At 43.7% G+C, this 144,179-nt stretch overlaps 1 protein-coding gene and 1 long non-coding RNA gene across 3 annotated transcripts; one reads left to right on the plus strand and one right to left on the minus strand.

The window, feature by feature from the left end:
• Window positions 1-26,283: 26,283 nt before the first annotated feature.
• On the minus strand, window positions 26,284-90,387 carry Tmem260 (transmembrane protein 260). The gene is made up of 16 exons (XM_048429979.3): window positions 90,202-90,387; window positions 85,767-85,798; window positions 84,905-85,056; window positions 65,597-65,774; window positions 64,062-64,175; window positions 60,869-61,048; window positions 58,225-58,265; window positions 54,596-54,679; window positions 52,889-53,003; window positions 50,956-51,125; window positions 40,927-41,098; window positions 38,359-38,507; window positions 33,989-34,165; window positions 32,236-32,289; window positions 29,973-30,063; window positions 26,284-27,220 (listed from the first exon to the last, which is right to left on the minus strand). Exons 1-16 carry the CDS (start codon window positions 90,347-90,349, stop codon window positions 26,966-26,968), a joined length of 2,112 nt encoding a protein of 703 aa, XP_048285936.3. The 5' UTR covers window positions 90,350-90,387; the 3' UTR covers window positions 26,284-26,965.
• Window positions 90,388-105,844: 15,457 nt separating this feature from the next.
• On the plus strand, window positions 105,845-111,906 carry LOC146892227 (uncharacterized). Of its 2 annotated transcripts, XR_015739372.1 has the most exons (4): window positions 105,845-105,933; window positions 106,360-106,478; window positions 106,853-106,904; window positions 109,147-111,906. It is a non-coding gene; the product is annotated as an uncharacterized LOC146892227 (long non-coding RNA). The 2 variants fall into 2 exon arrangements; XR_015739371.1 differs by having other exon boundaries at window positions 106,853-111,906.
• Window positions 111,907-144,179: the final 32,273 nt, after the last annotated feature.

The raw sequence follows: 144,179 nt of genomic DNA on the forward strand, positions 1-144,179 counted from the left end.
CCACCAGGTTGCTTCAGTGGCACTGCCCGCGACACACCAATATTATGCAGTGACTTCTTCAGAGATTCTCAGGTGCAAGGGTTCAGATGAGAAAACACAGCCACCCACGGACAAGCCAGGCAGACAGGTGACCCTAAATACAGGCATGACCTGCCAGTGCCCCACGCACAGGTGCAGGATTAGGGCTGGGACAAGAACGCCTGGCCCAGTGTGTTTTGACAATACTCTGCTTCCTCACCCCATCCACAGAGCATGTTCCTCCTCGGTCCTCCCCACTCTGGGAGGACACCTCGTGGCAAATTAACATGCAATTACAACAAACCTCAGAAACAAACAAACAAACAAACAAAAAATGTCTGGGCATGAAGTGTTTTTGGTTTGCAGAGAATTCAGTCCAATTTGCCATCAGTACCGAGGTTGGCTTTTGATGATGTTGATGGGAAAGGCCGTGAACAAAACAGCCTTTCTCTGCTAATTAATTCCCTTCGAAGAACTCTAAAGATCTTTAATTACACAGTTTGAAAAGCAGCAGTCACCCGATCGGGGCGATCACCCGTGTGCGTTCCTCGCTCTGCCCACCTGAATGGAATATTTTCTTGTTTTCCCGGCTTCGAACACCTAGGATGGGCTTGCAGTAAATCCTGTCAGCTCGATGCCTTACAAAAGTGCTCTGATGTCAGGTATAAAGAATGCCACCTACAGCTTAATGTCTGAAAAAAAACTCCAAGGGCTGCAAACAAGGAAGGGTTTTGTCTCCTTAATGCCCAGTGTGCGATCCAGTGGAGATAGTGCCTCCATCCATAATCTATGAGTGAAATTAAAGTTGTTGAAAGACATGGGGTAAACCAGAAGCCTTTGTTTCTTTACCAAACAGGGGGAAAAAAATTAAACCACTAAATGTTTTAGCAGATTTACTCAATTTCCAATTAAACCACAGATCTATTATTGTAGAGCTCCAAGAAAGCAGTATCTCCTCTCTCTCTCTCTTTCTCTCTCTCTTCCCATCTGTAAAAGCACACACATGAGCAATATGACATAGTGAACCAAATCATTATTCATACATACATATACATACATACTTATATACATGCATACATATACACATACACACATACATACATATACACATACATGCATAAATACACACACACACAGTGATTGACCTGCAGGGAGGTGGGAGTGTAGAGAGGTTATACAAGCTTGAAGGTGAATGAGGCCAGCTCAGTGGTGGTTTTGGGGAGGGCCTAGATCAGCCTTTGGGAAAACTCTAGTAGCTTGCCTCCTCCCACCTCCCAAGCCTGGAAGGTTCTATGGCCCCCAGCAGGTCCAGACTGCAGACTGGAAGGCGGGGAGGGCATAGATCCGCTGTACAAGAGCACCCTCTGCCAGCTGGCACAGAGGACGGGCTGGGAGACCTGTGGGCCAGAGGCAGGGGAAAGGGTAGAACTGTACAAAGTCTGGGGCTGGAGGCCAGGCAGGAGATTCTGTCTTCAAACCTAGACAGCACACTCACTTCTGAACAATAGCCACACAGGCAGGGGCAATGTTGGTTTCTAAGGGCTCTTCACATTAATCCTCACCCAGATCCAGTCCCCAGGAACCTGAGTGGTCCTCCAGACACCCATTCAGTAGAAAATGGCGGGTGATTTTTGCCCACGTCTCCCGAGATCTCTGGTGAGCAACACTGTTTTGGTTGATATGTGTTTGTAAAGATAAAGTACAGGATAACCTTGGGGCCTCCCAGGCTGTTGCGAAAAGCCAATGGTGCCAGCCTAGGCAGTGTGTGACTTTTCAGAATTAAGCTGTTACCTTTGTTTGTTTGCTTGCTTGCTTGTTTTTCCAAACAGGGTTTCTCTGTGTAGCCCTGGTTGTCCTGGAATTCACTCTGTAGACCAGGCTGACCTCAAACCTCAAACTCAGAAATCTGCCTGCCTCTGTCTCTTGAGTGCTGTGATCAAAGGTGTGCGGCACCACTGGCAGATGTTTCTTCTTCTTCTTCTTCTTCTTCTTCTTCTTCTTCTTCTTCTTCTTCTTCTTCTTCTTCTTCTTCTTCTTCTTCTTCTTCTTCTTCTTCTTCTCCTCCTTCTCCTCCTCCTCCTCCTCCTCCTCCTCCTCCTCCTCCTCCTCCTCCTCCTCCTTCTTCTTCTTCTTCTTCTTCTTCTTCTTGTTCCTCTTCCTCCTCCTCCTCTTTCTCCTTCTCCTTCTTCTTTATATGCAACTTTTTCTGAAAAGGATTTAAAACAGCTTAGAATAAAGACAATCACAATAAGGCCATTCAACTAAAATTTAAAAAGCAAAGCCATGGAAAAGAGAAAGGAGAAAGGAGCAGCTATTGATTATAAAATTCCTGAGTTAGCATCGATCACACCCTGAGCTTCCTGTCAATCAATGCAAACAAAGGTGCCCATTTGGGTGGCTTATCCCGTCTGCTAGAAGGGAGCAAGATAGCTCCCAAAAGAAGGGGAGTCCTCCCTTTCTGCTTTGTTTTAGGACAATTCGTATAGGGGACTCGGAAAACATCATACATAATTATGTCCTGATCGAATCACAAAAGTGTTCTTGTCGAGCTCTGTTCTTATATGGCAAATGCAGGACCTTTTCTAGTGTACCTGTTCCTTTTGGGGTTTGGTTTTGAGACAGGTCTTGCTCTGGTCTCATGTAGACCAGGGTGGCTTTGAACTCACCATGAAGCCTATGGTCTTTGACTCCTGAGCATTCTGCCTCATCCTCCCCCCTCCCAACTACTGGGGTTACAGATGTTTGCCATAATGCCTGGCCTTGAGGTACCCATTTCTTGCTCTAATCTTTGGCACTGGTCAAGAGCATATATCTATCGGTCACAGCTCAATAGCGGTAACTCTTTTCAAGACATGGTTTCTCTGCAGCTTTGGAGGCTGTTCTGGAAACTAGCTCTTATAGATGAGGCTGGTCTTGAACTCACAGAGATCCACCTGCCTCTGCCTCCTGAGTGCTAGGATTAAAGGTGTGCACCACCACCGCCCAGCAATAATGGTAACTCTTAATAGAAGCACAGAGAAAGGTGGAGAACAGTTTGACCAAGGTGATGCAGGCTCCTGGTGTTTTATTAGCTGTTTGTGAGAGGTTCTAGATGATGTACAGATCAACAAAGAAGTGGGCAAAACTCTCCTGGAGGAAGGGTGTGATCCAGCCAAGTGCTTAGAAGCCAACAGTGTCTCTCAGGTGCATGAGCAGGTGTAACAGATAGGGGACTTTCAGGTTTAATTCTTAGAAATACCCCGCAGACCTCAATAAACACTAACAAAATGTGGGGCTATGGTTGAGCGGCTTCACAGTGCCTACTCTGTTCTTTACCAACCTCACTGTTGGCTTCAGTCTGCAATGGAGAAATGGCCACAGTAGGTCTGGGATACAAAGACACAGGGCAAGATCCAGAGCAAGGTGGGAGGTGGTTTCTCCTTGCCTGTTCTCTTGGATTAGGGGAAGTTTGGTCTTTACTCCCAACAGCAGACTTCTTTTCTGCCTTATTGTCCAGAATTGTCCATCTCTGGTCTAAATAGATCCACCTTTAGACCAATTAGTTCACCTCTGACGCTAGTTTCCTGCGGTGGTTGGCTAGCAGGAAAGGTCGCTTACTCTGAACCATTAACTGTGGAGTCTTTCCATGCAGATTCCCTGGATGACGTGAAGATTTGAGTAGATCTGTCTGCTTGGCTATGATGAAAATAATATCCAAATTATTTGCCTTATTTCTAGAGTTGGATTTAATTATGTTCTTTTTTGATGCAGGCTGACCTTGACCTCAACAGCAATCATCCTGCCTTAGCTTACCATCCAGGGATCACAGATGTGCACCGCCAGTGTTTTCCTGTGTGGCTGCATCAGTCAGGGCTCTTTAGCACAGCAGAACACACTGAGTGTGTATATACTTCACGAAAAAGGACTTAGAACCAACAGGAGGCGAACCATCTGCACACTGGTATCCTCTCAGGCTGTGAAGCCAGATACCTTTAGTACCAAAGTAATGCAGAAGACCTAGAAGATTCTTGGAGATTTGTGGGGTCCCTCTGTAGACCCCACCGAAGAATTGAGCCTTCTGCCCACGACTGGCCCTGGCAGAGGAGAGGAAGAGCAATCGCCACCCAGCCCCCAGGTCCTGGAGACAATCAGAGGCAGCGGGGAGTCGAGTCAAGCAAGAAAGTTTATTTCCTTACAGCATGTAACTTATAAAGCCAAAACCCACGAACCCCAGAAGCAGAAGGGGAATAACCAATCATGTCTGCATGAGCTGTGGCTCCTATAGTCCCGAATGGGGATCACAGAGGACATCAAACACTTTGTGTCATCTTACCCCATCTTTAACTCCAATCATCCTCTTTGTAAATAAGTCAGGTCTCCTCCCCACTTGCTCCCCTTCAGCGCCATCTTGGCTGGGAATATTTTTCATGGACTCTGTGACATCACTGTTTTTGAATTTTGTGCCTTATTTCTAACTGTTATGCTATTGGCGCCAACTTTGGCCACTCCAGCCTCCTATATGCTCGATTTGGCACACAGAGAGTGACTGGTTGAAAGTTCCTCTTGAGAGGCAGAAGAAGCTGGATCCTGACATCAGTGGAGGATAACATCATCGTCACCATTGTTCTCATCATCACCACCACCATTAGCATCATCAGCATCATCACCATCAGCATCATTACCATCAGCATCACCATCATCACCATCAGCATCACCATCAGCAGCATCATCATCATCACCACCACCATCAGCATCATCACCTTCTGCATCAGTATCATCATCAGCATCATCACCATCAGCATCACCACCATCAGCAGCAGCAGCAGCAGTAGCAGCAGCAGCAGTGGGATAGACTCATATACCAACAAAAAGTGAAGGCCTGCAGGCAAGCAGTGTTGCTTTTCCTTGAAATACTTCATATCTGGCCCACCCCTCCAAAGGTTCTTTCCACTCTGGGGAAGAGGGTCTTCTCTTCTCAAGTATTCTTTTCCAGAAATGCCTTTAGAGACCCAGCGCCTCCCGACCCAGAGGCATGTGTATTGGTTTATGTCATATCACCTGTCGTGATGACAATCAAGGGTGATCACACAGTGCCTTTCTTAGTTTTCTCTCTTTATTTTTTAAAACAAAACTATGTCAATAAGTCTTCCTAATTCTTACTGTATTCACATTTAGTTCATCTTCCATACCATTAGTAGACTAATGTTCTACTAATAGAATGTTCTGCTAGTAGAATAGATATATTGTGCTGGGGGAGGGGGAATCCTCAGTGGTTTCAGCAGTAATGAACCTTGCTCACGTAAATGATCTATCACTCATGCATGCAATCCTAATTAAATGCAGTGGGACACTCACATAAGAGAGAGAGAGAGAGAGAGAGAGAGAGAGAGAGAGAGAGAGAGAGAGAGAACATGAAAGGGGTGGCTGGAGAGATGGATCAGTGGTTAAGAATGTGTATTGCTCTTGATGCCAACTAAAGTTCAGTTCCTAACACCAACACGGGGCAGCTCACAGTCAACTTATTCTGGCCTAGAACATGTGCATGGACACACTCATACACATAATTAAAGATAAAAATATTATCTTTTTTTAAAAAAAGACATAAAAAGAGGAAGACTTTTGAGGAAGGAGTTTGGTGGTTGGGGGAAGATCAAAGTTTTATATATAATATATAAAATGTATGTGTGACCTGAAGCTGAGGCTTGGAGGCATATGCTTGGAGAAATGATGTGGGAGGTGATGTATGCTGTGAATATGTTTTATTGCCATTGGTTAATAAAGAAGCTGCTTTCAGCCAATGGTGTACCAGTAAAGCCAGACTGAACGAGATATATAGAGAGAGTAGGCAGAGTCAGGAAGAAGCCATGTAGCCACTCACAGGAGACAGATGCACTGGAACCTTGCTGGTAAACCACAGCCATGTGGCCATACACAGAATAATGGAGATAGGCTAGTTTAGGATAAAAGAGCTAGCTAAAAATATACTTAAGCTATTGGTCAAACAGTATTGCAAATAATATAGTTTCTGTGTGATTATTTCGGGTCAGAGTGCTGGGAAATGAATGAGCAGCCTCCATCAACAGAGAAACTAAAGTGTAACTGATGACTCTGAGACATTGCCTCCTAGCAGGGTACCAGGGAGATGAAAAAAAACAAACCCCAAGACCAGGCAAGAGATTACATTAGTGGTGGAGACATGCTTGGAGCAGATGCAAAACCAATTTCAGACCATGTACAGAAAGATCATTGGAAGAACTGACCACATGAATAGTCACACTGACATCAGAGAAAATATCATCCACCTCATGACCCAGGCCAGAGTGGAAGAGCCAGGACATGGAAACAAGATATCCACACACAGAACATGGAAACAAGATATCCACACACAGAACATGGAAACAAGATATCCACACACAGAGGAGCTGAAGGCTGCTATCACATGTACTGAACTCTAGAACGCCATTTCCCCAAGTCAAGAGAACACCAAGTGATTTCTGAAACTATTGTATGTCAACAGGTTGTACAAGTGTGCATTCATACAATGTATATGTGTCTGTATATGAAATAAACATCATATTATTTTCTTACTTAGCAAATTATTTGCCATGCTATCACTTACCAAGTAAACATCTTTGCATTCACATAAAAATAAAATATTTAGGGCCTAGAGAGGTTGTTCTGCATTTAAGAGCACTTGCTGTTCTTCCAGAGGACCCAGGTTCAATTCCTGCTCTCATATGGAGGCTCACAACAATCAGAGAATCTGGTGCCTCTTCTGTCCTCCACATGTGCCAGGCAAACACTCGGTACACATACACGCACTCAGGCAAAGATGGGCACACTATACATGTATGTATGTATGTATGTATGTATGTATGTATGTATTATGTCTATCATCTATCTATATATCTATTTATCTATTTTTCTATCTATCTGTCTATCTATCTATCTGTCTGTCTATCTATCTATCTATCTATCTATCTATCTATCTGTCTGTCTGTCTATCTATCCATCTATGGTTTTTTTGAGACAGAGTTTATCTGTGCAACCCCTGGGCTGTCCTGAAATTCTCATTGTAGACCAGGCTGGCCTTGAACTCACAGAGCTCTTCCTGCCTCTACCTTCCAAGTGCTGGGATTAAAGGCATGTGATATTTTTAAAATAAAATACTTATTTATATCTAACAAAGTATATAAAATTTACATAAGAAAACTCAAAACAGTCTGATGGAAGAAACGAGAAAATAACTAAGTAAGAGAAGCAATATTTCATACACATGGATAGGCAGCATCCCATGCTCACAGATAGAAAGCATCCCATGTTCATGGACAGAAAGAATCCCATGTTCATGAGCAGGAAGCATCTCATGTTCATGGATAGAAAGCATCCCATGTTCATGGATAGGAAGCATCCCAAGCTCATGGACAGAAAGCATCCCATGTTCATAGATAGGAAGCATCCCATGCTCATGGGCAGGAGGCATCCCATGTTCATAGATAAGAAGCATCCCATGCTCATGGATAGGAAGCATCCAATGTTTATGGATAGAAAGCATCCCATGCTCATGGAGAGGAAGCATCCCATGTTCATGGAGAGGAAGCATCCCATATTCATGGACAGGAAACATCTCATGTTCATGGACAGGAAGCATCCCATGCTCATGGATAGGAAGCCTCAATACTAAGATGTTAGTTCTTTCTAGATTAAAAATAATCCAACCTCAATTAAAATCACAGTAAATTATTTTGTGAATAAATAAATTAGAAGTTTTATATAGGGGAACCGGTAAAGGCATTTGCCACCAAGATTAGCAAGCTGAGTTCAATCTTTGGGATTCACATAGTGAAAGGAAAGAACAGATTTTCACAAACTGTCCTCTGATTTCCCCATATGCTCTGTGGCACATGAGCACTGCCCCATGTACACACACACAAACATACAGTATTTAAAGAAGTGCAAAGCTCTTTAAGGAAAAAAGAAGCTGGGCGGTGGTGGCACACGCCTTGAATCCCAGCACTCGGGTCTCTATGAGTTCAAAGCCAGCCTGGTCTACAAAGCAAGTTTCAGGTCAGGACAGCCAGAACTGTTACACAGAGAAACCCTGCCTCAGAAAACAAACAAACAAGCAAAAGAAAAAGAAAAGAAATAAAGTTTATATGGAAAGGCAGAACACACTAGGGCAGTCAACACCACTGAAGGAGAACAGAAAGCTGATGTTGCTGAACTTCAAGACTCACATAAAACTCTGTAATATTCAAGCAGCACGGTACCACATAGACAGCTGCCAACAGAACAGAATCCAGCCGCAGAAACAGACTAATGAATACAGTCAGCTAAGTGTGTGTGCATGCCAGTGTGTGTGTGTTTGTGAGTGTGTATGTGTGTGCGCGCGCGTGTATGTTTGGAGACAGGGTTTCTCTGTGTACACCTGGATGTCTTGGAACTCACTTTGTAGACCAGGTTGGCCTCAGACTCACTGAGATTCATCTGCCTCTGCCTCCTGAATGCTGGGATTAAAGGTGTGCACCACCACCACTCACTGTCCATGATGTTTTCAATGTGTTACTAAAATTTATCATTGCTTAAATTAAAAATGTCTATTTATGAATAAAATAAAAACTTTTGTCCTGCAATCACACTATTAAAGAACGAAAAGAAAAACTGGGAACAGCGATGTGTAACTCTAAACTCAGCAAATTGGAGGATGAGGCAGGAGGATTGTGAGTTTAAGACTTGTCTGGACTGTATAGCGAGACTGCCTAAAGATTTGAGGGAAAAACAGAATGAAAAGAAAAAGTTTACTTTTTGAGATTTTATTTACATTTCTTTTATTATGTGGCTGTTTTGCTGGCATATGTGTTGGTGAACCACATGTGTGCAGTGACTGCAGAAGGCAGAAGAGGATATCAAATTCTCTGGAACCAGAGTTACAGATGGTTGCGAGCAGCCATGAGGGTGCTGAGAACTGAACTCCGGTCCTCTGATCCATCTCTCCAGCCACAAACTACATATTTGAAGAAAATATTTATAAACCACTTCATCTTCAAGAATTTGTATGGAAAACACACAAAGAACTCAACCCTGAAAAATAAGACAGCCAACAATTCAGCTCAAAAGGAGAGGAAATGTCTGAATAAACCTCTCACCAAAAGACAGTATAGTGATGGCAGATAAACACAGAGACGATGGTCCGCTATGTCCTAGTCCTCCAGGAACTATGTAGTTAAAGAACAAGAAGCTGGTACTATATAACTGAATAGCTGAAACTCAAAACACTGACATGTCAGATGCCAGTCAGGATGATTACTGACAGGAACGCTGGGTGACTTCATCCAGACAACTCAGGAAGTTACTATGGCCAGGAACTCATTCCAGACTAGACTCTAGTCTGCCTGAAAATCCAAACTGACTCCCAGCACAGCTGCTTCTGTCCCAGCTCAAGCACACTTGTGACACTGGCCCTTCCTCAAAGTCCCTTCGAGAGAAGCATTGATCCTCAGAAAGTGGCAGTCGTGAGGATCTTGAGACTAGAAACCAGGACTCTTTAATGAGGATCATCTGTGTCCCGCTTTAGACGACTATTTGGGGCAAAACCTGCAAAGTCCTTTTTGTGTCCGTGTCATGTGTTCCCGGAAGCAGAACTGTGACCAAAACAAAGATTCTCACGGAGAAAAGAGTTGGGGCCCAGTCTGTGAACCCCAAAGGAAAGGCTGGCAGAACAGGGTGACGGCCCTAAGTTCAATTTGTCATTGTCCTCGAGTGTCTTTGTGGTAGACTCTTAACGACTACCATGAACACGGGAAAAACACATCTGCATATCTCGACTTAAGTTTTCTTTTAAAAAATAATTACTTTATTTTAAAACTTATCACATGTTTTAATTTTACTTTATGTGAGTGTTTTGCCTACATGTATGTATGTGTGCCACATGTGTGCATGGTACCTGCAGAGGTCAGAAGTCACCACAGATGTCCCAGAACTGGAGTTAGGGATGGCTACAAGCTACCATGTGGGTGCTGGGAGCCATACCCAGGTCTTCTGCGAGAGCAGCAAAGTGATTTTAACAGCTGAGCAGCCTCTTTAGCCCCAACCCAAGTTTTCCTAAAGAAATGCCAACTGCTTTTCTATCAATCGATTCTCCTTTGGGTGGAAGGTGTTTTCCCCCAGAAGTGGAAGTGAGGAGCGTGTGGAGCAAGGCTGAGAGGCAGGGCCAGCAGATGGACTGTTTGGAAGTTCTGTCAAGAAAGGTCTTCGTCTTCAATGTGGAGATCCCTGAAGCTGACCAGACTCACTAGGCCTCACCCTCCCAGAGTAAGCAAAGCCTGCTGAGAGTCACTTTCAGAAGAGCTGAGCTTCCCTGAAGACTCAGACAGACCAGCTGCCTGGAAGAGGGTTAGATCAGAGTCGCGCAGAAAGGACACCCTCACCTGGAGAACTGCCTTCCTGCTGTGTGGTGTGTTCCAAGTTTCCCGGCTTTTGTGAGCCATCACCCATGCAGGGATGGACCTTGATAATGCAACTGATTTTGAGTTGTTTCTGTAAGTAACCCCTCACCCATGCTTCTGTAAGTAATCCCAATAAAACTCATCGGTTCACCAAGTTAACTTTGGTGGTATCTGTGCTTTGGTCTATTGTGGGATTTCTGTCTGTGTTTTGTCTCCCCAGAAGTTTCATCACACAACACCTATGCTGATCAGTCACTGCCTGTGTGGTGAAGGGTGAGGCAGGTCCCTGGCTTTGCGGTGTGGATCTGCCTGCTACTGAGCTGATTCTCCATGGAGTAGTTTGCAGCGACTCCCTGACTGTGGCGGCCTCCTGGGAGTGGCAGTGGTGTCAGGCTCCGGAGCAGAGCATAGCTCCCATTGTGTCATGGAACTTCCTGGCTGTAGGAAACTGTAATTCCCGATAGTCTGGTCCTGTAGAGCTGAGTCAGCCTTCTTGGTAATTCCAACAGTCAACTATACTGCTTTAATTACTACAACTTCCTTACTAACTCAGTTGGGGTCAGGTCAGTGCTTTACGAGGAAGCCCTTCCTACATGCCAGGGAGGGGTCCTCTGCAGTCTCAAATACAGCCCTGACAGAAATGAGAAGAAAAGCAGCCACCTATGAGGAGACACACCATTCAGACTTCTTCTTGGCAAGTGAGGCTTTTGAGAGACAAGATGCGGCTGTTGACAATTTTGGGGGCCACACACAACTTTATGTGACAGCAGCAATGGTAAGATTCTGAGGTAAATGGACATTGGAGCTCTGGGGACTCTCATTTCACAAGGCCCAGAGCCCAGAGCTGAGAATGCTGTGGGCTGTGTTTTCCTAGCCACCGTCCTGATGACCAGCCGCCTCTCTCCTCTCTGTTCTTCCTTGTTCAAGTCCACTGCCCACCCACCAACCCAGCACACACTGGAGTAGACAGTGGAAGGAGTCTACAGCAGCAAAGTCAGCAGGCAAAGGGGCAAGGCTAAAAGATGTGCAGTAGTGGACATCCCTAGAAGGGAGAATCACTCGGTTAGCATGAGGAAAAGGAAACCCTAACAGCCAGGAGGGGGCTGACAGCAGAATTGCGGCCAGAAGCAGACTTTCCATTCCGCTGCTGGCCCATATTGTAGTTCTCTGTAATGTCTGTCTGCCTGCCCACCCTCGCCCGTGTGTGTGTGTGTGTGTGTGTGTGTGTGTGTGTGTGTGTGTGTGTGTACGCACATGTGCGTGGCAGAAGAGAGCTGAAAAGACTAGTGAGGTGCTTGAGTCTGCGCATATAGAGCAGTGATTCTCAGCCTTCCTAATGTTGCAACCCTTTAACCCAGTTCCTCAAGTCGTGATGACCCCCCAACCATAAAAATTATTTTGCTGCTACTTCGTAACTGTAATTTCGCTACTGTTAAGAATCATCATATAAATATCTACTATGTGGCTCCAAAGGGGTCGCGACCGTTAAGAACCGCTGGGAATAGAGGGGCAAGTGGGACCCTGGCTCCCCACACAGGTGCTTCTCCCTTGCTGGAAGCCTGCTCCGCGGCAGCTCCCACCCCTGCTTCTCTGATCCTATATCCTGAGGTGGCATCTAAAGGTGCATAGCCGAGCTCTGAGTGGAAAGTTGCTCGTGGGATTGCGGGTGTTGACCACCAGGATTCCAGCCCTCCCCTGGTTGATACCTCAGACAGTGTGAATAGGATAGCCTGTGGCTGCCCATTCTTCCCTGCCACCAGATACACAGAGAATACGCAGTTCCTGGCAGGAGGGGGCCTGAACTTTGGTCTTGGGTTTCGCCTGTTAGGTTTTATTTTGCTCTGTTTTTCTTCAGCTTTCCCTCGCAGTCAATTAGAGCATTCACTGGTGACTGTTTGTTTATATATGTCATGTAGCTGTCCCTTCAGGGGTGGCTCTCTGCGTCTGAGGCAGGAGACTATGTTTGTATTTCAAACTAAGTGGAACTGCCAAAAACCCCTCCCAGGTTGTGGGAAGTTACGCGCTAGGAGTGCACAGAGGAAGCTCAGCCAGTGAAGGCGTTTGCTGCCTGCAAGCCTGGCAACCCGAACTGGATCCCTGAAACCCATACAAAGGTGGAAGGAAAGAACTGATTTCACCAAGTTGCCCTTTGACCTCTACATTCATGCTCTGGACCCATACCCCCCCCCACACACACAATACAATAATAAATAAATAATTTAAAAGCCAAAATAAGTCTTAACAAAGAGAAAAATTGGTGCCCGTTGTAAGAAGGAGCGGGTCAGCCCTGGCTAACCCATGTGTTGGCAGTTTCCTTGTTCTCTGAGATTCACGCGCTTCTTAGCGACTCCTTGCCTGTCTGTGATTGTTTTCAGGTCTGCTATGTCTTCTCCTATAGGAATTAGTATCAGCGACCTTCAGAATGACCTGCCAGCTAGCCCCTTCAGAAATCTGAAGACATAATTCTTTTATTCTCCAAATTTCCCATCTCTAAGCCTTCTAATTCTCCTTCAAATTTTCATCTGTAAAGTTAATGCAATCCAATAAGAAAATAATGTGCTCTTGAGACGTTGACACGCACAGAGCCATTTTATCCTGCCCTAAAGCCTGGAAAGTTTGAATTTTCCTCCAGATAAAAAATAGTAAGAAATAATAGAATAATTCACTGTACTGTAACAATTAAATCCAGCCATTGAACAGCACGCATTGGTAAATACAATGCTCATGACAGATGAAAGTCTCCCGTGTACTTAGAGACAGAAACAAAGTTCTAAATCGAAAGCATCTATTCCCAACCACATCCCCAAATGTAAATAAGCATCCAAGCATGCGGCTACATATCTTTACAGAAGCAATTACAAACAAGCCTTATTATCAATCAGTCTAGGGAAGTCCCCAGCACACACAGTCTTATCTGCTCTGCCCCCTACTGGAGAGAAGATGCAAGGCCAGCTGCATTATTTCTGATTAATTTTTGGCATCATTTCTCCATGCCTGCTTTAGGAATGCAAGGCGTGAAATTTATAGTAGCAGGTTTGATATTCCATCTAGCCAAAATGATTCTACTACAAAGACTTTACCTTTGGTGGGATATTTTGGGTGGGCTCCCCCACCCCCTCAGGAATACAGAAGCAATCTCCTTCCTTTGGTGGCAACCCCCATCCAAATTCTTTCTAAGCTGTCCCCAACTCAGTACGTGGCAGGAATAATTTCATGCTGAGGAAAATGTATTTAATTCCACATCTTGTAAGAATAATTACTTAGCATAATGCCACTTAAAATGTATTTTTATCTGCAAATGCTAATGAAGCTACAAAAGTCTGAATCATCTTTTTAAAGAATTAGGATATTAAGGGTGCTTTGCCTCCAACTCCCTTTCCTCCCTGAAGAAGAATCCAGAACCCAGGGACTAATCTGTGAGTGGATCCTGTCGGCTTCCAGCTGGGTATGAGCCTGCTGCCTTTGAGGGAAATTTAAGCACAGAGGCTTCTTCTGGGCCTCCTCCAGCTCAGGACACAGAGCTTCAGGCTTCCTCAAAATGCTCCCTCCCCACCCAGGTCACCTGGAGGGCCACTGGGAGGGAGTTTGGCCCAGGCCAATGCAGGCCACCTACCCGAATAGCCTAGCTGGTAGCAGGCTATGGCTTTTGTCCTTAAGAATCTTATCTCTTTGATCATTGGTGCGCCCAAGTAGTAAAGACCACTGTCTTCTCTATTGTTCTGCCCAAGGCCCCAAAGCAGTCGACAAAGAGTGACAAGAGTCAGTGGGAAAGGACTGCTTTGTTTGGCAGCGTCTTTGAACTCCTTTCCATTTGGAAAGGTGGTAGAGTTACAGCAAATGGCACAATTATCCAGGAGGCGCCATTACCCAACTTCACGCCATGGAATGCCCCACACACTACCCAGAATACACAGCGGCACAAGGCTGTTGTCCACACCGAAGGCTCTAATCCCACCGGAGTCCATTCTGCTCCGTGTCTCTCCTGTCTTCTGAGCTCTGTGGTGGTGTCGTTCTCTGTCTCTTCTCATCTTTCGTGACATCGGAGCATCTGGACAGGCGCCTGTCAAGTATTTTGTTGACTGTCTCTCGTTTGTGAGATGTTTTCTCACAGGCAATGAGTAGATACTTGGGGCACAAATACTACAGAAGCGAGAGTTCTTTGTTGGTGTTCTGTGGGATCAGGGCCTGCTTTACAGCAGAGTTGAACAGGGACATGTGCCAAGGCCACCTGAGACCAGGGGCCCTTGAGGAACCCAAGGAATGGTTGTAAGGAGAGCTAGGTGTGAACCTGGGCCAGTGACACACTTGGTGTCCCTCTTTATCTCCTTTCTCTGTTACCGTCGCGGCAAGTGGAGAAGTGGGAATATTTCTTTGCTGTGGGGAGACAGCGCTGATTTTGTAAAGATCTGATGCCATTAAGACCATTAGAAAACCAAGAAGCAGCGAAGGAAGGCAGGGTACCGAGGATGTGGGCCTAAGCAGCAATGCACCCAAAGGAACTTGCTGATGACTGACCCTTTGTGAGTCTAGCCTAGCCCTTTGTGGATTCACCAGGGCTCTAGTTAGCCTGAGACTGAGATGCAGACATCTCAGTGGGTGGAAGCTAGTGAATGTGTGTTGAGGGCAATTATTTAAGCAGTGTTTCCAGCAATTAGAAAGTTTGCTGGATTTCTTTGTTTGGGTAAGATTTGGTAGCGGTGATGGGGGTCCTTTCCTAAGTACCTTTTAGACTTGCCTTTTCTTTCTTTCTTTCTTTCTTTCTTTCTTTCTTTCTTTCTTTCTTTCTTTCTTTCTTTCTTTCGTTCGTTCGTTCTTCCTTCTTTCCTTCCTTCCTACCTTCCTTCTTTTCTTTTCTTTCTTTCTTTCTTTCTTTCTTTCTTTCTTTCTTTCTTTCTTTCTTTCTTTCTTTCTTTCTTTTTGACAGGGCTTCTCTGTATAGTAGTCCTGGCTGTCCTGGAACTTGCTTTGTAGACCAGGCTGGCTTAGAACTCACTCAGATCCGCCTGCCTCTGCCTTCCAAGTGCTGGAATTAAAGGCATTTGTCACTACCACCCGGCTAGACTTGCATTTTGTCTCTTTTTTTCCCTCCACCTCCTTGAAAGGTAACTTTATAGAGGCTAGAGTCTTTATCTGTTTGGTGCCTCTGGTAGCTGCTGCTCAGGCCTGGCTCATTGTAGGAGCTCAGAAAATACTTATTAAGGAAATACATTACACAATGAGTGGATGAACAGAGTGTTGACTTTCAAAGTTCATGGGCCAGCCACTCTTCGCTATTCAGAAATCTATGGCACTCACCTCAGACTGGTTATGGGAACCAGCAAGGGTCATGTATACTGGACTTTGAGCTTCCTGCCCTGGGTGAACCCTGCACATATGTGAGGTGTTGGGACAGAAGAGACTGTCCTTTGGGAAGTTCCTTAGCCCCGCAGAACCTATGTCGTTTGTAGGGAGCTGAATAGTGCCAGATGTATAGACGGCAAATTCTGGGACAGGGAAGAGGAACAGAGGACGGTCACGTGAGGTTTCCTTCTGGCAGCCCACAGTTTCAGAAAACAAATGTGGGGTAGGGTGGTCATGGGAATGGGATCATGTGCAATAAATCATAAACATGTGGTTTTCACACACATATGCATCCCCCCGTGTGTGTATGCGTGTGTTTATCCTTACACACACGCAAGTCTTTTGAGACTGTTTTCATTTCCTATTTTCTCAGTGGTTTTGGTTACTCTTTCATGATTGCCGGTTATCTATATAATTTCAACAACATTATTTATAGTTCTTATTCCAATTTAAGTTGAATCATTAACAGTTTCCACAGGAAGCTGGAGAGATGGCACAGCTGGTAAAGCACTTCACACACACACACACACACACACACACACACACACACACTGACCTGATCTGATCCCCAGCATTCACCTAAAACCCTGGGTACACTACACATGTGTAATCCTCAGTGCTGGAGAGACAGAGAGGCAGATCCCTGGGGGGCAGGCCAGCCAGCCTAGATTAAGGGACAGACCCAGGTCCCAGGGACTTTTTGTTTCAAAGAGCCAAGGTGGACAGCTCCTGAGCATCAACACTTGAGGCTGACCTCTAGTTTCCACACACACATACATGTGTGTGTATATACTTGCACATGCACAAGCAGGCAGCCAGTCGCCCCATGTACAAATTTCCAGGTGTGTATTTAGTGGGTACATTTTTAAGCATATGAGAAGTAAAGTACTAGAAGGCCTTTTCCTTTCTTTTTTTCCTTTTTTTTTTTTTTTAAAGATGGGGTTTTGCTCTGTAAGCCCAGGTTGGCCTCCAACTCACCATGTTACCAGGGACATAAAGCAAATAACCATTTTCGCTAATAGCCAACAAAGCAGCCAACACTCTGAGCAGCTGTGTGCACAGAACTGATCCTTGCAGTCCCACCACTGAGTCTCCTCAAGCTGCGCTCCACAGAGAAGGGAATTAAAGCACGCAGAGCTAGAATAACCTGCTGTCACGGGGGCAACCGGGAGTCTGGCTCCAACTGTTGCTAGATACATTGTTTCCAGAGCATTCTTTCCAGAAAAGCTATGCTTTCTGAAACAGCTCACCCCCAGAGATTGTGAACAGGGGATCTCCGAAGGATTAGATTTCCGTCCTGACTCCAATGGAGGCACCAAGAACACATCAGGTACGCACCGTTCCAGAAGCTTCCTCAGGCAGTAGTCAGAATGAGCTACAAACCTCCCCTTGCCTAAGACATCACAGTGATTGTCTACAGGAAGTAACAACTGGCTGTGGAAGCTTTAAGGGTGAGGCAAAGGCTAAAGGTGTTTTCTCAAACCAAGTGCACTATTAAAAAGAATACTGTCTCCACCGAGATCACAGACCAGTCTTGGGGTTCATGTAATTACACCAACGCTACTGTTGTGGGCTCTAAGGAGACAGCTATGAAATAAAACTCCAGCTTGTATTCATTTCTATAGAAGCCCATACCCTTCCTGGTACAGATTAGATCACACCTATAAAGCAAGCGCTGTCTTGTTTTTCCCATGAGAGAACGGTGAGAGGAGAAACTGCATTACTAGAGGTTAGCCCTATGAAATAAGCTAGCTTCGTGTCTTTATCAAATATGCAGGAGCACACAGTACAGTTCGCATGGTTAAGAGGCGAGATCTTCATTTCACGGGAGGCAACAAATTTATTTTCCTCCCAAAGATGAAAGGCCAAATTACTTCCAATTCTGAGCCAATAAAACACCAAAGTGGCCACTGAGGTAGTTCAACAGATGCCCCCAATCGTCTTTACTGTTATGATTTTTAACAAATTGTATGTAAAACTCACCCACATTTGGAAATAACATTCCCACCAACATGAAACTGGCTTGTAATTAGGAAGCTAGACATGTGGAGCTGGAGAGATGGCTCAGCGGTTAGTAGCACTTGGTGCTTTTGCAGAGGACCTGGGGTTTGGTTCCCAGCACCCACACGGTGGCTCACAACCATCCGTAAGTCCAGTTCCAGGGAATCTGATGCTCTCTTCTGACTTCCTTGGGTACCAGACACATGCGCAGTACACATACACACATGCAGGAAACACTTATACAATAAAATGTTAAAGTCTAAAAAGATTTTAAAAAGCTAGACATGTATTTTTTTAAATATTTTATTATTATGTATGGTATGAGTGTGTAAGAGAGAAAGAGAGAGGTCAAAGAACAACTTGGTAGAGTCGGCTCTCTCTTTCTACCTTAACCTAAGTTCTAAGAATCAGACCCTGGTTAGGTTTGTGTGGCAAGTGTTTCATCCACTGAGCAATCCCTGGCATTTTAAATAAAGTGGCTGAACCAGTCAGAACAGCCATATATGCCAGCTTAGGTGCTCCCGCTCCCTACTACTGCAGGCAAAGTCAAACTCCCAACTACATGAACATTCTATAGAGTCGGGGCATGGTCTGCAAAACACAAGGATGGCTGTGTTTTGGAGCTGGCTTAGGCAAGGAGAAGAAATCTAAAAGGACCAACAGTTTTCAAACGGCACACCCAGCTGCTGAATCAGCAGGAACGTAATTTATGCTAGCAAATCCTTGGGTTTCAAAGTGACTCCTACCATACAGAACCCTTGTCCTTTTCTTTCTTTTCTTTTCTTTTCTCTTCTCTTCTTTTCCTTTTTCCTTTCCTTTCCTTTCTTCCCTTCCTCACTCCCTCCCTCCTCCCCTCTCTTTCCTTTCTTTCTATTTTCTGGTTTTTCAAGACAGAGTTTCTCTGTGTAGTCCTGGCTGCCCTGGAACTCACTCTGTAGACCAGGCTGGTCTTGAACTCATAGAGGTCTACCTGTTTCTGCCACCTGAGTGCTGGGACTAAAGGCATGCACCACCATTGCCTGGCCAGAACCCTTTTAATTTGGTATAGATTCCTGAATCCAGGACAGGTAGGGAAATTTCCAGTGGAGAGCCAGAGATGCATCCAGTTCTGCTAAAAGAAATTATACACTGGAAGGTTGGGACAGAGAAGGAAGAAATTATACACTGGAAGGTTGGGACAGAGAAGGAAGAAATTATACACTGGAAGGTTGGGCCAGGGAAGGAAGTCCACATATAGGTCCTAATTTCCTGTGACAGGTGATTCTGATGTCACACACCATCTGTGGGAAAGTTGACCATAATAGAGATATAGTTGCATATTTGATGACCTCCGTGTAGCACAGAGTTGGTGGCGGGATGCAGCTGGCTTCATTTAACTGTAGGGAAAGGTATCCCAGACTGTCAGCCCGTATTCTACTTCCAACGTAATGGCTACTTAGGCATGTGACATTACCAAGCCGTCTGTTTACTAGAGGCCTTGGTTTGTGCATGTGTGTGTGTCTGCATGTGTGTTATTTATGAGTATGTGGAGGCCAGAAGTTGACACATGTGTCTTTCTCGATTGCTTTTTACCATATTTTTTTTTAGACAGGATCACTCACAGAACCTGGAGCTCACCAATCCTGGCTCTGTTTATTCAGTGCTGACATCATACACACTGACTCCTTGTTCTGTTTTCTTGAGACAGGGTCTCACTCTAGTGTAGGCTGGCCTGGAACTACATACCCTGGTGTATATTCCAACTTTTGGTGATCCTCCTGCCTCCTCCCTAGTGCTGGGATTACAGTTGAGAAGTACCACTCCTGGCTTAGGTGGATAAATAAGCTGCGGTGGTCTGTACTTACTGATCCCTTCAAGTCATTCTGGCATTAAGTTTCCCAAAGTCAGTATCTTTAAAACAGGTTTATTTTACCATGATCCTTAATAAGAAACAGACTCTATTCTTACTTTGAAGTCAGTGCCCTTGCTATGTAGCCCAGGCTAGCTTCAAACTCACGATTCTTCTACTTCTGGTCTCCTGAGTGCTGGGATCACAGATATGTACCATCATTCTCTGAGAGAGGTAAATTCTATATTTCAATGCAATGTACCCATTTAGATGTAACTATTATGCCCACATTTACTATGATGTCATACATACCATTTGCATAGGCACAGAGTGAACCAGTTTTATGAAATACCCGCTCCGTGTTAGCTCAGACACTTTCTCGGGTGTGCACTCTATTCATTAGGAAGACTAATGATTAGACTTCATTAGTCAGCCCTGACTGTAGCTAACTTTATGATTGACAGCAGCTCCAGCTAGACACAGACCTGTACACCGAGAGACTGTGCCCGTCCCGGCCACTAAGTGCCCAGTTTAGTGTTTCATGTTCTGATTGCTCACAGGTAAACGGTGCTGTCAAAACCAGTCCTAGGAAATGAAGGTGCTGACTTACAACACAGCCAGCTGAGTAAGAACCACCACCAAGCACAACCCTCTCCCTACGGAGTCACAGTGTTTCATACTGAGCTTTGGTTTTCTGTTCTTCCATACACAATTATTTTTCAAAGATTTATTTCTATGTGCATGACTGTTTTGTCTGCATGTATGCAAGTGCGCCTTGTGCATGCCTGGTGTGGGTGTTAGAAGAAGGCATCAGATCTCAGGAACTGGAATTATGGATTGCTGCAACTTGCCAAGTGGGTGCTGGGAACCAAACCCAGGTCCTTTGCAACAGCAAATGCTTTTAGTTTTAGTTTTGGAGATATCTCTTTGGAACGCTATCTATCTCTCTATCTATCTATCTATCTATCTATCTATCTATCTATCTATCTATCTACCTACCTACCTACCTACCTACCTATCTATCATCTATCTATCTATCTATCTATCTATCTATCTATCTATCTATCTACCTATTTATCTATCATCTATCTATCTATCTATCTATCTATCATCTATCTATCTATCTATCTATCTATCATCTATCTATCTATCTACTATCTATCTATCTATCTATCTATCTATCTACCTATCTACCTATCTATCATCTATCTAGCTATTTATCTATCATCTATCTTTTATCTATCTATCTATCTATCTATCTAATCTATCTACCTATCTACCATCTATCTATCATCTATCTATCTATCTATCTATCATCTATCTATCTATCTATCATCTGCCCACCCATTTATCTTTCTTTCTTTTTAAAAAAATTTCCTTCTACCTGCGTATTTAAGTCTTCAACCAAAAGAATCCGAATTTTTTGATGAGGGAACCACCTGCCACTTGATGAGAAATTCCTTAAACGGCACTTTAGTGCCTGTTGCTAGAGCAACTATGGAAGATGCTTGGTCCTGTGTACTTGTGGGCTGATGGACAAAAGGGTGTATTGAACGACACACCATAGCTCTAAATGACACTAACACAAATGAAGGGGGGCTGGAGAGGCAGCAAAGATGAAGGAACTCGGTGGTTGTTTTGTTCTTATTTTTTTTAGGGGAGATGCTGCAGGGTGAGGGACAGATATAAAAGGACTGGGAGGTGAGTGGGATTGGGGTGCATGATGTGAAATTCCCAAAAGATCAATAGAGAATTATGTTAAAAATGCAATTAATACAACTATCTCACAATATTTCCTTTCTACTTTCAAAGCTGATCTGGGGGGAGGACACGGTAAGATGATTTGGGTCCTCAAAATCTTCAGTGTTTCCACTCTTGCAGATTTGAGGTTCAAGACTTGGTACACAAGCATCTTGTCTTCCATGATATTTCCTGGTGCCATGATATAAGTTCCAGGGAGTGGGCAACTCATCAGGGTCCCCAGACAGTGCTCTCTTTAGGCCTTAGCACAGACTCACAAAGGAGCAACAACTACAGGCATTGAGAAGACTTCCAGCGGTTCAGCTATGGAAGTGAATGAATATTTCATTTAGTCGAAGGAAATCAAAAATTTCCACTTTAACAGATTTCCTTACAAAATAATTCCTTTAAGGCATGTTGCCTTAGGTTTCTGTCCTGCCCAGTCCTGCAGCCGTTCAGTCCCAAAGAAACATACAGAAGTCTACATTAATTATAAACTGGTTGGCCTATTAGCTCAGACTTCTTATTAACTCGTATCTTACATCTTAACCCATAATTTTTGTCCTTGTTAGCCACATGGTGTGGTACCTTTTATCAGCAAGGCATTCTCATCTTGCTTCTTCTGTGTCTGGGTAACAAATGCAGACTGAGTCTTTCTTCTTCCCAGAATTCTTCTGTTCTTGTCGCCCCACCTATATTTCCTGCCTCGCTACTGGCCAATCAGCATTTTCTTAAAGAAATACAACTGACAAATCTTTACAGGGTACAAGATCATTGTCCCACAGCAAAGGCAATACTTCCAAATAGAATGCTGACTTTGATTAAAAAGGACAAAATTCATAATGTATATTATTAGTTTATAATATGTAACATGTACTGACATAAAGATTTGATTCCAGGGCTGGGGCTGTGGGGAGCCAGTGGAACTGTATTACGTTTTGACCTACTGTATGTCTCTTCTCTAAAAAGACCTACAGCAGACAGCAATTCTAAATGACTGTTTCGAGAGGATGGGCTCTTGGCTTTTTAATAATATTTTTATTACACCTGAATTTAAGGTCCACCATATCCTCATGTCACGGCACACGGACAGAAGGTCAGGTATGTCAGATGCTGTAAACTGAGCACGGGGGAGGAATGCAGGCCCGATAGACACCTTGGTCTGTTGACCATTATCTCGAAATGAGGCAATCTCAGTAACTCACAATTTTAAACAGCTTCAAAACATCGTCATGACTGAAAATTAGTCTGTACCCATAACACATTCTGTCAAAGAGAAATTCAGTGAATTGCTTGTTGGCTTCACTGTCTTGGTTTGAGGCCCTCTATCTGTCCTTCCCACCAACCAGCATTTATTTTTTAACAGCATGAGCTAATCCTTCTAACACATATTGTGTTGGTAAAGTTATTTTTCTGCTGAAACAAAACAGCCCTTTCAAGATATACCCAGGTCAGCATGCTTTCCTATACCCAGGTGAGCAGACTGTATGCATGCTTTCCTATACCCAGGTGAGCTCACTGCACTACTCCCTGGCCTTTGAGAGATATCATCCACGCTGATCCAAATCAAACAGGCCTTCAGAGTCCTGACAATGACGTCTTCATTGAGCATGAGCACGGCTAAGCCGCCACCCCTTGTTTGCTCTGCAGTGCTGTGCCAAGATCTTGGCTTTTAATGTTCCCAGCATCCTTGGAAACATCACTTGTTTGGCATATAAGCTTAAGAATGGTTTTGTGTCTACAATAAAGCTTGGGGATAACTGAAAATAGTGTGACTCTCTTAGGGGTCTGTCTGTCTGCAATCTCTTAGGGTCTGTCTGTCTGTCTGCAATCTCTTAGGGTCTGTTGCAATCTCTTAGGTGTCTGTCTGCAATCTTCTCTTAGGTGTCTGTCTGTCTGCAATCATCTCTTAGGGGTCTGTCTGTGCAATCTCTTAGGGGTCTGTCTGTGTAATCTCTTAGGGGTCTGTCTATTTGCAGTCTCTTTGGGGTCTGTCTGTCTGCAATCATCTCTTAGGGGTCTGTCTATGCAATCTCTTAGGGGTCTGTCTGTCTGCAATCATCTCTTAGGGGTCTGTCTGTGCAATCTCTTAGGGGTCTGTCTGTGTAATCTCTTAGGGGTCTGTCTATTTGCAGTCTCTTTGGGGTCTGTCTGTCGCAATCTCTTAGGGGTCTGGCTGCAATGATTTTCTTCACCTAGCCATAGCATCTGAGTAGCTCAGAATCTTATCACCTATGATAGTGCATTTGTGAAATTTTTATCAGAAATAAAACAAAAGGGTTCTCTGTAATAGGATTCATTTTTTAACCTTCGAAATTGATATTTTTTCCTGAATATTAAAAAGCACTTGTTTTAACTGGTGATGGTCATTAATGGGAAGTATGATTAAGGAGTCACAATGTTTAACTTTTAATATGTAAATTAAAAAAATCTACTCTTCATATCCTAATCTGATGACATCGAGTTATCAACCAAGCATAATAACCTGACCTCCCCAAACTGGCTTTAACTAAATCTCTTAGTGGCTAAATACATGCCTTCATCATTAAAAAAACTCTGAGAATACAAACAAAGTTACATTTACAAATTCTATTGTAAGCTTTCAAAATAATACATTAGTAATAAATTTTACTGTGGCTATATTTTGAGTAACAGAATACACACACACACACACACACACACACACACACACACACACACTCTTTTAAAGGTCCTTTTAAGAAATAAGAGGAAGTAAAACACCAGGAACTGTGCATGCTTTCACCAGAAGCAAGTGGGACACGCTTGGTGCTTTGCTAGCGAACATGGAAGCCACAGTGCCCTGGTCCTGGACCCTCTGGTGTGGGCTGACCTCAGGGCTCAGGCAGCAGGGTACCGCAGTGTGTGGAAAGACAGACAGTTCTGTTGGTTCTCACTTGCTCCTCGGGCTAAACTCCAGGCAGAAGTTGGCTTTGTGGGGTTCCTGTCGATCTGCCAACCTACGGCACTCCAGGGACACTGTGAGGGGGACGCTGGCCAAATCCTGCATGAGAAGTCACCGCCTTCACACCCTCCTCTGTCAGGGTTGGCCCAAAGGAGCCCTGTATCTAATTTTACAGCGCTAGGCTCTAGCCAAGGAAAGGAAAAGCAGCAAGGACAGCAGCGTCGGCTTCCCACAGGAGAGAGCTCTGGGAAGCAGCTGACCTGGGAACGCAGGCCAGCCAAGTTAACCAACCTTAAATCTTAGCTCCACTTGCTATTTTTTCATTTCCCGATGGTTTGAAGAAATGTAAAGGGTTGTGACTTTATGTGTCACAGGCTACGTATTATTGCTTTGTCTAAAGTCTCTGTGCACAGACACCAAATGACCCACGGGCCACCTGCGAAGTGCACTCAGAAGCAGACATGCCTACACGCTGCCTCACGTTTAAAAGGCAGGCGCTCTACAGAGGCCTTCATTGCCATTTGTAAGGCCGCTGGTAGAAACTGTTCCTCTTAGTGAGGTTCTGAAAACACTACACACACATGTGGACTCAGGACAGTCACACCTGCGGCTGGATGCTCAGAAACAAACTCTGTCACACACATGCTCAAGCAATCTTTTCTGAACCAATAAAGACTTTCTTAAGAAATGTTTGACTTTTATTGTTGTCTTTTCCCTGAAAAGTGAAACTCAAAATCTTGCACAATTTCTTTCGAATGGCCAGACTTAGACAATTTATTGACACTTCCTTCAACTTCCACACCACACTGAGCTCCAGCAGGTTTTTGTTTTAAGGTGAACCAGGTTTCTGGCTCTTCCCTGTGGAGAAGTTACTTTCAAGTCAGTGAAAGTTCTTGGCCCATGATTAAAAGTCTTTGCCAATTAGTACTCAACAACTTCAATTCGGTTTCTTCTGGTTCAAGATGAGCAGGAGCCTAATAAGGCTGTGATAAAAGGGCAAAAGGCACTGAGAGCCAAAAGCGGATTAATGAGCTCCTCCATGTATTTGTCTTCCTAACAGCTGAACTGTTACAACTATTGACACTCTTCAAAAGGTTCCGCTCTGAACCCTGTCCAGGCACTGCAGGCTCCAATGGACATCTTCAAATCCAGAGAATGGAGGAGCAAGAGCTTCCCCTGTGTGATGCCAAAACCAACAAAGGCCCATGGATCAGGTAATGAAACTTCAGCTTTTCCCCCTTTGAGATTTATTTACTGGCAGCTGACAAGGGGCAAATTCAGCTCGAATTGTGCAGTCAAGGCCCTGTCAAGCTTTTAGAGGCACCCTTGTCTTGAAGCACCTTCAGGACTGGCATTTCACTCAAAAGCCCTCGGCACTGGTCCTTAACAGCTTATGACATCACAAAGGACACTCCAGACAGATGCCTACATGGCATCCTGCAGCATTTTAAAAGAGAATTAGTGGTTTTAATTATGGTCGTAGTATGAAAGAGAACCATGCAAGCTCCACAGGAGACCTTTGATCAGCCCCTTTTGCTAGTACAATGCCACGGAACTGTGACTATTCCTGGTAAGGGGCCTTTTCTTGCTGAATGACTCACCAGTGATCTTTGAATGCAGACAAGCTTCTAGCCCTCCCTCTTCATTAGTGAGCATTTCTATACAGGGCCTATATAGTGCCTGGAGTCTAGGAGCGCACAATCGGGGAAGAATCCCTACGGATGCTGGCCTCCTCTTAGGAAGTGCTGAAGGACTCTGAGTGACTTTATTCATTAAAACAGGTTGCTATTAATTAACTGTCATAATAAAATAAAGAACTATTATTATTTGCATTTCTTACTAGGTTCCCTTTAGCAAGATATATAAAAGATGCCTGTAACAGAAATGAATTTACTGAGCGACTTCCCCACCCCCACTCTTGCCCACACCCTTTGTGCATCTGGGCAGCTAGCTACCTCCTAATTATTGGGTCTAGATCTGGGAATCCAAATAGAAGGAAAACATAAATATGAAATTAATTAAGGGCATGTTAAGTGCCTTTTAATTTGCCTGTTTCTACAGTCGACAGAAGCAAACATGAAATCTTCTTTCCTTTTCAGTGAGGGCAGAATGAAGAAGACAAAATTCAAAGTTTAAAAAAATCACATACTTGGTTTAAAGTACAAAGTTTCAGACTAACAGTCACAGTTAACTGAAGAAAAAGGAATTGCAACGAGGTGTAACCAGAATTGGTCTCAGAGACCATCTCACTTTCAGCAACCAGAAAATGCCTGTGGTCTGGAATGCGTATTTTAAGACTATCTTTTTGAATGAATCCCAATAATCACGGAACTCAAAAGAGTCAGGGTCAAATGTCTTAGGTCTGTGGAGACAGTTCCTTCTTGTCTAGAACCTACTACAGTCCTTAGATGTTCTATTCATTAGTGCTGATGTTTCTGAACGCTTCTCAAGGAAATGCTAATTTGGCAACATGAGATAAACACACTTTTGCATAGGGCATACATTGTAGCCATGAACATATTTCTGCTGTTCCAGAAGATAACTGAGATTTCTACTCTTCTGATACACTTTCTTTACTGGAAAGAAAAGCGTTTGGTCTTTGGCACCTCTGGAAGCAGAGCATGAGCAGGGCAGCCACCACTGCCGGCTCTGACCATCTTTCTAGGGAGCAGGGCAGCCACCGTCGCTGGCTCAGACCGTCTTTTTATTTCTTAGATTTCGCAGTTCTTGTCTTAGGTGCTTGAGAGCAGCGATGATGTCTGCTCGCTGGGGGTCAGTCTCTGCTTTCTGAGCGTAGAGACGGAAATGTCTGATGGTTTCAGACAGCAGGACTTCAGGGTCTGTGGCTGTCCCTGGAAGGCGCAGCATCCGCTCACAGGCGATGGCATAGTTCTTGTGCCAATTCACCGGGTGCTCCTCTTGCGAGTACACGATCTCCTTATACAGCTGGAAGACAGCAAGGGTTGGGTTTCCATTGTTATCCTGACAGATTTTCTTGTTTCAAAACCAGAAAACAGAGAGGAATTAATAACACAAGGAAAAAAAATCCAAGCAATCTACAGTAGAAATCTAATCATTGCTAGGCCATGCAGAAAATACAGGATGCTCCGTAATTACGACAGTAGCAGGAGGCAAATGTGCTTCAGCTAAAACTGCTTTGGGGCTTTGGATGCTACAGGACCCCAAGACACACCATGTCAGGACAAAGCGCTCTTCCTCCAGAAAGATGTTCTGGGAAAGGATTTACTTCTAACAGGAGGAAAGCTATTTACTCAACAGGTCGAGCGGCTAAACCTCTAAATTTAGCTGCTGGAAAAAAATCTGTCTTTAATAGACAGTGTAGAAAAAGAACTTGGCAGAATTAAACTTCTGTTTCACATTATTAATGTGGATTTTTCTCTACACGGAACAACAGCAGTCTTAGCAACAATCCAGCGCAAACAATTCTACTGTTATCAAGTGTACAGAATCAAGAGATCCCCCACAAGGGCAACGCTGACAATCTCCACACTACCTTACAACTTCCATCTTCATAGTCAAAACCCTGTCCACACAAACTCAGAATTTTGATTTCCCAACTGCAGAGATAGTATTAACTGGATGCAAGTGGAATCAAAACATTTTTATCTATCTATCTATCTATCTATCTATCTATCTATCTATCTATCTATCTATCTATCTATCGTGTGTGTGTGTGTGTGTGTGTGTGTGTGTGTGTGTGTGTGCCATAGTGCACATGTGGAGTTCAGAGGACAACTGGGAGCTGCTTCTCTCCTTCCACTATGTAGGTTCTGGGGATCAAACTCAGGTCCCCAGGTTTGTTAGCCTTTACCTGCTGAGCCATCTTCTCAGCAGCGCAGAATCTTGATAATGAATTTCCCAGAGGGAATGCATGAACACCTAATGAGTAAACAGGCGTGGAGACTAGTTTGCACAGCGGAACATTTCACCTTTACAGTAGCACTGGGTGACTTAGGAGTACCCCAGTAGGAGTACTTACAGACCAGACAGTGCTTTTGAATCGGGCTGTGTTCACAGTATCTTGTAGTTGACATGGACCAATTACACCATCTTTTCCCGTCTCCTCCAAAGTAGCTGAGTGAATGCCCACTGTAAGACAGCATCCTTGTCAAGAACCTCACAGCCTGTGGCTGTCCCTTGGAGACTCGAAAACCCCATCTGTGCTCCAGCTCCTCTTAGCACTGCTTCGCTTTCACACGGGTGACTCACAGCTGACATTTATATTGAAGTGAGTTTAAACCCTGACCCTCTTAGCTGCCAGACAGAACTCTACACGCTGCCTTCCAAAATCAACTCCCTCGCTGTCCTTGAGTGGGGTGCCCTGGAGGACTCCGCCTTTGTCCCGGGGCTACCTCCTTAAGGACCAGCCTTCCTCCCACGGCAACCTTTCTAGTGCAACCATCTATTTGGCTAGCTCATCTTGATATTCCAGCATGGCACCTCCTGACATCTCTTCCCAGCGCTCGGGCTCAGCTCCCTGGGTCTCATAGCACGTCTGTCAGCACACATGAGACTGATCCGTGACTGTGGAGTGGACCATGCTCAACATCCTTTCTGTAGCCTGTGACCTTTGTGATAGCAGATAGACTGTATTTAACACAATATACGATATCGAGCAGGTGTTCAATAAATGCTGGGAGTGGAGAATGAATAAAAGTGAGTTAATATTCAAAACTTAGGAGCAAAATAAGTCATGCCAATTGGATGACATGATGCTTTAACTCAGCAGCAAGCAAAGGTGCTGGCTGAATAGAACCATAGCAGTCCAGACAGATGGACTTGGCTGCTCAGGTATGCAGAGTCTGATATGTTTCTCCATGGCAAACTGGCTATGTCTGTCGTGTTAGAAGAAACCAGTGCTAAGTCATAGGAAACCAGAGTCTCGTCACCCCAGTGCACACAAGCCTCTCCCCTACGCCTCTCCTGTGGAGAGTGGAGCTGTGTCTTGGGAAGGGGTTGAGCTTCCCAAGGCCAGACAGAAGACAGACTCTCTGTGTGGCTTTTCTCTGTCCTCTGCTGGCCATGGCCTGTCGTTTCCGGAGCAGAGAGGGTGACAGGGCAGAACTTGTCTTAGTAAAGTCATTATGTTAGTGTCCTCCAGCTCCAACGCAGAGCCACAGACCCTGACTGGAAACAACACAGGTTCACTCACTGTCCTGCACCGAGGGAAGAAGCTGAGGCATTGGCAGGGCTGCACTCCTGCATTCTGCAGAATTTGCTCCTTCCCTTTCCAGTTTCCAGAACCTTGTGCACCTACAGAGTTCACAGCCCTTTTTTCCATCTCCATGGCCAGTGGACACCATCCCTGAATCTCCCTCTCTCTGGCCTGCCCTATATAAAGTCCCCATGATCATACTGGGCCCAACTGGCTAACCCAGGATAAACTCAATCTCAAGTTCTTTAACTCAGCCATGGCTACAGACTGCCTTCTGCCACAGAAGGCAGTGGAAAGGCAGTGTGGGGGGGGGTGGGACCGTTATTCTGATTACCATGGCCCTTTACCTTAAACATTGCTTATGACACAATTGAATATTGAATATTTCCCCGAGATGTGCTACTTTATAATGCTCAAGATAAGATGGACACCAGAGAATCAAACTTCTGCTACACACCCTATCTCCACTCTGGTCACTTCCGCCCGCCCCCGCAGATGCCCTTCAACAAGACTGCAACATACTTTATATGCATGAGTGTAGAGTTGCGCTTTCACGTCTGGAGGCACCGTGGCGGTCTCTGCCAGGTTAAAGATGAAGAACGGTGTCTTCATCCTAGGGCATGGGAGGAAGAATGCTCGTTAGAATAATACCACAGTACGAAATCCTTTTTGTGTATTCTTCATTCTCTTGTGTGCATGAAAATTAACCATGAACCAACAGCAATCCAAGGCTCAGCGCTCACTCTCAACACTGAAGATGTTGGGAAATGTTCCCCACAGATGTGTATCACTGTTATGGAGGAGGAGCCAGGGATGGGGAATGGCTGGGCTTGTCAGTGCGTCCCTAGAGGTGCCATCACAATAGCTTGCGCCATGTGCAACCACTTCTTCCAAAGTGGCTGGATTCTCCGAGCACACAAACATCCCAATTGTGTTTAGCATACCAATTAAACCAATACCTGCTTGAATAATGACCTGCTTTCTTCTTCTACGTGACTGTCTCCCAGCTTCCCCACATTCAGTCACAAGGAACAACTGTGCAGTGTGTCTTTATCAGGTTTCCAATGCGAGTATTGACCCTGGAGCTAGACTGAAAACCTTAGGCTATTTTCTAACTTTTTCAAAAACATGCTGGCACAAATTATAGTCCAGCTATTTTGTAAGGATTAAATTGGAGTTGTATTTCTTTATTTTAAAAACATTTTTATTAGATTTGCTTTAAACTTACTTTATGTGTATGTGGACACAGGGCTACACGTGCTACAGTATAAATATAGAGGTCAAAGGGCAGCTTGTGGGAGTCAGTTTTCTCTTTCTACCACACAGGTGGCGAGGATCAAACTCACGTTGCTTTACCTGCTGAGGAGTCCTGCTGGCCCAAGGAGCTATATTTTTTATAATTCTTTTTTAAAATTAATTTATTTTTTAAATTTTATGTGTATTGGTGTTTTGCCTGCATGTATGTCTGGGTGAAGGTGTCAGGGCCCTTAAAACTGGAGTTACGAACAGAGATGAGTTGCCATGTGGGTGCTGGAAATTGACCTCAGGGTCCACTGGAAGAGCAGTCAGTGCTCTAAACCTCTGAGTAATCTCTCCAGCCCCATCTAATACTTATTAAATCTTTAAACACAAATGATTCATATCATAACTCAATTCTCAGAACATAATCTCTGGATTATAGACTGGGCATCAAGATATTTTTGCAGAAGGGTGAACTCCATATGCACGAGGGACACCTCTCTGTATTGCTTAGGACTTTTGTACTAATGTTTTGGACAAAGTCTACTAGTGTTATTTTACTTTAAGTTTTACATGTATGTGTTCTGTGTCTGTGCAAGCCTGCATGCCGTATGTCCAATGTGGCGATCGGAGGACAATTACAGATGTCGGTTCTCTTTCCAACCCGCAGTCACTGGGCTTGGCAACAAGCGCCTTTACCTGTGAGTCATCCTACAGGCCCTTGTTGGTTATTAAAAAATGCCAGGGACAAAAGGAAGCAGCAGCACTAGGAAGTGATCCGTGTGAATCAGTGCGGCCCTCTCTCTGAACAACAGGAAGGACAGCAGCTGTCACAGTAAGGCTGATACCTTTTCACGAAGTCTCCCCGACGGGCTGCACTCCCTGAGAGCAGGAACTGTGTCGTACGCATGTGTAGCTCTGGCCAAGCACAGGGCCTGGCCTCTGCTAAGTGTTAACTGATGCTTTCATCAACTGGCATGGCACAAACAGAGACATGGCTTGACCACTCAGACCCACCCAGTCTCTCCCCCTTCCACTGGCTTAGCTGGAGCACAAGTATTGGAGAGAGGGGTGCCGAAGGCTATACTGAGCTTTGGATCCCATCACTGTCATTCAGTGCCCCAGGGAAATCCATCTACCTCATTCTTTTAAAAACTGGAGGTTACAGAGCTTCATGGGTTATGAGATGAGATTATATACAATATATAACAATACAATGCCTTGAACAAAACAGTTGCCCATAAGTTATTTTTATTTCCACTTGTCTATGCTCCCAGAATGAAAAGTGCCATGGGCTATTTCTTTGCTATATTAAAAACATCTGACAGGGGCTGGAGAGATGGCTCAGAGGTTAAGAACATTGACTGCTCTTCCAGAGGTCCTGAGTTCAGTTCCCAGCAACCACATGGTAGTTCACAACCATCTGTAATGAGATACAGTGCCCTCTTCTGGTATGTAGGCACACATGCAGGCTGTATACATAATAAATAAATCTTTAAAAAAAAAACCCAAACAGCCAACAACTACTAAAATGTAGATCAGTCACCTTGCTTGCCACATCTCCTCATTGGCCACGGATTCCCATGAAGATGGATCAAATCTGTAGTTATAAGAAAGACAGCATCCTTCCATTAGTTACATTACAAACACATAATGTCTGCTTTATAATCTTATAAGGCCACTGAAACAGGCTGGTTTCTGATGTATTGATAGTGATCACACCAAAAGGTACTGCATTTTAGTAGGTGTGCCTACTAATTCTTAATCGTGCCTCAGGGGAGCAGAGGAAGGGGGAAGAGGCTGTGGGCATTGGGCAGCTGTTCCTGAGATACGGGGTGACAAAGTGAGGACCCAGCCAAGAGCAAGTGTGAAGAGAAGCTTCACTAAACCCTGCTGGGCTGCTTGAAGAATTCTGACCACACAACAGTTAGCCAGAATTTTATATTTAAAAATTATAATAAAAATTAAGATAAGAAATTTATAATTAAGAATTTTTATTATGTACCCGTTTAAATATAATGGAGCTAAAGAACGATATGTATTCTTCATCAGCTATCTGAAGAAAGTATAATTTTCACCATGCACATCAGGATGGTCTTGAACTCACAACCCTTCTGACTCAGTCTCCTGAGTACAGGATCTGAGGCAAGCACCACCATATCCAGCAAACTGCTATTTGCCAACATTTCTTATGAACAACAACGTGCTGTTGGCTCATTGTGTCTCAAAAAATTTTCATAGCACTTGCTAATATGATCTTTTCTTTTGTGCTTGAATTAAACAATAGGCTATCTGATGTTAAATAATCTATTAATCTAAAGATATTTTTATTTAACTGCATGTGTGTGGGTGGTGGTATGCACATGCGCGCAGGTGGCTGTGGGGGTCAGAAGCGGGCGTTGAACCCTGGAGCTAGAGTCACAGGTTATGGAGCCACCATATGTGGGTGCCGGGAACTAAAACTGAGTCTTCTGCAAGAGCGGGATACACTGTTAACCAATAACCCATTTCTCTAGCTCAATAACGCAAGATTTAAAAAAGAAAAAGCAGATAATGGGGCAATTTGTCTTGAAGGACTTATTTCCCATAGGTGGGGGTAAACTTCTTGTAGAGATGCTCAGGAAGAGATGAACAATGCCCTGAGCAGTACAACAAGCTCAGTATAACAAATTCAGTCTTCCTTACAAAAGTGACTGCTTGTCTTCTTACTTTTGTGATGGGGACTGAGCACTCCACTCTAACCACAGGCTCGGAAAGTGCTGTGTCCCCGAGGGCTAGACCGTGTCTGCACTCCTGCAGAAGGAGTACTGCAACTCCACATATGCGGAAATCGTCCAGCAACAGGGTGCCTCCTCCGCCTTACTGCAGCTCCCAGCATAATAAAACATAGGATACTGGACCATGCAGTGTAATGGCCTAAAAGCAGAAGGTGCCCTGCACCAAACTCTTAGGGACCCCACTCACCCACAGCCTTCCTTCCCTCTGATTCCCTAGGCAGGAGAAGAAAGAAACCATCTCTTTCTGTTGATTGTTTATGATCTTTTGTGGGTGGAAAATGATATTAATAAAAAACTAAACAAAAAATTAAAAGGCATCTCAAGAGCCAAGTATGGTAGGACAGGCCTGTGACCCCAGCACTGGGGGGCTGAGGCAGGAGGACCCTGAATTTGAGGCCAGCCTCCAGAGTAAGAACTTGTCTCAAAAACCCAAAAACAAAAAGATACCTTCAAATGTAGCCTTTTTTTGTTTTCAGACATACAAAACTGCTATATGTCAAAAACCACACCTGCTGCTCATACCTTCCATATTCCTCTGTCCAGTTATAGATACTTCTTGTGCGTTTAATCCACTCCTCTGGGTTGAACGCAATCCTTGAAGGAACTAACTTGTCACAAGAACCCCAAGGCCAGAGTGAATAAGCCCTTTTCCAGGTTGGGTCACCTTCATGAATTCCTATGCAAACAAATGTTTCTTTTCTATTCAAAAGAGAAAAGCAAAGAATTCTAAATGTTCCATTTCTTTAGTCCACAGAAGGTCATTTTGGATTCCATAAGTCTTAGTTATTTATATGCCATTTGTGAACATGTATAGTGCATGAAATTTATTTACTGTGAAATAAAACAAAACAGAAAACTGTAGAAAGGAACAAACAGAAACAGATAAAAAATCTTCCTGCCTCTGATTCTACAACAGGGACCTTATCACCAGGAACACTGGTACGGCATCCTGTCATGTGCAATGCTTTCGTTGATATCCCTTCTCATTTTACAGGGAGAACTAAGTCTCCTGGTTCCCTGTGCATCCACGGTCCTTTATTATCTCCTTTGCCATCTCTATGCTGACTGTTCACACTTGCATGTCTCCCTGAGAAGCATCCTGAGGACAGGCACTCTGTCCCTGCATTAACTTTGAATGCTACACAGCATGAGGTTAACACATAATAAATACTGGCTGGAATTAAATTAGTCAGATTTGGTAACTGTTAGGAACCTTAGTGCCTACAAAAGTTAGAAACGGAAGTGACTTAAACAGCAGTTTTCTTTCTACTGTGGTTGATAGAAAGAAAAGGGAGCAGAGTGTGAGGAGTTATTTGAAAAAAGTGACAATGACAACTTCGAAAGAAGACAATTTGCCAGCCTGGATTTCATATTTTCCCCTTCACATTTATTGCCTCCATGATTTGGGAAGTTATTTAACTCCCAGTATCTTTTCTTCTGCCTGGTCCTAGGGCTGGTGAAAGCTACCTGAAACTCAGCCTCCAGCCAAAGCCATCACTCTAGGGAAGATGTGTTCGAGCTGTATTCAGCCAGGCTCTGAGAGGAACCCAGCAGCAGCCATCTGAGGCCTTAATGAGGAAATGTCCAGAAGGTCCTGGAAAGAACCCAGAATCAAGGACCCACCAAACCAGCGGGCGTCTATCCTCACTCTCCTCCCAGCACTGAAACCAGAGGGACAGACAAAGAGAGATCCCAGTCTCCCTGAGGTTGGAAGACGGGTGTGTGGTACAGGAGAATTGTCTGTATTCTGTCAATCATGTTTTAAATAAATGCTGATTGGCCAGGCAGGAAGTATAGGTGGGTCAACCAGACAGGAAGTAGAGGCGGGGCAATGAGAACAGGAGTATTCTGGGAAGCAGGAAGCTCCATCTGTGGTCCATTCCTGCCCAGACCACCAAAAAGCAAGATGTAACCTGCCCAGCTGTGAAAGGTACCGAGCTGTGTGGCTAGCATAGATAAGAACAATGTGTTAATATAAGCTACAAGAGCTAATAAGAAGACTGAGCTAATGGGCCAATCAATTTATAACCTAATGTAGACTCTGTGTGGTTTTCTTTGGGACTTGCTGGTTGTGGGGTACTGGGCGGGACAGAAACCCCAACAAGCCGGCCCTCATGTTACAGGTGTTTGTGTGTGTGTGTGTGTGTGTGTGTGTGTGTGTTGGGATGTCCCTGTCCTGAGGCATGGCGACAATACTAAGGCAGTTGTGGAGTTAGCAGCAGAATGGTGATATAGGAATGGCTGGTCAAAACCCCAAACTCTGAATTCCAGGAGCAGTTCTGGGTTCTGCCCGATGCCTGATATAGACAGAGTCACGGGAAGGAAGACACAGCAGAAGATAAAAGCTTTCTGGCCAAAGTGTGAAGAAAGTAGGCCTCAGGGAACTGGAGAATACTGGGGTAACTCCTAAAAGGCTGTGTATGAACCCCGAGTTCTCTGTGCTGTGCACAGTTCTGACTCTAAGTGGGGTTCACACATTGGGAGTATGGCCAGTTGTGTAAACCTTCCACCTGGTCTTGGACCAGACTCTAGAGATGTGAAAGGTAAAAGGTGAAAGGTGAGGGCTGGAAAACGAGAAGCCAGAAATGCCCTTGGTTTCCCTGGCAGTTCTATCCTGGTCAGAGAACAAGAATGCCCAAAAGGTAGTTTAAGGGCACTGGTGTGTGCACAGTTGCCTGGATGCTTTGAGGAATCAGCTCCCTTACGTGTGCCCAAGCTCCAGTTCAGACACAAGGATGGGGAAGTGCACACATACCCGTGAGTGAGTGGGACAACAGAACTGGGAGCTCTCTCCACCCAATGCCTCAATCTAACAAAACTTCATTAGCCCTTAGGGCTAGACACTCAGTGACAGCCCTTGCTTGAGACTGTTCGTGCTGCACAGGACCTCTGCTTGCTTTCTCTCCCTAAGCCCTTACCTATAACAAAACTCTGTTTCCAAACAGAATCCCTCCATTATCTGTGAAATTCATCCTGTGAGCTTATGAGACTGATTACACAGAAAATATTTATGATATGTGAGGTAAAAGAAGCTGGATTATCCTAGCCACAAAACATACCATATGTGTGGTTACATGTACATGTGTATGTAAGTAAGTAGCTTATGCTAAAAACAACTAGATTTTAAAGCCAGCAGATCAAAACAGCAACAGCGATACACCCTTGACAGTTTTCCGCAGTGTCTTACTTTCCAGGGAGCTATGATGTTTCTACAGTGCTGTTCCTGGGTCATGTTAGACTCTTACTTCTTTTCTATGTGTATATTGTGTGTGTGTGTGAGCACGTGCGCGTGCACTCCAGTGTGTAAGGTGCCTGTGAGCCAGAAGAGGGCTTTGGATTCCTTGAACCCAGAGTTGTAAGTCATTATAAACTGAGAATGGGGGAATGAACTAGGTCTCCTGGGTCCTCTAGAAGAACAGCGAGTCCTCTGAAATGCTGAGCCAGCTTTCTAATCCCAACTCTCCTTTCTTTCTTTCTTTCTTTCTTTCTTTCTTTCTTTCTTTCTTTCTTTCTTTCTTTCCTTCCTTCCTTCCTTCCTTCCTTCCTTCCTTCCTTCCTTCTTTCTTTCTTTCTTTCTTTCTTTCTTTCTTTTTTTTATTTCTCGAGACAAGGTTTCTCCATGTTAATCCTAGCTGTCTTGGAACTCACTCTGTAGGCCAGACTGGCCTCAAACTCACAGACACCTACCTGTTTATGCCTCCCAAGTGCTGGATTAAAGGCCTGCGTCACCACCACCCAGTTCTCATTTCTTAATGAATGCTGAATGAATACCCACAGACAAACTTAATGACTTCTTGTCTATGTTCCCAGAGTGCTAAGCTTCCATAGTCAAATAACCTATTTAGTGGGCACTTGTCTCATTGGCCTGCTTCACACTTCCTCGGAAGAACTTCTCACACTACTGCACACAGCCAACCAGACCACGGTCCACTGCGATCTGGACCTGAGCCCCCACGTACCTGTGTATTGCCAGGGCCCAATACAAGCTGTACCAGAGAAAATATTTGAAAAATTTTGAAGCAGAATGAAACAAAACTAACAAAAATGCCCATTTGGGAATGCTGCTGGCTTGTTGGTCTTACTTCTGAATATGCTAATTTAGTGTTGTTCTCACAGCAGCTGGTGCCCATTCCTTCCTATCGCTCCAGCAGCCCTGGAAAACAGGCTCAGCAGCACACTGGGAAGCTACATTTTGTGTCCCTACCAAAGGATAATTTGACATTGGAATTCATTAAAAAAATTTTTTAAAGTTCTCTTCACAAGAAAAAAAAACAAAACCCGAAACAAATGTTCTTTTTCAAGCTCATGAAACCCCAAGCATCGCAGACAGAAGCCGTGTGGCGCTCACCTAAGGACACACTCATTCTTGACCTCAACTACAAACCATCTTATGCTTTCAAGTACGGAATTCACAATTCTCTTATTTTAGCCTCAGTCAGCATAAACTGTAGGTCTTTCTCTTATTTATAAAAATGTTTTGTCCTTTATAAAAATGCTTAACCTATTTTTATACAGTGATTATTCCTGAAAAAAAAAATGCTTTCTACTTAAAAGGGGGCCACAGTGCTGATCAGGAGGGAACCGTAATTGCTTGCGATCCACCTGCAATGATTTCAAGTAGGCAGGCACATCTCCAATTTCTCAGAATTGTGCAAAGATCTTATTTGTTGTTCTTGCTAATCTGTCTTTATTTTTCTTTTACCCAGAACAATAACATTTATTTCTGCCTGGCCTCATCTATGCACAGATATTCAATTTAATTACAAAGATAATCTCACTGCTGACAGGGAAATAGGTAGAAATTGGTCCTTTGGATGAGGCACAGCTGCTGCAGAAACAGTTGCAGAGACGCTTACGGTTTAGAAAAGCTATTATATGAAGAGAATGCTTACTGTTTATTCATCTCAAGAAAGTGATAAAGACTGAACGTGACCACTCCACTGGGTAATACTCCTCCCACGGGGCTCCACCGGTCCCCAGGAAAGCGCACACCTGGGAGATGCCTTGCCATCTTGGGTAAATACCAGTCATAAGTCATCATCTGTCAGAAAGACCACAGGGAGCCACACCTCAGTACATGTTGCAAAGTATCAGCTTCACCAACAGCCATGGAAAGCTTCTAAAATGTAGTTATATACTTGATTATATACTTACATGATTGGAAAAAAAATACATTCAAGAAAACCAAGGATGTACTGCTATGCCTTTAAGAAGGACAATTCTTAGGTTTCATGTCGTAAGAGGTGACCACTACCCTGATGCTACCTCACCTCCATGAGTCTGTCAATTCCCAGATGATGGTCCCCATCTTAGACTTAGAGAACCAGCAAAGATCTAGTCCTCGGAAGTTCTCCCACCTCCCCACCATCTGTACCTACCTCTGGTCTAGCTCTATGCCTATGCCTCACTAGCCTGAGCTCCCAGAGGGAAGGGACTGTCTTTTCATCTCTGTGCACCTAGCACACAACAGTGCTCCAATTATTTGAGCTGTAGTTGAAATGACTTTGATGGATAGACCAAATAGTCTAGCAAATACACAAATATACCATTACTACACTCTTCTCTTCTTAGTGTTGCTCACTCAGAATAGATAAGATATAATCTCTGCCCTTGAGAAGCTCAATTATATAATTATCTAGGCCTCAAAGCTGATAACCTTTTTGGATAAATTATCTGAATTTACTAGTAGTCCCCAACTAATTACATATCCTTAAACATTTTCAATTTTGTTTTAATTTTGAAGCAGGGTCTTTAATTACAAAGACAATCTCACTGGTGACATAGGCTAGATTCAGACTTTTTCTGTTTTGTTGGGACAGGGTCACTCTGGCTGGTCTAGAATTCACTTTGTAGATCAAGTTGGCCTTGAACTCACAGAGATCTGCCCACCTCTCTCTGCCTCCCGAATTCTGGAATTAAGGGTGTGCGCCATCATGCCCAGATGGCCTCAGACCCTGATCCTCCTGCTGTGGCTCCTGAGAACTGACTGAGCTAACAGGTATGTAATCTCAACTAATGTAACCACAACTAGACTCACATGTCTTTTCATTAAAACAAATTATAAGAAAAAAAAATCACTTTTAATTGTATACTTAATTCTGCATTTTCATAGAAAAGACTCCAATTTACATTTTGAATATGATCATCTAACCAATTGTGCTCATATTTTACTTACCTTGTATAAATCATTCAAGTAACAAATGACAAATTAATTTTAAATGTATATATTATACAACTCAAAGATTTTGTTACCCAACAGTCTCAGTACTTGGGATTATTCACATCAATTGAGCAATATGTTATAAACTTAATATTCCTCAGTTAATTCTCATAATAACCTTACTATAATTCTATCAGATGCCATTGTTGATCCATGAATAGCTTCTTTCCTTCTTCCTTCCTTCCTTCCTTCCTTCCTTCCTTCTTTCTTTCTTTCTTTCTTTCTTTTACAAATACACTCCCGATTACAACGACCTTTCTCTGTGTAAGCTAGGCAAGTCCTCCCAACACAGCTACACTCCCAGTCCAGGAAAACTGTTTTACTAGTACAGTTTTTAAAAAAGTAATCACTTTCTTCTTTTTTAAAAAAAAACTTAATTTTATGTGCATGCGTATTTTGCCTGCATATATGTCTGTACCACATATATGCCTGGTGCCCAAAGAAGCCAAAAGCAGATACTGGATTCTATGGACCTGGAGTTACAGATGCTGTGAGTTGTACAGATGGGCACTGGGAATCCAGTCTGGACCCTTTGGAAGAGCAGTTGGTAGAGGTCTTAAAAGGTGAAGCATCAACTACTCTGGTCAGACATCACAGTTCTTACAAGCTCCTCCTAACACGTTTCTGTCATAGGATCAATAATGTACATAAAAATTCTATAGCCATGTTGTAATCAATAATTTACAATTTAAATAAAATGTTTACTTGCCCACATTTTTAATATCAATTAATTTAATTTTCATAGGCTGGCCAATGTACAATGTTATTTGTTGGTGAACTGGCTAAACATAAAAACCTAGGCTGTCATTTCACTGTGAGGTGAAGCATATTGATAAACAGCTTAAATGAGGAAAAAACAAGCTACAAATGAGCCCCAAATACACAGGACTATGATATCCCTGTTCTAAGGATGATTACAGACGGCAGTGTACACTGGTAATCCCAGAACTTGTGAGGCCAAGGCAGGAGGACAGGGAATTCCAGGCCACCTTGGTCTACACTGTGAGACCCTGTCAAAAGCAAAAAACTATTTCTTCTTCCCATAGAAAACCCACCAAAAATGATTACAAAAAGTTTACCCAACCAAAAATTTAAAAATGTTTATGTGTCTGTTTATTGGATGAATCATACCATTTGCCCAGGCTGGTTTCAAAGTCTTGGGCTCAAGCCACAGGCGCACGCACCATGAGTGATATGTTTAAAGGTTGCTGTATGCTGAGGATGTTTTTCTTATACTTACTTCTTGATCCACTAGGGAAACATCCGGCCTCAACCCCTCACAGTAATGCAAGTAACGGAGAGAATTCCCTGGCAAGTCTCCCCTGAGTAAGACGATTGCATCACGCGGCATGGAGTCCAGGAGATTTCGTGCAAACTGATCGATCACATTATTGGTTCTTTGGTCACAAATGCTAAATAAAAAGATTTTTCAGCAAATTAAAACAGTAGCACATTTCCCCAACTGTAACAGGAGGGTTCCTGCACCACGCTTTCCTCCCCTCCTAACCTCAGCATCCACACCGAGTGCTCCAGGGTACCCCACACTGCTCTCTGGGAAGGCACACCCCTGGGAGAACAGCTCACCAGCTTGTTTATTTTATTTGAGGCAGGGGTTCTCTGGGTAGCCCTGGCTATTCTGTAATTAGATTTGTAGACCAGGCTAGCCTCAAACTCGGAGATCTGCCTGCCTCTGCTTTCTGAGTAAAGACATGAGCAACCATGCCTGGCATCATCTCGGCTTGTTTAGAGAGCTAAGTGAAACTAGAGGAGAAAGAAAAGCCTGCTGCATTACTTCTACCAACTGATAATCATGTCCATATACAGCAAACAGTCTGTCTCAGTGTAATTCCCCACCCCAAGTAACCCAATTTCAGTTATCAAAGCAGTTTTTGACTACATAGAATTAAGGCAATTTCATCTTAATTCCATTTCCTCCAAAAGAATAGTCAGGGGCTGGAGAGATGGCTCAGAGGTTAAGAGCACTGACTGCTCTTCCAGAGGTCCTGAGTTCAATTCCCAGCAACCACATGGTGGCTCAGAACCATCTATAATGAGATCTGGTGCCCTCTTCTGGCCTGCAGGCATACATGGAAGGAATGTTGTATACATAATAAATAAATAAATCTTAAAAAAAAAGAATAGTCAGAAAAGCAAGCAGAAGTCTGCTATTTCTGACAAGAGCTGATGTGACCCCTTGTGACTTGTGTCTTGCTGAGGCTTCTCACCACCTTCCCCCCTTTAAGGCTTCCTGAGGTGGCCTTTCCCTGGTGGTCAGGTCACTGAGGATGAAAACACGGAGAAGGAAGTGATTGCACCTGCTGAGCTGCCGTAGCTCCAGCTTTATCTACCCAAGCTAGGAGCACAGCTCCTTCTCAAGAATGGAGAGGGCTTTCTAACATCAAAGAAAAGGCGAATGAGTTCAGAGAACAATGCACAAAAGGAAAAAAGGCTGTGAAAGGAAAAAGCACCAAAACACAACAAAACAAACAGCAAGCCGTGTCATTCTCTGTCCATCTGCGTTCTGGGCCGAGGAGGTGCTAAGTGGAATCACTGGTTTGTACCACAAGGCAAAGGCACTGCCCTGTCCTCACAACCCACATAGCAACGGATGACTGCTTCCTGAGAGGAAGAGCCTCTGCTTTGCTAGTGACAGCTCACATTTGTTACCAGGAAAGTTACTATTTATTCCATTCTCTGGGGGCAAATAGAAGAAAAAAGAGAGAAACTGCCCAGTCTGTGCACATTACTGGTGTTGAGGCTGGACATCCCTCAAAGACCTGAGCCAGGAGAAGATGGACAGAAAAGACTGAGATTGGGCTGGCTAAAGCTTAGATACTTCTTGGAACCACGGATGGGATGTATAGCCCATCTCACAAGGTGATGGGGATGAAGGCTTCCTTATGCAGCCTCCAGTCTGGGATTATATATTATATATTATTTAAAGACTTAGTCTTTAAAGTGAGGTTGTAAGGTTCTGCATAAGATGGCACTCTGGAGGCTGCCTCTATGAAGGGCAGTGAAGGGGAGATTCAGAATAAAACAAAAACAAAAACAAAACCCAGTCTTTAACCCAAAGACAGAAACAGAGGAAGAGCTCTGGAAGTCTTCAGAGAAAGTAGCAAAGCACTAGGAAAGGGCCGAAGCAAAGATGCACAGCACACAAGAGATGCACAGCACACAATGATGCACAGCACACAAGGCACAACACACAAGGCACAGCACACAAGGGATGCACTGCATACAAGGGATGCACAGCACACAAGAGATGCACAGCACAAAGTGCACAGCACACAAGGCACAGCACACAATGATGCACAGCACACAAGGATGCACAGCACACAAGGATGCACAGCACACAATGATGCACAGCACACAATACACAGCACACAATGCACAGCACGCAGAAGCTAGCGGGACATTTCTGGTCACTCTGCATCCTGATGTGGGATGGGATCTGGGGAAGCCTGCCTCTCAGGAGCCTCAAATCCAGGTGTGGGGTTTGGTAAGACAGTAATTCCCCCAGTGAACTGGCCAGCTGAAAAGAAAACCCCATTTTGTCATATTGTATGACTCAGAGGGCACTGGCTGGGCACGGCCACAAAGAATCCATTCTTAAAAATCTGAGCTACCCTGAAACATTCACAGGTCAGGAGGGTTAACGTGGCCTGCCACAGCCTCTGCATTGGAGAAGCGAGAGAGGCAGCTGTGGAGAAGAGGAGGGATGGACAGCCACTGGCAAAGGAAGGGGAAGTGACAGGAAGCTGAGTTTCAGTCTGGGAAATGGTGAGGAGGGTGGAGGGGGAGAGGGAGTGAGGTAGTGTGTCAGGGAGTAGAGCCCATCAACAGAATTACCCTGGGGTTTGACAGTCCCAAGCCTGAGGTGTCAGGGAGGTCAAGATCTGGAGTTACCTATCTTTGTTCATTGTGGAGCCTGAGGACTCTGGGGTTCCAGGGGTGTCCACTGCTGCACCCCTCCAGCAGGGGACTCAAATACAGAAGGCTGTGAAAGGAGCAAGGCTGTGCTGTGCTCATGTCAGTGCTATTTCTGCGTCCCACACTGCCAAGACACTGGGAGCACCATCTCAGTCTCAGGGTGAGGGAATCTTCCCAGCATACAGACTGCAAAGCCAAGTGTGGCCAGCAGAGGGCCCTAATACACAAAGAAGGCAAATGGCTGCTGTGAGGACTGCTCTGGAGGACACTGGACACTTGTTCAATATTGACTCCTCCACAGCATAAAGAAACACAGGAGCCAAAAAGTTTAAATGGTCCTGTCCCATGTATGAGTGGAAGTCTCCAATTCTCAGAGACCCCAAAAGAAGCTGTTGTAACACACTTTATTCCCCCACCCACAAGGTTCTTTTCTTTTTTTCTTACATTTAGCAGGCTTTTTTTTTTCTGTATTTTAAGAATTTTCAAATATTTTTAGTGGGCTGGCAAGATGGCTCAGAGGGTAAAGGATTTGCTACCAAACCTGATGACCTGAGTCTGACCCCAAGTGCCCTAAGATCTGATGGAGCGAGAGAACTACGCCCTTCAAGGTGTCCTCTAACCCCCACACTTAGGCTGTGGCATGTACATATCTCCTCACAGTTTGAAATAAATAAAATACAATTAAATCTTTTTAAAGAAATGATTTAAAGATAAATGGTTTTATTTGCTTTAAACATCCACATAATTTTGTTTACATATATTTTCCACTGGAGGCAATACATTTTCTCTTCCTTTGTTTTTTATCTCCTCTATTTCTCCCTCTCTTTGTTTACACTATTAGCCTTTAAAATATTCTCAGCTGGCAGTGGTTGTGCACACCTCTAATCCCAGCACTCGGGAGGCAGAGGCAGGTGGATCTCTGTGAGTTTGAGGCCAGTCTGGTCTACAAGAGCTAGTTCCACAACAGCCAGAGCTACGCAAAGAAATCATGTCTCAAAAAACAAGACAAAGCAAAATAAAAACAATCTCTTATGTTTTTATTTTCATCCTTTCTCACATTTGTCTGATTTCAGTCCGAGTCTCTTCAGTAGATTCTTCAGTACTGAGGAATCTCTGCCGTTGTTTCTTCCTTCCCGTCTCCCCCACAGCCTCTTCTCCACTCCCCTTCTTTCTCCTTTCTTTTATTTAATCTTTTCTCTCTTCTTGATTTCCTTCCTTTACTATGTCCACACTTATTCTAAATAGTTTTTTATTTTGCTGTCCATTTTTCACAGTGTGGTCATTTTCAGGTCTGGGGTCACTGGCAAGGCCGTAGTGGACTTAGTGGTTTTACATGTAATTATATATTCTGTATGGTTTGCTGCTGCTGCTATAGCAGTGTGCTCCCTCCTCACTAAATGGCACTGAGGACTGAGTCTTTCAGAGTAGGCTTCTCTATAAGACAGATGCCTGTCAAAATCCAGAAGAGATAGCCAAACCAATAGCTATAAAAATTCACTGCAGAGATGCAAGGAACATGAACAGCCAAACAATACGACCTCACAAAAATCACAGTTCCTCCACCAGTGAGCTCACAGTGAGATAGGTGAAGTGCCAGGTAGATTTCCAAAGTTTTCTGGTAACAATGATGATCTAAAAGAAGAAACCAGCAAACAGAAGACTTTAACCCAAACCTAGAGAGGAAAGTTAGCAACCCACAAAAACAAAGTACATAAAAAGGAAAAGAAAATGAGCAACATGGAAGAAAAATTCAGCAAGAAAACGGATTTGTTTGTTAGACAGGGAAAGAAAACAAGTAGAAAAGTTGGAAGAGAAAAACTCAATGGACCAGGTAAAATGCAGGGTGGAAAACATCACCAGCAGATTTGCCTAGGCCACAGAAGTAGTATTGGAGACAGAAGTGAAGGCTGATAAAACATGGCACTCAAATATCAATACGGGAAAATATAAACAAACAACATGACCATAATATCCATAAATTCTGGGATACAAACAAGAGGCCAAATCTAAGAACCCACAGGCTAGAAGAAGGAGATTAAAAAAAAAATAAGCACTGAAGACACAGAAAACCTATTTGATGAAATTATAGCAGAACACTCCTAAACCCAGAGAAAGAAATGGGCATCCACACACAAGGACCATCAAGAACCCAAAGAAGACCAAAGACGAACCCTCCAAAAACATATTAAAGTCAAGATGTCAAAACTTGAAGCAAAAAACAGTTAAAAAATAAAAAAAAGCTGTTAAGGGAACATGTCAACTCACACATGACGGCAGGACCATCAGAATAACATCAACAACCCTCAAAGCCAGGAGCACACAGATGACAGCTTTCAAGTTCCTAAAGTAAAGAACTAACCGCCAAGCAAAACTGTGATATACAGCAAGGGTGTCTTAAAATTGATGGCAGCACACACCTTTAATCCTAACACTGGGGAGGCAGAGGCAAGTGGATCTCAAGTTCAGGGCCAGCCTGGTCTTGTGACGTGAGTTCCAGGACAGTCAGAGATATACAGAGAAAACCTGCATCAATAACAAGCAAATACATAAAATTGGTGAAGAAATAAATAAATTTCAAGGCAAGCACAAACTAGTGTAGTTCATGACTGCCAAACACGTGCAGAAGAAGATACTTAAAAATACAACACACAGAGATAGAAGAAAGACACACCGGTAAAGACCAGCAACAGGGCCAATGGATGAAAGCAGAAAAAGAAAACGGAAAAAGCTAGCATAGCTTTCCAGATCTTCAGTGAAGTGGACTTCAAACCCGAATCACTTGGAAGAGGTGAGGAAGGCTGCTGATGGTTAATAGAGCGTGATCCATCAAGAAAACGAAACAACTGTAAACACACAGGCATCAAATGTTGGTGAGTCACAAGTTCAAAAACAAGCATTAATGGAAATAAAAGTCTGGAGACAATGACAGCAGAAGATTTCAATATCCCTCTGCCACCGCTAGATAAGTCATCCAAAGTAAAACCCAACAAGAAATGCCACAGCTAGACTATATCACAGAGCAAATGGACTTAACAGATACATGGCATAAAACATAAAACAGAATACATGTTCATCTTAGCAACTGATGGAACCTTCTCACAATCTAGACCATAAATCAAGACTTACCAAGTACAAAATAACAAAAACCCTCTTATATCTACCAGATCACAGTATAATAAAACTAGAAATCAATACAAGAAAAATTAAAGAAGCCACAAATACAGGGAAACTGAACATTGTTCTCTTTAATGAACACGGGTCATTTAAGAAATCAGGGTGGAAATGAAGGAGTTCCTAAAATCAAATAAAAACGAAAGCACGAATACCAGGACCTTTATAAAACAACTGACTAAGCCCTCGCCAAACCTACGTGGGGGACTGGCTCGCTGAAATTAATGTAATCAGAAGTGAAAAGAGATTACCACAAATTCCAATTAAACCCAGAGAACCATCATGGAAAACTTTGAAAACTTATTTAAAAAAATTAGAAAATCTAGTGACATAGATAAAATTCTTAGGCCCATATGGCCTATCCACATAAACTGAAATAGATCCATAAAAATTGCTGAGATTGAAACAGTAATAAAAATCCCACTATCAAGAAAAGTTCTGTCGCTGTGCACGCCTTTAATCCCAGCACTTGGGAGACAGAGGCAGACAGATCTCTGGGAGTTTGAGGTCAGCCTGGTCTACAGAGTGAATTCCAGGACAGGCTCCAAAGCTACAGAGAGAAACCCTGTTTCCAAAAAAAAAAAAAAAAGCCTAAACAGCAACAACAACAAAAATCCCTCTCCATATGAATTCATTGGGGAATTCTACCAAACCTTTAACACCCAATGTTCATTAAACTGTTTTGTAAGACAGAAAAGGAGTGAGTGTTAAAAACTAAAACCAGGTAAGGACAGCAAAAGAAGCTATAAAGCGATTTCCCTGGTGATCAAGGATGCGAAAATTCCCAATAAGTTTTTGGAAACTGGCTTAGTAAAGAGCACATCCTGCTCTCGCAAAGGACCAGATCTGGTAGCTAGCACCCACAGTGGTGGCTCACAAAGCCCTCCAGCTCTAGCTCCAGGGTGATCCAATGTCTCTGGTATCTGTGGGTACTTACACTCACATGCATATATCCCCCCACATACACAAAATTTAAAGTAAAATTATAAATCTTTTAAATTCTTACAAATTGAATTCAAGAACACATTAAGAAAATCATGTTACCATGGCTGAATTGTTTGAACCCTAGAGATGTAAGACTGTTTCAATATATGCAAATCAGTGAGTATAATTTAGTACATAGACAGGGACAGAAAATGTATGATCATCTTAATAATAATCTTAAGATGTATTGTGCATATTAATTGATATACAAAAAGTCTTCATCAATGTTCAACATTCTTCCATAATAAAGTGGAAAGTCATTAAGAATTGAAGGAATGTACCTCAACATGAGGGCTATATATGACAAGCCCATAGACAACGCTATACCAAGTGGGGCAAGATTGAAAGAATTTCCTCTAACGTCTACAAAACAAGGGCTCTCACTCACTCCTCGCCAGTCTTATTCAATACAATTCTTGAAGTCTTAGCTAGAGCAATAAAATAGCAGTAACATATAAAAGGCACACAAATAGGAAGAAGTCAATTTATCCCTATTTGCAGACAACATGATTATTTATTTAAAAGAAAACGTAGACCTGATAAACACTTTCAGCAAAGTCTCAGGATACAAAATCAGAATATAAACACTACCAGTTCTAAATGCCAATAATGAACTTGCTGAGAAAGAAATCAGCGAAAAAGAAAAAATCCCATTCACAATCATTTAAAAAATATCCAGGAATAAACCTAATTAACAAAAAAGAGACCACCATAGTAAAAACTTAAAGATACGGATAAGCTTCAAGGAGATACTAGAAGGTGGAACAATCTCCAATCTCATGATTAGGTAGAATAAACATAGTAAAAATGGCCATAGTATCTAAAGCTACTTCATTCTGCAGAATCCCTAGCAAAACCCCAATGTCTTTCTTCACCAAATTAGATAAAAGCACTAAAATCCACACAGACGCACAGGATCCTGAACAATCAAAGCAACCCTAGGCAGAAAGAACAGTGCTGATCCCGCCACAATACTGGTCTCATAATATATTACTGAGCCACAGTCAAAACAAAACATGGCACTGGAACAAAACCAGACAGGTAGACCAGCAGGACAGAAAGAAGATCCAGAAATAAATCCACACTGTTACAGCCACCAAACTTTGACAAAGCTGTCAATAACAAACTTGAAAAAAGACAGCTTGCTTAACAAAGATGCTACAAAAATTAGATGTCTGAATGAAACTAGATCCATATTTCTTATCCTACACACACACACAAAATCAAGATGTATCAAAGCCCTTTGTGTGGGACTTCAGACTTCACAATATAGGCATCGGCAAGGATTTTCTGAACAAGACCCATTAGCACAGGAAGTAATCCCAAGAGGTGACGAGTGGAATTACATGAAATTAAGAAGCTTTTGCACAGCCAAGGAAACAATAGTCAGAACTGGAAAACAATCTTCACCAACTACACATTGGGCTGGGGATTAATACATGAGATAAACAAGAACTGCAATCAATAAACGGGTGAATAAATTGAATGCGTGTGTTCAAAAGAAGAAATACAAATGACCAACAAACACTTGAAAAGGGGCCTAACGTCCTTAGTCCCAAGGGAAATGCAAATTCCAGCTGCTTAGCCGTCCCCTCTCGCTCCAGCCAGAACTGCTATCACTAAGAAAACAAACAACAAACAGCAAGGATGCGAGGAAACTGTTTGAAAAGTTAGCTTGTGCAGCCACAAAAGAAATACGTATGGAAGTTCCTAAAAATCCCCAAATAGAACTGTATTACTCAGCTGTACTACTCTTTAGACATGCTTATACATTTGTGTTTGTAGTTGCACTGTGCATACTAATCAGGGAATGGAACAGCATAATTCATCAACATGTAGGTGGATAATCAAAATATGATCTATCACATACATGGGAATTTTATACAGCAATAAAAATCAAATCACGACATTTCCAAGAGAATGATGCAACTGTAAATTACTATGATAACTAAACAGTCACACCCATGAAGACGATTACTGTAGCTTTCTTTCATACGTGGATCCAAGATTAAAATTACATGTGTATGTATGTATATATGCACATGTGTGTATGTATTACGTATGTGTATCTATGTAAATGCATATGTATACATGTGTACATACACAAGAACATATGTATGCATATGTGTGTATGCGTTTGTAAGTCACAAAAATAGAAATGGGGTCATGGGATATTCTTTTCTTTTTGTTCTGAGATAGGGTTTTTCTGTGTAGCTTTGGAGCTTGTCCTAGAACTAGCTCTTGTAGATCAGGCTGGCCTCAAACTCACAGAGATCCACTTGCCTCCGCCTCCCTGAGTGCTGGGATTAAAGGTGCACGCCACCAGCACCCAGCTAAGGGGTAGTTCTTAAGGAAGGTGAAAGCAGACTAACAGAAAGGAAAACCTCCCATGTGGGGTGGGGGGAGTGGGGGATGGGAACGTGAGGCTAAAGTGCAGTGATGCACAGCATGAAGATGCTCAGGGAAGCCCACGCCTTGTATGCTAACCTAAAGAATTTAACTATGTGGCCCGGGCTGTCCTGGAACTCTATGTAGAACAGGTTGTCCTTGAACTCACAGAGATCCATCTGCTCCTGCCTCCCAAGAACTGGGATTAAAAGCATGTGCCGCCATGCCCAGCAAGAATTCATTTTAAAAAGTTAAGCTGCAAGAGAAACTTTAATCTTTTAAAATTATACTAGTCAGAGTCGCTCTAACAAATCATTTAAAGGCTTGCTCTTCTACTTGTCTGACAATAACTGCTGGAAACAAGTGAACTGCCACCCAATACTTCAGCAACTTCTCGTTTACTCGGAGAATTTCATTGGAAGGTTATTTACAAATTTTGAAAAAAATCTGTAATACTTTACTCAAAAGATGAGAAGTTTGCAGCATAAAGAGATACACAAGAACCCCAAGTCTTTTAAACCTCCATCTAAGGGTATCCTAATTATGAAATGTGACATATCTAGATTCTTCAATGTACTTCTTGAGTTCCTTAGAGGAAAACACACGGTCTATGTGCACGGCTTTCACTTGCTTGTGATGGCCGCAAACCACACCACAGCATTGGCAGAGAGACAAATGTCGGAGCCTCACAACCGGGCACTGCATGCGCTGTTCTCAGAGTCCTAGAAGCTACACAGGCAGATGTCTCTAGAGTTAAGTGCTACTTTTCAGGAAAATAACTATATGCAATTACCTGTAATTTGAGTATATTTGGTAAGCTACAAAGAGAGCTGCAGACAGCCACTCCAGATACCGAGTCCCATGGCAGTTCAGCACTCGGTGAGTCTCGGACACAAGGGTGGCCAATCCGAGGCCCGCGAGAACTGCCACCACCGCATTGCTCTGCATCCAGAATCGCTCCACCTGAGACACGCAGACAGGTTTATGTGAGCAATCAGAACTTACATGTTTTAAAAAACATTTATCACTTATACTTAGCTGCTCATACCCATTATCATTAGGTCTTGTTAATTCACTTCTCTAGCCCAGTTCTAGCCCAATTTTATTTTCCAATTTTCCAGTGTTCCTCCCTCCTAGTCTGGCATGTGCCCACACATTCCCTTAGAGCTACAGGCTTCATCTTGGCTCCAGCAATATGTAGGTGAAGAAGATAGAGCAATGCTTTGGCTTTACTCCAGGGAGAAATACTTCTTTCCCTACGCAGCTCCCTGATGTCCTTCTGTAGGATGAAGCGATTGGCTGATAAGAGAAGTGGAAGCTTCCACTGGAACAACACAGCCGTCTCTCTTCCTCTCTGTTCCTACTGCAAGTGAGCCACTGCCAAGAAGCGCTGGCCCACGGTGACTCTCCCGGAGGCCAAACGGTGGGCAGCACTACCTGTGAGTGGTGGCTAGGACTTCTGCTTTGGAAGACAGCATGACGAAGCTACATTCTCCAGCCACAGCAGCACCAGCCATAAAGGTCACCCACCAGCTTCAGCTCCCAGCAGCTTAGCTTCTCTCTCACTTGGTTCAAACCCAAGAGGGTCAAGTAGAGCATCATTCATTAGGGATAATGAACATACACACAAAAGACCAGGTGGGAGCTGCTTTTTAAAAAAAGCTACTTTATATTTATTTTCTTTTTTCTTTTTCTTTTTCTTTTCTTTTCTTTTCTTTTTTTAAACAGTTTCTCTGTGTAGTTCTGACTGTCCTGAAACTCACTCTGTAGACCAGGCTGGCCTCGAACTTGCAAAGATCCGCTTGCCTCTGCCTCCCGCATGCTGGGATTAAAAGTGTCTCACCAGTGCCTGGAGACTTTTTAGCTCTTAGCGTGAGAACTAACGGAGGCAGGGATGATGGCTCCTGACTGCGGCTCTAGCCCTCAGGGAACTGAGGCGGGAAGAGAGTGAACTCACTACAGCGCAGTTCTCCCCGGGTTCACACCACCTTTCCACAGGGGTGGAATATCAGATATCCTAAATATCAATATTTGTACTACAATTCATAACAGTAGCAATATTACAAATATGAAGTAGCCATGAAATAACTTCATGGTTGGGGGGCATCACAACATGAGGAACTGTATTAAAGGGTCGCAGCACTAGGTAGGTTGAGAACCATGCCCTATCTCAACAACAACAAAAAATCGAAATACAAACAAAAATCTTTATCTCAGTCAATGACTTGGCTGCCAGAAAAAAAACCTAAGAATCGTGCTTGTTTGCACAGGCTTAAGGAAGTCGCTGTAAGAAGACACGGTCAGAGCGCCTCTTCCTCCCTGCTTGCCTCCTATTTCTTTTGCTATTCTAAAAGGAATTCCAGACAAAATACAGTTGTTCTTATAGCTGCAAGAATGCGGATACAGGATTATTAAGTCTATCTGGGGTTTATTTTTCCTATTTAACTACTCTGTTAACTCAACACTGCATTTGCTTGCTTGCTTGTTTGAGCCAGGAGCTCTCAGGCAGCTCACAGGATGTTCTCGAACTCACTATGTAACAAACACTGGCCTTGATCTCCTGATCCGCCTGCCTCAGCCTCCCTGTACTGGGGTTATGTGTATATATTCTATATTTACTATTTCTTAGACAGTTGGTTCTTTGACAAAGTTCACGAAGGGCTAATTTATACAATCTTCACAAAAAAGATCTATTTAAGTAAAAGATCTATCAAAGTGAAACTTACCACACCCATGAAAAGTGGTTTTGAAATATCTAAGTTTGCTCTCCAAGCAAAGAATAATGAATAAATGCAAAGCATCCCGGTGAAAAGCCACACTAATGAAGACTGCCGTCTGCTCCTACAAAAACAAAAGTGTTCAAAGTTACCTATATGTATGACTATCAATAATATACATAGCTTTAAAGTATAGGGCAGTATCTGTAGCTTTAAAACTTTCTATTTTAAAAAGATAGAGTACAATTGTCAAAATCTCCGTGGAAGAGATGATGCCAGAACGAAAGCAAACGCGACTCCATGTGGCGGCCGAGGTCACCCGCACTGGTGCAGCACAGAGAGGCGCTCATATAAAAGCCAGCGAGGCTATCAAAGCTGGGAAGTCGTCAGTGTATAGAAAATAAAAGATCTCGGGCTTAAAAACGAAGGTTTAAAATGGCAGATTTCAAAGTGAGACTCCAGCAGTGACATGGCAGAGTGGACTGGTGGAATCCAAGAGAAGGCGATTTGGTAATCTCTACCAATCCCTTAACACAGCCCCTGACTCAGCACTCTGGCATCTAGACAGACATCTTCAAGCAATAACCGGAAATGCAAACCAACATTAATCCATGAATGCTTTAGGACCACGTACAACAGTGGAAAAGTGGAAGCAATTTAATGACCCTCAAACAGGAGAACATTTAATTTCCCAGTACATCTTCAGCTACAGCTCAGGTCAATGGTAGAACACTTGCTATGCCTGGGTTCAAGCCTCAGCAACACAAAAGAGACATAAATTAATTTTCCCATGATGATGTGGTAGATAGAATATATTATATAAAAATTTTAAAAAATCTGTTTTTTATTATGGAAAAATGTTGACATTATTTTATAATGTCAATTGTTAAGCAAATAGAACTATAAATATATGTGTATTTACAAACTAATACATCCAACAGAATGGAAAGTAAATAAATAAACATAAACAGTTTTAGTATATAACCTGGCCTCAACTCATGGTGGCTCTGCCTCAGGTTCTGTTGGGCTTACAGTCATGTACCACCATGCCTGACAAGAAGGCCTTTTCTTTTTTTAAATGAGTGGAGAAATTAGATAGCTGTAGGGTTCCTTTGCAAGTCAACAATAAAAATTAGCTATAGGCAGAGTAAAGGACCAATCCAGGGTTTGAGATGATCAAATGGTCAATCTCTCAAGTCACTTGTTTGTAATCATAAGATAAGAAGACATCAAGAAACAGTAGACATTTGCCATAACAGAAATTGTGGTGGTTGAAAGAAAATGATCCCGAAAGGGAGAGGCACCGTTAGGAGGTGTGGCTTTGCTGGGGTAGGTGTGTCACTGTGCAGGTGGGCTTTGAGATCTCCTATGCTCAAGCTACGCCCAGTCTGGGCACAGATTCCTGCTGCCCTCGGATCAAGATGTAGAACTCTCAGCTCTTCTTCCAGCACCGTGCCTGCCTGCATGTCATGTTCCACCATGGTTACTATGGAAAAACCTCTGAGACCGTAAGCTACACCAACTAGATGCTTTACTTTATAAGAGCTACTGTGGTCATGGCTTCCCTTCACAGCAGTAGAAACCCTAGCGAAGGTAGAAATGGTTAGAAGTTATTCTAAATGTAAGACAATACTGGTAGTGCTCTGCAGTAACATATAAGACACAGGTTCAACATGAGAACGTGGGAAGCACAGGAGCAAAGGGAACATTACTCACTTTCTAGTTAAACATATATTTGCCCAAACTGCAAGAGCTTGGATGTTGAATGAAAGTTCGGTCTTCATATTTATTATTTGTGAACTGAAAAACAAAAAACCAGAAAACAAAGTACTTTACTGTTGGCATAAAAGAAGTTTAGTAAATTTCAAACAAAATATTTTATCAATAAAATATTCAATTATAGACACAATCACTCTAAGGACTGTGGTCATATTTTAAAATTATTTTTTCTTCCTTCAAATTTTGAAAAGGGTTAAGAAGTATCACTGAAAAAGTCAACCAGTTCTAAGATATTTTCTGATTGCAGTATTTGGTTTTCAGCACTTAGAATTTAGGATTGAAAGTAGTATAGAGCATAAGATCTTCCGAATGGCTCAGAAGAGAGTGATTTTGAAGGGAACTTCAGAGTTTCTGTTGCTACTACAGACACAGCCACTGGTGACTTAACCATTCAAATAAAATTCTTAAGATCCAATTATGAAAGGGAAAAAGGCCAAGAGGGAGATTCTGCCATTCTTTCCGGGTTATCTTCTTCCTTCAGCAGCTTCCTCATTTTCCACAGTATTTGTTTTGGAAAGTGTTTAAGAATCTCAGAGAAAAGTGTTCATCTTATTTTGTATAATTGTGCTAAATTCTTCCATTAACTAATAAGCACTTTCAAGTGCTATGTGAGTCCTAAAATTGCCACACTATTTAATTTCTATACCAAGAAACACATCTACAAACTAAGAAGACATTGTTCTCCCTACTGGCGATTTTCCTGGTTAAAATGTCAAGCCATAATTATGGAAGCCATACAATGAGTATTTTGCTCATGGAGATACATCTACTACGACAAGCTACCCTCACTCATTTATAAATACACTTGAAAAATTGATTCTGGTGTGAGGCCCATTTCGTCAAAAGAAATAAAGTCAGATTCAAAATTAATTCTTAGACACCTGTTGCTTAAATGTAAACTCTAAACGATGTCAGAGTTAGATTAGGTTCAGTAATTTCCTGTACAGGATTGCAATTTACAGGTATGCATGGGTAAAGAGTTAAATTTGCTTGGCTGGAAAGGGTCGATGACGATGTTCCATCACTGTGAAGGTCGCTAGGGTAGTTGATTATTCCTCTCCTTTTCCAACAACCTATCCACCTGACACAACTTTCTCCAGGAATTATTCCCCTCAGTGTGAGACCTGTCTCTAGCTTGCATGATGGTATGGTGTGACTACTCATTTTCTGAGCAGTCTCTGCTCTGCACAGGACTTCTCACAGCTCGTATTTAGTGAGTCCGAAAAAGGAACCTATTATGTGTGGCTTGTATAAGCTGAATATGTGCTTCAGACTTCATGGGAGTTCACGTGAGAACTGAGGTAAAACACAGCAGCAATCTTGGGAAGGGTGAGAGGAGCAAGTAGTCTACTGAGCAGACTCAGAAGGCAGGGGAAGCTCAGAGGCACTGGCCGGCTGTCTAAAGAGGAAATAGGCTTCTTCTCACCTTCTCCCCCTTCTTCCCCTTCTTCCCCTTCTCTCCCTTCTTCCCCTTCTCCCCCTTCTTCCCTTTCTCCTCCTTCTCCTCTTTCTTCCCCTTCTCACCTCCTCCTCCTTCTCCCCTTCTCCTCCTTCTTCCCTTCTTACCTTCTCCCCTTCCTCTCCTCCTCCTTCTCCCCTTCTCCCCCTTCTCACCTCCTCCTCCTTCTCCCCCTTCTCCTTCTCCCCCTTCTCCTCCTACTCCCCCTTCTCCCCCTTCTCCTCCTACTCCCCCTTCTCCTCCTTCTCCCCCTTCTCCTCCTACTCCCCCTTCTCCTCCTTCTCCTCCTTCTCCCCCTTCTTCTTCTCCCCCTTCTCCCCCTTCTCCTCCTGCTCCCCCTTCTCCCCTTTCTTCTTCTCCTCCTTCTCCCCCTTCTCCTCCTTCTCCTCCTACTCCCCCTTCTCCTTCCCCACTACTCCCCCTTCTCCCCTTCTCCTCCTTCTCCACCTTCTCTACCTCTCCATAAGAAAGTACTGTATAAGTTGTGTCAAACATTCAAAGAAATGTTGTAATTCAGTTGAGAAAAAAATAATGATAGCATAGAAATCTTCTCAAGATCTGCTCTGAACTAAAAAAAGAGTAACATAAGTATATGTTTCTTGTGAATTAATTTTAAAAAAACAAATTATAAAAGACTGCAAAATATAGATAAAATATTAACATACTGGTAACAGTTATTATCATTGCATGTTGAAATTAAAGGTCATATACATGGATCTGATCTACATGGGAAGTAGAAAAAGACAAAATCTTCTGAGTAAATTGGGAGCATGGGGACCATGAGAGAGGGTTGAAGGGAAGGGGAGAGGTAGGAAAGGGAGCAGAGAAAAATGTAGAAATCAATAAAAATCAATTAAAAAAGAAATTAAACATCATTTTAACTTTCTTGTTTTTGTTTACTTGTATTCCAAAAATTTCTATGATTATATATCCTATTTTGGAATAGTGAAAAAAATTTAAAAACAAAGGAAAACTATTAAGTATTGTAGCTAACCAGCACTTTGGAGGCTGAGACAGGAGGACTGTGAGTTCAAGGGCCAGTTTGGGTTACATACTAAGACCCTAACTCTTAAAAAAAAAAAAAGGAGAGAGGGATCTGTTGAGAATCACTGACAATGGGGGACACATATACTTTATTCTAGCTGAGGCAGGAGGATTGCTTGTTGCAGGCTAGCTTGGGCTACAAAGCAAGGCCTTGTTTAAGATAGACAGAAAGATGGATTGACAGACAGATAAGAGATAGATGGATTGACAGACAGACAGATAAGAGATAGATGGATGATAGACAGACAGACAGACAGACAGATAGACAGACAGATAGAGATAGGTCTTTCTTTTACACAGTCCAGAGTGTTCCAAAGCAGAAACTAAAAACTCACATCAATGTTATAAAAAAACTTGTATCCTAAAATTTCATATTTGAAGAACTATAATTGGTATTGATAATTTTTAAAGTTGACACGGATAGTTTTCAAGAGATTTAATCCCTGTAGGTTTTAAAGCAAACATTAATCCATTCTTCAAAGAAAACCATTGGTTAATACATATGACATATATTTGCTTAAGCTGCCTCTAATAAGGTTGGATGTTAAAATATGAAAGTCAAAAACATAGCTTATGACAGCCAAAAAGAAGTTACAAGATATATATATATATATATATATATATATATATATATATGAATACAAGAAGTTACAAGATATATATATATGAATATATATATATCTGAAGGATTAAATGATGAAAATTCAAGCCAAAATAACAAGAAAAATTATTCAAATCATGATGAATGCAACTTTCCAAATGTCCCTAAGAGAGAGATAACAGGAAAGCCACAGGGAAGAGGAAGTCACTGTTAGCCCAACCCCATACAGGCATCTTGAACGCAGGTAAGACATGTGGTCCTCGGCCCTGGCCAGTCTCCCACGGCCTCACACACTGTTGTGCTGACTGCTCACCTTGAGCCCTCCTAGTAAAAGCTAGTGCAGTGGGCATGCATGGCTATTAATCGTGGAGGTGAAAACTACTCGGACATTCTTCTTAATAAAGAGAGGAACTAAATAGATAATAGAAAATTCACTTAAGATAGTTTTAAAACCATACTCACAGTAGTATTGTAGACACACTGGATCCTATTTCAGATTTGGCCTAAAAAACAGAAACGTTCATTTGCACAAGCATTAAACCAAAGCTTTCTTTGTTAGATGACTGCATTTTTAATGTTCTTGATTTAAGAGCTTCATATTTTAAATATACAACCCAATATTTTTCTTTACTCAGTCTTTGAAGCTTTGCTGAAGTTCAGAACCAGTGAAAACTAATCTTGAGCACCTTAGGAAACTTTTAGAACTGGCTAGAACAGTGCAGCTGTTGCTGAAGGAAGGACAGGCAGGCAGAGACCTCACTCTTACATGTCTGCTGCAGTCTGCCTGTTCTTAGGGCTGTAATGAAGGTCTGACAGCCTGTTCTCAGCACTGTGTGATGATACTAATCTTAAGTCCGAGAGTACCCTAACCTACACTTCTTAAAAAGTCAACTTGGAGCAAGCAGAAGCCTGAATTCAAATGAAGCATGTGCTGCTAAAAAACAAAAAGCCCTTTGCATACATCTATCACGCGTCTGTGCACACGTATGACACCACGGCCTGCGTGTGGAGGTCAGAGGACAACCGACGGGAGTCAGTCATGTGGCTGTGGTTCTAGGGACTGAACTCAGATCAACAGGACAGGCAGCAAGCTCCCTCATCTGCTGGGCCATCTTGCTAGCTTCAATCTACATTTTACAGGTTAAACCAACTCTCTGCATCAAATAGTAATTAACAATTATTCTTTTTTATTAATCTCTTCTATAATGAAGTATTTCCAGATATTACACACACACACAAACACACACACACACACACACACCCCACACACAATGCATACTTAAAGGATAAAGAAATAAATCTTCAGATTAACCATTCAGGAAACAAAACCTAGCTTGTTATGAGGCTTTAAACCCAGCACTGGGAGTTCTAGGACAGCCTGGGCTACACAGGGAGAATTTTAAAGTTTTGAAATTTAAGTCCCAGCAATGCTGAAGAACACATGGGCATTCCGTATATGGCAGTTCTGTTGAACTTGTTCATATTGGGTTTCATGATCTAAGTTGATGAGGACGACTGACCAGGTCTCTTCCTCAAGAGGGCATCAGATCTCATTACAGACGGTTGTGAGCCACCATAAGGTTGCTGGGAATTGAACTCAGGACCTTTGGAAGAGCAGGCGGTGTTCTTAACCACTGAGCTGATGAAAAGTTTTTGCACCCTGCTAAAACTCTCTGCCAATGCAATAATCCAAATCAGACCAATCAAATGGAATTAGATAAAGCTCAGATTTAATGGATACCAACGCTTCTGGGTACCCTTCCAGCCCCCTAGAGAGGAGCCAGGGAAGGAAGACTGAAAAACATGTGTTTGTTCTCTGGGGGCAATTTAAATAGCCCATGGGAGTGGTCTTGAGCATGTCTGGGAGGGGTCACCGTTGGGCTCTCTTGGAGGTGGAGTCTGGACTGAGGCAACTCCCAGGGGAGGGGGCTTGGGATGGAACTTTCATCCAAACATTCCAGACTCTTTGGAAATAGGGATGCCAGGAACTGGGTAAAGTTTCCGCCCAAACAGGCATCTCTCTTTAAAAGCAAACAAATGAAAATGAGACAAAGAAACAAAACCTCATCAGTGCATTCAGGAACCCCACAAACTCTTGCAGGTCCCTCCTTCCTGAATTACTACCCACTTCATTGTGTGCTTACTTGTAGATTCAGAAGTCTCACTACAGACAGCTGGCCTGAAACTTGTGACCTCCTGTGCCATCTTGCCTGGCCTCTTCCACCGTTCAGAAAAAGCTCCCCTACTCTTGTATGTAGCCTTGAACAGTAATGTCAACTTCTGAGAGATTTGGAAGTTTGTCAATGGTATCACTACGGAGTCTTCTGAAATTTACTTTCTTAAACAAAACACAGAATACAATCATCTGAGGAAACCCTAACATCGCTGTCTGTATCAGAATATATCTTCATTTCCCCTTTCCTTTATCCTATTGCAATTACACTGACGTTTCCCTCCATGCCTCAGGGAAAGCAGGCCTGTTGAACTCTCAAGCAAACCGTCTCTGACTTAGGAAACTTACCTTCCTCTCATTACAGACTGCTTTTCCATTTAACACTAAGCAGTAACATAAATTCTATTCATCAAGAAAAGGACATCTTGGAGCTGGAGAAAATGGCTCATTGTTTAAGATTCCCAGCATCCACATGGTGGTTCACAACTGTCTGCAACTCTGGAGCCAGGAGATCCAGCATCCTCTTCTGGTCTCCATGGTAGACAGATATACCTTAAGGCAAAACACCATGCACATAAAAAGGCCCCCAAATTTTTAAAAATAGAAGTATAAATAAATGAAAAGGAAAGGCTAAGCCCAATGTGGTACACGTTTATAACTTCAGCACCAGGAAGTGGCGGCATGGAGATCATAAGCTGGAAGCAAGCCTGTGCTATGGAGTAAGACACTGACTCATAAAGTTAAAAACTAAACAGACAAAGCGAGTGTCAGGGACGGTCACACAGTGAACAGCACAGGTGAAGAGCCACGTTCCAAGGGACTAATCCGCTCCACAGTAACTAAAATGGCAATCCTGTGCGCTGCTCTTTCAGTCAAGGTGCAGACCGAACACAGCTGCGCTGTTTCCTGGGTGGGCTTTAAACATGAGCTTACCAGACTGAATGTTCCATACTCCTCCCGGAGGAAATGTGTCAGGAAGCCTCGCAGTGTCGTCTGGTCCCCCCAGGTCCAGCGGGCGCGACTGAGGTAGGATGACACCGGCAGGTAGACATAGGGCAGCAGGCCAGCAGAGAAGGCCAGAGCCAGCCTCAGCAGAGAGCGAACGGCCAGCTCCTGCACAGAAGCACACAGTGGGACATGTTTATCTCAGTCCATTCGTCCTGAGCTTCAAAACCACATCAAGGGAAACGTCAACTGTGTTTGTTTAAAGCTGACCTCTCGATTTATATTAAGTCACCACAGAATACTGTGCTAAACCTTCTGATTACTGAGGATTACTAGAAAATTGCAACAGCCTGGATTCCTTTTCGTGGCAAAACCAGAGTGGAGCAAATATTAGCAAAGACTGTAAGTATCCAGTGTGCTGCCACGTTTACGTTTAAACCACGCCGTGCCATGCAGCATTACACTGTTGAGATGACCACTTGGAAGTGACTGCATCCTATTTAACCCCTAATCCTATCTTATGCTAATTCACTTCACCTTCATCATTAGAAGTGGCTTTAACTGTATACTTCATTTCAATCACACAGGGATGACGTAATTCTTTCCAGAGCTTTGGACATTTCACGGAAGTGTTTGGTGTAGACAAAGCTAGCTTTTATCCCCATTTCTCTCCCCTATGTTTAATGGAACACGAAAGGAATTTGCTGTTCCGTGTAACCCATGTTGTTTCATGTGCTCTACCGGAAGGATCCTCACCTGTGCATGTCTAAAACAAAACAATATGAAAACAATGATAAAGATTAAGTCCAAACAATATGAAATCCGGCATTCTAAAAACATTCAAGCCTTGTTTGCTTTAATAACTGGGAAAGGGGATCTCTTATAAACATCGGAACCAGAAACTGCCACCTTTACCCCTTATAAAACGAGAAATTTATCTGTGGGAAAGAATATAAGAGCCAGGACTTGTTCGGCAGATACTGTAGAACAAGCAGCCGACTCTCTTTGCATTTTCATACAAACATTCTTAATTGAAAAGGAAGTGTTTTCTTATAGTACTGATTTCATACTCCAGCAGAAATAAAACACACAGAAGTCATAGCATGAGGACAGCAGAACTGTCTCACATGACAGCAGGCAGTTGCTCTTCTTAAAAGTGGGGCTAGGCAAGTGGATGTTTACAGTTTTGGAGACACTGCACATTGTGAAGTTGAATTTAGAATTGCAAAAAGCCAGTTATTACACTGTTTTCCTTTTGTATAAGAAGTAGGCAGGGACAGTTACATAGGACTGTCACGGACGGATGAGCAGAGCTTCCCTGTCCTGGCTGTACACTGTGATCACCTGACAGGGACTTCTCCCCTCACAAACACAGAATGGTCCGGTGGTGGGATTGGGTTTCTGTAAAAATGCACACATATAGATATACCTATGTACACCTGTAGAAACATACACAAGCACTCACACATTACTACCCAGGTTCCCTTGACTCCCCTTCTGCTAGTTAATGGAAATGAAAGAGCTACATTGAAGAGACATTGCTCAAACCTGAGCACTCATCAGTAGCCTACCCCGGATAGAGCTAGTCCTTAGCCCAGGCTCTACAGTGTTAAACTTGAGTCCTAAACACTTCACCCAACTTACATGGCCTGCCTTCCAATCAACTGGCAGATGCTTCCCATAAAGTAAACCTGACTCTGCTGAGGCCAGCAGTCTGAAACTACAGCAGCAGAGCTGCCTGTCCACCCTCCAGGGCCCCACTGACTCAGGAAAAGCAGATGAGCTGCCTCAGTTTATATCCCATAGAAAACCCGTTATTGAATTACAGTCTTTAATGTTAACTGTTTGCCTTAAATTCATATATTTTGAGATATAAACCTGGCTGCCTTTAAACTCCCTGTGTAGCCTAGATTGGCCTCAAACTCTCAGACCTTCTGCTTCCGACCCTTGCATGCTGGGGTACAGGTATGTACCACCATCTAGACATGTCTTCATCTATTATCCAAGACGTACACAAAGAGCTTCTGTATGGGCTATTAAACCACACTGTTAGCACAGAGACCTTGGGTTAAGGAACCAAACATAAATAAAGAACAGTCTAAAAGTGCTGGTTAAGTTGTTCAGTATCCCCCATGTGAGGACTTATATGACTGACGTCACCGGACTAAATTCTAAGAGAAAGTTGCTTTTGGCCACTATTGTTTCCTTTTTATAATCACATAATAAGAATTTTATAATCTCCACATTACCCTCTTTTGCTTTGTTACCAAGATGTGCTAAAGTATAGTAAATACAATTACTTAAAGCTTTAGTATAATTATTTCCTTATTTCCTAATAATTTTATTATATGCTTTATGGGTTTTTATTATAATTCCAATTGTAGTTGGGTATAATTAACAGATAATGAGAGGTAAATATCACTGAGTTTGTTAACAAAGAAACAATAAATGAAGTGAGCTCCCAGCACTGCTTTACAAATGGCTACAGTTCTGGAGGAGCTCACACGGAACTCAGGACATTTATTTACCTTCCTCCCACAGGCCACGACCACCTCACTCCCTGCCTTCTCCTACCTGAATCTTCCAGCGCCTAACAAAGAAAATTCTGCATTGCTTCTCTCTGCCATGTTAATTAACAATAATGTTTTCTTTCAGAGAAAGATAAAAGGGAAATGAGCGGTTTTCAATTATAAGGAGGAGTTCTGCGGGCTCTGAGGAAACAGGACCAGCTATCACTTCTGACTTCAGTGAGCTCACGTCAGCAACGGTGCTGTCTGTGTCTTAGGCTCCAGCACCTGGAGCAAGCGGGCAGCAAAGACAGCACCCAGCACTCGAAGAATGAGGTGCTGGTGCTTGACTGCATTGAATTTTAGGACGTGCAAGAAAACCATTTAGGACACTTGATACTGCTGCTCTCAGTCCCTTCTGTTTCTTCTCACTGAGGTGCTGTCAAGAATCATGAGGAAAATCATGAAGTCTGCCAGATGCCACCACAATCAATATTGCATAATTCTGTAAATCCTCTTTTTAAAGTCAATATCGTTTAAGCCTCAGGTCATTTATGCTTTACATAAAACTCAAGAAACATTAAAGCCCTAATTTTTCAGATAACACAAATGCTGAATTGAACCTATATGAAGTAGTATGAATTTTAATTTTTGTAGTAAAAGAACAAACCTACCTTCTCTTTCAGAAGTCGGAAGAGAATCCAGGGTATTATGCATAAAACATAGAGTACTATTGTGTGCTGGTTACACAAGCTAAGGCCACAGGAGAAAGCCCCAATAACGGCTATCTGAGAACGAGAAAGAAGCACTAGTCAGAACGTCCCCTAGAACTCAAACAGCAGTAAAGATCCCGATGCACCCGCAAAGCTTCTGCGTGCCAGGCAACCAGAGCCAGGCCAGGCCCGAGATGCAGAGCATCTCATCAGCGGTCACCCTTGCTGGTCAGCAGTGTGCTGGGTCATTTCTCTCCATTCTCATAAAACCCTAGTCTGACCCGAAAACCATCTTCACACTGACTCCTAGGTAGCTCCTCACAACGACGGGATACTATGTAATTCCTAGCTGAAATCTGTCACTGACGCTCAGCAATTCTGCGTTACGTTTTCTCCTATTCAGTCAGTAAAAGTTTATTTAGAACTCTGCTTCTCTCAGAGGGGCTTTCCGCTGTTCCTGAACACGTAGTTGTTTCAGAACTGCTAAAGATGCTCTCCTTGAGCACACGGCAGACAGGCTCCTTTGAGCTCTTCTCCGCTGTCCACTTGTAGCACAGATCTTGAATGCCCCACTTACACACCCATCACACTCTACATCTCATGGGGCCTGCTCCCTCCCAAGAATCTTGCAAATTTGATTTGGCCCAAATTCCCCTCTGTCCGTATCTTTCATTGATTCCTTGCCAGATCTTTAGTTAGAAATTCCTACTTTTCTTTATATTTGGAGTTAAGTTGACTACTATGGTGCCTATAGCTGAATCCAAGAAAGCCTGCTTACACCCCTTAAGAAGGAGATGGCATGTATATACCACATGTTTTTCTTTAACACAATCAGAAAAGAAGGTTGTTTTAAACAAAACACTCTAATAGCATTTGAGATTTATGAGAAGCACAGATAAAGCACAGTATCTTTTGTTTCTGAACTCTAACAACAAGGTGGCCTGAACTAGGATGATGCAACCCCGCAAGGTGTAGGACTAAGTGCTTAGAAGACAAGGCTCTGTATATGACCATGGTGCTGATCCCCTCTGAATAACCTGGTTTTTATTCTGATGTTCTTCTAGCTAAAAGTAATTTATAACTGTGTTCTTTCATGTGACCAGCGAAGAATCAGCGTACTACCATAGTACATTTTTTAAGTTGTTCCACCCGCAGCTTGGTCTCACAACATGCGCGCGCGCGCTCACACACACACACACACACACACACACACACACACACGTATGAACCAAACCCATCCCTCCCTCAGAACTCGCTAGATATTTTATAATACCCATTCTCCAAAACTTTCGGAACTCCTGAGGTGGGAGTACCATGCTTGAGAATTACCATGGTTCCATTTCTAACAAAGGGTCTGAGGACAATCTCTCCACCTGCCCAGATTACCCTAGTAGGAATCAGAATAGAAAATGTGGGCCAAACCAAAGTTAAAAAGAAATACATTTCTGTCTAAAAATTGAAACAAAACTGATTTCACTTTGATCAAAATACCTTACCTTTGATCTCTCCTTTGCGGCGGCTGCCTCCTCAAAACGCACGGTAAGCGCCATGAGCAGCCCCACAAACAGATTGTTTAAGCTGAAAACCTCAGCTGCAATGGACCACTGCCATGTTAGGCGAGAAAATGAAAACACCCCCGCAGCAAGGATTCCTCCAGCATGTGAGCCAGAAAGCCTGCAAACACAGATAACATGAAATCTCTTTCCAACAAAAGGAGCGGACTTGATTTTTCTTTCAGAAAGTCTACCAGCAGAAATTAAGACAATCACCCAGCCCTCTCCCAACAACTATAACCAACACATTCTTCACATAATTCCACCAGACGTTAGTTCGGAGGCCCACATGTTAACAAAGCCACAGGCCCAGGGACAGAATGAGGTTCAGTTCTCAATGAAGCTCTAGGACTTGAGCCAGGTCAGAAAACCTGAAGAGATAGCAGCTACAGATAATACTGTCAGTTCCCTGAACATCCGCAAACGAAGACGGCCTAGTTGAAACTGAGATCTGTTTAACTGTGAAGCTAATGAAATGGCGAAACCTCCATTCAGGACCCTTCAAACTTCACACCTCATGAACGCTGGATCCCCATGCAAGATGGCGGAGGGCTCGGTCAAAGCACTTGGCGATCTCAACATCTTGTGCAGCTATGCTCTTAATTTCTAACTGTTTTTTGCTTTAGACAGAGTGAAGATAAATTATATTTTTCTAAAGAGGCAGATAAGAATATAAATTTCAAGAAACAAAGAATTAGATGTTACACTTGTAAACAAGCTGATCACTAAATGCCGACAAGAGTCATGCAGCAACCCCATGGGACTCTGCACCTGAGCGTGGACACGCGACTTGAGACTAGGAATATGACTCAGCACACCAAAGCATGTGGGGCCAGATAATACAACCCAACACGCCAAAGCACGTCAGGCCAGAACAATTCCCACCTCGCTATAAATCTATAACTACAAAACTTAAAACAACTACAGAGTATTTCAGGAGTTTTGGAAATCCAGTAACTGAGTTTCCAACAGTATTAGGCAATTAACCATCATTTAATATTTTCAACTGTATTAGAAAATCGAGCAACCATTACTAGGCCTAGCAATTATGACACTAATTGCTCTAAGCCATTAGTTTTCAGATATTTTGTTATTTTTTTAATAAAAATTATGAAGTAGCCAAGTAGTAGTGGCACATGCTTTTAATCCCAGCACTCAAGGAGGCAGAGGCAGGTGGATCTCTGCGTTTGAGGCCAGCCTGGTCCACAGAGTGAGTTCCAGGACCGCCAGGGCTACACAGAGAAACTCTGTCTTGAAAAAAATAAATATAAAAAAATTATGAAGTGATTTCAATTAACCACTTTAGAAAAATAGTTAAATAAAACTTTTGACATTGGAGCTGGAAAAATGGCTCAGTGGTTAGAAGTGTGTATTGTTCTTCCAGAGGACCCAGGTTCAGTTCCCAGCACTTACATGGCTGCTCACAACTATCTGTAACTCCAGTCCCAGGGGATCAGATGTAGAGCACCCAATGCCCTCTTCAGGCCCCCTCAGACACTGCACGCACACAGTGTACCGACATGCATGCATGCAAAACATTATACACATAAAATATTAAAAAAGAAATCAATCTAAAAAATTCAATATCCCAGGAGCTGAGATTTAGTTCAGTGGCAGAACACATGAGCGGTATACAAGGAGAACCAAGTTTGACACATAGAACCAAAAAATAATAAAATCCACCCTTATCAAACTTGTTTTCTAATTTCTATTTGTGATTTGATTTCTGTCCTTTGCTTTTTTGTTTTTGTTGTTTGTTTATTTTTCAAGACAGGGTTTCACGGTGTAGCCCTGGTTATCCTGGAACCCACTCTGTGGACCAGGCTGGCCTCGAGCTCAAAGATATTCGCCTGCCTCTGCCTCCACTGCCCAGCTCTTTTTTTTTATAAAAAGCAGAATTTCTGCCAGGCAATGGTGGTGCATGCCTTTAATCCCAGCACTTGGGAGACAGAGACAGGCGAATCTCTGTGAGTTCAAGGCCAGCCTGGTCTACAGAACGAGTTCCAGGACAGCCAGAGATACATAGAGAAACCCTGCCTCGAAAAAAAATTTAAAAAAGAAAAAAGAAAAAGAACTTTCCATGTTGTTGAGAGTTTCTCACTTTTCCAGAGATCCTGACTCAACTCACACAGTTACTTCCAGCTGTTCAGTGACTTTGCTCTGCTCTGCTTTTGGGTTGAATTCCTACTGTCTTAGACTCAGCTTGTCTTTTGTCTTCGAATCTATTCTGCAATTTATTATATTAAATTCCTTAAAAACATTCTCTTCATGACTACAAGGCCCCAAACTTCCAAACTCTTCACCATCTGCATGTTTTCAGAAAGCAACCAGCCTGGAATCCAGTCTCCCACTAGGCTGGATCCCATCCTATGGCTCATACCGGCATTATGATGTCTGTTGACTAGGTGTGTGTCTCAAAACTCCCAGCACAAGCTGTGGCTCATACAATGCCCTTCTTTCTTCTCCATCTATATTCATATGTTACTCTTTTCTCAAGTGTCTCTTCAATTCTCTGAGTACCTCTAGCATCTGCCTGCATTTATATTATAAGCACCTAGCTCCGAGCACACAGAGGAAACAAAGAGAGAGTGAATTAGCCTGAAAAGTATTTCTGGGTTGTGTTTTTTTTGAGACAGGGTCTCACAATGTAGTCCAGGCTAACCTCAAACTCACCATAATCCTCCTGCCTCCACCTCTTGACTTCTGGGATTGTAAATGTGCATCACTACAGCTTTACCACTAACAACTGAGCAGAACTTAGTTTCGTCTGTCAAGTCAACTCCGGAAAGCTGTAAAAGACAGCATCCTTCTTCCACTATGACATAAATTACCACCCTGGAAGAAATGACAGATTGAAGGGTAAGGACAGAATGAGCCTGAAACAAATTCATTTCTTAAAAGTTCTTTGTATACAGCCCTCCTGTACACAGATGATAAAAGGGCCGAGAACGAAATCAGAGAAGCATCACCCTTCACAATAGCCACAAATAGCACAAAATATCTCGGAGTAACTCTGACCAAACAAACAGAAGACCTGCATGACAAGAACTTTAAATCTTTGAAGAAAGAAATTAAAGAAGACACCAGAAAGTGGAAAGGTCTCCCATGCTCTTGGGTAGGTACAATTAGCATAGTAAAAATGGCAATCTTACCAAAAGCAATCTACAGATTCAAGGCAATGCCCATCAAAATCCCAGAAAAATTCTTCAAAGACATCGAAAGAACTGTACTCAACTTCATATGGAAAGAAAAAAAAACCCCAGAATAGTCAAAAAAAAATCCTGTACAATAAAAAAACTTCTGGAGGCATCACAACCCCTGACTTCAAGCTCTACCACAGAGCTATAGTACTGAAAACAGCCTGGTATTAGCATAAAAACAGACAAGAGGATCAATGGAACCAAATCAAAGACCCAAATATCAATCTACACACCTACAAACACCTGATTTTTGACAAAGAAGCAAAAATATCAAATGGAAAAAAGAAAGCATATTTAACAAATGGTGCTGGCATAACTGGGTAACAACATGTAGAAGAATGAAAATAGATCCACATCTATCACCATGCACAAAAGACCTCAACATAAAGCCAACCACACTGAACCTCATAGAAGAGAAAGTGGGAAGTACACTTGAATGCACTAGCACAGGGAACCACTTCCTAAACAGAACCCCAGCAGCACAGACACTGAGAGAAACAATTAATAAATGGGACCTCCTGAAACTGAAAAGCTTCTGTAAAGCAAAGAACACGTCAACAAGACAAAACAACAGCCTACAGAATGGGAAAAGATCTTCACTAACTCCACATCATACAGAGGTCTGATCTCCAAAATATACAAAGAACTCAAGAAATTGGTCATCAAAAGAACAAATGATCCAATAAAAAATGGGGTACAGAGCTAAACAGAAAACTCTGAACAGAGGAATCTAAAATGGCTGAGAGACAAGGAAATGCTCAACATCCTTAGCCATCAGAGAAATGCAAATCAAAACAACTCTGAGATTCCATCTTACACCTGCAAGAATGGCCAAGATCAAAAACACTGATGATAACTTATGCTGGAGAGGTTGTGGGGTGAAGGAAACACTCCTGCATTGCTGGTGGGAATGCAAGCTGGTACAGGCTCTTTGGATGTCAGTGTGGCTATTTCTCAGAAAATTAGGAAACAACCTTCCTCAAGACCCAGGAATACCATTTTTGGATATATATCCAAAGGATGCTCAATCGTGCCACAAGGACATGTGCTCAAATATGTTCGTAGTAGAATTGTTTGTCATATCCAGAACCCGGAAACAACCTAAATGCCCTTCGACAGAAGAGTGGATAAGAAAAATGTGGTACATTTACACAATAGAGTACTACAAGGCAGGAAAAATAAAAGACATCTTGAAATTTGCAAGACAAATGGATGGAGCTAGAAAACATCATATTGAGTGAGGTAACCTAGACCCAGAAAGATGATTATCATATGTATTCACTCATAAGTAGTTTTTAAACGCAAAGCAAAGAAAACCACAAATCACAATCCTAGAAAACCTAGACAGCAATGAGGACCCTAAGAGAGACATACATGGATCTACTCTACATGGGAAGTAGGAAAAGACAAGATCTCGTAGTATATTGGGAACATGGGGACCATGAGAGAGGGTTGAAGGGGCAGGGAGAGGCAGGGAGGGGAACAGAGAAAAATGTAGAGCTCAATAAAATCAATAAAAAAAGAAAAGAAACACACACACACACACACACACACACACACACACCAGCAGACTTCTAAAGGTGGAAAAAAATACATTTGCCTCTCTTCTCAGATTAGGTTAAGTCACTAAGTTATAGGCTCTCCTGATACCATCATACTTAGTCAGTTGAATTAGTAACTGAATAAGCTCTTGGTTAATTACCCATTTATGTTGCTATACCTTAAACTATATATGATAGAAAGTATTTCTAGTTTTGGTTGACCCTCACACCCCAGGGCATCTCAACAGCTAAGATGTTGTACGCACACGCACGCACATACACACACAAACACTCAATGAATAAATGTTCTGTCACTGACAATACAGAGTACAAATGTAACAGATACTCTTTGGGGGAGCAAACACATGCAGTTGATGTAACACTAAGAGAACAAGAGGAAATCTTCAATGTTCCCTCCATTTTCAGTTAACCACATTTTGAATAATTAATTCATTAATTAATAATTAATTCATTAATTAATATCATTTAGAAAGGAGAAGAAATTTGTGCTTCGAGGGAAATGTTTTTGTGACCTCTGTAGAGGAACAGTGATTTCACTTATGAAGGAGATCTGGTGTGCACCGGGGATAGAACCCGTGGCCTCCATATAGGAACAGTGATTTCACTTATGAAGGAGATCTGGTGTGCACCGGGGATAGAACCCGTGGCCTTCGTAGAGGAACAGTGATTTCACTTATGAAGGAGATCTGGTGTGCACCGGGGACAGAACCCGTGGCCTTGCACAGGGATTCTGCCCACTGAACTGCAGCCGCAGGCCCTGAGGGTTACTCTGTATGGTACAGGAATTTATGACATACATAGTTGCTGTCTTATTTCCACATTGTTTCAACGTTTAGATCCTTTTAACCTGGAGTAGAAGGCTGAGCATCTGTGTTTTCCATGTCATACTAAAGTTATCTTACTACGTTGTGTTTATGTGTGTAAATGAGCCAAGGTTTTAGTAACAGATTCTAATTTCATATTTACCTGTGCTTAATGGTCTGTCACTGAAAATTTAATATTTACACATCCAACTACTTTTATCAAAATACCACTTTTATGTATTTGGGGCTTAATTGTGATGTGTATTTTTGAATATATCTTTATAATTGTTACATAATAATCTATGTAGGCTGAACCATATTATATACACTTATTTGATATCAACAATATTTTATGACTCAAATCTGAATTTCCACTAAATGCCCATATTTTAACAGTTTTTAAGATTTTTTAACACTCAGAATCAGCATTACTAACTGCATAATTTTGCAACATGCATGAAATGGTGGGTTACAGGGGTAATTTGACATATTGCTGTGAGAAATGCCAGCACTTGATACATACAAGACTGCCTCCCCACCACCACACCACACACGCACATACACACACACACACACACACACACACAGTGCTGGGGCTTAAGCAAAGGGCCTCAGGATGCCCGTGCCCCCCAGCTAAGCTCATCCCCAGCTGAGCACACGGCTTTGTCCGCGGTGCTGAGGTGATGGATGGCAGCTGGGGCTGGAGACCACAGAGCCTATGGCTATGGAGCAGCAGCAAGCGCCAGCCTGGAGAGGAAGAGCAGAAGGACAAGTACAGAGTTCAAGTAGAGACGGGAAGGGGACGGAAAGTGGATTGGCCTGGGGAGGAGGCAAAGGCAGTCATGAGAGGACAGAGACTGAAAATGGAGGGCGAAGGGCTGAGGGCACCGTGGGCATGGCAGACAGGGGCCATCTGAAAGCTAAAGTACTCTGGGAAGCAAAACTCGTGCTGTAAAAGGAGACAGCTAAGTGCCAGAGGCTGGACTGGGTCGGTTACTGAAAACTGCACTCTGGCTGAAGGCTCTAAGGACAGAAAAGAGTCCAATAAGGCAGCACTCAAATCAACGTCTAACTGATTCCTGTGTGGCTCCACAGCTGATGTCAGTCAGCGGCAACCTGCCAGCCACAACTCCTGCTATTTTATTGTCCATCTTTATGATTTTTATTATTTACTGTAGTTGTGTAAGATAAATGAGGGTTAACATTTCCTCTTCTTCTCCCAATGAAGATTTCACAACTTGCCAATTTTATTGAGTAACCACTTTTGAAATATTTATTTTATTTTGTATGTATGTTTGCCATGCACATATGTACCAAGTACTTATAGTGCCCATGGAAGCCAGAAGAGGTTGTCAGATTCCTGCAACTATAGTTATAGACAGCTGTGAGCTACCACGTAGGTGCTGAGAATTGAACCTGGGCCATGTGCAAGAGCAGCAAGCACTCCTAACTGCTGAGCCATCTCTCCAGCCACTCCATCACTATTAAAGTCATGTCCCTCCATCTAGATCATAACAGCCCTAACTCAGCTGTTAGAAATCCACTGAGCTTAAACCAGCCCCAAGCATGGTAAGCTCCAAGGCCTATGCTCGCTATCACCACCGAGTGAAGGGTTCCAAACAAATCCAATCCTGTGTCTGCTGGCACCGAACCCTTTCAATGGTTCCTCTGTCATCACAACCACAATAGAAGTTTGTGACTATAGTTAAGCTCTATAACTATTTGGTGTCAACCTATAGGCACCGTCTTCTTCCTTTCCCTCTTCTTTTTTTCTCCTCCCTTCCTCTGCCTTCCCCACTTCCTGTTGTTTCTGGGATGACGTGAAGCAGAGCACCATAGAGAAGGTCACTGCAATGGAAAGCTGCTGGCCTCGTGCCAGCCAGGCAGAGCAGAACCAGAAGAGGCCAGAAGGAGACAGACCTCCAAAGGTATGGCTCTCGTGACCTACTTCCTCCTCCCAAGTCTCACCTCCTAGGTCCCATCACCTACAAATGATGCCATCAAATTGTGACTCCACCAGTGGACAAAGCACCAGATGATGTCAGAGTCATTCCATCAGGACTAGAGGAAAGGATGGCTCAGGTGACGTCAGAGCCATTCCATCAGGACTAGAGGAAAGTGGGTCAGAGGGAGGAGGGACGGGCAAGAGAAGGTGATGCAGCAGCATGGAGATGATCAAAACACATTACACACATGGAGGAAATTGTCCAAAGTAAACAAATTAAAAGTAATTAAAGTCCATCAACTGGCCTTCACCACATGAACCCTTTGGAGTCAAATCATAAGGCAGGCTGTTTGCCCAACTCTGGGTTTCTTCAGGGCCCCTAATCTGGAGCACAGCTAGCCTTCAGCTGGCTAACTCAGTAGGCACCAGGTTCTCTGAGAACTTTTCCTTTTACTGAGACTAGGGTAAGGTAGTTGCCTTTCTTCCAGGGGGTCAATAATTGAAATGTATTAAGTGGATACTTAATAGACAGATTTTTTATATTTCTAAAACAAATGATTCTTAGGAATATAAACTTTTTACTGTAAACAATCAAATGATAAGAAAACCAGAGCTGGATAGCTTAGAATCCTCTATACAATGTATTACAAAGCCAAAGAAAGTTTGAACTACTGATGCCACCAGGTAACCATGCCAACATAATAGTGCATCACAGACATCTCTGGTATCTCCATTTGGAGAAAAGTTACTTAGTTTTTTGAAGACAAATGTTTTCACAACTGTGTATTTTATATTTAAGACATAATATTAACTTATATTTTACATATCAACATTAACATAATATTAACATATCATTAACATAATAATAAACTTCCAATGGACTCCAAAGAACAAGGGTTCTAATTCAACCTAAGTCCAGCAATTTTTCTTTCATTTTATTTCTTTCTTTCTTGTATTAGAGATCCAACCCAGGACTCTGTGCATGTTAGGCAAGTTCTCTACTACTGAGTTGCACTCCCATCAAAACATCTTTCAAATCAAGCTTGTAATTATTCCATTATTTAGAAAGTAATCTTGGTCTGGTGAATGGCTCAGCGGTTAAGCTTGGTGCCAAGACTGATGAGCTACGTTTGGTTCCTGGAGCCTACGTGATAGAAAGAGAACTAACTCCCTCAAGCTGTCCTCTGACTTTTACATGTGGAGCACACCATTACATCGCTATGCGCGCATGCACAGACACAAACACACACACACACTAAGTAAACAAACAAAGAAATAAAACACAAAAGTTATTTTAGGTTTGGGGCAAATTTTGTTTCTTTTAGGAATCATGTCCTTGGGCACTGGAGAGACAGATAGTTCAGCAGTTAAAAGCATTTGTTGCTCTTACTGAGGACCTGGCTTCAGTACCCAAAACCCACAAGAAGGCTCACAATCATTGTGAATCCAGTTCCTGAGGATCCGATTAGCTATTTGTGGGAACTAGGCAAGCATGTGGTACACATACATACATTCAGGTATAACACTCATACATACAAAATAATTCCAAAAACTTAAAAAAAGACCCATGTCCTTTATGGATTTGTCTTCTACAGTTTTCCAAGTGGAAAATTAAAGGATTTACTCTGTTACATTAATTTTTTTGGTTTTGCTTTTTAGTTTTTCGAGGTAGGGTTTCTCTGTAGCTTTGGAGCTTCCCTGGAACTAGCTCTTGTAGACCAGGCTGTCCTCGAACTCACAGAGATCCGCCTGCCTCTGCCTCCCAAGTGCTGGGATTAAAGGTGTGCACCACTGCCCATGTTACATTAATTTTTAAGACATGCATATGGATACATCTTCTAGGAACGAAGGCACACTCGCTCACTCATTTCATCGTTCTGGACTTTAACCTTTCAATAGTCTTTTGGAAAGAATACCGAAATAACTGATGTGAGAGCACTTTGGTTTTCACATTGCTTCACTTGTTCTTACTTACAAAATAAACATAATAAACAATAAATACAGAGGGTCAGCAGTGACACTGTCTGTTGCATACAGATGGGTAACAAAGTTCCTTACATTTTTCCCAATGTCTGGAAAAAGTTTAATAGCATACCCATTATCAGTAAGGCCCAGCACATTAGAGTCAGAAAAGCAATAAGTGTGCAAAAGGTTTTCTAGGTGACGCCATAAAACTCTTAGTGGTGAAAACTGTCTGAAAGGGGTGTGCTCTTAAGCGTGTTACACATGAAAAGTGACTGAGACCATGCTTCTGAGTGTGAAAGGAAGGGCTCTCCTAGGAGTCTATGCGTCTCCAATGCATCCACTGCCCTGTAATTGCCAATGCTAATGACGAGGGAGCATCTTGGGAATGACTAGATAAGATAATAATAAGATAGCTGAAATCTCCTTCAGAAGAAACTCGGGTCAGAACATGCTCTCTATATCCCCTCTGCCCCACAAAGCTACAACATGCAACTTTTTCAGTTAAGATTTGTAAGTAAGAGAGAATACCATCAATCAATTTCCTACATATAACTGCTCCACAGAGTAACAGCCCTAATGTCTTGCTAAGAAGGCTTCCTCTCCAACACCAATGGGGGGACTGGGCATGAAGGTGCACAGCTGTGACCCCAGCACGTGGTAGGCTGAAGAGGAGGAAAGCAAGTTCAGTCAGTCTGGGCTTCTCTCAAAATCAAACCAAAGAGAAAGGAGGGAGGATATCTAATCTGATATTAATATTTCAATATGACTTTTAAATGAAATTATTGATCCAAGCCCATAAAACAAGCTGTCATGTAGCTATCCATAAAGTCTATTTGGCATATAAACTAGAACTATCTCCCTAAATAAGACAAAACAATTCTCACCAATCCATAGACTAAGTCTGTTGATTAAAAATTATAAAAATGACTTAACCAAAAGCCCCACTGTAGGGCTGGAGAAGTGTCTCAGTGGTTAGAGGCACGGCTGCTCTTCCAGAGGACATGGGTTTGATTCCTAGCGCCCACATGGGAGCTAACAACTTTAACCCTAGCTCTAGGGCACCCAGCGCCCTCTTCTGGCCTCCACAGGCACTACATGCAAGTGGTGCACACACATACATGCGGGAAAAGCACTCAAACACTTAGTAAAACACATGCGCACACATACACGCGCGTACACACACACACACACACACAAGCTCCATTGCGTTTTCACTTGGCAATCCACGAACCCTATCTCAAAATTTCTTTTATTTTCTTGAACAAACCTATATAAGTAATCTTTACAAAAAGCAAATAAAGAGTTAATTATCTGCTAAAGTTGAATCTTGAAATTAAAATTTAGTAAAAATTAAAAGGCATACAAAAATGTATGATTGATTTATAGTGCTTGATCACACCAATAGTAACCAGGAGAGAAAGAAGTTAAAGAGAGGCTGTACTGAGCCAAGACAGAGAAAACATCTACAGACACTGTTTCCATTCTAACGTAAGAACAGTTTGTGATGAGTCAACTATAGTATGAAAAACTGCTTTCCTTTCTTAGTCCAGTTTTTTTATAATGTTAAGTCAAAGAAGAGATTACCTCAAATGAACTCCCATTCTTAGAATTTACTATAACTTACAGAAAGGTAAGCCTGGTGAGCCATACTAAAATCACACATTTTGATAATTTAAATAATACAACTACTGCGTTGTAAAGGGTAGCCAAGTATCAATAACCAAAACCAAATTTTTATACTGCTGAAGAGGTATACTTAGGTCTCACATTAATAATTACAGAAAAACAAAGATACAGATGATTTAACATATTGGATTCAAATCACAAAGTATGTTTTGTTTTATTTTTATTTTTATTTTTTTTGAGAGAAGGTTTCCCTGTAGCTTTGGTGCCTGTCCTGGAACTAGCTCTTGTAGACCAGGCTGGCCTCGAACTCCCAGAGATCCACCTGCTTCTGCCTTCCGAGTACTGGGATTAAAGGCACGCACCACCATCGCCCGGCATGTTTTGTTTTATTTTTATAGTACTGGGGTTGGAACCCCTACTGAGTGATAAGTTCAGCTCTCTTTAAATTCTGCCTGTCTGTCTGCCTGACTGCCTGCTTTCCTTCCCCTCCCTTCCCATTCTATCTATCTTTCTCTCTCTCTCTCTCTCTCTCTCTCTCTCTCTCTCTCTCTCTCTATCTATCGTGTGTGTTTACTGGGGATTGAACTCAAGGTTCTTGTACATACTGAGATACACACCCAGGCTTCTGCAATTTTTTATTTTGGGGGATGAGGTCTCTTTAAGTTCCCAGACAAGCCTTGAACTTACTGTATATCTCAGAGAGGCCTTGGATTTGCTGTATTCCTACCCCATCCTCCTGATTATAGGCCTGCACTGTTAGGCCCAGTTTGTTTTATTTTTTATAAACATTCTATGCATAAATATGTGATATAGTTGTAGTAAATGAATATTTCTGACTGTCTTTTGCTTGGGTTACCACTAAAATCCACGTGTTCACATTCAGGAGAACACGGTGGTACTGTAGAGCAGACGGGCACGAGGGTATGGGAAGGATGCTCAAGCCTCTTCAGTTTCACTGAGTAATGCAATAGCAGAATGCTCCACTGAGGTGCAGCAGCTGTGACGGTGTTAAGAAGTCCATCATAATAAGTGTGAGCATCATAATTCTTTGGCTAAAGCATAACCGCTTTGTTTTGGTCCACAACATCTCCAGAGAGGGTTCCTAAGAAAGCTGCTGATTGTGTAGCCGTTTTCTCACTGATAGGAAAGTACCCATCTGCTGAGACGACGGATAAACCAGGTTACAATTTACACCACTGACACAGGTTTGCTATTATGTGCAAACTTTCCACTACATGGCACATGATTTTCATGTATAGTCACATATTTGTCTAACCCTCCATCAGGAGGCAAATACTAGAAACCTGAGATTCGTCCCAAACACACACTCAGTGGCCTCATAAATCCCCGGATGTGTTTGACTTCAGTGTTACTTGCATACAAAGAACTCCACTGGGGCGCACCAGCCTTCATCCACAGTCCTCTCCCCCACTTGCGGTACGTAGAACGGAGGCAGACAGGCCATGAAGCAGCAGGCGAGCACTAGTGGTAACTAGATTGCTCTCCGTGTCACTTCCTACTGATAACTAAAGCACAGTGGACTAGAGCAAGGGCGCGCTAAAGCGGATGTGACCAACTGCATGCGCACCAGTCTTACCCTCCACGCTCTCTCCGGCTGGGTCACATAACCGACATCACAGCGTTCCTCTCTCCAGCCTATGTGAGAACAGTCACACCAGGACTCTGGCAACAAAGCTCTTAGTACTGTTACACTTCTTTCTTCCGGTGTCACTCAGCATTCTTGTAGCAAATACTCGGGGCATCTAAAGTTCTAGTCAGTAGTCAGATGAGAGTAGGGGGTCTAAGTCTTCTCATTTCCAAGTTCAGATCTCATGAACAAAACCCAGCAACTGAGGACACGGTATATTCAAGCTGTAGCTTGTTAGCCGCCATCGCTGGGCCTCAGGAGTTACAATCCTCCCATCTTTAACAAATTTACCAGTAAGTCCTTCTCCTGCATTTTATAATCTTGTTGTCACACCCGAGAAGGTCACACCCGAGAAGGTCACACCCGAGAAGGTCACACCCGAGAAGGTCACACCCGAGAAGGTCACACCTGAGAAGGTCACACCTTGGCTACTTTCACTTCATGAGAGTCGATCAAGACTGCTGCTTCTGCCTGCACTAACTACAGACGCTCTGAAAGGAAAACTGCCACGTGATTTCACGATTTAAAGCCGTATCAAAGGGGAGGGACTTTTAAAGCTTTCAAAAAGAAACAACTACAAAAAACTAGCACAACTAAATGGAAGGAGTAAGGCTATGAACAGCGTCCATCAATAAATGTAACAAATCAATTTCCATGAGAATTGATATTTACAGGTCAGCAAGATGGTTCAGCAGGTAGAGGCTTGGTGCCAAGCCTGAAGACCCGAGTTTGAGCCCCAGGACCTACATGGTGAAGGCAGAGAACCCTCAAGCTGTTCTCTGACCTCCACAGCCGCACTGTGGCATGTGCATGCCTCCTCAGCCCCACAAAATGTTTTTTTCAGAAACAATCAACTAAAATAAAGCTATACAATAAAGCTATGAAATAAAATCCAAAACAATTCATTTTGTTGCACTTCTCCATCTCATACCTGAACTATCTAGAAGAAGTCTGTGGTGTCCCATTGCCTCGTGTATGTCCTGAATTATCTGGAAGAAATCTTTGGTGTCCCATTGCCTCGTGTATGTCTAGGAACTTGTACAGTGAGAGGCAAACCCTCTGAGGTGCCACCTAGTTCAAAATAGTGACCCGGTTAAATTACAGTTGGTTTTGTTTGCGAACATGTAAGACCTTGAGATGAGCTTGCTACTCAGTCTCGACAGCGTACTTGGCATCAGCAGTAGAACTGAAACTGGCTCCAAGAATATTCCAGCACATTACTGTCAAAGGCACAGGCCAAGGCATCTAACTCAACGCCCAGAGTCCTTTCAACTGAAAGTGCAGATGTGGCCTCATTTTCACACTGTTAAGACATTACAGTGTAGGAAGTAAACACAAAACATCCACATAATCAAAAGCAACAAAAGGAGGGTATTAAGCTATTCTCGTCAGCAACACCAGGAAACATGAAAAACAAGAAACTGAAGATGAGGCAGGTGAATTACCCAAAGTTGTGAAGTGCATTTTAATCGTCAATGCGTTCAGGCCGTCATCTATATGAGGTTGAGAAGCCGCGAGTCCATGTGAGTTATAAGTTGTCATTATTTATAATTTTAAGAACTATGTAAATTTATTAGTCAAGCAGTAATAACTGATGACTAGTTCCAGTAGCAAGAATCTCGGCAGGAAACAGATTTAGCAATTTAAATGTTTTATAAGTTTTTGTAATTGAGGAAACTTTTCATAATCTGACATTTGTTAAAACCACTTATTAGAAATTATGCAGCACAGTAGCTGTGGAAATATGAGCTGGCTTCACAATTATGAAGTCAGCCTATGTAGCCCTTGCCTATTGTACACAGTGGCATAAGCCCCACGGCGGCCTATCAGCTAACTGGCAGGCAGGGGGCTGCTCTATTCAAAGTGAGAGATACAAGCTGCAGGGCAAAAACCTGGCAGCTCCCATCTGACCCCACAATCCCCTACTGGTGACAGCTCCAAGCTCCATGGCAAATTAGGCCTTCTCATATTACAATTGGAGAAGACAGATTCCATTAGCAGTATCTGAAATTGAGTGGAGAGCTGCACTGTTATCAGGCTTGACTCATAAGCACTGCTATTAATCAGAGCTATGATAGCATTTATATATTTCAAGCTATCTGCTGCCGCTGTGATATTCTGCTACAAAGGGTTGATGGGACTTAGGAAAGTGAACAATAGAGCTTTCTGGGAAAAGCAGAGTAAATCAAGAAAGTCTATGACTTCCGCACATTCTGAAGGGATTGCGGTTTACATAAATTTTCTCCCAATTGGAGATTGAGCTCTTCCTCATCTTACACATGGGATTTAGTTGTCACTCAATGGTAACAGCTGTGAAAAGGTGAAGCGGCCCACCGCTCAGAATATTGCCTTCGCTTTTAAAGCAATTAACCCATGAACAGGAGGGTACCTGGTGATATCAAAGGGATTAGGCCAGGCAGTGCATTATTAACATCTCCTTGAACTAATTCTAACTCTGACTAGCTGTCAGAAAAGACTCTACAGTCTTAAAAGAGTTTTGCCCTGCTTTTCTCCCTTCAAAATGAAGCACTGCTATTTGAGCCTAATATGTCCCTCAACTTATAAGAAAATGCAAATGAACCAGGCTCTTAATATGCTTAACCAGCCTGAGTCTATGCAATTTTAATACAAGTATGAGAAAAATATATGATCAATTAACCAGGGATCAAGACAGATATCACCCTGAATGGCAATGAATGCCTGGTACTTCCCATTCTTCTTCAGTACGAAAGCTCGTGACGACTTGTTACTTATGCACGGTTACTTCGGAAATTAGGAAGCACTTCCCATTATTCTCTCTGGCAATAATCTAAAACACTCTTGAGCTGGAAAATCCAAATGTCCCTTAAGCAGGAGATTCCGCATTCTCCAAGGTATGGCATTTTAATGTTTTATTCTTTATTGAGTGGAATCTTAATGGGAACTGTAAGAACAGCAGCTCAGAATAAGCACTTTCAGAACCATAATCAAATTAATTTTTAGCAGTGAATTAATGTTTAGAAACACATAATATAAAAAAGAAAAAAGTCCATGCATAAAACATGGACACAAAATAACCTGTCAGAAGATATTCAACTGTTATTGCTGCAATTGATGGCAATTTCTCTGTAGTTCTAACACACCACTGATTATAGACACACACAGTCTGCACATTTGGCCCTGAGAGACCTGGCTTCCTATCACACAGTGCTAACAGTCAGAGCAGGGACTTTCAGAACTCCTGAGAATCTGCTTATTTACTGGGTGAAAACAGTGAGCTTTGTTTTCAGTTCTCATTGGGTGCCTAATAAACACTGGGGCGTGGACAGTTGGAAAGCCTCCTCGTCCTCATCCTCCTTTGCTGACTTTCAAGGCTATCAAGAATGTATTTCCTACCTTGTACCTCCTCTACCAAATGATATAAGATGGGCCCTCCCCGGAGACTGTAAACAGCTAACCCTTCCTGAGGTACAGCGCGTTTATACGCTGCTGCCAGTGTGCTCTCTCCTCTTTAAGTGACAGCAGCACATGACCTAGACAGTTGACTGCGACCTCAGCATTCTTCCTGACTCACTACAATAGGATCTAGTCTGACGCTTCCTGGAAGAGAACTTTGAAATTCAAATAGTCAGCAAAGTTAGATGGTATTCATATTTATGATTTCAATTACCTATAACTTCTTAAAATTTTATGTATAGCATCTATGAATTACCAATAAGAATACTTTAAATTACATACTATCAAATTTTAAAATGATTTACTTCAGTGGCCTTTAATGAAGAATAGTTGCTCTTTTAAAACACTAACTTAATTCCAAAGCCTTAACATAAAGATAGAGGGATGAACTGAGTATTATCTCACAGAAATGAAAAATTAGCTCCTCTAACAAACGCAAGCGCTCACCGTCCCAGAGGAAACACTGTTCCAGAGAGCCACACCCTTCCATGTCAGCTCAGTAACACACACTGCTTTTTGTGTGCTAGCTCACTCAGATGCTTTCTGCATCAGAGCAAATCAAGTAAAACGGAGTTCCTGCCAACATTATGAGACTGACAAAAAGTGTAGTGTTAATGACATCTTACAGCTTTTAAATGCAAGAGGACACAAGAAAAGTAAAAATTACATAGTAATTGGAAGCAATGAATAAGTTGTTCTTTCAATCTAAGTCATGTTTACTGAAAGAAATGGAGTTTTTCACATCAACACATTTAAACAGAAATTTGCTTCTGAAACACAATCTTTGTTTAAAAGGTACAGAAGGTCTTTATGTCCATCCCGAGAGCTAAATACAGTGAATGCTATGTGCACAATTACCTGAAAAAGAATTAATTTACTGCACACCAGTCAGCTCTAACCCTACATGTGCAGTAATGCTCTAAGTGATGGGAGAAAGAAAGAACCAAGCTGCTTCAACACCGAAATGGAAAGATGATTTGGTCTGTAAACGAACAAAGCCGCGCAATGTCTCCTAAACAAACTGAGCAAGGAGGCAGCCGTACAGGAATATATTACTGTAGGCCAGGGCTGGGAAAGCCACCACTGTCACGGCTACACCAAGCTCGCCTGCTGCTGGGTTTACATTCACAGAAGAAGGTTTCAGAGGTCAAGTTCAGGTCACACAACAAATGAAATTGTAACAAGCCAGCTGACATTGTATAATGTCTTCTTCCACTCAATCAATAGGCTACTGTTAGTCCTATTACCATAGAGATGGCTTCTCCTTTCTGAAGGGTGTCTATTGTTTGACAAAACAGATTTGCCACTTGAACTGGGTTGTTCCCAAAGGACATGTACCTTGTCAGTTATTTGTATTGAAAATAATGAAGTAATTTCATATTAAAGTGCACGTGAGCAATAATGCTGTTAGATTCTTTCTCAGGGAGAAAATAACTTTTCTGAAGCGCTATATTAGTAAGACCATGTACATAGCCATTTTAGTAGTATTAGAACTCTGATTCACAGCATCAGCAAGTGAGATGATTGCCATCCGTGCTGTAAGAAATCAGTCACATGTCAATGTGCGCATCTAAAACTCACATAATCAAGCACAATCAGCAATAAAACCTATTTTTTAAACTGGATAACTAAAGGAAAATTATTGTCTAAAACTATTTGGATTTGCAAGAGATTTTTATATGATTTTTAAAAATAGTAGCTCTCTGTGGAATGCCATCAACAATATTTGAGAAAATGAAGTTTCAGAACACCGATGGCCTTACCAGCCTCAGAATGAGCACGTGTACACAATTCATAGCACTGGAGTGACTATTTTAAAGTTTCTTGTGAACGTTAATAATTCAAATCTTCAATATTGAACAGGTTAAGTTCCAAATTTCAACCCAGATATTTAGAAATAAAAAAATAAGTTTTTCTCTTAATGGAAACTGGCAGATATTTAGTCATAGAAGATTCAGAAGAAACAGTTTTAATCAAAATTATTCCAAGCTTTTAGAAAAGACATTCATAACAATAAGTAGCCCAGGCAAGGCCCTTGTTTTCAACACTGACTATTAAAGGATTGACTATCAATGAAAATATGTAATTAAATAGAAACCATCGAGTGGTATGGATAAAATTTAGTAAATTGTCAAAACTATAATAGTTGATTCTGAATTCTTTCCACAAATAGATTTAAAAGTAAATTTCGAGTTATTATGTTAGTCTTTCCACTTCTGTAAGTGATTCAAAAGAAGCTTAGAAAGAATTTAAAGAGCAATACTATGACTATTATACCAAAAATGGTAGTTGGTAAAATTAACTTTGGAAATGGAATCTACTCAAATTATACTACATTTACATAATTTATTTTTACTTAAGAAAAGCTTGCAAAAGCTTTTGGATACAGGATTTTGCTTTTTCCCATTTTTCTACAAAGTACAGTTTGTATTTTTTGGTGTTGTGCTCTTCGGAAATAGACTAAGTTAAGAACGGAGACAAAAGAGCTCACCCATGTCCTAAACCAGTGACCAGTCTACTGAAAACACAGTAGCTTCCCACCAGGACCGACTCCATCACCAGTCGGTGGATCTAGTGTGTCTTCCTCGCCTAGGGCTATAGTGGGACAGCGTGAAACCGCACTAAAGCCACACCCCAAATGTGACAGCCCGGTGTCCATCAGCATACAATACGCTCGTATTTAGAATATAATCAGGTCTCAGGCCCAGCCTGAGAGGCAGCTGCCCATCTGCAGGATGGTGGGTAATTAAGTGAATTTACCATCTACAAAAGACAAGCTTTGCTTCGCTGAGTTAAGTCAGCCCACCCTCTTCTTTGTAAAATGACAGTCCTCATTAGTCCTGCCTGACCAGAGAACTATGACAACGGACAGGTGACACCTTCAGCCCACTGTACAAAGCAGCGCCAACTGTGTAAACATTTAAGGCTTATGAAATTCCCATCATAGAGTGAACTAATGTGACTTAAGGGAAGCCACTCAAGCAACAAAAGATGTTACGAAAGCATGTAACTGGCCATGGGGAACCCACGTCTCTAATTCTCAAAATTAACTAATCAACTACTTTACCTGAAAACGGTGAAAAAAAGGAGCGAAGCAGCCACCGCTCCAAATAAGCCGCAGAGAAGATTGACGCGGTAGGCAACAGAACCAAATGGGAAGAGTGTGATGGCCAGGCTAGCCACCAGCGTGAACAAAGGGTAGCCAGGAGGATGGGCAACCTATGGAAAATAGAGGCAACATCAGACGCTTTCATCTGGGAAGATGTCACACTGGCTGTAAGGGAAAAGGAGCTCTGTTCTCAGGCGAGCATGAGAACTATGCCCCATGACCAAAGGTCTGAATCGTGGCTTCCTATTATCATCTTCCTGTGCCAGTACAGCTATTTTCTTCAGTGGATCTGGTGTGCCTATCGCATGGTCCACCACCTAAAGAGAGGGGGACATATCCTACTGCCAGTTCTTAAGGAGTCTGTGCTCTAGGTTTGCAGTACATTCGGGTCACTGAAAAAGTTACTGACAGCAGGCAGGTCCTGAAACATTGTCTTGGTGAGAGTTGAAAGACCACACTGCTATCGGATTACCACCATGCTGACAGTTGTAAGGTCTTGACTAAAGGGATCACACACCATAATAAAGTTTATTAAATAATAAACTTATTAAAATTGTTAACCCGATTTATTCTCCACAGCTTATACAAAATTTGGGATGATAATAAGCCAGCTACTGTATATATAGTAAAGGCTTTGCTTTATAATTTCTGTTAATTGGATTTAAAACTTAAAGTAAATTGTCATGTACTGTACTTATAAGTTACTAAAAACTAGGGCTTGAAAATAAATTAATCTACTTTATTCCATGCTTAATTAAACTTTCTTAATTCCTAAAACTGTTAATGAGAGCATTGATTAAACAATAAAACTAATACTTACTCCAAGCTCATGTGCGGCTGTGATCAGTTCCCCTGTGAAAAAATAATGTAAAACCAATAATTACTATTACAGAATGACACTCCTCCAAAGTTTCCAAAATCCGGATGCTTGCATTGGGGTTTTGCATTAATTTGACTGGATAAAACTGTAAATCTGGGGAGATTTAGCAGCATGAAACAGTCTAAGAGTCCTTTCTCCCTTAGGTCTTATTAACAAACTATCTTCAATAGCTTTAAGTAACTGGTCAGTGGAAATACAGGTGAATTCTCATGAAAAAAAATCATTTTTCCTTCCTGAAAACTCTATTTCCTTGCAAATATACAAACACGTGGACAAAGCATGAATGTGATACACTGTGGTCTTTCCAGAACATGGCATGGCTTCTAAACATGTAATCATGAAGAGGGATGACAATGGTTTGGGCCTGAGGCAGAGGCAGGAGGATTACCATAAACCCAAGGCCAGTATAGGCAACCTGGTGAGATTGTCCCCTCCTAACAACAACAACAACAACAACAACAAAGATCAGGTGTCTGATAAAATGTGTGCAGAAGCTTGAGGTTTGGACATTGTCAAATGTGCCGTGTTACCCGAATGCTGGCATTTGGATACCTTGTCTACATTAACTTATGTCTCTTTAAACAGTCTGCACTGTTTTGGTGAGCTCTCTCACAAGCTAGGGTTTTAAAGCACTACATCATTGTCTTCTTTACATGTAGCTCCTTAGTAAGAGTGATTCTTTCTAAGCTTACAGCACAGTAACCCGACATCTGCTACTGTACCTAGAGCACATCTGACTGCTGACTAGGCACAGCAGCACAGCGCGGTCTGGAATAGGGACTTGTGGTTACTTCTGCTCATTAGGAAAGGCACTAGTGTACGTGTTCTGTTCCTCAAAAGATACCAACTCTGCCTTTAATTTCTACTGTCCTAGTTACAAAGTAGACCTCCACCTTCCCTGGCCTGGACTACAGCAAGACTTAACTATCTACTTCAATGTGTCTTTGTTCCCAAACTATTCTTGCCTGAAATGTCCTTCCCCCAAATTATACAAAACCAGGAAGCTGGATCCTATCCCTAGTCTATAATTTCTCAATGGCTGCTGTTAGTAATTAAATCCAGCTATCTTAGCAAGAATAAGGGCTTGGAGAGTCAAGCCTAATGGCTCTGAGGTCTCTTTGGCAACCTTGTTCCCACACTACCTGTGCTCTCCGAATCTGGACACCAGCGTCCCACTGGGTGGCCTTGTTGACATCTCGTCACTCATCTCCTCACCTGGACCATTTCTCCACCTTCCTTCCCTAAATCTGCCAGAGGAATAACACCTTCCCTTAAGCACCTCCAGCCCAGCATCCTCTGCCAGTTAGCCACTTCCTCTCCTCCACAGAGCACGCCGGAAACTCTAGCAGCTTCCTACAGAGGAGAATATTCTAGCTAATTGCTTTCATTTCTCTCTCTCACCAAGTCTAAAAACATCATCATAGTCCTCCTAGGACTCTGCCCAGAAAACACCACCTGTGCCCTCTCTGGCTACCCACAAAGACTCAAACACAAACCAAGCACACAGAGGTGAAGACATACCACACTGCCATCATTACTACTCAGAAGCCTTTTTCTTCAGCCAATGACTGTTTCGCAGAGGCCCCTAAGGGCGACCAGACAAATACTGATTACTCAGGTCAATTACTGATATTGACACCTCAGAAACTGAAGTATTTTTGATATCTTGAACACTTCTTTTAGAGAAATTGTTTATAGTCTAAAAATGTGTATAACTCTTTCCTTTGTAACTACTCAAAGACAGGATCTTAGTTTTACTCCATGGCTTAGCTCAGTTTTGATCTGGTTTTGCTTTTATCTGTGGGACAAAGTATACCATAAGCTCCAGCTTTCAGTCACCATTCTCTCCCATCCAGACTGTGTCCAAACTATACTTTAACACTAATACCATTCCTCTGCTTTTTGACAATAAACAAATAAATCTGTATTTTTACCCCCGGAATTCTGTTGCTACAAAGACAAATTTGGAATTTAACAAAATTCTATCAATTCTTGGCAAAGTTCAATCTAAGCAAAAATCTGCCACTGTTCAAAATCTATAATGTATCCACGGTCAAGAGCAAAGGGAATGCTCTTCCTGTAGGGGAGAAACAGGAAGGCAGTGGAAGTACTAAACTCAGCACCTGCCAGAGCTTGCTTCCTCAAGCCCTTGTCAGTGGCGTTTCCTCAGTTAAATTAAAGGGCCATTTGTATCAGAACAAAACTTACTGAAGGTTTTCTGACATTACCAAACTTGCTGGGCAATTCGTAGTATATTACGGTTTGAGACACACAGCTTTGCTGTCCCAGATGCAAACTAGGTGCAAGCCCAGAGCTGTCTGTAAATGCTTCAAGTGTACATATGCCCATATATTGCCCATTAAAACCACTATATTTAACATATATAAATTCATCTATAAGTTAATTCTTTCTCTCAAGGATCATGAGAACTAACCATGTCTAGTAGTGCAATGCCACATGTGGTCGATCCACCAAGTAAAACTTAAGACGCATCAGGAAGAGCACATGCTTTATTTGGTTTTGAGATATGTTCTGTTTATTGGCAGAATATATATTTCATAAACATTCAAGTATATTCAACACAGAAACAAGATCAAAGGTAAGCTTAAACAAAATTTCCACATTGGCATATGGTTGAAAATAGCTCACTGATGAGTCCCGAAAATGATCATAAAACATCAGAACATGTAAGAAATCTGTTAACTCTGATGAATACACCACTTTATTCATTTGGTAACACATGAAATACAGAATTATGAAAGAAGGCAACAATTTAAAAAGATTATCACTATGTGTGATGGCGAATTTAACAATGCCCCAAAATTCTTCTGAGTCGGCATTAAGAGAGAACGTTCTAGAGTCGACATGCTTAGGTTTTTTGGATGACCCTCACTCACTGTGACTTTAGTTAGCTTTATTTCACTCACCTACAAAAGAAGAGAACAGCACCTACCTCCTAGTGCAGCTGAAGGGAAAACCCCTAAAAGGCACTTAGAACGGTGTGTGCACACAGGAAATGCAGTGTTATTATGCTTCTCATCCTACGTCTGTGGCTCCAACAACCATAAGCCATTGCAGGTATCCTTTACTGGGTACAGTTATCTAACCTCTAAATAACACTCTCCAGGATCAAGCCTCTTGCCACCCTAAAACTACTTCACTATTAATATTAATCTTGGAAAGCTGGTAACTCCATTCCCAAACACAGTCCCCAGTAACTGCTCAGTGGAACCCGAAAGAGGAGACGACCTGAAAATGGAGCATCAAGGACTCTTCGTGTGGCAGGCAATCTTGAAGCCAGTCCCGGTAATCCCCATCTCCTGGCTTTCTGGCCGTGTAATCCTCTCCCCTTTGAACTGGTCTAGATTTACTGACTCCCTCAAATAAAACAGGGCAGTGGCATATCACTTCCAGGATTAGGTTTCAAAATGACAGACAGAATGTCAGACAGAACGCTCTATCTCTTCCTTTTGACGGGAATCAGCTATTTTATGGAGAGAGCCACGCAGCAAAGAACTAGAGTTTAGAAGCAGATGCCCCCCCCCCAAACAGAGACAAGAGGTCTGCCACTCCGGTCCACACCATAGTGAGAGAGCTACTGATCCCCAGGCTGGGAGATGATAAATGTACCCCGCTTCAGTCACCAAATTTGAGTGAACGTATCAGATAGTGAACTCAAGGGTTCTCCAGGAAATAGATTCACTATTGTTACGGCACCATTCTGAAACACAGCTGGTTATTTTGGGGAATTACTGGTCACTTGATCTGACTGTAAAATAAACCAGGAATTTTGTTTCTAGACTCAAATATGTAACAATTATGCCCCGTCTTCATCTGTGTGAGACAGGCTTTTCTTTTCCCACAGAGAGGTGTTTTAAGCTGAACTCGGCCCCCTGTTTAAGAGCTCCCCTCTTAATAGTCAGGTTCTAACTATCATAACTTCCTGGGAGGCTTTTCCTGATCTTCTGAAGGTCCCACTACACACTGCCACTCTAGTGGCACATTTTCTTAGTGCCTCCGTAATCCATCGCCACTAAAACTGTTTATTTAGTAACTCTTCGTGTCATGTCTAAGTACATTAGAACGTTTTGGATGTTTGTTCACTACTGTCGGTCTTTTCGTCTGTAACACTGTAAGGGCTGAGTAGGTAATATTATGGACTAAAAAGGAACGGAAAGTAAAAATGATCGGCGGCAAGTGGACAGGAATTAAGTTTAATGGCTGTAGGCCACGGAAGCGGGACAATTCTAGAACACAAGAGGCCAGAGATCCAGAACCGGAACGAGGGCAGGCAGTTCTGGAACTCGGAACCCTGCGCTGAGCCCCAGCGATGGGGACAGGAAGCTGGAAGGAGCGCGGCCTGCGAGTACTTTACCCGAGTCTCCCCCCGGCAGCGAGCGGGGCAGCGTGACGGTGAACACGGCAGCCACAGCGGCGAACACGGCCACGCTGCCGCGGAGGCCCCCGGAGCGCCGCAGCCCCGCTCGGGCTGCCGGGGCCCCGCCGTCGCCATGGAGACCCATGGTTGCGGACGCGGGGCTCGCGGGCAGCGCAGCCCGGCCCCGGCTCGGGAAGCCAGGCAGAGAGGCGTGCGCAGCCTGCGGCGGCTTCCGGTCTAGCAAGGCGGAGCGGACCACACCTTCGCCCGCCGACGGGGGACGAGAAAGTGGCGGGTGCGCCCCGGCTCGGCCTAGGAGTTTCCTGAGAGACACCACGCACATGGTACTGTGCTTGTCTCAGTGAGATGTAAAGTAATGAACCACGGTGGGGCATAATTCCCTAGAACAGCTAGCCTGGGATGGGCCGACTGCCCCCCACGTGGGATCGCTCCCCCCTTCCACACTGACTTGGTCAGTTCCAATAGAGAAGGAAGCGGAGACGAACATGGCGAGCCAGAAAGAGCTGGTCTGCCCCCTCTGGCCTGGAGTGGAACTGCACAAAAGAACCTCCCTAGGAAATCAACAGATGCACTACTTGTTCTTCCGTTTTTTTCTTTGGACATGTTGCTCACAGCTATGTATAACGATTTGCCTCATTAAAACTAATGTAAATCCATGTGACGAGTATAATTCACTAATCTTAAGATATTAAATAAAATGTGCTAGTTTTCTTATTTTTTCTTATAGCATGAGAACCCCAGAGGTGAGTCTAATAACATGAGAACCCCATAGGGGAATGCTTGAGTTCTGGCCCTAAGAAAAATAATTCTTTATGATAGAAGTGTCTCCTACTTATTAAAGAGGAATATTTTGGTGGAGACTTGCTCTAAAAGTGGGAAATGAAATGGAGACACCACGTAAATAATGTAAATGAAATACCAAGAGACGGGCGCTACTGGACGCTGCATAGCACACTGCTCGGAACTGAACCTAGAGCCTCAGGCATGCCAGGCAGACACTCCGCCACCGGGCTATCTTCCAAGCCCTTGCAAAACATTTTAAGCTTACAATTTGCGTTACTATAGCAATTATTCAGACTGGGATGGAGGAGGGTCAACATCTGTAGCATGTATTTCAAATTACGTGAAATATGAGCAACATTCTCAATGTGCTACATGCAGTCTGACAGGAACAAAGTGTGCCACCTGTAGAGCTGGTTGGCAGTGCCTCTGTCCACCTATCTCAGTCTTTCCCGGTGTTTAAAAAACGCTGTATCACCTGAGCTCCTGGGACATAGGGGTTGCGCGGTGTGCTTTTCAATTGCTGAGAGAAAACACTATGACCAAAAAAACCTTTAGTAGAAATTGTTTATTTGCAATGACAGTTCAAAACGAATGAGTTTGGCAGGGAGACGTGGCACCAAGCAGCAGCATGGAGTCAAGAGGAGGAAACAGAAGGATTATGTTTTGATTCACCGGCTCTGTATATAAAATATGGCAATTTAAGTTTCAGCTCCAAGCGGGAAGCAGAGCAAACTCAAAATGGGGCGAGTCTGTGAACTCTCCAAGTTCTCCTTCAAGGGCTCCTTTTCTAAACCTCCTTCAACAGCGCTGCCAACTGGGGAGCAAATAGTCAAAGGCTGAAACTCTGGGGGACATCTCATCTAAACCAACATCTGTAATGTGCTACTCTCAGCCATCCCTGTATCCCAGCATGGGCTGCTTGCGTAGCCCTTGTCCCTGTTGGTACAGGGCTGCTCCTCCTGATTGCTGTCAACATAGTAACAGAAAGTAACGGCTGGTCTTCTGAGATTCAATCCTGAAAGACTGTGTTTTCAGTCTCCGCTCACTCCAGTACTGCTCGTCTTGCTCTTTCCACCAAAGCCAACTGCTGTGTTGTTAGTGGCTCTTTGGAGAGGTCTACAAGGCGACAAAATGAGAACCCCTCCAGCCTCCAGCCAGTGAGCAGTGGACAAAGAAGGCTAGACTCAGGGTGGAGTAAAGTTTGATGTTTAACCAACACCTTAGGGAATGAAGCAAAAGCCAAGTTGGCATATTGGATAGCTTCACTGAGGCCATGGATCATGCGAACTAGAAACAGCATCAGGCTGAGAGAATGTCACTTCAAAGTAACTCTCCTTTATTTAGAATGCTTAGGGTCAGGGATTCTGGAGAGACGGCTCAGCAGCTAAAACACTTGCCACTCTTGAAGAGGCCCTGTGATGGGTTCCCAGTGCCCACATCAGGCAGCTCACAACTGCCGGTAACTCCAGCTCCTGGGAAGTGGGGGTGGGGGTGAGGGGGTTGAGGGATGGAAGAGTGTGGGGGGACATTCCTCCCTGGCCTGCATGGGTATCTGCACTCAACAACACACACCCACACACATGTAAAGGCCTGTAAAAAGTGCTTAAGATCAGAAGCATTTAATATTTTAGAGGGATTTTTCTTAATTTTTGAAATATTCTTATAGACTCCACTAGTTGAGTATCCCTAGTAAAAAAGCCTAAAATCCAAAGACTTTTTTCCTTTACAGAAACCATGTAGCCTAATTTGGCCTCAAACCCATGGCCCTCTTGCCTCAGTATCCTGGACTCTGAGATTAAAGCTTTCTCCATTATGCCCTGCAGCTAAAACCCAAACATTTTTTTTTATTGTTTTTGTTGAGCTATACACTTTTCTCCACTCCCTTTCTTCCCTCCTCCTCCCCTTCTGCTCTCTCCCGTGACTCCCATGCTCCCAATCTACTCAGGAGATCTTGTCTTTTTCACCTTCCTATGTAGATCCATGTATGACTCTCTTAGGGTCCTCTTTGCTGTCCAGGTTCTCTGGAGTTGTGAATTATAGGCTGGTTTTTCTTTGCTTTATGACTAAAAGCCACTTATGAGTGCGTAGATATTATATTTGTCTTTCTGGGTCTGAGTTACCTCATTCAGTATTTTTTTCTAGATCCGTCTGTTTGTCCTCAAATTTCAAGATGTGTAGTACTCCACTGTGTAAATGTACCACATTTTCTTTATCCATTCTTCAGTTAAGGGGTTTCTACATTGTTTCCAAGTTATGGCTATGATAAATAATACTGTTATGAACATAGTTGAGCACATACCATTGTGGTATGGTTGAGCATCCTTTGGGTATATACCCAAAAATGATATTGCTGGGTCTTGAGGTAGACTGTTTCCTAATTTTCTGAGAAATTGTCATATTGATTTCCAAAACAGCTGTACCAGCTTGCACTCCCACCAGCAATGCAGGAGTGTCCCCCTTACTCCACAACCTCTCCAGCATAAGTTGTCATCAGTGTTTTTCATCTTGGCCATTCTTACAGGTGTAAGATCAGAGTTGTTTTGATTTGCATTTCTCTGATGGCTAAGGATGTTGAGCTTTTCCTTAAGTGTCTTTCAGTCATTTGAGATTTGTCTGTTGAGAGTTCTCTGTTTAGCTCTGTACCCCATTTTTTTATTGGATTATTTGTTCTTTTGATGTTAAGTTTCTTGAGTTCTTTGTATATTTTGGATCTCAGTCCTGTCTGATGTGAAAACCCAAATGTTTTTGAACATCTTGGCACACAATGTTTTCTGGATTTTGAGCATTTCAGAATTTGGATGTTGGGGTGTTCAACTTCTTTACGGCACTAAACTAATTTTTGTGTCCCAAATGTGACCCCAAGTATCTTGAAAGTCACACAGGTCGTATGAGCTGACTCAGTTCTCCCGAGAAAGACGCTCCCTTGGCACTTACACAAACTATTAAAACCCAAAGGGGCTTTGGCTGTTCATTCCTGCTGGGCATCCACGGTCCCCTAGGTCTTTGCTGCCCCATCTCTAGCTGGGAGGGGTAGGAATGGCCCTCTCCTGTTTTCTTGTGGCACCCATTGGCAACATATTGTGGGCGAGGTGGAGGGGTGCTCTTTTTTTGTTGGATGGTAATAAATCTTGACCCTCTGGCCTCTCTGACTCCATCCATCGGGAGGGAGGGGACACTATTACCGCTATGTGGGGACAGAAGTCCAGGAAGTGGTCTCCAGAGATGCCATGGAAAATAAGGGTCTCATTTATTACCCAAGGAGAATGAAACCGGCTCCTTCCCCAGCCTTCTTTGGTACCATTCATCTGGTTATATTGGGGTCCTTGTAGATGGCAAAGGTCTAAGTTGACTCCCTACTCAGTCCTTGTCACACTTTCCGCTGTGATTTTAGGTTATAATAAAGAGGATTTCTAAATACGTTTTCCCCTTCACTTTCTTGATCCATTGATTCAACAAAGAAGCCTTTGGTTGGTTCGTACTTGTTCACTTGTTTCTGTCCGTGTCCACTGGCAAGATTGTCCCTCTAGCAACCCGTCTGGGACAATAAGGCAGAAAACAATTCCTCCCCCGATAAACTCCACAGGAACTCACTACTGTGTTTTTCTTTCAAGCACAAAGCTGTCTGTTCTGCATCTCCCCTGCACCTGTCCGAGTCGTGTTTTGTCCCACCTCACATACAGTGACTTGTATCATCAACAGAGGAAATGTGCGCTCGTCTCCTGTCTGGAAGTGGAAGTTGCTTCCCTTTGTTTCATTCTCTCCAAGCATCAAGAAGTCTCTGTACAGGGGCTAGAGAGATGTCTTAGCTGGTAAGGATGTTCGTCACACAAGCCCAACAGCATAAGTGCAGTGGTGCAGTGAACTGAACCTGTCACCCAAGCACAGAGATGGAGGCAGAGCAGGAACTGCCTTCGCTGGAGCACAGCACAGCAGCAAGAAGCACCAGAGACCTTCCCTGGGAGTGGGGGGAGACAGAGGGAGAGGACTGACTTACAAATGTTGTCCTCTGACCTCCATGTTTGCCAGGCATAGAATGCATGCACATGCAATCACACACACACACACACACACACACACACACACACACACACTTCTTTTTAAAGAGCAGCTTTGCACTGAAATTCAACAAAAAATCCAAACTCTAATCATTCCCAGTGCCGACTGACACAAAGTAAAATATATCTTTATCTCCCTAACATTGATGATACTTTGTATTAAAAAAAAAACTTAAGATTGAAAATTAGATATCTGGAATATTCTTGCATAAATCTTCTACATAGAATAACACAAAAGAGACAAGCTTCCTTGCCAAATGCCTTTTAAAAATTACTTTAAATTCAAACAAAGAATTTGAAAAGCAAAGCCCAGCTTCCACCTTCCTAATTCTCGGAGGTATTCGGTGTCTGAAAAGTGTAAGTAATAAAGGAAATTGGTATAACATTTGGGAGATCAACTTAGCTATGCTTATCGAAAATCTGTAAAGACAGCGATGCAATTTTATCTGGAATTGTCAGTGAGCATACAAAATGGTGATCAGAGAAACGCAAATTAAAAGCGATAGTGGCATGCTGTGTGCCTGGCAGGCTCGCAGGAATCAAAGGCTGCACACAGATAATGTTGCTAAGTGTAGGGAACAATAGACGATTGGTGCGAACACTTTAGAAAACAGGCCCTTTTCTGACAGTGATGAAGATGCACAAAGTCTACAGTCTGGACCTGACAGGTGAGGCTCCTAGCTGGAGAAGTCAGGAGACAAACTGCTATGTCCCAAACTGCTATGAGACAAACTGCTATGTCCCAAACTGCTATGGACATAGAATAGATACATTCCTGTATAGAACATACAGTTCAATGACATACAGCAAGAAAGCCCACAAACCAAAACTAATGGAGTATTATAGATAACTAGAAGAAATAAAATATTGAGCAAAGGGAAGAAGTTATAAGAAACAGAATGATTCTAGCTTTTAAAACACTAAGATACTAATTTAGACTTATATCTGTATTGTTTAAAGAGTATATTTTTATTCATTTTAATTGTGTGTGTGTTGTGTGACTATGTACATGTGAGGGCAGGGCACACAGAACTCGAGGTGTGGATCCCCTGGAGTTCATGCTACAGTTGTGAGCAGCCCCAAACGGGTGCCGGGAACCACACTCACGTCTAACTGCTGAGTCATTTATCTCTCCGGCCCTCTCCGCGGTGTTTAGAACTGTAAAGAACACGGAAGATGATGACCACCGATGGGGAGACAGCCACAGTTGCTTCAGATGGGCGAGTGGAGCTGGGGATGCAGAGGGTACACGTGGGCCTTAGGGCACTCCCAACGCTTGTGCTCTTGACTTAGGCTCCAGCTATACGGGTATATCCTTTGAAACCACTCTTTTAAAAATTTTTACATGCATGCATTTATTTGTGTGTGTTTATGGGGGCAATGCAGACACCACAGCACATGTGTGGAAGTCACGGGACAACTGGACAGTGTTGGTTTTCACCTTTGACACATGGGTTCTAGGGACCAAACTCAGATCAGCAGGTCTGGCAGCAAGCTCTTCCACCTGTAAAACTATCTAATCAGCCCTGAAATTATTCTTTAAACAATTTAGAAATGCTTTTATATATCCATCTATTGATGAGAGGATGCACTTTGAGAAAAGTAGATAAGAATAAAGATTCTGAAATGCCTGCCTACTGTATTGGCCAAATTTCTTTTTAGGAACAGAACCAGTAGGGGGTGTGTTCACGAGTGGGTGCAGGCAAGGGGCACACACACACTTATATGTATGCATGCATAATTACATAAGAGGATTATAAAAAGGGATTATAAGAAAATTTAAAGTTTATTTTCTTAGTTTATGTGGTTGTGTGTGCCCTGGTGCTCACGTGGAGGTCAAAGCAACTTTTAAGACTTGCTTCTCGCCTTCTTCCCTTGCCAAACAGCAGCTCTCTTTTATCTGCTGGTATTCTGCACACTATGCTAGCTGGCCCGAAAGCTTGATGCTGCTGCTGTCTCTGCCTCTGCCTTGCCATAGGAGTGCGGGATTGCAGGTAGACTACCACATCTGGCTTTTTACACAGGTTCCACGGGTTGAACTTGGTTATGCATGTCAGGCATGCTTAAGCTAGTACCATCACCCAGAGAGCAACCTGCCTACCTGGCCCTTGCACGCGTGGCTGTCTGCTCAGCTGGAGAAACTGTAAATAACAGAGAACAATGATGTAGCCCCAGTACAAGCTTCTTTCCTAAAGAACCTTGGCTGTGAGTCTAGATTGAGGGGCTGAAGCAGCTGGGGTCCCATGTCCACAGGTCATGGCAGCAGCAATAGCTGTGCCCCCTAACGAAGAACCAACCTTGCAAGCTGGCTGGCTTCCTCCTCCTTGATGTCCAGCTAGATCCCATGCTACCACCTACATTTGGTGCTTCCTCTGGCCAAAACAGAAGAGTCTTGAGACACACGGTAAGGCACTGCTCTTGCAAAACATCTGTGAATTTATTCTTGAATAATTAATTTGAATTTTTTAAATGTGGCGTTTTCAGAATCTTTTCCTCCAGGTCCCGTTGAGAGATGTTTTCAGTCTGTAGAAGATGACAAAATGGTCTGGCATATGAAAAATGAGTGTTGGATGCCAGGGCTGTGGATCCAGGACAGAAAGTTCTCAGCAAGGATCTGATGGCTGAAAGGGTGTAGAAAGCCCGTCTGACCTTGCTGTTGTCAGGGAGAACTGAACCTGAGTCACACACCCTAAGGATGACACCTAACACACCTAAAATCTAGAGAGGAAACAATAGACAACAGAAAAGTCAGAGTCACGTGGGTGCGCAAGTCTGAAAGGTGATCATAGAGCCTTTTTTTTTTCTTTCAAGACAGGGTTTTTCTGTGTAGCTGAGGAGCCTGTCCTGGAACTAGCTCTTGCAGACCAGGTTGGCCTCAAACTCACAGAGACCCGCCTGCCTCTGCTTCCCAAGTGCAGGGATTAAAGGCGTGAGCCACCACCGCCCGCTCACTCAGCATTTTTACAGTGGTTCAAAGAGTGACCCATGCTCCAATTCTCTTTCTGCTCATTAACTTTGTGTTCTTGAACAAGCTTCTTTTTCTTTTTTTCTTTTCATGTGGGAGGTACCAGGGAGGTGTCAAGTGCCAGGGCCTTATGCTGGGCAAGCTCTCTAAACACACTATGCTACCCCCTCAGCTCATGAAGAAGTTGTTAAATTCTCCAGTCTCCCTATTGCTTATCCAAAACACGACGATAGGGTAGTGCCATCCTCATAAATCTGGACTGAAGCTAAAGGGAAGGAAGTGGCTGGAGAGATGACTCATCACTTAAGATCATGTACTGTTTTTGCTTGTATATGTGTGCTCTATGGATATACTGGCACATCCGTGTTTATTGCTGCACTATTCGTGTATACATGGATTTACATATTTTTGTGTGTGTGTCTTGCGTGCTGTGCGTGTACATGTGTGTATATAGGTGTGTGTGAGCGTGCATGTGCATATGCATGTGTGCATGTGTGTGTGGTGTGTATGCATGTGGGGTGTGGGAGGGATGTAGGGGTGCATGTGGGTGTCTGGGCCACGAATCTAGAATGGAAATCATGAGCAGAGAGGAAGAGTATTTTTGTTTTTTTTTTAATTTTTGTTTTAGTTTTTCAAGACAGGATTTCTTTGTAGCGGGTACCCACACATCTTTAAGTCAGTATTTCTGTGGTACACTGACTCCAGTCTTTTGAATGCATACCCAGGAGTGGTACTGCTGGTTATATGGTAATCATATGATCTGTTGGTCTACTCGTTTCTGAGGAAGCTCCACCCTGATCTCCACAGTAGCTGACCAAGTTTCCCTTCTCACCAGCAGTGAACAGGGGTCCCCCTTTCTCCACACACCTGCCAGCATTTGTTGTCCCTCACTTTCTCAGTGACAGCCCCATGACTGGGGTGTGATAGGACCTCAAAGCATTCAATTTAATTTACGTTGCCTGCTGCTGTGGACAGTAGACTCCTCTTCATGACTCTCAGCTGCCTGAACTTCCTTTGAGAACTGTCTATTCAGTTCCTTAACCAGTTTGTTGTCTGGATGATTTTGTTTCCTGGTGCTTAAATTTCACAGTTCTTTATATATCTAATATATGAGTCCTGGAATTTTTTTCCCTATTCTTCAGGCCGCCTCTGCATTCTGGCAATGGTTTCCTTTGCCATGCAGGAAATCTTTTTAATGTCTTGTAATCTTATGTCTGTTCTTGGAGTGATTCCCTGTGCTTTTGGAGTCTTTTCAGAAAGTCTTTGGGTCATGTGTTGGAGGGTGTTTACCTGTGTTTTCCTCTAGAAGCTCCCACTCTTTAGGGCTTACACCAAGGTCTTTGATCTACTTTGAGTGGGTTTTTGTGAAGGGCAAGAGCTATGAACTACATTCCATCCTTCTACATGTGGAAACCCAATTTCCCCAGCACTAACTGTTAAACAGGCTGCCTTCCCTCCAACGCTTTTGACTGCCCTGTCACAAAGACTGCTGGGTTAGTTCCTCGGTCCTCTGCTCAATTCTGTTGATCTACATGTCTGGCGGGTTTGTTCCTCGGTCCTCTGCTCCACTCCGCTGATCCACATGTCTGCTGTCTGCTATCACCAGGATGTTTTGTCGCCATGGCTCAGTAATATAATTTGAAATCAGGAATCGTGCTAGCTCCAGCTTTGTTCTTTCTGTTGAAGTTGCTTTGTGTTCAGGGCTTTTTGTGCTTCCATATGAACTTTAGGATGTTTTACGAGTTCTATAGAATGTCACCTCACTGAACTTATGAATAATTGTCTGTGATTTGGTCATTTTTACAATATTAATTCTGCTTGTGAGAATGAGAGGTCTTTTCATCTTCTAGTGTTTTCTGGAGTTTTTTTCCCCAGTATTTCAAGGTTTTCATTGTATAAGTTTTTACCTCCTTGGTGAGATTTATGCCTAGGTATTTTTGGGGTAGAAGTTACTTTTCTCCCTTGGATTCTCCCACAGAAGTTAATTATTGATACATGGGAAAGCTATTGATTTTGTGCACTGGCTTTGCATCTTCAAACATTGCTGAAAGTGCTCTGGGAAGAGTGTTCTTGTGGGACTAGGATCATGCTGTCTGTAGAGAGGGATAATCTGACTTCTTTCTATTTATTCCCTTTTAAATCTTTCTCTTGCTTTATTGCTATTGCTAAGACTTCAAGCACTGTATTAAACAATGTGGTAAGGGTAAGATGCTTCTCTCTTTCCAGACTGCAGGGGAGAATCTCTTTTCTCCAGTTAGTGGGATGCTGACTCTAGGCTTGTCGTGTATGGCCTTATTATACTGACGGGTGCTGACTCCAGACTCTTCCGTACAGTCTTCTTATGTTGAGGAATGTTCCTTTTAGTCTTCGCTTCCTTTTTTCCGGGGTCTTTGTTATCAGAATGTTTTGAACTTTGTGGAAGGCCCTTCCAGCACTGATGGAATGGTCGTGTAATCCCTGCCCTCGCCTTTTGTACACCAATGCTATCCTCCCCAGTTAGCATATGCCGAGCCACCCTTGTGTCTCTACTCACTTTATGGTTGGACTTGAAGCCCTACCTACTTAACTTTGATTACCATTCTGTTTGGACTTGGTGTTCCTTTGAAACGGCTAGTAGAGATTATCTGAGGGGTTTCAGATTTCCTCGGTTAGTTCTCTATGTCTCCATTATGAAAGAGAAAGCTTCAACTGCAGAGCTTTGACCATTCTCACCCTCAGCTGACCAGAGCGTCCTGCCTGTGATCACAGTGTAGGCCAGGCCAGCTTCGGAGTCAGAGTCCCCCAGCCTCTGTCTCCCAGGTGCTGGGATTACAGTGTGCCCCACAACTGCCTCAGCATCTTCTAATCAAGCTCAAGGTTCCTGGGAATAGGGGAGTATCAAGTATAACACACATGGGAGGCACTGTCAGGGATCCAGATCCACCAATGGCAAAGGAAGCCTAGCACACTTGGCCACTCCAGCACACTTGGCTCCAGTGTCTTCTATGAGCTCTCCAAAGCCAATCTGTTTCAGAATAACGAACAGATCTGCCTTCTTAACTAGAGCCCCACTGTCCAGGCAGAACCAGCGACATGCTTTTATGAAAGCGGAACTCGGGCAGCCTTCTGGTGAGAAAGAATGTGAGCCTCAGAGGCAGTGGTCACTCAACCCCGAGTGGAAAGACTTGGACATTCACAGACACAAACGATCCCAGATGCAAGCGCCGTGTTTCAGAATCTACCAGAGAAGCACGCACGACTGCCACTCTGGAGGAGAAAGTTGTGCGGGGGTGTGTGGAGCTGTCTAAAGTCTGGGGGTTGAAAGGACTACGCATCCCTGGAGATTTCAGGGAAACTGGAGGGCAATGGGGCTGGAGAAACCTGGGGACCTGTAAGTAGAAGGATGAAGGCTGCCACTGATGTCCAAGAAGAGTGCAGGGGAAGGCACTGCTGGAATCGCGGAGACAAGCATGGCGCTATCGCCGCATGTGCACCGAGCACGCCAGGACCACGCTGTAAAAGCCAGAGTGGAGGTCTTCTCCCAGGAACCGGGGACACTCAAGCCAATCCTTTGCCTTCTGGTCCGGCCTTGGGAAATCTCAGCCCCTCAGGTGGTGATTGAGATGGACCAAAAGACTGAGATGGAATGTGTGGTTGAGATTAAAAAAGAAAAAAGATGACGTCAACAAAAATGGTAGCTGCTGCCTTGCTTGCATGGGTCTCACTCTCTCTCCAAAGCAGCCAGTTCTGCTCAAGTAATTCTACACCCACGTGCTGGGATTGTTGTGGAGCTTAAAAACATTACCAAGGTAGAAGACTCAGTACCTGAAAACACAGTCTGTAGATGGAGGGAAATAATACCCCCTTCTGCCCTGCTAGAGCTAAGTGAAGTTAAGCCAACGACCAAAAATGAAGTTTCTGATAATACTGTCACATGTGACTGCTGAGGCAAAAGCCTTTCAGTTCTGCTGTGATTAATCGATGTGCATAATCCAGTCTAACCAAGATCATCCAAAGACACATCAGTAATTAGGCAGAGACTTTTTTCCATGTATTTCACCCACTCACCTTGCCCGCTGTGAGAGGCCCTGTGTTCCTACAGCACTAGAGCGTACTCTAGTGGTGGGCAGGAATAGCAGTGCCCCCCAGACTGCACCGCTCCTCCACTGCTGGGGAGTCCCAGGAATAGCAGTGCCCCCCAGACTGCACCGCTCCTCCACTGCTGGGGAGTCCCAGGAATAGCAGTGCTCCCCAAACTGCACCGCTCCTCCTCTGCTGGGGAGTCCCAGGAATAGCAGTGCCCCCCAGACTGCACTGCTCCTCCCCTGATGGGGAGTCCCAGGAAGGATAAACTCCCGATGGACAAAGGTCGGGTGGGCTTATTTCAAAAAAGAGCAGAGGAAACTAATAGACTATTTTGAGACGACTCCCTATCTAAGAATAAGGAATTCCCAAGCCCCACAATCCTTAAAGGAGGCAAATTCTCTCCTACCATTTGTTCAGTACCAAGAGTAAACAAATAAGAATTATTAAATATCTTTTGACAATCTAAAATGACATCCCACACAGTGAGGTTTCAGAAAAGCTTCACTTTTGCTTTTTTTCTTAAATCCAAGCCACATTCAGACTCCTCCTCGGAAACGCTTCAAAGGATGGAGAGGGAGCAGATAGAAGGTGTAATACAGCAAGCAAACTCCCTTCAGCCATGACTGCTATTACAGACTTGAGTGAGTACCATTATTTTAGATAAATAAAAACAATGGACCAGAACCAATTTTACATAAGGAGATATTGTTCAATTTGTTGCTAGCTTTGCTGAAGTCTCCTCTGGCCTGTGGAGTGATAGTTAATTATAAATAAGAATGTTTGTTTTTGCTTAGTGATAGCGCCTCTAGAAAATCACTCTCAAACATTTAACCAGGCAACACCATTGTCCTCTTGTGTGTGTCTCTCCAAGCTGCAGGGATACGTCCCCTTAGTTTTAAATGTAAATTCTATTCTTAAAATCAAACTCACATAAACTGGAAGAAGAAAATTCACCACCACCTCCACTACGCATCTAAGAAAAGAAAATCAGCTCGCTTAAGCCAGCTGCGTTGTGTACTCTTGTGTTTAGACTTGAAATACAGAATTATTTAGAACAAATTAAAGAGGTTATGTTTATTTGATTTCAAGTTATCTCAGCAAGAAACACATTTTTCGTACCTCTTTGGAAGAACAGCAGGTCAAATGACATATTTGTGAGTTACTCTTTGAGATATTTCAGCCACGCCGCAGGGTCCACCTGACCCAAGCTCCATCGCTGAGGGAACACAAGCTCCTGCCCTGAATGTCCTCTTAAGATCCTTTCTGGAGGTGGGAGAGTCGGGAAGCCGTCACAGGCCTTTTTATTTTTGTCCTATGACACCAAACAGTTTAATTACATTTCTAACCTATGACCTGGGATCATAATTAATTTCTCCAAAGGCAAACATTATGTAGCATAATTGTGCAACTTCGCAGGAATAAGCACGATTTGCTTCAAGGTCACCCACGTGCTTTAAACTCTATCTGCAAATCCCTTCCTCTTTTTGAGCAGTCTTTCCTTGTGGACAACGCTCAATGGCAAAGGAGGGTCTTTACTGTTAACGCTAAAACAAGGAACCAAACAGGTTTATTACAAAGGAGATCTAGACCCTGAGACAGCAATTGGCTTTGTTAATAAAATAAAGAGCACACACTGGTATAAAGGCAAATGGGACTGTGGTTCCCTTATTAAGTGGTTTGATTAAATTAATATCACACCTGTTTGAAGTGCATGGTCAAGAGGACTTCATTGACTGTTCCTGAAAGTAATTATTCTGAATGGAGAGAAAGCCTCTGCTCAAAATGCAACCCAATATAAGGACTTGCAAGTTAGATGTTGAGCCGTCTAGAACTGTAAACCTTTGTTCCTGTCTTTATGAAAGCAATTCTGCTATTCCCATTAGCGGGCAAGTTTGCCAAGGTTGAAATAAAATGCCATAGCCGAAAACAAGACCAGTTCTGACCTCCTTGCTACACCTGATGCTTCCAATACAGATTTCCTCTGACTGCTGCTTTCCTCACCTCCTTTGCCCCAGGCTTTCATAATCCAGAGAGAAAAAAAAAATGAATTTCCCTTCCCAAATGCTAGAGTTGCTGGTGCAGAACGTAACTAAATACCAGCAGCTGTGCCAGGGCACCTGGGGCCACAGAAAGAAGCCTTTCAAACGACTCGGGGACGAGCAAGGGTCCAGCTCTCTCCGTCTCTCGGCTTCCTGTGGTTTAAGAAGTGCGGAGAAGGCTGCAACTATGCTTTGTGCAAAGCAAAAGGGTGTGCATGGCAGGAATGCGTGTGGGAAAGAAATGAGAAAACAGATGCTCCTAAAGCTGCAAAGGGGACTTGAGGTTCGCTGCTACTGCTCGTGGCGACTGTGGCGTCTCAGTCGAGTGTACAAACTCATCCCAGGGGGATGTAGATTCCAGTTCAGTAGGTGGGGCCTGGGACTCTGCTTTTCTAACAAGCTCCTGCGCGGTGTGGGTGCAGCCTGAGCTGGTGTGATCCATCGCCTTTCCATCAGTTGCGTCCTGTCGCAGCTACACCTGTTAATTCAGTAAGAGATTTTTCTGGGCGACAAGCGTTGTACGGTCTGTTCCCTCGGTGCGTCCCTAAGCTCCTGGCACAGCACGACGGTAACAGTAAAGTCTTTGAAGAGGTGTTGGCTGTGTAAGCGCCAGGAGGGAGACTTAGCTTCCAGGGTAGCGATTCAACTTGGGCAGAAAAACGTGTCCTAGAACCTCGTTCATGTCTTTCCGGTCAGTTTCATTTTAAGACTACAATCCGCGGTCTCCTCCTGCTTCTATACCCCTTTGTGCTGCCATTGCCATCTCCTGGGAGAGGCAGCAGGTGTGGCCGGAAAGACTGGATTTGCAGTGGGAGGGCTCACTGCGACCTTGATTCAGCCTTAAAACCGAACATTCCTACCTGGGAGTAGATCTAAAGGATTAGAGAGGATAAACCTGGTGAAGTAAGCTTGCAATTCTAGCCAATCAGGGACTGGCACAAGAGACTCTCAAGGTACGGTCCTGCCTGTGCTATGAAGTGAGTTTAAGGCAAGGCTGGGCAAATTAGCCAGACTCTGTACTGAAATAAAAAAGGCTGGATATAGTCCAGTGGCAGAGCACTTTCTAGCGTGCGTAAGGTGCTAGGTTCAAGCCCCGGTACCACAAAAGGAAGGAAGCACCTTTGTGAGATACAGTAGATACTCGGAGTTATGGGTGCTCACTCTCAGCTGTGCTTGCCTTAAGCCCGTGAGTTGTGCATTAGCATGGCCTGGGGCACTCTCAAGAAGCCCCCTATTCTCCAGGGCATACCCTTGCCTAATTACCGAATGAGCAAGGCCATTGAAGAGCATCCTTTATAAAGCCCCATGCCTGCAGCTCAGGTTGCAGAGGACCAGTCTAACTGTAACGAAGAAATGAACAATCACGGTAATTTCTTTCCATTTGTGGCTAATTAGACAGGGGTAGAATGGGTGTTGGAAGATGGTAAGAGGCATGCAGTCAGCGTCCCCAAGGCTTGTCTTCTTTCCTCTCACCCTGCAGGTGACAACAATCTTCAGCAGCTGGTGCTGGCCTGCCTCTCTCTAGACCACAGTCACAGACTTCCTGGTGTTTGAGAGGGACTCTTGCTTGATTTATGATTCATGTTTATTCACATGTGGTGTGGGAGAATTGTCTGTATTCTGTCAATCATGTTTTAAATAAATGCTGATTGGCTAGGCAGGAGGTGTAGGTGGGAAACCCAGACAGGAAGTGGAAATGATGCAAGGAGAGCAGGAGGAATTCTAGGGAGGAGGAAGCTGATTTCCCCACTCCTGCCCAGACCACCGAACCAGCAGGATGGGAGCTGCCCCGCTGAAAAAGGTACTGAGCCACATGGCTAACATAGATCAGAAAAATGGGTTAATCAAGATGTGAACGTTAGCTAATAAGAAGCCTGACCTAAAGGACCAATCAGCTTTATAACTTATGGAGTGATTTTTTCTCTGGGACTAAACAGCTGGGGGGCCAGGCAGGACAGAAAAAACCCCCAACAAACAGGCCCCCTCATGTTACACACATGCATTCTATGTAGTCCAGTATTATTATCTTATCTTTCTCATCTGTATTTTCTTAGGCTTTCACCAATCTGTGAAATTAAATGAACTTTCATGAATAAAGTAGTCACAATGGGGAAAAAAAAGACTATAGAAAACCTCAAAGGTGTTGAGTCCCAAAGAACTCAGCCCAGTGTATTTGGGTTTATGTAATGGGTCTCATGTGGGCTTCATATTTCCGCTCTGTTCTCAGGAGGTGTAGCATCGTGCACTGGAACGTAGGCTGGCCTGGAGCTTACAATCCTTCCATCGCAGCCCCTCGAAAGCTGGGTTCACAGGATTGGGCTCATCCCCGTTTCCCACACAGCACAGGTGGCTTTCTTGTGTGTTCTTGAGCAAATCTAGTTAGCTGCTCTCCTTGTTCTGGCGTAATGATTCTGGGCTTTGGGATCAGTAGGTGGCCCCTGCAGTGTGTGGTCACCCTGGCCAGACGCTACCTTTGCTAGGTTGGGGTCCTCATCAGACTGCCTGCCGTTGCTCATGCTATCTGCAGACGCTGTGGGAGCAGCTGCACAGAGATCCCAGGCAACGCTCTTGTGGGGGCTCCACACTGAGCCTCCTCTTTCCCTTTGCTTCCATTGACCCAGGCATAAGTCCCCACTTTATGCTAGAACCATTCTGTCCCTAAATCTGAACATGTGACTTCCAGACCACGCCTCCTGACTCTGTCTCCATTTCCTTCCCAGGAGGACTCGGAGGGGCCGGCTGCACAGGATCATCAGAGATTGCTAGATACAGGTGGCTCTTCAAGGAATAAAATTTGGGCCCTAGATGGAACATTGAGGTGTTTGCCAATTCCAAGGGAGCAAGGTCTTTAAGGGACAGTGGTCTGTCACAGGCATCATCTTTCACCACTAAATGCTGAATAATTACTGTCCTTTTGTGGATGGGAAATATATTTACCTTGGCATTTAAATAAGGGCTAATTCAGAACTACAGAGTATAATGGCAATAAAAGGCCATAGAAGAAACTGCTTGAAATCAGGCATGGTGCCACATGCCTTTAATCCCAATCATTGGAAGGCAGAGGCAGAAAGATCTTTGAGTTTAAGGCTAGCCTGGTCTACAGAACAAGTTACAGGACAGCCAGATATCCAGAGCTACACGGAAAAACTCTGTCTTGCAAACAAACAAACAATCAATCAATCAAAACCCAAAATGGTCTAAGAAGACATTACCTGTGAAATAGATCTAAAAAAGTCTCTTCAAGAAAGGCACAAGTACCCTCAATGAGAGAAACCTGGCAAAGGTCACACTGGGCACCAGCAAAGTGACAGTGACCAAGTAAAAGGCGGTGTGCACTTCTCTTTCTCACCGTACACAACGCTAGAACTCACAAGACTATCCTGTTAGCACTGGGATCTGCTAGCAAGCCTCCTGAGCTCAGAGCTTCTGTGCTTGTACGGAGAAGACATCAGCCTTCTTCCTGTTGTAGTACCACACAGAGAAGTCGGCCATCATCCTGTCGTGGTGTTTAAACTCCCATGGCAGCTGTCACTTCACACTTCAGGGTGTGGCAGAACAGTGGCAGGAACTTGTGGCAGAGGCTTCTCCACTTCACGGCAGACAGAAAACACAGGGATAGACAAGGAAGAGGCCAGGAACAAGACACTTTCAAAGATGTGCTTCCCGTAATGATTCCTTTCAGCTAGGCCTGCCTTCCCAGAGTTTTCAGCTTCTCCTCTTCAAACACCACACCGAACCCTGGGGACAAGCATGCAATGCTCAACCCTTGGTAAGGGGGTGAAGCGTCTCATATTCCCATTGTAACCCGGAGAGCCTTGTGTCCCCTGCAGTCCTTTCTGGAAGGTGTGCTTCGGAAAAGTGGAATCATGGTTCCAATTTAGAGCAAATATGGGAAGTTATAAAGAAGACTGTGAGCACACACAATATTTTGGAAAAGAGTCTAGAGCTATAAAGTCCAAGAATTATGCCATCAGCCTTCCCTCCTGTGGTCCCAACAAAATCGGGCAACCCCCGGTTTTGTGGGTGGGTGGAGCCCAGACTCAGGAGGGCAGGGACCTTTATTCTTTTCACTGAAGGATTAGCACCTGGTAAGGCGAACTGATACAGTGTGTTTGTCGTGCCAAGAAAAAGTGAGTGGTCCAGATGATTCATGGAAAGTGTCAAGTCTTTATTCTCCTCATGTGGCCTTGAATCTGAACACCTGGATGAGGCAGAATCAGGGTCATCCACAAGAAGAGAGGGTCGATGTCTTTGTGGTCTAGGCTGTTGGCTGCTTGTCTCTAGCTGCTGCAGAATTTACCTTAGGAACAACAGTAAATTGTTGGGGTCCTTATGCCTCGTGCTGGAGACCCTGGAGCAGTTGCACCTTAGCTGCTGACTCAACTGTTCCTTCAAGGACTTCTATAACCTTGTGCAGTGATTGCTAAGGAAGCTTCCTGGGGAGGGACAAGGGAAGGGCAGAGGAGAGAGAAGAGGGGAAGATATGCAAAAGCTGAAGTTAAAACAACCGAGATTATTTTAATTTGTTTGTTTGTGTGTTTGTTTTGTGTTTCAAGACAGGGTTTCTCTGTTGCTTTGGAGCCTGTCCTGGAACTAGCTCTCATAGACCAGGTTGGCCTCAAACTCACAGAGATCCACCTGCCTCTGCCTCCTGAGTGCTGGGATTAAATGTGTGCGCCACCACCATCCGGCAACTATTTTAAGTTTTAAAGAATCAACCAAGTCAGCGAGCAACCCTCATCAGCCAGGGATTTACACGAGGACAGTTGCTAGAAACACTCAAGTCATGCTAATTTCGTTAGATGCAAACGTGTTCAAAGCTGCTGCAGCTGAGAGTCACTTCTGCGTGGATTCCAAAGTCGCTGTTTTGGCAGTCACAGAATTAAAGTCAGACTCACTAGAGGCATTTTAACATCTCCTTAACAATGGGATTCCGGCTTGGCATCCTCACCAACTATTTAGGAACCAAGAAAGCAAATCAGGCAAGTTCTCTGAAGTCTAACTCTGCTTGTAGGAGCTGTGACCAGTTTGGGGGCTGCAGCCTATGCATCCAACTTGAGTCCAACCCTTTGGAAGCATGTGCTCATCAGAGATGCTGAAAGCTGGGGTAAGAGCACTCCTCCCCTAACCTCCACTGGCCTGGGAGCAGCATCTCAATCATTGCTGACACCATATCAGCACTATTGCTGTTAGCAGAAAAAGGCCCAATGTTCAAAGGTATCCAACTGATAACTGGACCCATGCTTTTGATAGGAATCGGGGAGGTGGGGCTAACAGTCTAAGTGATATTTTACTTCTTGTAAGAATGTGAAATCACATTCCCCTTTCTTGTTCAAGCTGATGACTGCTCTGTGCTTGCCAGGTTCCTAGTCACCTGTTTTCGGAACAGTGTGCACTAGCTGAGGACATCGATTGGAAGCAGTCTCCTGCTTCAAATTCCAGACATTAGCTTCCTAGTTTCTAACCAGCCACAGTCGGGGTTTGCGTGGAAATCCAACAAATGGTAACAGCCAAGTGTCTCCATTCCAACAGTTTTCCCCCCAGCTCTCCACTGGCCTTACTCATCTTTCATGGACCGACATAATGCCTGTGTTCTATTAAAACTTCAGCAGACCGCATCCATCTTGGGATGACTTCCTGACTGCCCAAAGAACTCACGGAAGTGATTCCATTCATTTGACACCCTGATTAAACGGCAACTTAGTGTGGTATTCTTAACCTACCACCATTTAATCTATGAGGAGTCTTACAGATTACAAACTTCATGAGGGCAGGAGCAGGGTCTACATGTCCATGCAGTTTCTGTTTTTGTTAGAATGAAAACAAATGGCAGATGTTAATGTAAAGGCTCAAGAAGTAAGTTAATAACAGATACTTGGGGAAAAACTGTATCCAGCTGAATAAAAAAATGAGAGATACATTTTAATAAGTAATTTTTGATTTTCAAAAGTAATTAAAATGAAATAAGTCATCTAGAGTCTGCCCTCTGCATTCACAAGTCCCACATCTTTAGCCAATCAACAACTGTGAATTGAAGATATTTTTAAAATATCTCCATCTGTACTAATCACACAGAGTTCTTTTCTTGTTTTCATTCCCTGGAGACACAGAATAACATGGCAGTTATGTATAAGGAAATAGGGATGGTCTATTTAAGGTCTATGGGGTGATGCATATCTGTTGTATACGAATACTTTGCCATTTTATAGAAGAAATTTGGGCATTCAAGGATTTTGCTGTGTGTTTCTGTGGGGATGAGATGGCCAGGTGACAGGGTCCTGGAACAAGGTCTCAGAGGCATAGCAAGGGGTGATAATTGATCTGATTTGTCCATTCAATCTGTAATCTTGAGTCACAATGGAAACACACCTCTGGGTATGGCCATGAGGTTTCATTTAGCTGGGAAGACCCACGCACAGGTGAGAGGTACTATCTCAAGGGTTGGAGTCATCAGCCCATTAAAACGGAGAAACCTGCCTTCTTAGCTCTCTGCCTCCTGACCGCAGATGGAATGTGACCAGCTGCCTCATCCCAAAGCCACCACAGCACACCCATCACGATAGACTGTGCCTTTCAAACTGCACACCAAACCAACCCTGAGGTTGCTTCTGTCAGTATCTGATTATAGTGATGACAGAAGCAGCTAGCACAGGACAGCTACCGTTGCTTGCTGTTTTACCTTCAGCTGATCGGGGACTGAACCACGGCGTTGCTCGGTCATGAACACAGTACACAGACGCACGGTGTGCTAGTGACAGATACCCTTCAGCACCACAGTGTGTCACAAGCAAAGAGTGCGAAGCAAAGCTAGCCTCAGGGCCCCTCTTGTGTAACACTGTCTGCTTCTCGTTTCTCAAGTGGTCATCACGTTTTTCCTCTGCTACTAAATGCAAAACTGACCTAAGTCTTAATTAGTTTTCCCTCCCCAGAGTCACATATAGTGACGCCTTCTAGTAAAAGGTTGGGGGATAAAGAACTAAAGCTCCATACAGAACAGCCAGTAATGGGCACACATGTTTGTAAATGTTTGCTTTAATACTAATGTCAGATTATTTAGGACCTAATCCTTCCTGTCGATTGGGCTGAGTATACGGCGTAGGATAAAGATTTGATCCCCACATTAACACATTTTATGGGTTGCAAAGCCACTTTCCCCGCACTAAAACACAAGGTCATGAACTGATAGAATCCTCATTTTTTCCGAGGGTTTCGGTAATCTGCGGAGGAGGCCTGGACAAGTCCTGGGTAAACAAGTCGTCCGAACTCTTAGGAAAGGCATCAAGCCGGTGTGAGCGCTCTTCAGAGCATCTGGGGCTGACGGAACAGCAGCAAATGCTAAGACGCACTCTGCTTCCAGCCGCTTAGGTAACCGTGCTGCCACAGATTAAAATTAAGCCATCTGAGGCCATCCCCACCGCAGGAGACAGAAAGGAAGAGACTCTCAGACCTTTCCACGTCTTCTCCCCGTCCTGGAGGATTACAATGTCAACCACATCATTAGAGTTGCAAACCTCTGGGAGTTTCTGCTACTGATTCCATTGCTTTGTTTATCTCCCCTTCTCTCTGTCACATGAGTTTCCGCTATGCATCTGCTCTTCATATCAGTGAATCACCATTTCACGGATTAGGAAAGAAGACAGTCCAGGAGTCTGGAAAGACGGCCTAGGGCAGTGGTTCTCAACCTTTCTAATGTGCGACCCTTTAATGCAGTTCCTCATGATGTGGTGACCCCCCCAATCATAAAATCATTTTCATTGCTTCTTCATAACTGGAATTTTGCTGCTGTTGTGAATCATAATGTAAATATCTGATCACAGGATAGCTGATATAGGCCCCAGGGAGAAGGTCATTTGACCCCCAAAGGGGTCACGGCCCGCAGGTTGAGGACCACTGGTTTGAAGGGTAAAAGTGCTTGCTAAGCCTTAACTGAGTTCATATCCTGCATCCATATAAAAAGCCATGCATGGGGGCAAGTGCCTGTAACGCTGGCCCATTGGCGATTCGAGTAGGTGGAGGCAGAATTGCTGAGGTTGGCTGACTCGTGAGCCTGACTGAAAAACTCAAGGTCCCCAGGTTAGGAGAGAGACATTATCCAAGGGAATAAGACAGAGAGTGAGAGAGGACACCTGATGTCCTCCTGTGGCCTCTGTACACACAGACACGCACCCCCCCCCCCCCCCGAAACACAGGCAGACACTACAGCCCAGAGAGGGATATAATTGTCACCTTAGTTTTTAAACAGTAGGACAATCAGCTGTCTTCTGTGTTCAGTTACTGTTGTGTCAAAGGAAGTTTCTCATTTCCCACCTAATTTCCAGTGTTTCCTTGCTCTCTGGTAGTTTCCTGTTCATCAGAATTGCACACCTAGGCTTCCTTCGAGGCTGACTGGATGAGCCCGCCTTAGAAAACTGAGCTTGAGGTGGGTTGTCTGCCACTTCCCACATCTGTCCCTGCTCACTATGATGCACAGTCCTGGGCCAATAGGCCGTCCTTGCTCAAGAAAAAAAAAAAGCCAGTGGTGTCTGTTCCAGCATGACCACTTTGAATCCTAACCGCATGAACATTGCGGTTCTTTCCATCTGAAGATAGGCAAGGCTACCGAAGGGTGTTCCCAGAGCAGCAGCCCAAGGGCTTCAGGGTTCAGATGCCCCAAAAGAGTGCTGTTTGTCCAGGCAGGAACTCTAAACACTGGACTTTTTTCTTTTCTGGAAAAAAGAGAGTCTGTAATGTCAAACTGCTTCTCCCAGTTAGATGATGGAGATGAACTCTGCTTCATGAGTTTGTTTCTTCCTCTCCCTGCCACCTGTCCCTCCCACGCTGTCCCTCATGCTCTGCTTCCTACTCTGTCCCCCCACACTGTCCTTCCCTCCCACCCTCCCTATTCCTCATCTCTACCCTTTCAAGTCCCTCCTTTCCACCCACCATCTTCGTCCACTCTCCCCTTCCTGTCTTCCCCATCACTCTCGCATCCCAACCTTTTCGTTCCTTCCTCTCCATACTCATTCCCTCTGCTCCTATTGGATCATCTCTATCCATTTTTGCCATATTCAAGACTATCCTCCATACAGACACCCAAGGAGTCTTTCAAAACGGAAACTTTACCGTGTCATTCCACTCCTTAAAAGTCCTCAAAATTTCAGCCCTGCTTCCTTAAAAGGGCAACGAGGAGGCCGTCCCTTGAGGAAGCACGGAGTGTGGTTGGCAGCCAACGTGTTATAGTGCTCCCTGACTGAACCGTGGTCACAGAACAGGAACCGGTACAAGCGAACACAAAGACCAGGCTAGCTCCCTTCTCCAACTAAAATGAAAAAACAAAACAAAGCAACTTTACTCTTGGCCCCGCTAGCCTGGCCTGCATCCTCTCAGCTCCTCAATACTATTACTGAATATCCAATTGTAAAATTATCCTTATTTTTGTTTGCACTTAATCCAGAATGGATTTGTGTGTACTTAAACCTCCCTAGGAGCACCCAGCAACAGCCCTGGTCCTGCCTCCCAGCTCCCCGACACTGAACTGTTCTGTGGACCAACCAGCTCCTCACTGACTCTTCCAGCATTAAGCTGAATACATGGATCTACCCAGCTTAGGAGTGATTAGCCCTGGAGTTGCTCCATCCGCTTCATGCATTTTTCCTTTCACCACGTGTGTGTGCTCTAGCCATACACAGCAAGACTCTGTGCAATATCCCGAACATCCCTGTCAGTATCACTGGATAAGGGAACTTCCCCTCCCGAGATTATCCCAAACCCAACTCTAACGTCAAGTCATATGTAGAGAATAGCGCCTTCATGCTGTCTTGGCTCGGACTCCTGTGCCTTGCAGCAGCTCTAGCTGAAGTCTGTGCAGAAGTTCAACATCTGAAGGTGGAAATCAGAGATGAGGTTCCAGTTCTGGCTTTGGTGATGCCTGGCCTCAAGAAGCTTGCTTATGACCCACATCAGGCTGAGCTAGCAAATGCCATCCAAAATTTATGCCAGCCATTACTCCCCATTGATACATAAAGGAGAGCCTGTGAACCCTGCAGAACACACATTAACAGTTCTGGGCTCAGCTCAGAGAAGGTCACCTTTCCTTTACTGGAACTTTCCACACCAGTCATCCTCAGCCTGTGGCATACCCTAGAATGGCCTAGGAGGTGTAAGAACATATCTATGCTGTTTCTCACTCTCTAAATTCTGCACAGGACTTGGCACTGGCCATTTTCAAAAGCTTCATAGTAAAGGGCAAACACTGGAGGTCCAGGTCCAGGAATGGTTTCATTAGCTTTAAAAACACAAAGTGTTTCCCAGCACTAAAAACTGGCTAATAGAAAGAGAAGTCAAAGCTAGTTCCGTAACTGGTGACTGAGAAGTGATCAAGTCTTATGAAGCCTCTACAAGCACCAAACTCTCCCAAGTGCAAAGGAAGTAAACAATGTTCAGATTCACAGCAAAACTGAGACCGTAGAATTTAGAACATTAAAAAAATTAAATATATATTGAGATGGAATGGGGCCAGAAGTCAATGCATGGAAATATTTCTATTTGCACACTTCTCCGGAAGGCAGAGTAGAGATTGCAGCCAACGCATCTCCAGCAGCCGCAGGAGGACTGAGCTCACCGCCTCTGTCAGGGCGTTCTTCCCCAGCTCCTGTGAAGGTGAGAGCAATATCAGGCTCATTAATTGCCTGCATTTTTGATATGATAAGACTTTAGTGGATGGTGTTAATTAAACGACAAAACAACTCCTCTTGTGGTGGTGTGCATTCCAAGTTAGAGCAATTAATTCACTCACTTAAACTGATCAAGATTTAATTACCATCACTCTGTGCAATTACTCCATAATTAAAGTAATTTGGTTCCTTCCACTTGCTGACAGTGTCACTGAACAGCCATTCACAGCACCAAAAGAAGTGATAATTAACTTAAAGAATAGCTCGGGGCCATTTTACGTACACAGGAGCACTGCTGCTTATTCCTAAAGACCCTAGAATGAAGGAAAGCATGGGAAGAAGAATCCTGGGATCATTTTAAAGTAATAATAATAATAATAATGATAAACAACACCTTAAGGCTTTCCCCCTCCCCAAAATAAGGTTCCTAGAAGCTTATACATTTCTTAGAAATTTAAATGATGGTGGTTGCCGTCCCTATAACCTAACCATAAATTAGTGTCATGGGCAAAACAAACAGAACTTGAAAAAAATTAAGCACTTAAATATTGGTTAGGGCTAATTACTGTGGGAGATTAGAGACTACTTGGCAGTTGGTAGGAGAGGTACAAAATATACTGGTACAAAAAGAACACTCAGGATCTTTGGAAAAGGACAGAAAAAGATGTTTAAGAATTGCATTGCTGGGGAGCTGGAGAGATGGCTCAGCGGTTAAGAGTGTCTGCTGTGCTTCCAGAGGACCAGAGTCTGTTCCTTCCTCTCATCCACATCAGGTGGTTTATAAGCCTGCAACTCTCGCTCCAGGAGACCCAACACCCTCTTTTAGCTTCTGCAAGCACTCACACATCCACAGAAATAAAAACAATAGAAAAGTTTAAAAAAGAATCACAGTGTTGGAAAAGATGCTTTGACACTCACACACACACACACACACACACACACACACACACACACACACAGAGAGAGAGAGAGAGAGAGAGAGAGAGAGAGAGAGAGAGAGAGAGAGAGGAGTGGTACACAGAGAAAGAGTGCACTCAGCTACCTGTATTTACTGTGGAATCTATTTTCTTCTTCTTCTTCTTCTTCGTCTTCTTCTTCTTCGTCTTCTTCTTCTTCTTCTTCTTCTTCTTCTTCTTCTTCTTCTTCTTCTTCTTCTTCTTCTTCTTCTTCTTCTTCTCTTCCTCCTCCTCCTCCTCCTCCTCCTTCTCCTTCTTTTTGAGGAGCTTCTTCTTTGTGAAAATGGTTTTTTGTTTGTTTTGTGTTTGTTTCCCAGGCAGAAAAAAATGCAAGAGTATTGTATGAGGCCACTTGTTCATTTCCCGGCCACCCAGACTCCCGAAATAATCACATAGAAACTATATTATTAGCAATACTGTTTGGCTAATAGCTTAAGCATATTGCTAGCTAACTCTTACAACTAGAATTGACCCATTTCCATTATTTTGTATTTTACCATGAGGCTTGTGCCCTATCAGCAAGGTTCCAGGCGACAGCTGCATTTTTCCCCTCTGGGTGCTACATGGCATCTCTCTGACTCTGCCTTCTTTCTCCCAGCATTCAGTTTAGTTTTCCCTGCCACCTCTATTCTGCCTTGTGCAGGCCTAAGGCATTTTCTTTATTAATCAATGGTATTCACAGCATACAGAGGGGAATCCCACATCACAAGAGCATCTTAGGAATTCTGGAGTTGGGACAGCATTGTGGAGAAAAGCTCAACCTCAGAGATGGCTGAGCGGCTCCACCCAAGGCCCCAGGTCAGGGGAGTGGAGAGCCAAGTTGGAGTCCAGTTGCTTTGGAAGGTGCATGGGGAGGTGAATCACACTGAAAGGGGCAGGCTGAGGTAGAGGGAACTGGGGGATAGGTCTGAGTAAAGCGCAAAGGGGCTTGCACATCAGTGGGTCACTGAATCAAAACACAGAGGGGAGGGCCACTCTGCTGGGGCTCAAGAGTGGCTGAGAGCATGAGTGAGTGCCCTGTGCAGAGCGAGCACTCACGCTGGCAGAACCTTCCTGTGCTCAGTGTCTCACATTATTCCTGGGACATCAGCTCCCGGGGCTTGTGCTCAAAGTCTGGAAGGCATCAGAAGAATCACGTCTTTTGCCTTTTCTGACTATTATTTAGATCCAGCTTTTGTTGTTTGTTTGGTACAGTCAGGGATCAAAACTCGGGCTGTGCACGTGCAAGGCAAATGCTCTGGCACTGAGCCCCATTCCCAGCCATGAAATGTTCATCTCTACTTATATCCCACGGAACTGTGGAAGGCGGCGAGAGTCAGGGTTCCCTTCTGGCACAATCACTCTGAGCGGTCTACACAAGAGGCATTGCCCAGGGAGCAAAGTCATTCTAGGAGGCCCTGCCTACAACATCCTCATTACACTGGTAAGACAACTGAGGGGTCTAAACATTGTCGTTCTCCTTCTGAGAATACGCAGAGAATATAGGTGCTGCTGGTGCCGGAGCTGAGCCTGGAATTACGGTCTTAGATCTGTTGTGACAAACAATTCTTGCTGGGCTATTGCTAAAGGTAAACTACGGCAGCAGTGTCTCTCTGAGCAAAGCCTTACATACTCCATATTCATGTCATCTCCAGGAATATAGGTGGCTCTCCACAGTCAAGGGTTCTATAGATTCAAACAAACAGATTAAACATATTCAAAGACAAACAACTGCATTTTAACAGAACCACGTACAAACTTTTTTTCTCATTATTCTCTGAGCTATTTAGCATAAAGATCATTTACATAACATTTACATTATACTGAGAATTAAAATTTATGGGATGATTACATAGGTTGATATGTAAACTCTATACATTGTGTGGAAAGAACATGAACTTTCTAAGGCTTGGGAACCCATGGGGACGGGAGGGCAGGCTGCTCATGCTGAGGGACATGAAGACAGTTGGATGAAAAGCCTCTTGTCCACTTGATGTAACGTCATTTAGGAGACAAATCTCTGGGCACGTCTTTGTGGGAGTTTCTCAGGCTAACAGAGGTGGGACGCGCGCCTCCCTAATGTCTGTGGTACCACGTGGTCGGTTGGGGTCCTAGGAGGCACAAAAGAGATGAGGAGAACTGAGCATGACCTCATCCTTCTCTGCTTGAACTGCAGATGCGCTCATAAGCTGCCTCAAGCTCCCGCCCTGGACTTCCCATGATGCAACACGTCTCCTCAGCAAGGAATCACCTCTCTGCCTCCAGTTGCTTCTCGTCAGGTATTTTGAAAAGTAACTGATACTGTATCGATCAGTTTGCTATTGAATCAAAACCCCAGCTACATTCACAACTATCTGTGACTCTGCTTTAGTTGCCTGTCTAGATGTCTGTCTGTCTGTCTATCTATCTATCTATCTATCTATCATCTATCTATCTATCTATCTATCTATCTATCTATCTATCTATCTATCATCTATCTATTATCTATCATCTATTCATCCATCTACCTACCTATCTCCATTTATCTCTCTTTCTTTTTTCCTTCCTTCCTTTCTTTCATCATACCTGTTATGTTTGTATACAGATATGTGTATAAATTGGAATTAGGCCATGCAATTACTGGGGCTGGCAAGTCCCAAAGTCTGCAGGTGCACTGACAAGTTTGAGACCCAGAAAACTGATGCTGTGGGTTCAGCCTGAAGGCTACTGGGCTTCAAACTCAGGAAGAGTTGCTGTTTCCACTCAACTCTGGAGACAGGAACAACCATGTCTCAGGGCATTGGTTTCATTTCTTGTTGCTGTGAGAAAATGCCCTGGCCAAAAAAAAAAAAAAAAAAAAAAAAAAAAAAAAAGTTAATTTTCATAAGAATTTGGAAGCACTTGGCCACATGCAGTCAAGGGCAGAAAGAGAATGAACATGTGCATGCTTGCCAGTGCTCAGTCCCTTTGCTACACTTAAACCATCTAGGATCCACAACCCAGAGAATGGTCCCCTCTACAGTGGTCAGGTTTTCTCACATCAGTTAACCAAGATAATCTCTCCCAGACATACCTTTAAGCCACTTTGATCTAGACAGTCCCTTGTTAAGGCATTTTCCCTGATGATTTTAGGTTGTGCAAGCTGACAGTCTAAAATAACCATTCCAGGAAGGAAGAATGCTCTCTTTTGCAGAACAGTGAGCCTTTTGTTCTAGCCAGGCTTTCTGATAAGTATTCTGCATTCTGGAGGGGAATCTGCTTGTCACTCAGCCTATGTATTTAAATGTTAATCCGATCTAAAACCACCCTCACAGAAACACTCAGAATAATGTTTGGCCAGGTATCTGGGTATCCTGTGACCGAGTGAAGTTGACACAGAAAATCAACCATCACCCCTTCTGAAGTCTCTTCCAGCCCAAACCTCTGGGATATAAAAGCCCTAGTTATCATGAGTACACAGTCAAAATCCCTCTTCTAAATGGAAGCTGGGCTGTCTCCTTAACCATTCCCTGCACACAAGGAGTGAACAACAGCCATAGAGAGGTGCACAGAAGGAAGATGCCAGGCAGTGGTTCCCACAATGACCCTCCCTCTGCAGAGGGCTCAAAGGCCGGAAACACCTCCTTCCTTCCTCGATAGACACCAGATAACTCCGTGGCGAATAAAAAGACCCACTGAGCAGGAATTCTGTAAACAGAGGAGGTCACACATCTTGAAATAGTGCGATATGAAATTAATCATCTAGGTTGAGACATGATTGTGGGAAGAAGTCAGCAAGGCCGGTTAGTGATGGCCATTCAGATTGAGATATTCTGTGATCACAAAACACAGCCTAAGACAGAGGTTTAGTAATGATAAGGTCAAATACCAAGGCAATTTCTAAATACTGATTATGTGCTCAAATGAAATTATACTGGACATGGCTCCGGCTTGTATGTAGTTTATGTCTATGTCTGCCAAGAGATTATAGTGCAATCTTGGTCCCAAGTACAAAGATGGAAGAGGCGGTAGAACCTTTAAGAAGTGGGGGTGTTGTTAGTTGCTTTTACTCTTTTCTCTTACTCTTTGGGGAGGGACACCACCCAGCTCCAAATAAATCACACATGGAGGCTTATTCTCACTTATGAATGCCTGGTCTTAGCTTCTCTTGTTTCTAGTCAGCTTTTCTTAACCTAAATGATTCCATCTACCCTTTGCTTCTGGGCTTTTACCTTTTCTTACTTCTATATTTCTTACTTTCACTTTTACTCCGTGGCTGGCTTTGTGGCTGGGTGACTGGCCCCTTGTGTCCTCCTCTCCTTGTTCTTGATCCTAGGTCCCTTATGCTTCCTGATCCCTCTTTCCTCTTATTTATTCTCTCTGCCTTTCAGCCCCTCCTATCCTTTCTCCTGCCCACTATTGACCATTCAACTATTTATTGGACTAATTAGGTGTTTTAGACAGACAAAGTAACACAGCTTCACAGAGTTAAACAAATGCAATATAAAAGAATGCAATACATCTTTGCATCCTTAAACAAATGTTTCACAGCATAAATAAATGTAATACATCTTCAGCTAATATTCCACAGCCGTGGGGCCTGGTTGGAAGTAATTAGATCACTGAGGACTCTCTCCTTGGAAAACATTCTCAAGAGCTACTGTGAGCCCTCCAAGAAGCCAATGTCCTCCTTTCTCACCTGGTCTGGCCTCCCATCTCACTATTATTTTCCTCCATGCAGCCAGCATCTATTAGAACCAGTGCCATGCTATTTAGAAAATCAGCTTCCAAATCTGTGAGCTACAGAAACATCTTTGCTTTATAAAGTACCCAGCCTCAGGTACGAGGTCTTAGCCAAGGAAATGGACCTTGAACTTCGACACTGTGCCACACAATGATGGCTACACCTCCATTAGCTGATTAAACAGCTTAGACTTTGTTTGGGCATAAGGCCGAGGTGCCCGAAGTTTAAGAAAAGGTTCTTACTCCTAGGTTTGCGGGATAATTTCATTATCCTTTGCTGTGATCAAGGATGAAATTTTGGGGGGGGGGCTGGAGAGATGGCTCAGAGGTTAAGAGCACTGCCTGCTCTTCCAAAGGTCCTGAGTTCAATTCCCAGCAACCACATGGTGGCTCACAACCATCGGTAATGGGGTCTGGTGCCCTCTTCTGGCATGCAGGCAGACACACAGACAGAATATTGTATACATAATAAATAAATATTTTAAAAAAATGATGAAATTTTGGCCAATGAAATACAAGGAGGATGAAATTTTGCCCCTTACTCCAGTGTTAAGCTCAAAGTTAACAACTGTATGAGTAAGATATATTTGTTATATATGCTCACAGCTTTAAATAAACAAAGTATCACTCGGACAAAAATCCTTGTACCCATTCCCATTTGATCATCATGTTCTCTAGAACTTGAACTGCAGATGTGAATTTTGTCACATGATTCTAATAATAGGTACTTTATTTAGACTTAACTTAGGCAAATGGGACTTCTGATTGAAAAAGATACATGCAAGTATAGAATTCTCTCTCTCTCTCTCTCTCTCTCTCTCTCTCTCTCTCTCTCTCTCCTCAGATGGGTATTGATTGGGATGGAGAAAGAGGAGTGGAAGACTCCAGACTTTCCAGAAAGCTATTTTTGGATGGACTAAACTCTGATCTCAGTTTAAAACCACTGACAAACTAGCTCTCTCTTTGTTTGGCCACCCAGTTAAATCACTTTCAGTGTAGACCTCAGTCCAGACTTATATATGAAAACTTACTTGTCCACAGGTACATCAGTCCAACACTTTAGAAAACTTAAAATCTACTGGTTTTCCCAGGACTGATTCAGCAGGCTTTCTGCCCACGAATGAGGCACATCTGGTAACAGGTGGATGTGGGCATAATTCATACCTCAAACGTTTAATGCCATTAATTCGTCAAAACTAATAATATTAATTCATTCAAAAATGGGATTAAACTGAGCCACCCCTTGCAGCCAGAATTCATGACTGATGTCTCCATGACATGGACGGCTTGGCATCACCCACAGAGCAGCTGCTCATGGGTGGCCAATTGCAGTGGGAACCGTCAGCTTCCCCCATCTTCAGTTAAAGTATCTTGGAAAGGGGGAAAAAGGAAAGGCTGCTTGTCTCTCTGCATACCTTGAACGATGTATTTTATCAGCCAGACCAATGATTGATGTTTAATGCCAACAGGGTCCAGTCATACAATTATTTTTCCAAGCAGCATTTAATGGAAATCAGCAGGAATGAGGAGCCCAGCCAGGCTCACGAAATGATGGTCACTGCTGTTGTCTTTATTTCTGGACACGTAAATCACACATGGGTATCATTAACTGTAGCCGTCAGGAGTGGCGCCGCGTGGCGCGTGGTGTCGCTGTGAATTATGAAGGATATTCACGTGCCCTTTTCTCTCTCCCTTTCTTGCTCAGTTTGCAAGGCATTCACGCTCTCTCCCCACCTACCTCTGGCCTTTCTCCACTGTTAGGCATTATAAACGTGTCCCGAGCACCCACTATGAGTGGCAGGCCCAACGGGAGCTGGAAGGACAACAGTGAGCAGGGGTGTCTCCCATGTAGACTTTTTTCACCCTCCGGGTACCACGGTGTGAGGGACTCAGTGCACAGACAGCACAGAGCCGTGCAGCCTCGCGGTTAGCTCTAGCTGGAGTGAGCGTAAGCCATGGGCTGATCGTGACTTAATTAGTCACTGAGCCGCTGCTTTTCTCTGTGAGGTGGAGATGATCATTTTCATACTTATAGCCTTATCTTGAGAATAGCACGGACAAATTATACACACCCAACAACTAGCATGATGCCTGTCTGATGGTATTTAATAACTAATATCTAAAGTTATTTCACATAAACTGTAAAGATCTATTTTGTTGTTGTTGAAACACTGCCTCACTATGTAGACTGGGTTAGCCTGGAACTCACTATGTAGACCAGGCTGGCTTCGAACTCACAAAGACTCTGTCTGCCTCTTCCTCCAGAGTATTGGAGGTGTACACCAACATATCTGGCAAGGTTTTATGTTAATTGTATTTGTATATGTAATGTTTTATATCAAATTATAGGCAATATTTTAATATTTTATGTGACAAAATCAAGAGGCTCATTACAGCCGTTTATTCTAGTTCCCACTCTTCAAACAGGCCACTAACAGTGGGGTTCCCCCTACCTTCCCACACAGCTGAGCCTCAAAGCTACATGAAGCTGCATACAGTTTGTATTTCGCCGTGTTTTTATAAACCTTTCCTTGTAGGGTCTTACATCGTTAAGCAGGTTCCACAAGTTTATCTGCTGGGGCAGCTGTGGGGTCAGGACTGCCTCTGGCTTGCACAGACTTTCAGCTGCTAGGGCAGATGCCACAGAGGGATGAGTACCTGGCTGGCGGATGGAGGTGGGGTGGGGGCTCACCTAAGAACCGCGCCTAGGGAAGACTGAGTGCACAGAATGGTGGCCAGGGAGGAGCATTTTGCTAACAACCTAACGTCTCTACTTTTAAAAATGATGTATTATTGATGAAGATAAACTTGTAAAGAACCACGTAAGGTGGTTCCAGCGGCAACGGTCGGGTGTTCCTCTTTATTCCTGCTCCTGGGTTTGTGAAGACGCTTCCTCTTTATTCCTGCTCCTGGGTTTGTTTGAAGACGCATCCTGGATGAGGGAGACACATCTCTGTCTTGTCTGAGCTGCGCATATCACAAGGGACTGTGGCTGCCACCTCTCCAGAGACAGCAGCACAGTGTTTGGTAAGACTTGGTGAGAGGGGCAGAGGTCTCTGGCCCTCTCAGGGGTCACTGATTTTAAAAATATCCCCAAAAGAACAAGAACACCTAGGGAACATAGTCAGCTAGAAAGCAGTGCTGGAAAATAAATACCACAGAAGACGAAAAACAAGAAAAGAAACAACTCACTGCCCGAGTTACTGTTGAACTCTTCAACGCTGTGTATTTAGGAACAGTGAGAGACGAGGCCAAGTTCTTCCAGATCTCTTAGAAACTTTAATTTTGAAACTCAAAATCAAATATAGACCACACTAGGGTCTTGATTTAGCCTGCAGGTGGGAAAGGAGTCCCCTCCTGGAGGAAGACTGGATACATACAGCATGCACAGTGTTACACAGACAAGACTGGCAATGGACTCAGGTAAACACTGAGGAAGGGGACATCACACATCATGCAGAACTACATGGCGGTGGCACTTGGGCAAAGTGACCCGGCGCAGGCTGACTTGGGAGGAGCGAGAGAGTGAGATGGCTTCTGGTTCTCACAGGGGGGAGTGATTGTTTTAGCGGAATTTTCCCACAGACTGGCAGGGAGATCCAAGAGGAGAGCGATGGTCTGGCAGCAGGGAGAGCTAGCTGGAAGGAGAGTGGATCCAAGTTCTCATAGTTAGACTTGGGGGCTTCTGAAGTCCAAAGATGCTTTATTAGTTACATATTTTCGTTGCCGTGACACAGTAACTGACAAAGTCAACAAGGAACTGAGAGTTTTCTATTGGTTCATGGTTCTGTGGAAAGGCATAGAGGAAGCAGGAACTGAAGTTGATGGTCACATTGTATCTGCCGTCAGGAAGCAGAGATCACACTGATGCTCAGCTCACTGTCTTGGCCACCCCATTCCCCCATTCAGACTAAGACCCCCGCCCGGGAGATGGAACCACCTTTATTCTGGGTAGTTCTTCTGCTCTAGCTTTTCTGGAAACATTCTCACAAGTTCAGTCAAGTTGATAGGGAAGATTACATGTTACACGTCTATCCCTTGTCAACCTCATACCCAAATGCATCTCTTTTAACCATCACAGATGCCAAGACTAATCATGAAATTTCATGTTAGGCCTTATAAGAAAGTTGTGTAATGTAATATTCCCTGACCACATGTAGCTATTGAACACACGAAATGTACCTAATACTAAACCAAGATATGTTGTAATACTAAATGTAATGAGTTTCTCTGTCCTGCCAGCCAGCTCCCAAATAAAGAGTTGGAGGTTTATTATTAATTATGAAAGCTCGGAGTTAGATTAGGCTTGTCCCATTACCTCTTATAACTCATATGTTTATTAATCTACATTCTACCACATGACTTTTACCTCTCTTTCATCTTACACCTCCTATTTCCTCTCTGTGTCTGACTGGCTTCTCTGCCTTTCTTCTTCCCAGAGTCCTCTCTGTGCCTGGAAGTCCCGCCTATGCCTTCTATCTAGCTATTGGCCACTTAGCTCTTTATTAAACCAATTGGAAGGCGCGTTGTCAAAGACATAACAAACATAGATGGTGGGACCCACTGTCTGGGGACAAAACTTGTGTATCCAAAGACTGTATCTCTGAGTTTATTGACATGGTCTATTAGAAGCGGGCATGGTTGGTGCTCAGAATGAAATACAGGCAAGAGATTTGGTTACACAAATCCAGAGCGATGGCTTTCTGAAGTGTTAGAAATAACCAATGCAGGTTAGTAAAGCAGGGTATTTCCTGTGGGTAGGTAGGGGAACACAGATGAAGGTCTTCATAAAGTGGAACTTCCCAGAAGACACTGCTTTCTTCAGGGGAAGCTCTGCTGCTTCAAGGTCTCCCACAGAAAAAGATACTTGATGACTCTTGACAGGAATCCCTCCAGCTGTTACCCAGAGCCAGAAGTTGGACTCGGACCCACGTCTGCACCAACTGAGTGTTGATAGAGGTTAGACACCTGTTTTGTGGGTAAGAAAAATGAAGCTCAAACCCGCCACTGGTTTCTCATTTAGAAATGCATTTGGCAGCAAAAAAAAAAAAAAAAAAGATAGGGCTTGACCACTGTTGACATAGCAAGTTGGGCTGGTTTGGCTCAGCCCACAAGACTTTGGAGAGGCTGACTTTGTGGTCTGACTTGGTGTGGAAGGTGGAAGAAGTGAGGGACAGTGAGGCAAAGGAACCTTCCGGCACAGGCTGCCAACCTTAATCCAAAATTTCCCAGAGTCCAGTTCAGCATCTCATTGGCTGGGGCATGTCTCATGACTTCCTGTTTGCAGGGCATGGCACAAATCAGCATTTTCCTCTGAACACAAGAGCTGGAGCAGTATCTATCACCATGGGACTGGATTTTAGGGGCTCCGATCCCAGAACCCTTGCTCAGGCTGTAAGTGTGTCACGCCTGAATTTTGGAAGCACCATGAGACAGACTCTGATACAGAAACAAAGAGTCTTTATTCGCGATTTAACTCGGGTCCCTCTACCCATCTGAAGCAATGATGCCGACAACAGTAATGACACAGGAAAGAATTCCAGCTGTGAACAGAGGGAATTTATATAGGGAAGAGGCTTGGGGGGGGGAATGCCAAGCCTCTGGGCTTGTGATTGGCTGCCCCGAGTAGAGCAAGGGGAATCTCAGACTTCTGTGCTTGGGATTGACCACCAGTAACTGCTTGAGGGAACGTCCAGGCCTCTAGGGGTTCAGTGATTGGTCCGTTTTCCCTACTCAGGGATTGGCTGATTTTGTGTCAGGGCAGAGGTGGCTCTGATTCTGGGGCCGAACTATTTCTTTGGTTCTATTTACCATTTTGGCCCTAAGTTTGAGATTGAGGCAAATATCTTAGGTAGCTCTGAATCTAGGGGCTTAGTGCGTTCTTTCGGTCTTGGTTTCAGGATTCAGGGACTTTTTTTCCAGTTCTGGGTTTGGGGACAAAGTGTCTCAAGTGTCTCTTCCCCTGGCTCTAGTCCCATTTTCAGGATGTGTTTCTTTCACTGGGTAGGGACTTGGAGCTGAGCGGTTCAGGGTCTGCATAGGGGCTACAGATCCGGGGCTTTTCTGGGGCCTGGGTCTCTCAGGTGCCCTATAGCTCCTGAAGACCTTAATGTACGCATGCATGGTGACTGTCATATGGCTGCCACAGGAGATTTGTTGAAACCCCACCTGACGAAGAAGCTCAGAAAACCTCTGAGAGCTTACAACTTTACAACCTTACAACCTGCGGCTGGCAAGTGGCTTTGGGGCACGACACGGAAACAGCCTCTGCTCAGAGAGGCTGCGCCTCATTACCGCTTTGCTAAGAGGCGATCTTAAAAGGCTTGAATACCTTGCAAGAAAAGACTCCGTCTAGGATAAATGTCGGACAACTATCTCCAGACCATCCTTGGCGCTTTCTCGTGCTCCCTCCCGGTCTGCATCAAGTCCTCTGCTGTAAGTGCAGATTCATGAGCGTGCATCTGCGCCAAAATCACGTAGGAAATGTGAGTGGCTAGCTGTTCATAAACTCAGGAAGATTGTGATAATCAGAAACCCAGGTCGACTCCTCAAGTATTCAAGCCTGAATATGTACCTATGTGGTCATGGAGGCTGTGGGTACTAGTAGTTCTGAAGTCTGACATACTTGATGGTCGGGGAGGCCATTGAAACATGATTTTCTCCCAGGATGGTGACTGTGGTGGCTCACAAGAAAATGGTCCCCCAAAGGGAGCAGCACTGTTTGGAGGTGAGGCCTTGTTAGACTAGGTGCGGTCTTCTTAGACTAGGTGCGGTCTTGTTAGAGGAAGCGTATCCCTGCCAAGGAAGGCTTCAAGGTCTCATATGTGCTCAAGGCACACCTGTTGCCTGGGAGTCATGATGTAAGGATTCTCAGCTCCAGCTCCTGCACCATCTCTGCGTGCATGCCGCAAACTGTGCCTTGATGATAAAGGACTAAACCTCTGAAAATGTAAGCTGCCCCAATTAAATGTTTTTCCATTAAAAAAATCGCGGTGGTCATGGTGTCTCTTCACAGCAATAGAAACCCTAGCGGAGACAGTGACAGAACCCATATTATGGGAAACTGTTGCAGATGGTCATACTTTTGAGGACAGTCTCAGCTTTCAGTGGCCTTCCCCAAAGGCATGTGAGATGTTTGAGGATGTGTCCTGTGTACCATACACAAACATGGCCCTAAAGCTCTGAGCTACAGCTGTTTTCTATTCCGAGTAACTAAACGGTGTTTCTGGACTCAACACAAGCGAGGGGTTAATTCTGCTCCTTTCTGTTCTTTGTTGTGTGTCTGAGAGAGAGAGACTCCAGATGCCGGGCACAGTCCAGACCCCCAGGCTGCTGTGCTCATGGAGCCAGCTTTAAAATCCAGAACCTTCTTGGTGGGTGATACCGCTAAGCAGGTACACGGTTTCATTTGCAATCATTGCATCTGATTACATGTATGTAATCATGTATGTAATCAAATGTACAACTTATATTGCATAATTTATGCAATATAATATAATAAAATAATAAATGTACAATTATATTGCATAATAATTATATATTGCATAAATATAAATTTTGAAAAACAGAATTTTTATATTTAATAAGTGTTAACCCTTACAGGCATATGTGACTTTTACCACAGATGTAGCATATATATAATTGAAATCTATAGGTTACTTGGTTATTAAGAAAATTAGTTATTAAAAATTATAATTATAGCATTTTCCACTCACTAGGCTGCTGTATTTATTTTGGTATTTACTTCTGATCGCATCTAAGCAGATATTTTTAAAATGAAAAAAAAATGCCCACTACCTCCATCTATTCCTGAGGCTATTCTAAGATACCTTAGACCAGATAACATAGAAGTGATAGAAATGTATTTCTCAGCATTTCAAAGGTTGGGATTTGGGGTGTGGCAAGGTCTCAGACTCTGCCTCCAAGACAGTGACTCCTCCTCAATCCTCACTCATGGGAAGTGGAGGCAGCTCTCTAAAGTATTTTGTTTATTTCAATACTGTTTACATTTATTTTTATTTAAATAATATTATTTATTATTATATTTATTATGCCATGGTGCTTGTGTAGAGGTCAGGGGACAGCTTTATGCAAGCTGTTTCTCTCCTTCTACCACGTGGGACCGAGGGATCTAACTTGGGTCGGCAGGCTTGACAGCAGGTGTCTTTACCTGCTGAGCCATCTCCTAGGTCCCAAAGGGTTTTGATAAGAACATGAATCTAATTGCCGGAGTGAAGCCCTCATGGTCTATTCCCCGTCCAAAAGGCTCTACCTTTTAATACCACTGCACTGACAGATGCACTTCACCATAAATTTGGGGAGGATACGGTATTTGAATCATTGCATCATCAATACCTTCTTTTTAAGAAAAATTATTTTAAGTTACATGTATCTGTATGTATTTGTGTGTGAGTATGTACATGTGTGGGTGTGGGTAGAGACCAGAAAAGGGTGTTGGATCCCTGGAGCTGGAATTCTGGGCTGGTGTAAGCTACCCAATGGGGTTGCTAAGAATCAAACTTGGGTCCCCTGGAAGAGTAGAACATATTCTTAGCTGCTGAACCATTCTCCAGTCCCTACTTGTCTTCTTATGGAGCATGCATTTCTCCAGCCCCTACATTGTCTTCTTATGGGGAATGCATTTCTCCAGCCCCCTACATTTCTTCTTAAGAGCATGCATTTCTCCAGCCTCTACATTGTCTTCTTCTGGGGCATGCATTTCTCCAGCTCCCTACATTTCTTCTTGTGGGGCATGCATTTCTCCAGCCTTCTACACTGTCTTTTTCAGGGGCAAGGAAAATGCTATTTTATGTGTTTTGTGAAAGCCTAGGATAAACGCATCCCGCCACTTTATTTTTAATTCATTCTTGTGGGGTTTGTTGCCCTTCCTTCACCCCCAAAGCTCTGGCAGGTGAAGATTTTGACTAAACTCCACACTTAAAAAGCCACTGTAGCAAACCTGTGTGGCTTTTCCTGAAAGGGCCTCCTTGAAAAACACAAGGACAAGATGAAAAGGGGACACTAGTCAGTACTTTCTCTTGTCTGCTTGGCTGAAGCGTCCAAATTTTCAGTCTCACAGTGTGTCCCTTTAAGTTGAAGCATGGCCGGTGGTTTCTGAGACCCTTTTCTGTAGTCAGAACCCCATCATCTCAATACACCCACCCCATCTACACACCTAGGGCGGGCTCAAATGGCCCAGGCTGTGTGAAGTGTTTTCATTTCCTATTGACTGGTTGTGTACTTCCCTTGTGGTAATCCCTTGTTAATGGACACTTTCTTTGAGCCAGCTGAGATTGGAGTTGTGCTGTCTTTGTGAGTCTAGCAGATTTTATGACTTGGATATCTTTGTTTTCGTTATTTTGAGATTTTGGGATTTTGTCTGTTTCATCGATATTGATTCTCTCAGTGAGAGATGGCCCAGCCTCCCACAGTTTCTGTTTGTGTTTGATCTGCAAACAGTGGGAGGGACTCCTCAGACTGCAAATGTTTCCCTTCCCTGCTCCAGCTGGAAAAGGCAGCGCCATTAGCCGCTTCCTCCACTGGAACCAGATGGATGGAGCTTTACACCTAGGTGTGTGTGTGTGTGTGTGTGTGTGTGTGTGTGTGTGTGTGTGTGTGGTGGGGCACTGTACTGTCATTTAAGTGACCTCAGGCCATTGCTCTGGGGCAGACACTTTAGAGGACCCTGTGAAATACTGAAGGTCTCAGTGATTGCTTTCTGAGAAGTCTGAGGGGAAACAGAGTTCATTCTCATGGGTAGCTCTGCCCTTTACCAGCCGTGTGACCCTGGGCAAGTCATTGGACTGTCTGGGTCACACTCTCTCTAACTCTGTGGTGAAGCTGCTGTAAGGCTTTGTTTGTAGAGGCTGAGGAAGAAGTCCGAGTTGGACGCTAGCCTGGGCTACATGGTGAAACCCTGTCTCCACAAACAAAAACGTGGGTCAGAGAGAGGGCTTCATTACTGAAATGCTTGCCTTGCAAACATGAACCCCTGAGTTTGGACCCTCCTCTCCCTCCCGCCCAGAACACATATAAAAATAAAAGCTAGGAGTGGTGGTGTGTTCCTGTGGTTCCAGCAATGGGGAGACAGGCAGATACTTGGAAGCTTGTGGAATAGCCTGGTCTAGATGGTGACATTCCAGGTCAATGGGAGACCTTGTCTCAAACATGAAGTGCAAGTGCCCAAGGACTCACAAGGATTCTGTCCCTGGACCTTCTCAGGCTCACTTGCGCTCACACAGGCACCCGACACCCACCCAAGTGTGCATGTGCACAAAACAAAACATAGAAGCACTATAGTATATATCTTTAATTCCATAGATTAATAGATAAAAAGGAAGAACGTTTCTTTAACTGTTACAATATGCTTAGGTGCATTTCAACAATATATACTTATTTTACTAAGCACAACCTTGTGGGTATTGTGCTTTACAGGAGGGCTACTTTAAATATGAGTACATTTTATGCTATGTATGCTCTTCTGAGCTATGGTTTGTCATATAATTGTTTCATGTGGGAAAATGGACTGTGTCTCCCCTTAGATTTTAAGTTCTTAAAGGAAATGTTATGGTTTGACTATGAAATGCCCCCTCCCAATGCTAATGCATTTGAATGACTTGGTCCCCTCTCATGACACTGTCTGGGGAGGCTGTGGCACTTTGTGGGTAGACAGTGACTGGAGACGGGTTTTTGAGAGCATTGGAAAGGAATGATCTCATTGTCCCACAAAAGAAAACCCAAACAAAGCAAAATGACGTGTCAGGGTGACTTCTTTGTGTAAAAAGGGTGTGGGCGCCGCAGCCCTGACTAGGCTAAAAGCCACAGATGACTGAGGTGGCCTCTGATGTTTAACACTAATTATGGCTGATGGCGGATATCGGGTCATCCTCTACTATATAGAGACCCAGCTGTTGCATTTCTATTTCTCTTCTTTATTGTTTTTATTGTGCTAGACATTTTTCTCCGCTTCCCTCCCTTCTTCCCCTCTCTTCTCCTAGCCTCTCCATGACTCCCATACTCCCAATTTACTCAGGAGATCTTGTTTTTTTCTCCTTCCTATTTAGACCCATGTATGTCTCTCTTAGGGTCTTCTTTGTTGTCTAGGTTCTCAGGGTTTGTGGTCTGTAGGTTGGTTTTTCTTTGTTTTATAACCTAAATGCCCCTCAACCAAAGAATGGATAAAGAAAATGTGGTACATTTACACAATGGAGTAAAAAATAATGACATCATGAAATTTTCAGGCAAATGGGTGGATCTAGGAACAACCATATTGAGTGTGGTAACCCAGACCCAGAAAGACAAATGTAACATGTGCTTACTCACAAGTGGCTTCAGACAGAAAGCGAAGAGCCAGCCTTTCTATTTCTAAATAAGCTCTAGAACTGTGGTTCTCAGCCTTCCTAGTGCTGTGACCTTTAATACAGGTCCTCACAACATGTTTATATTTCTGTTACTACTTCATAATTGTAATTTTGCTACTGTTATGAATCATAATATAAATATCTGTGTTTTCTGATGGTCTTAGGCAACCACTAAGGTTGCCTAAGGGTGACAATCCTTAGTGACAACTAAGTGTCACAATCCTTAGTGACAACTAAGGGTGACAATCCTTAGTTGGAGAACAGCTGTCCTAGTGAGAGTAACTTTCTCTTCTCCCTCACATTTCTGGAAATGACTTAACTGGTCTCGTGAGAGTAGCGTTCATGGTCTCCTGACATTTCTGGAAGTGATTTAACAGGGTCATCGCAGATGTTTTGTTGAGGCTGGGTGGTTTGCCTTGATACCCGTAACCAGTTTCCCTTGATCTCATTTGCCAGGCGATAAAAAGATCGTCACTAGGTTTTCTCAGATGTTGCTGTCTCTAGAATGGCTTTCTCAAGTCTGATGGCATATCAGAACTGCCTGAGCTTTTCAGGGAGCCCATGCCCACCCAGGCCGTGCCCCAGACCAGTCTGTCAGCACTGAGAAAAGGAGAGCAAAGTCAGCGCAGTCCTGTGCAGCTCACAGCTAAGGTGGGGACCCATGGCCTTGAGAGGGTTCTGCATGGCTATCAGAGGATTACCCTGAGTCTATAATGTGTCCACATTAATGTCTACTAAAATTATGGTTGAATTATTTCAAAGAAGATTTCTTAAAAAGATTATAACTACATCACAGTAAATGCTAAGTATTTATGATGACAAGTATGCTAATTTTCCTGGCTTGCTTATACCACCCTATAGCTGTATCAGAACATCACACCACACTTCATACAGTGAGCATTTGTCAATTAAAAAATAAAACAGAGAGAGAGAGAGAGAGAGAGAGAGAGAGAGAGAGAGAGAGAGAGATCACATAATGACTCCTTGACCTGCTTGAGGGGATGGGATGGTTGGGATGGAGGAAGGGTGGATATGGGAGCAGGGAAGTATATATCTTAATTAAGGGAGTTATTTTAGAGTTGGCAAGAGACTTGACTCTAGAGGGTTTCCCAGGTGTCCAAGGAAATGTCCCCAGCTTGTTCCTTGGGCAGCTGAGGAAAGGGCACCTGAACTGGCCCTATCCTATAGCCACACTGATGAATATCTTGCATATCACCATAGAACCTTCATCTGGCGATGGATGGAGATAGAGACAGAGACCCACACTGGAGCACTGGACTGAGCTTCCAAGGTCCAGATGAAGAGCATAAGGAGGGAGAACATGAGCAAGGAAGTCAGGACCACGAGGGGTGCGTCCACCCACTGAGACAGTGGGACTGATCTAATGGGAGCTCACCAAGGCCAGCTGGACTGGGAGTGATGGAGCATGTGATCAAACCGGACTCTCTGAATGTGGCTGACAATGAGGGCTGACTGAGAAGCCAAGGACAATGGCACTGGGTTTTGATTCTACTGCATGTACTGGCTTTGTGGAAGCCTAGTCTGTTTGGAAGCTCACCTTCCTAGACCTGGATGGAGGGGGGAGGACCTTGGACTTCCCACAGGGCAGGGAACCCTGACTGCTCTTTGGGCTCAAGAGGGAGGGGGAGGGGGTGGGGAGAAGGGGAGGAAAATGAGAGGAGGTGGAAATTTTTAATAAAAAATTTGCTGAAAAAAAAAAAACGGGTTTTTTTCTTTTTCTGTTGTTATTGAAGGAGTTGGGAGGGGCACTAGCAGTTTGAATGTAGCTAACTCCACCCGACCTCAGCTGCATTCTCGGCTCACTAGGCTGTCAAAGATGAACAAGCGACTGCCTTTGTCCTGCAGATGCAATCAGAGAAAAGCCGCCTTGCAGTGGGCACACAGGGAGAAGAGGGCAGAGCCATGGACCCCACCTGGAGCTGTCATAGAAGACCTGTGACTCTGAATGGTCCCACTCCCCTGCCAGGCACCTTCCCACATCAGGACGTCTACTCTTCCTCCGTGGCTGTAGCTACCACACGCTCTGCTTCAAGCCCCCTCCTTTCCCCTGTCCTGTCCCCCGTCTGTGTCACACGCCCTCAACAGGCACTCACGCACTCACGCACGCTCGCACGCTTGCATTCCTTAAATTTTGTCAAGCACCTATAATGCGCCAGTGTGTCTACTTCTGGGATATGTGTCACAGTTGTCTGGGGAACACGCTTTCAATAGTGTGTTTCTCTTGCAGATGGATTACTAATTAAAAATGAGCACGTCGAACACTCATTCCAGCACCCTGGACTAAGTGGAGCTCTGTGGCAATGAGCTCACCACCACGTGATTCTGATACAGGTGGTCTGGGAATCTTAACTCGAGACACTGTCCCAGAGAGGAGAGAGAGGGGAGTCACCCAGAGTCCTTGTCGTTGCCGTGACAACAACTGTGGAGCCAGAGTGCAGGACAGGACCGAATAACGTGGTACCTAGGCTGGCTGTCAGCAGAGCTGGCCCAGCCCAGGCGCCATGCCTCAGGCTCATACTCTGTCTTCTTAAACACAGAGGACTTGTAAGGAGCAACCAAAGCCTTCACAGAGGGCTAATTCCAAACCAAAGTGCAATCCACGGACCATGACTCTACCCATAGTGGCCTGCGGTCCACTGTCCTTGCTGCTTCTTCTTTTCCTTGTCTCCAGAGCGAACTTACGCTAGCTCTTCATTTTCCGGTGACCTATGTCACCTTCTGGATAAAGTCTCCTGATCCTCCTCCCCCGAAGTCCAGGTAGTGCCTTCCTTGGGCTTCCTGCCATTCCTTCCATGGCTGTCCCTACTTGCTTGTCTTGCTGTGACTCATCGTCGTCCCTGGGGCAGGCAAGTCTGACATCTCAGGATTAGAAGTACCTTGCCAAGTGTTGGTCCAAGGACTGGGTTTCTGCGGCAGGCACCGTCCCTGCCCACCAACAGGCAGGAACACGGGAAGCAGGCTGGGTGGGATGAGCCCATACTGCCACCCCCAGCATCCGTGCGCACAATTTCCCCCAAGAAGCGCCCCACCACCGGCACTGCTGCCTCTGGGGAGCTGCATCCGGGAGCTTATGAATGCAGTTCCTCCAGATCTCACATCCCAAAGACAACCAAGCATCAGTCACAGAAGGCAGCCGGAGCTGTAGCGCATGCTCCCCACATGCGAGGGGATGCGAGGGGCATTCACAATGTCAATCCACATACTGTCCTATGTCGCAGATGAGGAAACGAGGCACCAAGAGCCCTGTTGACGCGCTCAGGGACGTACAACTGAAAGAGCAGAGCAGTAATTCACCCTGGGGAGGTCTACTCCAGGATTCAGGTTCTTATGCACCATGCTCTGGGGGCCTCTACAAATATTGGAAAATACTCATTGTATGGTAGGAGAGGGCCATTGTTCATGCAAGATTTGATGTTTTCATTTCTTTAGGTTTTAGGGTCATTAAAAATAATTTAATCCCATTTGGCAATCTGTGTAGTGCGGTGACTTGTCCCCGTCTTCAGGCAGTCCATACTCCAGTCAGCTCTGTTCCCTGAGTCGAGGTGTATGCAATTCAGCATTTCGCTTACCTCTTCAACGGTGCCACAGGAAAGCAAACTGACCATGCAGAATCTTCCCCATATGCTTTTATAAAATAAATTATTCTTCCTACTTAAGCTGAAATAATTTCCAATAATAATTGCTGAATGCTTTCCACCGAGCTCAGTTTTTGCCCACTTCTTTCACTGCTTCCAGGTACACATAGAAAAGGATTTAAAATTATTGCTTAGAATGCTTTTTCCCTTAGCCAAGAGTAAAAGCCATTATACATCCAAGAGCCCGTTAGCTCACCTTTTCCATTTAACTTTTCAGTGAAGTTACCCTATGCTGAACATTTTGAAGCAGTAGAATAATAATAATAATAAAAGACTTGGATATTGATGGTTTCTTCAGGAATCAGTGCAGAGTTGCTTAGGGGAGGGCAGCAGGTGCAACTCAACAGAAAACTCAAAGTAGCATCGGCAGGGACAGAGGCCGTAGGCCGTGCCAGGATGTGAGGTCTAGTGTCACAGAGGCTGCAGCAGGCAGTGGCCTCTTGCAACCCAGAGCACGTCTGCTGTGCCAGCACCTCAAGGACCAGGACCTGGAGATGTGTGTCTGTCAGGAGTCATGCATTTAACTCTGATGAGTTCATATTTTGATAGTTTAGAGAAAAAGGATAGAAAGAAAAAGAAGGGATAGAGGGAGAAAGAAAGGGATGAAGAGGAAGGAAAGAAGGAAGAAAGAAGTCAACTCATAAAAAACATCAAGCCCTCAGATATTGCCTCCAATTGTACGTCAAAGAATGTCCCTCCTACCTCTAGCCGCTGCTTTCAGGTATTTAATAACAACTATTTTTAAAAAGTAACTGAGGACCAGGAAGATGAAGGACACTCAGACCCCTGCCTAGGTCACTTGCCCTGGGTGGGGAAGAAAAACCATGGCCCAGCCTGGCACTGCATGGTGACGACAGCCAGGCACCATTGTGAGTCTGGGACACAGCGAGAGGCAGATTGGTTCATGTCCTATAGAGAGAGGCAGATCTGAAGAGTCAGGGAGCTAAGAAATGGACTGATGTGGGAAGCCTGCCTGCCACCCAGGACCGTGGTGATGTCAGGGTCCAGGCTGCTGCCCAGCGCCATGTCTGAGCCCATGGCCCTGCCACACCCACAATCTTTGATGATGTCTGTGGCTCTACTTATCACTGTAGGCTACGTGGTTACCTGGGGTCTGGTGGACCAACATCCAAGGCCATGTTGTGATCAGAGGTATATCTAGCTGCTGGGACCATACAGATCAGCATGCCCTGTACTGCCCCCCCCTCGGGACAGTACTCCCGGGGAGGGGGGGAGGCACAGTGACATCAGGGCCCAAGCTGTAGCCAGGGGCCATATCTGGGTCCGTGGTCCTACCACGGCCAAAGTCTGTGTTAAAGTCTATGACACCTGTTATCATCAAAGGCCATATGACTTCCCGGGGTCTGGGCCACTACCAGGGACCATCTGAAGTCTGAGGACCATGCTACTGAAGGGCCTATTCCTATCTGAGAGACTGCACTGCCACCCAGGGCCATGGTGACAGCTAGACCCAAGCTGCTGCTGCTGGCCATGTCTGGGTCCATGGTCCTGATGCATTTGGGGTCAGTGTTGATGTATGCTGCCTGTGTTACCAAAAGGGCCCCTGTGAACCATGTGTTGGGGGCCATGCTGAGCTGGCCCAGAGAGAGCCTCTGCAGGTCCTGTTCCTCATAGGAGAGCTGGCCCACCATAGTTGGGAAAGCTGGTCCCACCTCTCACCTGGGGAGGGTAATCCCAGCAGCCCAGGCTGACCAACTTCAGCTACCACCCAGACACACATCACGGGCTTGAATCGGGACTCGCCAACATCTACCCGATCTATGATCTGCTGGAGCACTTAAGGGACTGGTCCTGTGGAACCGTAGCCCCAGGATCTCTGTGACTCAGGGCAGCAGCAGGATATCTGAAAGCAGTTTCAGTGAGGGCCCAGTATTGATGGGTACCAGAAGCCAGAGGCCTTGAACCTGACCTGCAACACACTACACAGTGAACATTTGCAAGTAAGGCTATGTGTGGACAAAGTATCTACTGTGTGATACACTGCAGGTCCCAGGGCCAGTAAGGCTATGTATGGACAAAGTATCTACTGTGTGATACACTGCAGTTCCCAGGGCCAATAAGATGATGGAGAGGAGATGGAGAGGCGGGAAAGATGGAGGAGCAAAGTAGCTTTTCTTTTTGTTTTTGTGGTTTTTTTTTTGTTGGTTGCTTGTTTTGCTTTACTTTCATCTGTTTGTTTTAATATTCTTATTTGTATTTTTTAATTTTTATTATTTTTTCAAGCTTTCCTTTTGGGGGATGCTACAAGGGTGAAGGGTGAATTCGGAGGGACTGGGAAATGAATGGGATTGGGATGCATGATGTGAAATTCCAAAAATATCAGTAAAAATTATGATTCAAATAAAAAAGTAGCTAATACAGCTACCTCCGTTGCATTCTGAGGAATATTTCCTTTTATCAGCAAAGAAAGGATGTTTCCTAAGATTATGGGGGGGAAAAAACAAGCACTTAGAAGGCAAAAAGAAATGACATCTCTCTTGTAATCTACATTTTATTTACAATGATTTCAAAACTTTCTAAATGAAAAAATGATTTTTCATTTTCTTTCTTGGTATTGGCGAGTGGGAGGTCATCTAGCAACTTAATAGAAAACATAGCAAGTGCTGAGCCAGGCTCCGACAGAGTGGTGTTGGTAGGAATCCTATTGCTTTATTATTTCTACTCCTTCTGCCTCCTCTTCCTCTACCTCCTCTTTTTTCTACAACCCAGGTGGCCTTGTTTCTTGTAGTGAGTGATCACACCCCCAGCTGCTGTGTACCGCACTGTTAAATACATGAAAGACTGATACTCAGAACAAACGTCTCTTCTCCTGGGCCCGGAACATGGCGCAAGGTCTACATTAGGGCTGTCAGGAGGATGAGCTGGCTCAGGACTAAGGAAACAGTCCAACACTGTCACCACCTACAGTGACAAGGTGTCGCTCAGTGAGGCATTGCTGAAAACACTCAGTCTTTACATCGGGCTGGAGATAATGGGAGCTGGCTAGCCCCCAAGCATGGCCTCCTCTAAAGAGATCCAACCAAACTATCAGTGGCTGATATTTCTTAAGAAAGATGATTCTGGGCTTGAGTATTTCTTCAGTGAAGAGTCCTGCAATAAGTAGGCAGGGCCCATGGAGCTGGTTCACTCCTGCACAAGGCAAAGAATATGGCTTCCTGGTTTAGGACAGGAACATGGGAAAAACTACAAGAATAGAAGACCTGGTTTTAGATCTGGAAGAGTTAAAATGTTTGGGTTCTAACTTGTGTGTGACTATGTTTTCCTGAGTTAGCCATAGTGCAGATATGGGGCTCTGAAAAACACACTAATTCTGGACTCCAGTTCACCCAATGGAGAAGTAACTATGGGTACTTCTCAATATCTGAGGGCACATGAGTAGCCCTTCTGCTAAGCTGGCTTCACCAGGAAGGTTATGACCAGTTATTCCTCTTGGATGCTTGCAAGCTTAATAAAGGTTATTACGCCCAGTGCGACTAGGCAGTGCGCCAGGGCCTTACTGCTGAGTATGACATTCTGGAAGCTTCCAGCCACCTCAGCCCAAGACAGCTCCCTGTCCATGATTTCTAGTTTGGTTTCTTTGGGGTGGAATAAAAACTTAAACATGCCTGTAAAGTGCGCTTAGCTCAGAATCCTCGTTTGGTTTTCCGGATTCCCTTCCCACCCATGCTCTCTCCTTACCCCCAGCTCTAGCTGTCCTTTGTGCCGTCATAATACCTCTACAGTGGTTCTTCAAGGATCACATTCATCAAACCTGATTAAGGCATCTGACCGAATTTTCCTAGGAACAACCCTGTCTTTGTGAATTCACGTTTCATAGCTTACATATTCCTTAACTACAGTGGCATGGCGTGAAGAGGCCTAGGAACATCCTCAACTGACTCACTGGAGAGACGGTGCGAGTAGATGCAGCACACCGGTCCTGATGCTGAGCTCTCATCAGCCCTGCACCCCTAGGCAAATGTCTACAGATGGAAGCGGGTACAGGCTAGTCTCAGGTTACTGTAAGCCAGAGGGATTCACACCATAGGCAGCACCATGTCATGTTTCCTTATTTATTATTATGAGCACACTTTACACATATACACATGCATGCACACACACAATAATTATGCATGTTAATAATGCACAGTTAATATTTAAGCATATATAAACTGTGTCATGGTCACATCAAGAACCAGGGTATTCATTTCTTCAGACATTTCTACTTTTTTCCAGGGCTAGAAGTGTTCAAGACCCCCTTTAGTAGCTATTTAGAAATATTCTGTGCAGAGTTTGCCAACCGTCACTATCCTACTGGGCTACAGAGCAGTAGGCGGTACACCTCTGTTCATCGGCACTCTATGGCCATCAGCTGTTCTCCCTTCATGCTTTCCAAGCCATGGGAGCCACTCTTCTCTCTGCCTCAGAGATCAGCTTGTCTAATTACCCATAAGTAGAATCATCCAGTATTTGTTGCCCTAAGCCTGACTTATCTCACTTAACATAATGGCCTCCAGTAGTAGTACGTTTCTTTTTCTTTTCAAAAAAAGATTTGTATTTATTTTATTTATTCACTTATGTGTGTGTTTGTATCCATATGTAGGATAGAGAACAACTTTTTAGTAATCATTTCTTTCCTTCCACCATGTTTCTGAAGCAGGACATGATGGTTTGAAAAAAATGTCACAGGTTGTTGCCAAAGCTGTTGGTTGCTCTTTGTAAGCTGATGGTAAGACTCTACTGCTGAAGACAGCACTTACATATGTCGTCAAACATGAAGAAGTGAGGTTGGTGCTTAATTAGAAGCTTTTCTTGAAGATACTGACTTGTGTTCAAGGTACTGAAAGGTGCTTTGTACACTGGTGGAACAGAGAGATAACCACCAATACCTTCTGGCTACACACACTGAGACCTACAATACTGACCTGCCTACAAGATACATAGGTGCAATGCTGGTACAGATGTTATGGGAGTAGCCAACTACTTTCTGATTGGATTTAAGAGCCACTCTAGGAGGAGGAACCCATACTGGACATTACTAAAGTGGCCAAGATTCTAGGACAAAGTCGGTCTGGGCCTAGGAAGAAAACCTAATATTATTATTCTGCTAGAGAGGAACATAGCAATAAAATATCTCTTAATGCTATTATCCCGCTATACCCATAGATGAGTGCCTCACTCAGCGTTTATCAGAGATGCTTTTTTGCCCAGTATATGGGAACTAATGCAGAGACTCACAGCTGAACAATGGCAGAGCTTGAGAAACATTGAAATAATCAGTCCTTACCTTAGTTACTTTTCTATTGTTGTGAAGAGAGACCACAGCCAAGACAACTTACAAATGAGAGCATTTAATTTAGGGCTCACAGTTCCAGAGGGCAGTGAGGTCCATGGCCATCACAGAAGGAAGCAGGCAGGAGGCAGGAGGCAGGCATGGTGTTGGAGCCGGAGCTGAGCGCTGACATCTGATGTCTTCACCAAACCCTCTTCTCCAAGGCTCAGGGAGGTGTGAGGAAGAGGAGGTAGAGAGAACATGAGAGCCAGTGTGATGGATGACTCCAAGAAACAGTGTCTGCCAGACACAACAAGACTGACGCCCATCTGAGCCCAGAGACTGTGCAGCACACACAAGGCCTGCAGAGATTTGCACCAATGAGGTCCCAGCACCGAGAACGGGGAGTGGACACTGGCTCTCACTTATCCAGGAAGCTGTCCAACTGATTGCTGCTGGCAAGGGAAAAATCAGTTTTCTTCAATGGAGTCTCACTGGGTCTATCAACCACACTTCAGAGAAGTCCCCATCTCCAGGCATAGTTGGCCAATAAAAATGAATTTAATGATATTCTTGTAGATAATTTTTCTCATTTGGCTTTGTTTGGGCATTTTTTTTTTGGTCTTTTGGCCTTTTGCTTATTTTGATTTTCTATTTTGTGGGATGTGGGTTTGTGTGGGTATTTCTTTTGGGTTTTGTTCATTGTTTTGTTTTGGAGAGAGAGAGAGAGAGAGAGAGAGAGAGAGAGAGAGAGAGAGAGAGAGAGAGAGAGAATAAATTGGGTGGGTAGGAAAGTGTGGAGGACCTGGGAATTGGGAAACGGAAAAAAAACGTGATTAAAATGTATGAATTTTTTTTCAAAAAAAAAAAAGTTCTCCATAAGCTTAGATGCTTGAGCATTTATCGGCTGGGGAGTTTGGAAAGTCTGTCCCTGGGGTGCAGGTCTTGAGCATTTATCGGCTGGGGAGTTTGGGAAGCCTGTCCCTGGGGGGCAGGTCTTGAGAGTTCACAGCCTTGGTCCACTTTTGGGTCACTCTCTCTGGTTTGTGTTTGTGGTTGAAGATGTGACCTCTCAGGTTTCCACTCGAGCTGCCTGCCACTATGCCCTCCTCACCATTACAGACTCTCTGTGTATCTGTAAGCCCAAATAAACTCTTTCGTAAGTTGCTTTGGGTCCGATGTTTCATTACTAAGACACAATCTCTCTGTTCTTCTGCCATTGTACTGCTGCATGCGAGCTTCTGGCAGGACTTTTCTGTCCCTGCCGCCCAGATCTGGGATTTCGGATTCAAGCTACTGAATTCAGACCTGCAATGTCCATTCCAGTTCTGGGATGAGATTCAGACAGACCGGCCGCGCAGCAAGGGCTTCTACTCCTGCACTGTGTCGCTGAGCCTTGCACATTTCTCTGAGAAAATCAATGGATGGTGAGTAGCCTCTGTCACATGACAAACTTTCCCTCTGGGGACAAAGCACAAACACATCTAGTCACCCCAGGGAACTCACAAAAGACCAAAGTAACTTTCACCAAACTCCGACCGTGGGTAAAAGATCCGAGCCCACTTTTGGGTTTGAAAATCTACAAAACCCAGTAGTTCTGGAGCACTAAAACCCACAAATCACTGAGCATAAAAACCCAACCACCAATCCCCGAGCTCAAAATTCCACCAATTCCCTGGACTTGGCTTGAAATCTCACTAATTCCCACCCTGGAAAACCCCTCTCCCAAGAAACCCTGTATTAGCCAGACTCCTGCCCAGTTCCCAGCTGCTTCTCTCCCGAGCAGCAGCAGCCACCCTCTTGTGTCTTTCCCAATAAATCCCTTGTGTGAGGTTTGTTGTGCAGTGTGACTTGGTGGTATTCCTTGGCTCTCAACTGCCAGGATACCCTTCCCGTCAGAGATGCAACACTTGCATTGGGGAAGCCTTTCCTGCCAGAGATGCAGCACTTGCAGGTGAGGGGTTGCTTCCAGGGAGCGTGGATGACTCCCAAGCAGCTCCGTCACTGGAAAGCCCACCCCGACACAGATGGAGACTGCAGAACGCTGCCATCTGAGCTTTCTGTACAGCTTGTAGACAGCTCCACAGTCTGAACATCTCTCTCTGCAGTTCAGCTGCTCAATCTCCATCCCTAGCAATTGTTGACTCCTTATACTGATGGGGAGGAGCTCTCAAGAATCTTACAAGTTTCTTTTCTATCAGACTTGTGACTTTTTATTTCCCTCATGCAGGAAATGTTTCAATTCCAAGGAAAATGCTATCTGTTCGTTTCGTTGTGGGACTGCCATCCCTTTACCTACCCCTGAGGCCGTTTCATTTTCTCAGAGTGAAATTAAGTAATAGCTGGTCTTCTTACGGATGCGTCTATTGCAGGCCTGCCATCTGGATGGAATCATTTGATATCTGCTCATTGCTTTTAGCATTTGGACCTCTCTCCACCATACATGTCTACTTTCTCTTGACTGTTTTACTACAGACCTTACTACTGGAACTCAGAGTCTTCCACACCCTTGGAAGCTATGTTCACTTGACCTTTCACTTTTCAGCCTTCTTTCTAGTGACAGCCTATCTCCGCCCAAGTGTCAGTGCTGGCTGTGGGCCTTACATGGGGCCACACCACGGGTCCAGACACGGCGGCCGAGCCTCACTGTCCTTTCCAAGGTTCTAGGATTTTCCAGGGCCTAATAAACCTTCTGCAACAATCAATTCAAACACACAAGTTTGGCCATTCAAATTACTTTTTACAAAAGTACTTTAAAATGCATTAAGTTATTAATTGCCTGCTGGCACTTTAATCAAATGGGAAAATTGACATAGCCAGAGGCATGTATTTTGGGGGAAAGAAAATTTATTTAAGAAGAAACAGCAGCTCTTACTGCTTAATTTAAACTGAGAAAACTGTGGAAAATCAACTGCTATGGAAAATTAATAAAACATTTCCAGCTGCAAACAGTGACTAATTGTGCGCGATGAAGACTGCCCAGAATTAATAACTTCAGTCTTCTGTGTGGAGAACCCCCTACCACTTCAATTTACCGGGAGATTAAATTACTTCTAAGTTTGCCATATTAAAACAGAACATGAATAAAACGTTAGTGGACGCACATCTATTATTTACTGTCTGTGATATGGATATAATTATTCCCAAACAACTACACTGTGACGTGACCAGTAATATTTAAATGACTCTTTTAGCAAGAGGAGCTACTCAACATTTTTTTGTAGGAAAAAAAGTCCTCCACTTACTTTTACAAGAATAAAATGATGCCTAGTGGATTCCCACAAATAGTGTGTCCGTGTCCCACTAGACAGGGAGGTGTTCCTGCCCCTGCTATGCCTCCCCCTCTATTATCAACACTTCATGAAGACACCTGCAGCAGAAAATCGTACAAATTCCATTCTGACCTCTGATACCACTGCCCAAAGGAGATCAAGGTAGATTACAGGCATCTTGCAGTGTCTGATGTGGTCC

The sequence above is a fragment of the Myodes glareolus genome, chromosome 12 (genome assembly GCF_982192425.1).
Source record: "Myodes glareolus chromosome 12, mMyoGla1.1, whole genome shotgun sequence".
NCBI lineage: Eukaryota > Metazoa > Chordata > Mammalia > Rodentia > Cricetidae > Myodes > Myodes glareolus.

Coding starts and splice junctions, on each gene's coding strand:
- Tmem260 (XM_048429979.3), bottom strand. CDS start 90,349: ATGGGTCTCCATGGCGACGGCGGGGCCCCGGCAGCCCGAGCGGGGCTG. Junction 85,799..90,201: donor GCTGCCGGGGGGAGACTCGG/GTAAAGTACTCG, acceptor ATTTTTTCACAG/GGGAACTGATCACAGCCGCA. Junction 41,099..50,955: donor CAAATATACTCAAATTACAG/GTAATTGCATAT, acceptor CTTTTTATTTAG/CATTTGTGACCAAAGAACCA.